The 108,510-nt window shown below is 37.3% G+C and overlaps 9 protein-coding genes, 1 non-coding gene and 1 pseudogene across 17 annotated transcripts; 5 read left to right on the top strand and 6 right to left on the bottom strand.

The window, feature by feature from the left end:
• Positions 1 to 2,937: 2,937 nt before the first annotated feature.
• LOC130737387 (disease resistance protein RPM1-like) lies at positions 2,938 to 6,596 on the bottom strand (annotated as a pseudogene).
• A 33,746-nt stretch (positions 6,597 to 40,342) lies between these two features.
• LOC130737388 (tRNase Z TRZ1) lies at positions 40,343 to 45,837 on the bottom strand. 3 transcript variants are annotated; one of them, XR_009018668.1, is made up of 10 exons: positions 45,680 to 45,837; positions 44,577 to 44,825; positions 44,213 to 44,375; positions 44,054 to 44,124; positions 43,522 to 43,617; positions 41,980 to 42,093; positions 41,457 to 41,525; positions 41,268 to 41,342; positions 40,813 to 40,988; positions 40,343 to 40,659 (listed from the first exon to the last, which is right to left on the bottom strand). XR_009018668.1 is itself a non-coding variant. In XM_057589129.1 (9 exons), exons 2-9 carry the CDS (start codon positions 44,814 to 44,816, stop codon positions 40,914 to 40,916), a joined length of 903 nt encoding a protein of 300 aa, XP_057445112.1. In that variant the 5' UTR covers positions 44,817 to 44,825; positions 45,680 to 45,837; the 3' UTR covers positions 40,343 to 40,913. The 3 variants fall into 3 exon arrangements, 2 of the variants coding, with proteins under 2 accessions (XP_057445112.1, XP_057445114.1); XM_057589129.1 differs by having other exon boundaries at positions 40,343 to 40,988; XM_057589131.1 differs by lacking the exon at positions 43,522 to 43,617 and having other exon boundaries at positions 40,343 to 40,988.
• An 8,996-nt stretch (positions 45,838 to 54,833) lies between these two features.
• Positions 54,834 to 58,480, bottom strand: LOC130735215 (uncharacterized). The gene is made up of 4 exons (XM_057587290.1): positions 58,407 to 58,480; positions 56,678 to 56,825; positions 56,053 to 56,594; positions 54,834 to 55,335 (listed from the first exon to the last, which is right to left on the bottom strand). Exons 1-4 carry the CDS (start codon positions 58,478 to 58,480, stop codon positions 54,834 to 54,836), a joined length of 1,266 nt encoding a protein of 421 aa, XP_057443273.1.
• Positions 58,481 to 66,225: 7,745 nt separating this feature from the next.
• On the bottom strand, positions 66,226 to 74,440 carry LOC130735180 (purple acid phosphatase 17-like). Its single transcript, XM_057587269.1, has 7 exons — positions 74,321 to 74,440; positions 74,008 to 74,164; positions 73,387 to 73,494; positions 73,173 to 73,297; positions 66,846 to 66,974; positions 66,514 to 66,581; positions 66,226 to 66,442 (listed from the first exon to the last, which is right to left on the bottom strand). The coding sequence occupies exons 2-7, from the start codon at positions 74,162 to 74,164 to the stop codon at positions 66,226 to 66,228; spliced, it is 804 nt and encodes a 267-aa protein (XP_057443252.1). The 5' UTR covers positions 74,321 to 74,440.
• Positions 74,441 to 87,168: 12,728 nt separating this feature from the next.
• LOC130737389 (uncharacterized) lies at positions 87,169 to 92,176 on the top strand. Of its 4 annotated transcripts, XM_057589133.1 has the most exons (4): positions 90,857 to 91,480; positions 91,565 to 91,666; positions 91,749 to 91,814; positions 91,907 to 92,176. In XM_057589133.1, exons 1-4 carry the CDS (start codon positions 91,121 to 91,123, stop codon positions 91,964 to 91,966), a joined length of 588 nt encoding a protein of 195 aa, XP_057445116.1. In that variant the 5' UTR covers positions 90,857 to 91,120; the 3' UTR covers positions 91,967 to 92,176. The 4 variants fall into 4 exon arrangements, 2 of the variants coding, with proteins under 2 accessions (XP_057445116.1, XP_057445115.1); XR_009018670.1 differs by lacking the exons at positions 90,857 to 91,480; positions 91,565 to 91,666; positions 91,749 to 91,814 and adding exons at positions 87,169 to 87,288; positions 87,546 to 87,706; XR_009018669.1 differs by lacking the exons at positions 90,857 to 91,480; positions 91,565 to 91,666; positions 91,749 to 91,814; positions 91,907 to 92,176 and adding exons at positions 87,170 to 87,288; positions 87,546 to 87,706; positions 87,835 to 87,921.
• On the top strand, positions 87,929 to 89,308 carry LOC130735216 (protein FAR1-RELATED SEQUENCE 5-like). Its single transcript, XM_057587292.1, has 2 exons — positions 87,929 to 88,980; positions 89,071 to 89,308. The coding sequence occupies exons 1-2, from the start codon at positions 88,052 to 88,054 to the stop codon at positions 89,306 to 89,308; spliced, it is 1,167 nt and encodes a 388-aa protein (XP_057443275.1). The 5' UTR covers positions 87,929 to 88,051.
• On the top strand, positions 89,308 to 90,523 carry LOC130735217 (uncharacterized). Its single transcript, XM_057587293.1, has 2 exons — positions 89,308 to 90,222; positions 90,332 to 90,523. The coding sequence occupies exons 1-2, from the start codon at positions 89,308 to 89,310 to the stop codon at positions 90,521 to 90,523; spliced, it is 1,107 nt and encodes a 368-aa protein (XP_057443276.1).
• LOC130735219 (uncharacterized) lies at positions 91,121 to 91,966 on the top strand. Its single transcript, XM_057587295.1, has 3 exons — positions 91,121 to 91,666; positions 91,749 to 91,814; positions 91,907 to 91,966. Exons 1-3 carry the CDS (start codon positions 91,121 to 91,123, stop codon positions 91,964 to 91,966), a joined length of 672 nt encoding a protein of 223 aa, XP_057443278.1.
• Positions 92,177 to 92,256: 80 nt separating the features above from the next.
• On the bottom strand, positions 92,257 to 97,235 carry LOC130735221 (protein MAIN-LIKE 2-like). Its single transcript, XM_057587298.1, has 8 exons — positions 97,145 to 97,235; positions 96,199 to 96,332; positions 95,107 to 95,139; positions 94,940 to 95,013; positions 94,614 to 94,680; positions 93,456 to 94,470; positions 92,614 to 93,374; positions 92,257 to 92,532 (listed from the first exon to the last, which is right to left on the bottom strand). Exons 1-8 carry the CDS (start codon positions 97,233 to 97,235, stop codon positions 92,272 to 92,274), a joined length of 2,436 nt encoding a protein of 811 aa, XP_057443281.1. The 3' UTR covers positions 92,257 to 92,271.
• LOC130737390 (L10-interacting MYB domain-containing protein-like) lies at positions 97,107 to 100,787 on the top strand. Of its 3 annotated transcripts, none has more exons than XM_057589135.1 (4): positions 97,107 to 97,258; positions 97,600 to 97,625; positions 98,000 to 98,307; positions 98,399 to 99,087. In XM_057589135.1, the coding sequence occupies exons 1-4, from the start codon at positions 97,248 to 97,250 to the stop codon at positions 98,936 to 98,938; spliced, it is 885 nt and encodes a 294-aa protein (XP_057445118.1). In that variant the 5' UTR covers positions 97,107 to 97,247; the 3' UTR covers positions 98,939 to 99,087. The 3 variants fall into 3 exon arrangements, with proteins under 3 accessions (XP_057445118.1, XP_057445117.1, XP_057445119.1); XM_057589134.1 differs by lacking the exons at positions 98,000 to 98,307; positions 98,399 to 99,087 and adding exons at positions 99,165 to 99,684; positions 99,755 to 100,787 and having other exon boundaries at positions 97,115 to 97,258; XM_057589136.1 differs by having other exon boundaries at positions 97,128 to 97,258; positions 97,968 to 98,307.
• Positions 100,788 to 106,691: 5,904 nt separating this feature from the next.
• Positions 106,692 to 106,798, bottom strand: LOC130741555 (small nucleolar RNA R71). Its single transcript, XR_009020447.1, has one exon. It is a non-coding gene; the product is annotated as a small nucleolar RNA R71 (small nucleolar RNA).
• Between the last annotated feature and the right edge of the window lie 1,712 nt (positions 106,799 to 108,510).

Below are 108,510 nucleotides of genomic sequence, written 5' to 3' on the forward strand. Positions count from 1 at the left end.
TTGATGAGCAGAATCTGAAATATGGACCGCTGGAACTACCTTACCCAAAGCTCCTAATCCTGACCAGTCCTCAAACCAGAGAGATGTTGTGCCCTTGCCAAGCTTATACGAGAACCCCTCTTTCAGAAGGTCTCAAGCTTTCAAAAGGCCTTTCCAAAACGATGAAGCATTCTAAACAACAGGAACATTAAGAATGTTATTTTGCTTCAAATATTTATGGGACACTACCTTAACCCACAATTTCTCTGGTTGATGCAACATAGTCCAAACTGATTTTCCCACACCCTCCTTCTTGCCCTTCTTAACAGTATCCCAGTTAACCAAATGCCAACCTCTCTCCGAAGAGGAAGAAGACCATATGAAGTCCATGGTTGCACGGTTAATTAGCTGAGTAGTTTTCCTTGAGAGCCAAACTGTTTGCGTAACATACGTTGGTAAAGCTGTGACTACGGACTTAGCCAAACAAATTCTTCCAGCTCTATTTAATAATCGATTTTCCCAACCGCTAAGCGCCTATGAATCTGGTCAAGCAGGAAGTTATAATGCGTATGGGTAGCCCTCCCAACATGCAATGGAAAGCCCAAGTACCTCCCTAAATTACTCACAATAGGAATGAGATTAACAGCAGCTAAACACCGACGCTCACCTCTATAAACCCCCTTCGAGCACACGACTTTAGATTTCTGAACATTTACAATCAATCCAGAGCTTCGGCCAAAACTGTCCATAATTTGAGCAATATACCAGAGCTGACTATCCTTAGCTTTACAGAACAAAAGTACGTCATCTGCGAATAAGATATGAGATAAAGTTGGACCCCCACGAGAGATCCAAATAGGAATCCAATTCTTCTCCTCAACCGCTCTCTGGATCCAGATAGAAAGCTTCTCCATGCACAACACAAAGAGATAGGGGGACAAAGGATCACCTTGACGAAGACCTCTATCCGTTTTGAAGCTAGGGAACCGTTCTCCATTCCAAAGAATAGAAACTGAAGAAGATCGCACACAACACATCACGAGATTAATAATTACCGCTGGAAAATTAAAATCTCGAAGAGTATTCTCTAGAAAGTCCCATTCTAATTTATCATATGCTTTCTCCAAATCAATCTTCATTGCTAGAGATCCATTTTTTGCTCTCAAATTTTCCATGAAATGTACCACCTCTTGTGCCAAAATAGCATTTTCCATAGTACCATCTGAGGTTATATTGGAATCAATGTTAAATTAAACGTATGAAACCAAGTGGGTTGGTGAAGTGGTTCAGCACTTCATCCTTTCAGCAAGTGGTTGGGGGTTCGAATCCCAACTCTTGCGAATAGAAAAAACTCTTTGACCAGCCCCCTACCGCTTAGTGCGCTGACCGTGGGGCGAGGGATTAGTCTCACGGCTATCGGCTGTGGGGATACCTTGGTCAAGACCAAAAAAAAAATTAAACGTATAAAGTTTTGTTTGGTTTAGATTTCATTTTCAAAATGCAATAAACTAATACGAGTGATAATTAGTGGCGTCTATGGTGTCACCCATAAAAGGGGGTACACCGGTGTCCCCAATAAAAAATATTTCATAAAAGGGGGGACATTGTATGTATACAAATTTTAGACCATAGATATATTAATAAAATATTTAAACAGTTTAGATTAAAGCGGTAGATTTACTAAATTGCCATGTCACTTATCAACAACAAAAAAACCCTCTTCTAATCTTCTTCCTGGTTTTGAGGCCTCATCCAACAACGTTTTCCACCTGTAGTGCCGGCCACCTAACTTTTCCACCACAACACCAATCGAACATCTCCGTCTCAGCATAAATTTTATTCGCCGTGAGCGGAATTCGAAGCGGAAGAAGCCGCGGGCGGAGGTGTTTCACCCGATAACGGCGACATCTGTGGCTCCTGGGGAAGCCACGCAGGCGAAGCCATTGAAATTGATATGCGTTCAAAACAACGAGTTAGAATTAGCGTGAAATTGCATAAAAGGAATTGAGGTTTTTGAATGCGAAGTGCAAAACTGGAGAAGGTGGTGAAATTGAAATTGGAGAGAGGGTGAGAGAGGATCTTAACCAGATAGGGGAGAAGGAAGAGGGTGAAATTGGAGTTTGAGAGAGAAGAGAAGAGTGTGAGTTGCGAAGTGAAGCAACGGAAATGGAAAGATGGAGTGAGCACAGAGCATATTTCGTTTTACGCAAATCCCAGCGCACATCAAGTGCCTCCTTTGCCGTCGGCGCAACACTCAGACGCCATTCACCACCGACTGAAGATCCTCGACGGCCGCTGTGGTGTCCCTCAAGCGTTCCTCACCGACGGCTACTTGCACAGAGCCACCGCGTTATGCTCCGCACTGGAATCGCCGGTGTGCTACATGCACGGAGCACCGGTTCTTTCCTTCCTCTTGCTCAGCAATTATTCGGATCTGTTTTCTCTATGGCTAGATTTTATTTAAGTTGATTTTCATTGTTCAATGATGTCTGGTTCTAGTTCTGGGTTCTATTTTTGTCAAAACCAGGAAGAAGATTAGAAACCCTCCTAGATGTGTTTTACTGGCTTTGACAAAAATAGATCCTGTTCCGGGATGTAAACCCTCCTAGATGTGTTCAAGATCTACTACTTCTTATTCGGATTGTTCAAGGATGTGTTTTACTGACTGGATTTTATTTTCGTTGATGTTCATTGTTCAATGATGTCTGTGTTTTAGTTCAATGGTTGGGTTCTTGTTCAACTCTTCTATGTAGTTTTGTTAAATGACATTGTTGGTTTTAATTTTTCACACACTGAAGGTTAGAAACTGCCAGAAATGGTATAGGGATAAATTGGTAATATGACTTACATATTATGGGGGACACGGGTGCATCTCTTTTAAGGGTGACACCATAGATTTCACCGTGATAATTGAATTGGATGTACTGGAATTTTGGGTATAGAAAGTGAGTGCTCGTGTCTTATAAATTCTCAAAAATAAAATGATTAACAACTGATTCACTTTGAAGTTTCACATACATTATTAAGAAAAATACACAAATTTTATTTGACGGAAAAGAGATGCTGCATTAATAAATAATTAGAGAAATATCCAAGAGAATACAAGATTGAAGTACAAAATGAAAAATAGAAAGGCATAATGCCAAATGTTGCCATTTTGTGGAAAGCCCACAAAGAGAATCTGAATTTCATTGAACTGGATGCACAATGCCTACCAAGTAAAAAGAGAATATTATTAGAATATAGCATTACAATGCATAAATACTGAAAATGAAAATGAATAGACAAATGTTGCTTGATGCACTGTCTTGTAAACTTTTTTCTACACAAGTATATAATTTTTTCGTCATACCATAAATTTATTTTATTTTAATTAAAGTTTTTTTTGAAAGTTAAAAGAAATGTGTTTGATTGATCTTATATGACATTATGCGATTGGAGTAAAATTATTTAGACTGATGATACATATCTATGAATCTCAAATGAAAAACAGCAACTAAATAAAATACCTCATTATTTCGTATTGCTGACGTGGTATTTATTACTCTGAAAAAAAAAGACAAAGCATGTTCTGAATAAGAAGAAGAAGAAAAACTAAATAGAGAGTAAATATTTTAGGAAATGCATAAATCTTGTATTTTTAATGGCTGAAAAGTAAATACAAACAAGAATATATATATTTTTATGATGAAGACAAAAAAAATACCTTTTTTTTCCCCAAACTCAAAGCGAGTTATGATGTTGTAGTCTTTGTCTAAAACACTAACAAGCGGCACATGTTGGATGATTTGGCGTTGTTTGTTATCTTCAAAGTCGAATGGCCGCCCTGGCTCTGATAACTCGACACGTTTAAGATTATTTAAGTGTTGTATGCCGCTTGGCACCTCATTGAGCTTCGGCACATCCCATAGCAAGAAAATTTCCAGATAAGGCATTGCTCCTCTGTCAATGAGGATGAATTCCAGAATGTCTAACCCAAAGAGATTTAACTCCTTTAGTTTGGGAAACCCCCCATCATGAGCATGCAAAGTGTCACCTGCATACGCATTTATCATCAACTGGAGGCGCAACAAGTTTGGAAGGTTTTGTAGTGATGTGAATGGATCAACAGTTAACTCGGAGTTTGTCAATTTCAACTTAACAAGATATTGAAGGCTTGGAACCCACTCTGGCAACTTATTTAATTTCATTTTAAGGAACAACGATCGAAGCAGAGGCAGGGTTGAAATCAAATGCAAATCAATGATTTCATCTGGCTGTGTGACATTAACCGATAGTTTCTCCAGTTGCTGCATCTTATTCAATGAGGAACGCACAACGCTTCCTTGTCCTTCCCTAACATGACTTAAACCCAACACTCTTAACTGTGATAGCTTTTCTAGCTCTTTAAATAACTCTCCTGCTTCATCATCTTCTAGGCTCAAAGAACTTAGTGTTTGTAGGGATGTCATGCCTCCAACACTATCCTTCGTTAATGGATTAAACTTAAAAGACCCGTCAAGGTGTCGTAGCTTTCTGAGTCTGCTTATCTCCTTTGGCAACAACACCACTGCGCCTTTTCCTACATCCAAGGTCTCAAGGTTCTCAAGTTTGCAAATGGATTCTGGGAGACTTTTAATGCCTCTACCTCCAATGCTCAAATACCTCAAGTGGATTAGGGTCCCTAAATTCTCAGGAACATGATTCTTAGGATGAACATGATTAAAATTCCATATAGAAATTGGATTTTGTAAATCAAGTACCTTCAGTAGCTTGCAATTTGCAGGAATTATCCTCCCAAGTAATTCTTGTATCCTTTCCTCCTTCATGAAGAAAAGCAGGGAACGGATGTTTGAGCTTTCGGTGCTTGTCATGAAACTATTGGAATTTGCTGATATTGATAGGCGTCGACTTTTCCCAATTGAGGCTGACCGGTCATCTTCACTAATAAAATGGGCAAAACTTGTACCCTCAAATTTTCTATGGATCATCTCCCGTAATAGGTCATGCACCCGAGAACCTTTAACTCTTCCATCAATACTCAACCTAGATGCTTGCACTAGACTTCTACGGACCAACTCCATTAGATATCCTTCTGCAACCTTTTCCAATGATTTTCGCTTTGCTCTTTGTCAAACCCCTCAGCTACCCACTGTCTAGTCAATCTCTTTGTTGTAACTTGATAGTCTTCAGGGTACATTCCAAAATATAGATAGCAATGTTTAAGATAGTGAGGTAAATTATCATATCTGAAACCTAAAATTTTTCTTATGCTATCTAAACGAGAATCTCCCTCCAATTCTGAACTTAGATTTTGACTAAAACTTTTCCATCCATATTCATCATCTCTATCTTTGCCGGCTAAAACACCACCTATGGCTACAATAGCCAGTGGTAAACCCTGGCATTTGTCAACAATTTCAGAAGATATTTTCTCAAGATTTTTGGGACAGCTTCCATTTAAGTTGGGGAATGCCTTTTTATAAAACAGTTCAAGAGATTTTTCATCACTTAATGGTTCCAGCTTATGCACATCAACAAAAGATTTTTTGCAAGAATCTACAACATCCATATCCCTTGTAGTGATAAACACCCTACTCCCAACTTTACCATCAATTAAAGCAAGCTCAACATCATCCCAAAAGTGTTTGTTCCATACATCGTCAAAAAAGACAGCGTACCTCTTGTTTTGCAAGTAGTTTCTCACCTGAGTTATCAATGACTCTCGATCCATTCTTGAAACAAGTTCTTCAAATTCCTCCAACATTTTGCTCAACAATCCCTCCACAGTGTATGGCTGAGACACGGTGACCCAAGCACGGTAAGGGAAGTGTCCAATCACCTCTTGGTTGTTGAAAACCTGTTTGGCAAGTGTGGTTTTCCCCTGCCCTCCCATTGCTACCAACGGGATGACGGTGCGCTCCTTTCTTCCTTTCACCAAATAATCAATCAAGGTTTCTTTTGGTGATTCAAATCCCACAACATCAGCTTCGTCGCTGAAAAGAGCAGCCAGTTGAAGGTTCTTCATAGCTGGATCTTTGTTTCCACCGGAACTGCTTGGTCCTGCAGGTTGTGTAAGAGATGGGATTTTTAAGCCATCTTCTTTTTCACCTCTCTCCTGGAGCCATTTGAAGTGCTTGATCTTGTACGCTATTTGAACACGAAGGCTCATAATTTGGATGAATCTAGCAGCCTCAGAGGGTAAAGCTGAACACTCAGGATCATAAGCTGGCTCCCATTGCTCACAGATCATGTATTCATCAATGATATCTTCTAAGCGGAAAGATCTTTCCACCAAATGCTTCAACTTTTCCTTGACTTCTTCAGTTGCATTGGTTGTATCTGATTCAGAAATGAAGGTTTGAATCTTTTGCAGTTCATCTCTCATTTTTTTGACTTCTTCTGGGAGATCTTTTAACAGAGTGGCTAACTCCGCTATTAATGGAAGCATGTGACGAGCGAAGGACAGTACAAGTTCACACATTTTTATCTTAGCTCGATCTGGTTTTTGCTCGATATATTGTAAAGATGAGAGGAATATTAATGCTTTATGTCCTTCAAGTTCATGGAGGAGGAAGACTTTGAGTTTCCCTCGGTCATTGTTTAACACTAGGATGGCTCCCGTGCATGCACGGGAGGCTTTGATATTTGTGATCCATAAAATGTGTTTTTTAGTGGTCTTCCATAATAAATATGAAATGTTCCTAAATATAGCGTATTCATTCCTTTAAAAAAATATTCATTCCTTTTGCTTGTTTACCAAACTTAATCATGAAGCACTAAACACTAAAGTGTATACTGGGATTTCCGTTGAACTCAATGACGATTCACGTTTGAGTTAACACTAGTATTAAACTCGTGCGATGCAAGGACCCTTAATACGTAATTTTAACAGGTGTTATCACTACTTGAATTTATACGATCTATAGCAACATAGGAACTATGACAAAAGTCAATACTCATCCTACATCAAGTCAAAAGTCATTTTATAAGATCCGTAATGCACATACCCGTAATACGTAATTAAGATCTACATTAACCGGCTTTGTACTGCTTAAGAGTGAACTCCTCGATTGCACCATGCTTTATATATAAATTATTATATAAGTAGATAAATAATTTTAAATAATAGGAGCTGAAAATAAAAAATTAGTCTATTACTATTAAATAATCAATAGGCTAAAAAGCATTTTTTCTCCCCGATGTTTCAAGTTCGTGCAAATTTTGCCTCTACTCTATTTTTGTCGATGTTTCTACCCCTCATGTTTTCAAACAGTGCACCGTCTACCCCTCCGTCAGTCAGGCTTTCTCAGAAGAGTTTCCTGAGTGGATTGGAGAGATGAAGAGGAGTATATGAAGTTGATGATGATTAAGAAAATGATATAAATTAAATTTGATTGATGTATATATCAATTATGTATGTAATTGAACTAGTTAAATGCATGTTTTGCTACTTACAAGTCTTGAGTTTGAATCTCTCATGCCTCCTTTTTCCAATTTCACTTGTAATTTCCACGTGGCAGGTCCAAAAAATATAAAAAAAAAAGCCAAATCAGCTCATTCAGTTAGTTTTTTAACGTCTGATTGACAGAGGGGTAGACGGTGCATTGTTTGAAATCATGAGGGGTAGAAACATTGGCAAAAATAAAGTAGGGGCAGAATTTGCACAAACTTGAAACATCAGGGGCCAAAAGTGCTTTTTAGCCTATTCAATATTTGTAACCAATTGGTTTTCATTTTGTGACACGTGATAAATAATAAAAATTAACTAAATTAAAAATATTATTATTTCAAAAGTACTTTATATTTGGCTAAAAAGCATTTTTGACCCCTGATGTTTCAAGTTTGTGCAAATTCTCTCCTACTCTATTTTTGTCGACGTTTCTACCCCTCATGTTTTCAAACAGTGCACCGTCTACCCCTCCGTCAGTCAGGCTTTCTCATGAGAGGTTCCTGAGTGGATTGGAGAGATGAAGAGAAGTATATGAAGTTGATGATGATCAATGAAATGATATAAATTAAATTTGTTTGATGTTTATATCAATTTACATATGTAACTGAATTGGTTAAATGCATGTTTTGCTACTTACATGTCTTGAGTTTGAATCTCCCATGCCCCCTTTTTTCAATTTCACTTGTAATTTCCACGTGGCAGGTAAACAAATATGAAAAAAAAAACCAAATCAGCTCATTTCGTTAGTTTTTTAACGTTTGACTGACGGAGGGGTAGATGGTGCACTGTTTGAAAACATGAGGGGTAGAAACATCGACAAAAATAGAGTAGGGGCAGAATTTGCACAAACTTAAAACATCAGGGGCCAAAAGTGATTTTTAGCCTTTATATTTCAATTATTATATAAGTAGATGTAAAAAAAATTATTATATAAGTAGACAAATAATTTTTAAATAATAGATATGAAAATATTAAATTAGACTACGCCTACCCAAAATTATTCAACTGTGGTTTCTTTTTGAGTTTATGCCCACCCAAAATTTATAGCAACTAAATGGGTGTGTTTGGCTAAATTCCTTTTTCACCTATACTTTTTTAATTTTATGGAAAAGAAATAGTAAAAAATAATTCTTATACAATTTCATGTCACTTGGCAACAACAACACTTGAAAATTAACATGCACTACCCAAAGGTAGTATTATCTGGTATTATAAAAAAGAGCAATTCATCCCCAACGCGAAATCTCTGCGTCCGACAAAATTGATATTAGCCTGTATCGAAAACACTCTGCTGAGGCTTGCCTGGGGCCCATTTGATTGTCCATTCATCTACAGTCTCATCAGGCAGTATCATGTTCACTGATTGAGGACGGTGCTGGAGAAAATGAGTAACAACACCATAAGGAATATGCTACAAAATAATAAAATAAAAATACTCAGTAAGGGAAATATTAGATCCGTTATAGATAGAAAAAGGATGTGAACAAACTAATACCAATGACTGGTCTCCAGTTCTGAGTGCAGAAGTAAGAAGAATATACCATAACGCTTCTTAAGGAGACAGTTCTTTAGGATTTCATTTGTAAACGATAATTTATTTTTGGTGAATCTATTAGTGTGGTTTTATCTATTGATATTAATAACACCAAGTATGATATTGGATGATCACATGATTACTTAGAAAAAAAATTGTGGTAAAGAGTATCAATAGCATTCAAAGTTCAAGTGATCAAGGACACCATGTATTGAAAATGGACCTTGTTTCTCTGTTCCACTTTAAATGGTTCCAATATAATTCAAAGTTCAAGTGATGAAGGATACCATATGTGGCAAATGGACCTTACTACTAAAATAACATATGGGAAAAAAAGGATAAACTGTTTATATTCTTCACAAAAATATACATGAATCCCAATATACACTTGGCTCGCAATTCTTTTACATTTCTTCCATTCTCTCACAAACGAAAAAATGCTCAATTAGGTGAGGCTATTAGAAGGTACTATTATTACTTTGCAAAAGAAACCATTTAGATTAGATCAAAAGGTATTATTAGCCTGAACAGTGCCATTAAGTACCTTGAAATAATAGGCTTTAGATTAGATTCTTAAATATGAACTCCTTTATATCATTAAAATGCTTGACTCTCGCATGGGAGCACCTCTGGTGATATGTACTCTACACACTCTGAGAGTTAACATACAAAGATCAAGAACCACAAACTACAATGCCTTCCTAAACTATCACGGGAGCAAATTAACGCTCCATCTGCAACCCGCCTGACACTTGTCCAGCTGAAGATCACGTGGACTCTTAAAGATGGTTGCTCCCAACACCTAGATGTTTGTCACCCTCAAAAGCTCTACATTGTAAACTTTAGCATATTTCCGCTTTCACTTATGATCTAAGTTATGTCCTGAAAAGGTGAAAACAAATATACATTTATAAGAACAAAAAATGCAGTGTCATTAACAATAAGAGCATGATGTATATAAAATTAAATGGCCCAATTAAATAGGAATAGTCCATTTTAAAGGCTTGTTCCTGACAGCAAAGAGAAAGATAAAGCATAACTCAGAAAAATAGGGAAAATTAGGATGCAGGATATATCAGGTGAGGAAAATCTGAGTGGATCAACAAAATCATTAGAAACCTAGAGTGAGCATTACCTAAAGCAGAACAAAGACAAAAAAAAAAGGTGTATATTTAAGGATTATATCTCTTTTATCACTAAAATGAAATATATCAAGTATAGACTTGTATCTGAATCAGCCTTGGAAAGATCAAGTATATCATTTGTAAGTTGAAGAACCAAATATCCTAAAATTAGCATGAGATCAAAGACATGTCTTCATTCTAGATCAAGTTATGCGGTAGAAAGAATTACAACGATGCTAACAACCCCAGATAGTGGAATTCTTCTCTCATGAGACATGTTTGCCAACATTTGTTTGTTTCCCAACATTTGTTTGTTTCCCTTATTAAAAGATTTCTCGCGGCAAACACAGATTTGAACATGTAATGTGAATGATTTATGCAGTTTTATTTCCTTGAACAGTTACATCCATTCCCATGTAATTTATTCTAAACAATGCTTAACCATATAAATGAGCTTGGTTGAGAGTAGATATATCAAAAAAGAAATAAAAAATCCATGGTGAGGCCCCCTCCCGATAGAGTCATGCACAAAACCATATAAATGAGCTCGATTAAGAGTAGATATATCAAAAAAGAGAAAGAAATACATGGTCAGGCCCTCACACGCAAGAATCCTACAAAAATCCAGCAAGAAATCACACCAAAATATCCTTGAGAATCCTACAACAAAGACAGGGGAGCAAAGCCCTTTCTTTTCCTGTCGTACAACTCAAAAATATGCTGCAATTTGAACCTGCATCCAAACCAAGTAGGCATGTAACACCCCGATTTCGGTGGCGTCACTTTAGTAACCAAAAGTAAACTTAATGCGGAAAAACGTGAAATATTTTTTTTTTTCGATAATAACTAAGACAAGACTGAGTTAAATAAAACCCAAAAGCGAAAAGTAATAGAGCTAATATACAATATATAAACAGCCCCCGCTGTAAGTAACAACCTCGTCACGAGTAACCCCCAGTGACGGAAAGAAAAGTGTAGCGCCCGAAGGCAAAATGTACAAACCAAATCTAAAGGTAAGTGTCCGCAACACTATCCCTCAAAACTGAGAATAAGCTGGCCCATCGGCCTGAAACAAGACCTCCTAAGTCCAACCAACTCTCTGTGATTCCCGTAAAGAAACCACACAAAAAGCTATAGGTGGGAAACTACCCTGTCCCGAATGAAACAAATAATGTTCAGAGCTAAGACTCTACTCCTACACTAATCCCATCTCGAGGAGCTCACACTAACACTCAATCCTGCATGCTGGCATGATCGTCGTCCGAATTTGAAATCCAGAACGACCTAGTCTATGTACACCATCCGTCCTCCGCTCGCTACCGCGATAGGCTCCAGTTCCCGCATCTCAACCCTAGTTACTCCCGAAGGATGAACCATCATGAATCAGCCCTCCAAAGACATCTGACAAAGGGCGTTTGTTCGCCAAAGCACACACAGAAGACGCGAGGGTCAACTCCAAAGAATTATGTAAATAATAGCACCAATAAATATAAATAAGATAATAGCCACTTAGGCTTATAACTAGGGATAACATCCTAGGGTTGCATATTTCCACAAAGAATATAACGACTGTAAATCACAGTTAACATGCATCAAGTAGAACTAACAAGTATCAAACACACTCATCATGTAGTCAGATCAGCATAAAACCCGAATAACGTCACTCTGCTTGGCGACGGAACAAACCGACAACGTCACTCTGCTTGGCGACGGAACAAAACAACAACGTCACTCTGCTTGGCGACGGAACAAAACAACAACGTCACTCTGCTTGGCGACGGAACAAAACAACAACGTCACTCTGCTTGGCGACGGAACAAAACAACAACGTCACTCTACTTGGCGACGGGACAAACCAAAGGTATTGCCACTTATAGGCTGGGCACCTCGAGACGGTCGTAACACTAGCCTCGTGTTTAACCATTTCTGCTCGGGCGTCGCTTATCACCTTTGGCTATAGTCAAGACGGTACAAACTCTACATGGTTTGACCATTTCTGCTTGCTATGCCGAACATCAACAGGCACGATACAACTCTACATGGATGATCGTTACCTCCTGTTGTGCCAGGTATAGTCAGGACCGATCCAACTCTGCATGGCTGATCGTTACTTCCTGCTATACCGAAGTACTCTGCTTGGCACTTCATCGCGTATATGCATGGGTGCAACCACTCACGATGACTCTTCGGGTCACCAATGCTCTCACGAAGTCTCACGCTTCAGTGAAGTTTCATGCTCTCACAAGGTCTCACGCCTCAGTGGAGTTCCATGCTTTCCACAAGGTCTCACGCCTCAGTGGAGTATCCCGCATTCACAAGGTCTCACGCCTCAGTGAAGCTTCTCGGCTCATCCCTTGGATGGCTATCAAACTGCTCAACGAGCGAAGGAGTACCAACATACTCAGAACTTACCAAACTCCTCAACACTTGGATCCGACGACACTCCTCGCTTTTCCAAAACTATGATTTGACTTCCAATGCCTTCCTTCGAGGTTGTTATCATTACTTAAAGATTTTGAGGTTATTTAAGGTCTTATGAATTTTCTTTATAAAATAGATTCCCTTTTGTCTTATCGCAAGTCTTATACATTTGCAGGATCTCCCAATCCCAAGTCGCTTCCAGAGGAGGTCTCGATCCACTAAACAAAATTAAGGCCCGAACCTCGTTCGTCCTATCAAACTTTCTCAAAACTCTCAAAATAAAATCGGCATGACCTGCCCGCTTTTCTCACCGTTCAGAAACTCAGATTATAGTGCAAAAGCAGAATTAACTCATCATAATCAATCAACATGTCATATGTCAATATCTTAAGCAATAACCACATAGCACCTAGCATATAAGGCATGCACCACACATCCTAAATTACCCAATTAGCACTTAGCATGTCATTCACTCATCAAAAACATTCAGTAGATGCATCATCTACATTGTCAGCCGAAGCCTCAGAAAACATTTTCCAATCACACACAATTCCAGTGCATAAACAGTAAACAATGTCGAAACATCGACCCTAAGCATTAACTAGAGATTCAGTGAGAAGCCCTCACCTGTAGGTTCTCCCGAGTTATCTCCTAAAGCTCCTTCACAATCAAAGCCTTGCTCCGCTGGAAATTCCTCAAAATCACCTTTAGAGCAAAACCACAGAAATACTATCAGAATCTATCGAAAACTAAGCTATCGATACTTACTAAGGTTACTCGAAGTAATCTATACTCTAAGGTACGATAATCTAGCGCGAAAGACAAGTTTTCGGAAAAGGAAATTTTCCTCCTCCCCCTCTAATAGGCTCGGCCACTTTTCACAATTAAGGGGCTCGATTTTTCTTCGATCAAACTTGGTTCCTATGCTTTCATAAGCCGTAACTAAGGGTATTCTGAACTCGGAAAAATTATCGGATCAAAAACTGTCGCAGGGGTATTTTGGTCATGATTTTTAACTTAGGATTTTCAAAACTGAAATCCCAAAAATAAAATTTTGCAGGGACGTCACCAACGACGTTTATGACAACTAATCCTACTAGCACTAAGCTAAGGCGATAGTTTTCAGCCTAAAGGTTGAAGCTTTACTCCAAAAACTCCAAAATGGGTATTTTAGGCTAAAATTGATTCCGACGGAATTCCGGCGACATAACGGAAAATCTAATCCGGCAGAAGTGATCTTGGGCACATATAGAAGAGGTTTAGAATCAGAAATGAAAGATTCAGGATAGTTTTGCAAAAACCCATAAACTATCCACTCAGAAAACTCTACAGAAAAGCTATGGAAAAAGCGATCAGAGGTAAGGATTAGCGACTATACCTCGAAACCTTGAAGCAGCAACTGATTAATCAACGATCAAGCAAGGATTGAACAAAATCTCTTCTCCTCCTCTCCTTAGCAAACTCGCGGCCTCCTTGGGTAGAAAATGGTGGAGTTTTGTGATTTCTTCTCACTTGCTTGCTATATATAGAAAATGGTAATTCGCGGGAAAATGAAAGTTTCGCGAATCTGATTTTTCCGGCATCATTCTCCATGAATTCTAAGATAGGTTTTGGCAAAGGAATTCCTAAGCTAAGAAGATGTCTCCTTGTATTTTTGACAACTAATGCAAAGTCGGTGCAAAGTCGGTGTAAAACTATTTTACCCGATAAGTTGCTTTTTGCATCGAATGTCGGAATGGAAAACTTCCTTCTGAAGAAAGATTGAAATCATCAAGAGAAATAGGTGTACGCGTGTAGAATGTTCATTTGAAGCTCTGAATAGAAAAAGTCTTCATTGTCGGTTGATTCTAGGGTTTTGAAATACCAGGGATTCGGTTTCGGCAAACTTCCGATGATTGGAATCGGACGTTCGTAGATCCTAGAGTTTCGCCTTGAAACGATTGTGATATATGGAAAAAGAGAAGTTCTAACATTTCTCTGAAGATTTTTGGAATTAACTTCCGTCGTGCCTAAAAGTGAAAATTAGCTATATACTAGGGTTTCTGACCTAGGTTTAAGCGTAAAACGATCGTGCTATAACTTTTATCGATCATAATGCAATCCTTGAACTTTTCCTGAACTTTCTCCTTCATAAATATATTTCATTTGGTAAACTCTTGTTCAGGTTTCCTTTCACGATACATCAAGCCTAATCGTAAATGGAAATCTCTTCCACTTATTCTAAGCTTAAAAACTTGGGTCTTACATTACTACCCTCCAAAAAGAAAGTTTCGTCCTCGAAACTTAGGGTTCAGTAAAAGCTCTGACTATTGTTCTTGATCTTTTCCTCTAACTCCCATATGGCATCGTCTGTGTCTTTGTTCCAAATAACTCTTACTAAAGCACTCTGCTTTCCCTTCGATTGTTTCACTCTTCTAGTCCCAATGTTGACCAACGGCGTCTCAACAGACATATCATCTTTCAACTTGCCGAGGTTTAACTACAATCCTCAATGATACCACCACTAAAACTCTTACTCGAATATGATCTCCAGCTTCTGAAGTCAATCTTTACCCTAAGATTCTCATTCCACATAACAAAATTCACTCGCTAATCTCTAGCTCGCATCACCAAAATCCATAACAAGTTTCATTCACTCTTAGACTTTAAGCAACTTGTCCAAATATGACAACCTCCAGTGTTCATCTTAATACTAACACTTCCCTTTTCTGTAACTTGATTACCATCTTGTCGATAAACTTCTTAATCTCCCAATCAAATTATAACAAACTTCAAGTCCTATACACTTATGACAAGAATTAATAGACTTAAAACCTAAACCTTTTCCAAGTTTGGATCTCTGATGCTCTGTAACTCTTCAACATTTCCTGATAGAATATTCATCTCTTAAAACTACACCTCCTTCGCAAGGAAAACAAATACTTAATGAGAACTTTTTCCTCCCAAACTCAACTAATCTTCGATCAACTCAAGTTAATCTTACCAATCCTTCTATCAAAGTCCATAGCCAGCTGTGATTCCGAATATCACCCCCTCAATATTAAGTTGATCAGGCCTAATACATCGAAGGTGGAAATCTAGAAAAACCTACTGGATCAGTCAATGAGTTCCTATCATCCAATAGTCACAAATATCTTGATATTAAATCCTCAATAATGTCGCTACGGAACTACACACTCTCGACATCATACGTATACTATCCATACGAAATCTCTCTAAGATTCATTCTTTAGCTTCAAGCTTCTGGTCAAACGCATCGGTACAGGACTACTTTCTAGGCTTAACGTGTTATCTTAAACCTCGGGTACTTCTATAGCTAAAATACGAGCTACGGTCAAATAAGGTATTAATAGGCGTAATAACTATAAGGTCAACGCTTAGCGGTAAAAGCAAGTTCAGACGTGTTGCACACGCTACGGGGGTAATGGAATATATTATACTAGAATGAGAAAGAATGGTTAGAAAGTTACCATCGTTCTTGCGCTCTCTTCTGACTAATCCATCAGCTCCTTCACCATCCATGATATAAACTCTTCCTCTAGCAGCAGGGCGCTTTCCCCTTATGGTGTTGACAAATGGCTCAACCTTGGGTGTCTTGCAGTTGTTGGCCAGATGTCCTGGTAGATCACACTTGAAACACCTCGGCTTCCCCTTCGGGCATTTCGTGGAGTAGTGCCCAACCTCCCCGCATTTAAAACATGTCATCTCACGGCTCCCAGCTTGGCTTCCTGCTCCTCCCGCAGCAGCAATCGTAGGCCTGAACGGTCCTGGGGTAAACCCTTCCCCCGTAGGACGCTGATAAGGCTTCTTCATCTGTAACTTTCCTTTTCCCTTGTTGTCTTGGGAGCTCGACCTCATCGGTCCCCCAATTCCTGCTCTATTCATCCTTCTATTTTTCATCAGCTCCACCTCCGTGGCTTTCTCAACCAACGACTGGAATCGCATGATTCCCAGCGGCCTCACTGAGTCCTCAATATCAGGCCTCAGTCCATTTACAAAGCGCTTGCACATGTAGCGCTCATTCACATGATCATGAAAGAATTGAAAATGCTTCGCCAAAGATTCCAGCTTTGAAGCAAATTCCGGTACCGACATACCTCCCTGACGGAGTGTCAGAAATTGTGACTCCCGCTCATCCCGAGCACTTGTTGGAAAATACTTTTCCAAGAATGCGGTCCGGAATGAGTTCCAGCTAATCTCCTCGTGATTGTCTTCCGTAATTCCTCTGGTGCCCTTCCACCAGTACTCAGCATCCCCGAGTAGCAGATAAGTCGCCATGCCCACTTTGGCACCCTCAGCAGTTTGTAGTACGCCGAATATCTTCTCGATTTCCTGAATCCAGAGATCCGCTTTGTCTGGGTCAGTACCACCAGAGAACTTGGGTGGATCCTGCCTTCTAAAATCATTCAGTCCCCTGTTCTGGTCTAGGGCTAACTCCCTCTCACGCTTATGTCGCTCACGTTCAGCCTTGTCAGCACGCCACTGAGCGTTCTCCACTGTTTGATTTGTCATTGCCTGGGCCACAGCAGTCATTGCCCCAGCGAGTTGATTCATGTTCACCATGTTCTCTGTTTAGTTAGACAAACAATTAGTACTCATCATAAGATAGCATTTCCATAACTATACAATATGATTAAGCAATAACTTCAATCAATTTTTAAGCGAAAAATCGCTTGCAGACAATCAATTTTTCACTCTTTGCAGAGTCACACAACCTAGCACAGAAGACCTATTCCCCAACAACTCCCGAAAGACTCGACCGTGCTCTGATACCACAATGTAACACCCCGATTTCGGTGGCGTCACTTTAGTAACCAAAAGTAAACTTAATGCGGAAAAACGTGAAATATTTTTTTTTTTCGATAATAACTAAGACAAGACTGAGTTAAATAAAACCCAAAAACGAAAAGTAATAGAGCTAATATACAATATATAAACAGCCCCCGCTGTAAGTAACAACCTCGTCACGAGTAACCCCCAGTGACGGAAAGAAAAGTGTAGCGCCCGAAGGCAAAATGTACAAACCAAATCTAAAGGTAAGTGTCCGCAACACTATCCCTCAAAACTGAGAATAAGCTGGCCCATCGGCCTGAAACAAGACCTCCTAAGTCCAACCAACTCTCTGTGATTCCCGTAAAGAAACCACACAAAAAGCTATAGGTGGGAAACTACCCTGTCCCGAATGAAACAAATAATGTTCAGAGCTAAGACTCTACTCCTACACTAATCCCATCTCGAGGAGCTCACACTAACACTCAATCCTGCATGCTGGCATGATCGTCGTCCGAATTCGAAATCCAGAACGACCTAGTCTATGTACACCATCCGTCCTCCGCTCGCTACCGCGATAGGCTCCAGTTCCCGCATCTCAACCCTAGTTCCTCCCGAAGGATGAACCATCATGAATCAGCCCTCCAAAGACATCTGACAAAGGGCGTTTGTTCGCCAAAGCACACACAGAAGACGCGAGGGTCAACTCCAAAGAATTATGTAAATAATAGCACCAATAAATATAAATAAGATAATAGCCACTTAGGCTTATAACTAGGGATAACATCCTAGGGTTGCATATTTCCACAAAGAATATAACGACTGTAAATCACAGTTAACATGCATCAAGTAGAACTAACAAGTATCAAACACACTCATCATGTAGTCAGATCAGCATAAAACCCGAATAACGTCACTCTGCTTGGCGACGGAACAAACCGACAACGTCACTCTGCTTGGCGACGGAACAAAACAACAACGTCACTCTGCTTGGCGACGGAACAAAACAACAACGTCACTCTGCTTGGCGACGGAACAAAACAACAACGTCACTCTGCTTGGCGACGGAACAAAACAACAACGTCACTCTACTTGGCGACGGGACAAACCAAAGGTATTGCCACTTATAGGCTGGGCACCTCGAGACGGTCGTAACACTAGCCTCGTGTTTAACCATTTCTGCTCGGGCGTCGCTTATCACCTTTGGCTATAGTCAAGACGGTACAAACTCTACATGGTTTGACCATTTCTGCTTGCTATGCCGAACATCAACAGGCACGATACAACTCTACATGGATGATCGTTACCTCCTGTTGTGCCAGGTATAGTCAGGACCGATCCAACTCTGCATGGCTGATCGTTACTTCCTGCTATACCGAAGTACTCTGCTTGGCACTTCATCGCGTATATGCATGGGTGCAACCACTCACGATGACTCTTCGGGTCACCAATGCTCTCACGAAGTCTCACGCTTCAGTGAAGTTTCATGCTCTCACAAGGTCTCACGCCTCAGTGGAGTTCCATGCTTTCCACAAGGTCTCACGCCTCAGTGGAGTATCCCGCATTCACAAGGTCTCACGCCTCAGTGAAGCTTCTCGGCTCATCCCTTGGATGGCTATCAAACTGCTCAACGAGCGAAGGAGTACCAACATACTCAGAACTTACCAAACTCCTCAACACTTGGATCCGACGACACTCCTCGCTTTTCCAAAACTATGATTTGACTTCCAATGCCTTCCTTCGAGGTTGTTATCATTACTTAAAGATTTTGAGGTTATTTAAGGTCTTATGAATTTTCTTTATAAAATAGATTCCCTTTTGTCTTATCGCAAGTCTTATACATTTGCAGGATCTCCCAATCCCAAGTCGCTTCCAGAGGAGGTCTCGATCCACTAAACAAAATTAAGGCCCGAACCTCGTTCGTCCTATCAAACTTTCTCAAAACTCTCAAAATAAAATCGGCATGACCTGCCCGCTTTTCTCACCGTTCAGAAACTCAGATTATAGTGCAAAAGCAGAATTAACTCATCATAATCAATCAACATGTCATATGTCAATATCTTAAGCAATAACCACATAGCACCTAGCATATAAGGCATGCACCACACATCCTAAATTACCCAATTAGCACTTAGCATGTCATTCACTCATCAAAAACATTCAGTAGATGCATCATCTACATTGTCAGCCGAAGCCTCAGAAAACATTTTCCAATCACACACAATTCCAGTGCATAAACAGTAAACAATGTCGAAACATCGACCCTAAGCATTAACTAGAGATTCAGTGAGAAGCCCTCACCTGTAGGTTCTCCCGAGTTATCTCCTAAAGCTCCTTCACAATCAAAGCCTTGCTCCGCTGGAAATTCCTCAAAATCACCTTTAGAGCAAAACCACAGAAATACTATCAGAATCTATCGAAAACTAAGCTATCGATACTTACTAAGGTTACTCGAAGTAATCTATACTCTAAGGTACGATAATCTAGCGCGAAAGACAAGTTTTCGGAAAAGGAAATTTTCCTCCTCCCCCTCTAATAGGCTCGGCCACTTTTCACAATTAAGGGGCTCGATTTTTCTTCGATCAAACTTGGTTCCTATGCTTTCATAAGCCGTAACTAAGGGTATTCTGAACTCGGAAAAATTATCGGATCAAAAACTGTCGCAGGGGTATTTTGGTCATGATTTTTAACTTAGGATTTTCAAAACTGAAATCCCAAAAATAAAATTTTGCAGGGACGTCACCAACGACGTTTATGACAACTAATCCTACTAGCACTAAGCTAAGGCGATAGTTTTCAGCCTAAAGGTTGAAGCTTTACTCCAAAAACTCCAAAATGGGTATTTTAGGCTAAAATTGATTCCGACGGAATTCCGGCGACATAACGGAAAATCTAATCCGGCAGAAGTGATCTTGGGCACATATAGAAGAGGTTTAGAATCAGAAATGAAAGATTCAGGATAGTTTTGCAAAAACCCATAAACTATCCACTCAGAAAACTCTACAGAAAAGCTATGGAAAAAGCGATCAGAGGTAAGGATTAGCGACTATACCTCGAAACCTTGAAGCAGCAACTGATTAATCAACGATCAAGCAAGGATTGAACAAAATCTCTTCTCCTCCTCTCCTTAGCAAACTCGCGGCCTCCTTGGGTAGAAAATGGTGGAGTTTTGTGATTTCTTCTCACTTGCTTGCTATATATAGAAAATGGTAATTCGCGGGAAAATGAAAGTTTCGCGAATCTGATTTTTCCGGCATCATTCTCCATGAATTCTAAGATAGGTTTTGGCAAAGGAATTCCTAAGCTAAGAAGATGTCTCCTTGTATTTTTGACAACTAATGCAAAGTCGGTGCAAAGTCGGTGTAAAACTATTTTACCCGATAAGTTGCTTTTTGCATCGAATGTCGGAATGGAAAACTTCCTTCTGAAGAAAGATTGAAATCATCAAGAGAAATAGGTGTACGCGTGTAGAATGTTCATTTGAAGCTCTGAATAGAAAAAGTCTTCATTGTCGGTTGATTCTAGGGTTTTGAAATACCAGGGATTCGGTTTCGGCAAACTTCCGATGATTGGAATCGGACGTTCGTAGATCCTAGAGTTTCGCCTTGAAACGATTGTGATATATGGAAAAAGAGAAGTTCTAACATTTCTCTGAAGATTTTTGGAATTAACTTCCGTCGTGCCTAAAAGTGAAAATTAGCTATATACTAGGGTTTCTGACCTAGGTTTAAGCGTAAAACGATCGTGCTATAACTTTTATCGATCATAATGCAATCCTTGAACTTTTCCTGAACTTTCTCCTTCATAAATATATTTCATTTGGTAAACTCTTGTTCAGGTTTCCTTTCACGATACATCAAGCCTAATCGTAAATGGAAATCTCTTCCACTTATTCTAAGCTTAAAAACTTGGGTCTTACATTACTACCCTCCAAAAAGAAAGTTTCGTCCTCGAAACTTAGGGTTCAGTAAAAGCTCTGACTATTGTTCTTGATCTTTTCCTCTAACTCCCATATGGCATCGTCTGTGTCTTTGTTCCAAATAACTCTTACTAAAGCACTCTGCTTTCCCTTCGATTGTTTCACTCTTCTAGTCCCAATGTTGACCAACGGCGTCTCAACAGACATATCATCTTTCAACTTGCCGAGGTTTAACTACAATCCTCAATGATACCACCACTAAAACTCTTACTCGAATATGATCTCCAGCTTCTGAAGTCAATCTTTACCCTAAGATTCTCATTCCACATAACAAAATTCACTCGCTAATCTCTAGCTCGCATCACCAAAATCCATAACAAGTTTCATTCACTCTTAGACTTTAAGCAACTTGTCCAAATATGACAACCTCCAGTGTTCATCTTAATACTAACACTTCCCTTTTCTGTAACTTGATTACCATCTTGTCGATAAACTTCTTAATCTCCCAATCAAATTATAACAAACTTCAAGTCCTATACACTTATGACAAGAATTAATAGACTTAAAACCTAAACCTTTTCCAAGTTTGGATCTCTGATGCTCTGTAACTCTTCAACATTTCCTGATAGAATATTCATCTCTTAAAACTACACCTCCTTCGCAAGGAAAACAAATACTTAATGAGAACTTTTTCCTCCCAAACTCAACTAATCTTCGATCAACTCAAGTTAATCTTACCAATCCTTCTATCAAAGTCCATAGCCAGCTGTGATTCCGAATATCACCCCCTCAATATTAAGTTGATCAGGCCTAATACATCGAAGGTGGAAATCTAGAAAAACCTACTGGATCAGTCAATGAGTTCCTATCATCCAATAGTCACAAATATCTTGATATTAAATCCTCAATAATGTCGCTACGGAACTACACACTCTCGACATCATACGTATACTATCCATACGAAATCTCTCTAAGATTCATTCTTTAGCTTCAAGCTTCTGGTCAAACGCATCGGTACAGGACTACTTTCTAGGCTTAACGTGTTATCTTAAACCTCGGGTACTTCTATAGCTAAAATACGAGCTACGGTCAAATAAGGTATTAATAGGCGTAATAACTATAAGGTCAACGCTTAGCGGTAAAAGCAAGTTCAGACGTGTTGCACACGCTACGGGGGTAATGGAATATATTATACTAGAATGAGAAAGAATGGTTAGAAAGTTACCATCGTTCTTGCGCTCTCTTCTGACTAATCCATCAGCTCCTTCACCATCCATGATATAAACTCTTCCTCTAGCAGCAGGGCGCTTTCCCCTTATGGTGTTGACAAATGGCTCAACCTTGGGTGTCTTGCAGTTGTTGGCCAGATGTCCTGGTAGATCACACTTGAAACACCTCGGCTTCCCCTTCGGGCATTTCGTGGAGTAGTGCCCAACCTCCCCGCATTTAAAACATGTCATCTCACGGCTCCCAGCTTGGCTTCCTGCTCCTCCCGCAGCAGCAATCGTAGGCCTGAACGGTCCTGGGGTAAACCCTTCCCCCGTAGGACGCTGATAAGGCTTCTTCATCTGTAACTTTCCTTTTCCCTTGTTGTCTTGGGAGCTCGACCTCATCGGTCCCCCAATTCCTGCTCTATTCATCCTTCTATTTTTCATCAGCTCCACCTCCGTGGCTTTCTCAACCAACGACTGGAATCGCATGATTCCCAGCGGCCTCACTGAGTCCTCAATATCAGGCCTCAGTCCATTTACAAAGCGCTTGCACATGTAGCGCTCATTCACATGATCATGAAAGAATTGAAAATGCTTCGCCAAAGATTCCAGCTTTGAAGCAAATTCCGGTACCGACATACCTCCCTGACGGAGTGTCAGAAATTGTGACTCCCGCTCATCCCGAGCACTTGTTGGAAAATACTTTTCCAAGAATGCGGTCCGGAATGAGTTCCAGCTAATCTCCTCGTGATTGTCTTCCGTAATTCCTCTGGTGCCCTTCCACCAGTACTCAGCATCCCCGAGTAGCAGATAAGTCGCCATGCCCACTTTGGCACCCTCAGCAGTTTGTAGTACGCCGAATATCTTCTCGATTTCCTGAATCCAGAGATCCGCTTTGTCTGGGTCAGTACCACCAGAGAACTTGGGTGGATCCTGCCTTCTAAAATCATTCAGTCCCCTGTTCTGGTCTAGGGCTAACTCCCTCTCACGCTTATGTCGCTCACGTTCAGCCTTGTCAGCACGCCACTGAGCGTTCTCCACTGTTTGATTTGTCATTGCCTGGGCCACAGCAGTCATTGCCCCAGCGAGTTGATTCATGTTCACCATGTTCTCTGTTTAGTTAGACAAACAATTAGTACTCATCATAAGATAGCATTTCCATAACTATACAATATGATTAAGCAATAACTTCAATCAATTTTTAAGCGAAAAATCGCTTGCAGACAATCAATTTTTCACTCTTTGCAGAGTCACACAACCTAGCACAGAAGACCTATTCCCCAACAACTCCCGAAAGACTCGACCGTGCTCTGATACCACAATGTAACACCCCGATTTCGGTGGCGTCACTTTAGTAACCAAAAGTAAACTTAATGCGGAAAAACGTGAAATATTTTTTTTTTTCGATAATAACTAAGACAAGACTGAGTTAAATAAAACCCAAAAACGAAAAGTAATAGAGCTAATATACAATATATAAACAGCCCCCGCTGTAAGTAACAACCTCGTCACGAGTAACCCCCAGTGACGGAAAGAAAAGTGTAGCGCCCGAAGGCAAAATGTACAAACCAAATCTAAAGGTAAGTGTCCGCAACACTATCCCTCAAAACTGAGAATAAGCTGGCCCATCGGCCTGAAACAAGACCTCCTAAGTCCAACCAACTCTCTGTGATTCCCGTAAAGAAACCACACAAAAAGCTATAGGTGGGAAACTACCCTGTCCCGAATGAAACAAATAATGTTCAGAGCTAAGACTCTACTCCTACACTAATCCCATCTCGAGGAGCTCACACTAACACTCAATCCTGCATGCTGGCATGATCGTCGTCCGAATTCGAAATCCAGAACGACCTAGTCTATGTACACCATCCGTCCTCCGCTCGCTACCGCGATAGGCTCCAGTTCCCGCATCTCAACCCTAGTTCCTCCCGAAGGATGAACCATCATGAATCAGCCCTCCAAAGACATCTGACAAAGGGCGTTTGTTCGCCAAAGCACACACAGAAGACGCGAGGGTCAACTCCAAAGAATTATGTAAATAATAGCACCAATAAATATAAATAAGATAATAGCCACTTAGGCTTATAACTAGGGATAACATCCTAGGGTTGCATATTTCCACAAAGAATATAACGACTGTAAATCACAGTTAACATGCATCAAGTAGAACTAACAAGTATCAAACACACTCATCATGTAGTCAGATCAGCATAAAACCCGAATAACGTCACTCTGCTTGGCGACGGAACAAACCGACAACGTCACTCTGCTTGGCGACGGAACAAAACAACAACGTCACTCTGCTTGGCGACGGAACAAAACAACAACGTCACTCTGCTTGGCGACGGAACAAAACAACAACGTCACTCTGCTTGGCGACGGAACAAAACAACAACGTCACTCTACTTGGCGACGGGACAAACCAAAGGTATTGCCACTTATAGGCTGGGCACCTCGAGACGGTCGTAACACTAGCCTCGTGTTTAACCATTTCTGCTCGGGCGTCGCTTATCACCTTTGGCTATAGTCAAGACGGTACAAACTCTACATGGTTTGACCATTTCTGCTTGCTATGCCGAACATCAACAGGCACGATACAACTCTACATGGATGATCGTTACCTCCTGTTGTGCCAGGTATAGTCAGGACCGATCCAACTCTGCATGGCTGATCGTTACTTCCTGCTATACCGAAGTACTCTGCTTGGCACTTCATCGCGTATATGCATGGGTGCAACCACTCACGATGACTCTTCGGGTCACCAATGCTCTCACGAAGTCTCACGCTTCAGTGAAGTTTCATGCTCTCACAAGGTCTCACGCCTCAGTGGAGTTCCATGCTTTCCACAAGGTCTCACGCCTCAGTGGAGTATCCCGCATTCACAAGGTCTCACGCCTCAGTGAAGCTTCTCGGCTCATCCCTTGGATGGCTATCAAACTGCTCAACGAGCGAAGGAGTACCAACATACTCAGAACTTACCAAACTCCTCAACACTTGGATCCGACGACACTCCTCGCTTTTCCAAAACTATGATTTGACTTCCAATGCCTTCCTTCGAGGTTGTTATCATTACTTAAAGATTTTGAGGTTATTTAAGGTCTTATGAATTTTCTTTATAAAATAGATTCCCTTTTGTCTTATCGCAAGTCTTATACATTTGCAGGATCTCCCAATCCCAAGTCGCTTCCAGAGGAGGTCTCGATCCACTAAACAAAATTAAGGCCCGAACCTCGTTCGTCCTATCAAACTTTCTCAAAACTCTCAAAATAAAATCGGCATGACCTGCCCGCTTTTCTCACCGTTCAGAAACTCAGATTATAGTGCAAAAGCAGAATTAACTCATCATAATCAATCAACATGTCATATGTCAATATCTTAAGCAATAACCACATAGCACCTAGCATATAAGGCATGCACCACACATCCTAAATTACCCAATTAGCACTTAGCATGTCATTCACTCATCAAAAACATTCAGTAGATGCATCATCTACATTGTCAGCCGAAGCCTCAGAAAACATTTTCCAATCACACACAATTCCAGTGCATAAACAGTAAACAATGTCGAAACATCGACCCTAAGCATTAACTAGAGATTCAGTGAGAAGCCCTCACCTGTAGGTTCTCCCGAGTTATCTCCTAAAGCTCCTTCACAATCAAAGCCTTGCTCCGCTGGAAATTCCTCAAAATCACCTTTAGAGCAAAACCACAGAAATACTATCAGAATCTATCGAAAACTAAGCTATCGATACTTACTAAGGTTACTCGAAGTAATCTATACTCTAAGGTACGATAATCTAGCGCGAAAGACAAGTTTTCGGAAAAGGAAATTTTCCTCCTCCCCCTCTAATAGGCTCGGCCACTTTTCACAATTAAGGGGCTCGATTTTTCTTCGATCAAACTTGGTTCCTATGCTTTCATAAGCCGTAACTAAGGGTATTCTGAACTCGGAAAAATTATCGGATCAAAAACTGTCGCAGGGGTATTTTGGTCATGATTTTTAACTTAGGATTTTCAAAACTGAAATCCCAAAAATAAAATTTTGCAGGGACGTCACCAACGACGTTTATGACAACTAATCCTACTAGCACTAAGCTAAGGCGATAGTTTTCAGCCTAAAGGTTGAAGCTTTACTCCAAAAACTCCAAAATGGGTATTTTAGGCTAAAATTGATTCCGATGGAATTCCGGCGACATAACGGAAAATCTAATCCGGCAGAAGTGATCTTGGGCACATATAGAAGAGGTTTAGAATCAGAAATGAAAGATTCAGGATAGTTTTGCAAAAACCCATAAACTATCCACTCAGAAAACTCTACAGAAAAGCTATGGAAAAAGCGATCAGAGGTAAGGATTAGCGACTATACCTCGAAACCTTGAAGCAGCAACTGATTAATCAACGATCAAGCAAGGATTGAACAAAATCTCTTCTCCTCCTCTCCTTAGCAAACTCGCGGCCTCCTTGGGTAGAAAATGGTGGAGTTTTGTGATTTCTTCTCACTTGCTTGCTATATATAGAAAATGGTAATTCGCGGGAAAATGAAAGTTTCGCGAATCTGATTTTTCCGGCATCATTCTCCATGAATTCTAAGATAGGTTTTGGCAAAGGAATTCCTAAGCTAAGAAGATGTCTCCTTGTATTTTTGACAACTAATGCAAAGTCGGTGCAAAGTCGGTGTAAAACTATTTTACCCGATAAGTTGCTTTTTGCATCGAATGTCGGAATGGAAAACTTCCTTCTGAAGAAAGATTGAAATCATCAAGAGAAATAGGTGTACGCGTGTAGAATTTTCATTTGAAGCTCTGAATAGAAAAATTCTTCATTGTCGGTTGATTCTAGGGTTTTGAAATACCAGGGATTCGGTTTCGGCAAACTTCCGATGATTGGAATCGGACGTTCGTAGATCCTAGAGTTTCGCCTTGAAACGATTGTGATATATGGAAAAAGAGAAGTTCTAACATTTCTCTGAAGATTTTTGGAATTAACTTCCGTCGTGCCTAAAAGTGAAAATTAGCTATATACTAGGGTTTCTGACCTAGGTTTAAGCGTAAAACGATCGTGCTATAACTTTTATCGATCATAATGCAATCCTTGAACTTTTCCTGAACTTTCTCCTTCATAAATATATTTCATTTGGTAAACTCTTGTTCAGGTTTCCTTTCACGATACATCAAGCCTAATCGTAAATGGAAATCTCTTCCACTTATTCTAAGCTTAAAAACTTGGGTCTTACAAGGCACGTATGCGAAGAATTGAAAATAATGCATAAAAGCTATAAGAATTATAAAATTAACCATCTTTCTCATCACTTCTCTGATCATTCCACAAATTCTGCATATCTTTAAATTGAAGAAATTTGATATCACTTTGAGTAATCACTCCATAAAATGAGCTATTTAAACAAAATGCATATCATTTAATTTGTTGTCATATGAATGTGTGTTTACCATTTAGAAAGAAGAAAAATAATTAGGAGTGGATTAGTGGTTAGTGCTTTATAAAATTGGTAAATTTGCAAGAAAACTTAGGTACTACGTTAAAGTATCGAGTATAAAGTTAAAGTAAATATAACTGATTAGTATAAGGATGCAACTATGAGTACAACTAATACCTGTGGATCTAACTTGGATAAGGATGCAGCTCCCGAACCATAACTCCATCAGTTTGTGTTCCAGGTGAAAACCTGAAAAAGAAATTATAACTTATGAGTACATAGAATAATGAGAAAATCATTTAAAACTTAAAATTTCATAAGATTGACTCACTCTTTTGCCTTTCATAAAAGCTGTCAATTAACTTCTCGAGTTACATAAAGGGAGGAACATACAGGCAGCTGCTTCAAAAACAAATCCAATCAGTTTTTAACGATCCATTCTTCTGAGCCTCTTGGACCGGTGTATGATCTCAAACTCTGGCTACAAATAAACCCCACAAAAGAGGTTTCAGTTTTGATGCATTGTAAAACTAACCGGGAAAAAAAAGATGGAATCAGCTTAAAACAAAAACTTTAAAAATCTTGCCTGAGACATACTTTCCATTGTTGCATCCTGAAAAGAAGGTCCATCAAGTAGAGTGTCAGAAAATGAAAAATTCTACATCTACCTCCAGGCACTCAACAACAGAGAGAATGATGCATAAGCACTAAAATTCGCTCCTGTTAATGCACATCAAGAGGGTCATGCTTTCATAAACACTGATCTGAAATACAACTATAGTTCTTCACATTAAATTAATCAGTACTTGTTACTTATATAGCTAAACTACTTATAAACTACATTGTACCACTACCAACATCCAATGCACTTGGACTTAACACAACCAAACCAATAAAAACATAATCAATTAAAAAAACCTACAACCTGTAATTTCATATAAATCAGACTTCAGATCATGCTCAAAAGAAATGGTGCTTATGTTTACATGAATAAAGAAATGCTGCAATTAGTATTGTGTTGCCACATCTGTAGTTGAGGGTCTTACTTTTTTCTTAACAACTGTTGAAGAGCATGAAAGGTCAAAAAGGAAAGTCATATTGAAATAATGTTAGACACGTTTTTCCTATAGAGAATGATCTCAAATGGAAGGTGCAGATTCAACATAAATTTATATTAAACATCTTAAAGAATCAGTCAATGTAGTTAAATAGCACCTAAAATCAACCCCATGCATTTACCTCTCATGAGTTCACTATTTCATAAATCACATAGTGTATTACTCACAAGAGTTCATCGACTACGATAATGAGAAATAGAGAATATCTTGCTCTGAAATGTATAAAACTCAGTTTGCTACACAAATCAAATCACCAACAAAAGCTTACTTATTTTATCAACTGAATCTGCTAACTTCTGTAGTTCATCAGGGCAGATATTTGGGCAGTGAGTAAATCCAAAATACGTCACTGTCCACTTCCCCAAGAAGTCCTTTTCAGTAACGTGCTTCCCATGATGGTTGGTAAGGTGAAATGGGCCTTTCTCGCATAAGGTTCCTTCGAAACATTATGTATGTCTACAGAAAATAAACTAATCAGTAAATGAAGAAAATATCGATGATACTTCAAAATCAGAATCAAATGCAACAGGAAATGGAGCTATTTGATGCTTGATCTGATTTGTTTTCATACTACTCCTAAGAAACAAAGATGTGGCATGATATATCTTGCATCCTAACTTCATGCTGCTAAGGTTTTATAAAATCAAATACGTTAGAATCCCTTCAAAATAAACATATCATAATATAAGCAAACCATGCCTGACCTAGAATCCAAAAACAACAACCATGACATGACTCTCAGGTAACCTCCACATGCATAATCACAAAATGCTCAACTCACCATAGTAATCTACCTTCAATATGCCATTTTTTTTCTCTGTCATACTAAAATACCAATCCTGCTCCAGTTAAAACCAGCAAAACAAAGCTCAACCACGAAACAGGCTGCAGGAGACAAGGCAGAATCAGCTCATGAGTGTATGCTAAAAGAAGTAGAACCCCATTGCTATAGTAACAACTTCAGATACACACCGATCCGCAAATCGGTTTCCCAGCATCACTTTTATGATCCTGTTCTCCACCATACTCTTTTCCTTGATTAGAATCATCCTTTGAAGAGTCATCTGAAAATACAGGTTTTTCTTGATTAGTTTTGGCCGCAGCATTACCATTATAATGAAAGATAAATGTACAATAAATCTGATGATGCACAGTCTTGCAAATAACTTTAATAAAGCTACTTTCAAGCTAGGTTCCAGTATTCTGTCTATCAATGTACTCCCAAAGTTCAACTATATACCAGACCCAGAGTAGTCACTATCCACATATGGAGTCAAAATATCAACCAGAGTTGGTATGTTTAACTTAAACTGGTTGGAATCAAATTAGTTTGATTTCAAATCTAAAACAAAATCAATTGAATGAAAGACAACCAAACCATATATATCTCGGATGGCTTTTGTATCCATGATGGAATCAATCTAAGCTAATCCAAGGCCTAGCTCCTCGCCCTTTCTATCTTGACTCCTCTGTTTAACCAAAATAAGATAAAAGCTATATAACTACTGTTTGCAAAGTGTATGAAGATTGCCAGGCGAAAGCCTACCACGAATTAAGTTGATATTTACATATCACAAATAAACACTTCACAAATCGCTAGAACAAAATATGTGAAAAATAAAATACCCAGAGAAAAAAGTAATCATGCAGAGTTTGATGATAATTTGAGAGAAAATGGAAGCAGCTGGTGATAATTAATAAGATTTCACAGCTAGGGAAGAGGCATATATATGATGCACAGAATTACATAACTTAATTAGATCCATTAGTAGCTAGAGAAAAGAGAGTTGATTATATATTTCAGAGAGATGAAAAAATATTAAGAGTTAACTAAGGATACGAAATATGAACATGATGATGAACACAACGTACCAGCACCACCTTAGTGTTCGAAGTGCATCAGTCTCCACCAAATCAAAATCCCCAAAGCCAGAAAAATCCTACCTGCAAAGAGTGAGAGAGTCAACGGATCTTGAGGAACAGACAATGGATGAAGAACCAAGCAGTTCAATTTATAAGCATTAAAAGGCTATAATATAGGTAATATATATAATAGAAATTCAGTAGTATTGGGAGTGTATCAAATCAACCAACCTGTAAAGAAGAATGAAGAGCTGGCTTCTGATCTAGAGTTTAGGCACATGTACTGGAAAGCAGAATCAACAACTGGATTTTGAAAAGGGGCGTAGGTCATAGATGATAGATCAAGGATGGAGGCTTGAATCGTATAGGGTCGGCAATTACAGCTGGTTTTCCAGAAAGAAAGATGGAGACTTTATATATGTCTGACATCATTGGCTACCAAAGCTTCGTCTGTATGGGCATAGCTATCTAAGGGGATGATGAATTAGGTGACAGTCAAGGCTATAAGCTAACTAATAACTTAGGAACCAACCTGTAAAACAAATTTCTTAGCTGGGGGGTTGAAGCTTCCAGAACCTTCAGGTGCGAGGAGGGTAGGGAATTTCAATTGATGTCTTCAGATTGTAGGGATCTGACTTATGCAGACATCTACTCACCTGTTTCCTACATCGTAGTTTATGCAGACATCTACTCACCTATTCCCTACACTGAAGGAGTTCATCCTTCATAGTTCATGCCTACGGTTGGTGCAGAACAGCAGATGGGAGTAAGAGTAGTTCATGCCTACGCTGGCTGAACTGGGTGAAGAATAGGAGTGAATAGGGCCATCATAATACTCAGATAGGCCCAGCCCAGTAGTCTCTCCCGTTCCAAAAAAAAAAAGATGGTGCATGAACAGTGAATTCAATCCTTCATTTGTAAGGTAGTAGATTTATTGAGCAACTTGATCAATTGTTTAGTGCCACCACACTACATCATTTTTTTTTATAAGCACCATACTACATCATTTAATTTAATTGTTAGTTGTACCAAAAGGAAAAAAAAAAAAAAATTTAACACTTGTCTAAATAGTCAAAGAAAGATTTAACAAAGAAAATAATTTTGTTCACACTCATCTAAATAATGGAATCAAGAAAAAAAAAATAGAGAAAGTAAAAAATGTAATCGGTAACATGATTAAAATAGAAGAGATAGATAAAATGTAATGTAAAAAAAAAAGTAAAAAATTTCAAGAGTGTGAATGAATCATACATCTTTAATGAAAACAAAATGAGATTTGTGAACACTAAAATAGTATAGGACACTCGATATATGTTTTTTCACATTTAAGCAAAACTTACTCAAGAGTAATACACTTTAATTTCCTATCTATCTTTCTCTTCTTATTACATCACATTATATATCACATTTAACACTTATTTCTATTTTATACTCATTTCTCTAATGATTTACGCTCATTCGATGTACACCCATTTTTATTAAGGGTTCATTTGGTATACCGTATTAGGCATGATAGTATAAGCTTATACAATACATTATGGGCTTATCCATTGTTTGGTGCTCACATTGTATTGTATAAGCTTATACATCAATCTCCTCTTATACATCAAAATGATGGATTATTTAATCCACCATATAGATGATGTATAAGGAATGATAAGAGTGCAATGTATAAATTAAACTACTTCAATATATTTAATCAACCGCCACCACAATCACCCTCCACCACCACCGCCTCCACCACTACCACCGTCACTGCCGCCACCACCGTCGCTGGCACCACCACCACCGTCGGCACTGCCTCCACCACCACCACCACCGCCGCCTCCACCACTACCACCACCACCACCGTCACTGCCACCACCACTTTCGCCGGGACCACCACCGTCGTCAGCACCACCACCACCATCCACCACCACTGTTACTGCCACTACCGCCGCCGCCGCCACCACCATCCACCACCCCTGCCCCATCATCACATTTCAATACCACCACTACTACACCACCAGTGTTGCCACCAAATTATACAGTGTATGATCAAACGCTGTATAGTATTAAAATTTTATCAGGCCTTATACAATCAGGCATTATATTATCATACCTTATACTATACATCGTACCAAACGGACCCTGAATCAACAAATTACTAGCGTTAAAGGAAAAAGACTTTCATTTCCCTTGATCATTATTTAACATTTCTTGCGCAACTTGGAGTTAATTTATATCCATGATTTTGATCGAGTATGTTTAGTGGTTTTGACTTCAATGGTATTTTAAAAATGGGTACCACGGTGAGTCAGTTTGAAAAACGAAGGTAATTTAAATTGCTTCATGAAAATCTATGATTTTTGAACCGTTGATATATTATTTTAAATTAAATGGCTTAGATTAATCTATGTAAATTATTGTAATGTCCTTAGACTCTCCTTCACCCCAGCATAATCGGACAATCACTTGGTCCGTCGGTGTCAAACAACCACTTATCCCAAAAGCTTAAGTTATTGGGTAAGTGCCACTTTAATGGTTTTATATTATATTCTAACACGCTCCCTCACGCAAGAGCCCTTTGGGCTTGAAGCGTGGATAATTGCACAGACTCACCTACCATGTGCTTAATTAAAGTCCACTTTTTAATTAGAAAGTGAGGGGAGCAAGAATCGAACTCTAAACCTCTCGGCCATAGAGGCTCTGATACCATGTCAAACAACCACTTATCCCAAAAGCTTAAGCTATTGGATAAGGGCCACTTTAATGGTTTTATATTATATTCTAACAGTCGGAGATCCACCATGTGAGTTATACTTAGGGGGATGGGAAAATAAGAATGCCTTAGAATTGTTAATGACCTTCGATGCTTGATCTTCCATATTTCTGTCAGAGTTCAACGATCACTTGTCTAGTATTAAATGCATTTGTCCGTTTTTGTACTTGATTTAGAGAAAATCTTTCGAAAGGTGATTCGAGTGTTATGTAAGATTTCTCGAGCAATAGATCAAGGCATGCGTAGAACAACTTGGATATAGGCAATTATCTATTTAAGTAATCTTGTCACTATATTAGTTAGTTAGTTTCAATTCCAATACTGTAGATTATTGTAACTCCAGAATAGGGGTTGGAAACTGAAATACTAACACTCTAAAACGCTCACACGTCAACCATACAGACAATAAGCTACACGAGACAGTGTATAAGAGTTTCTCCCACCCTCTTTTTCGTTTCCTTTTATACAACTTAATTCAGTTTACTTTGCTTCATATAACTTTATAGTTTTCCTTTTAATTTTATCCTTTTTACATCTTTCTTTACTAGCTTTCCTTTATTTTTCACGCTTATTTTGCTTTCAGTTGTTTGTTTTAAAACGTGTTAACTCGCTCCTGGAAGCACCTTTTTCAAAAATACGATATTGATTCACTGAAACCTCGATTGCACAAGCTATCACAAGGTAACTTGCACGTTTTTACTCCTTATTGCTTCGAAACTAGAGTCTGAATTCACGGGAACTCTAATTCACCTAGTTATCACCGAATAATTTGGCGATCTCCACTCTCTGTGAGTCAAAACCTTTGTAAAAAATTAATTTTTAGGATAACCAGAGTCTAAACTTCACGAGTTATCACCGATTAGCTCCGTATTTTTCTAAACCGCTTTGAAAATTCAATCGCATTGGAACACCCAGAAACTTAATTCAAGTCCTAGATTGCTCTTTAAATCATTTATTTATGCAGAAAACACATGATGAAAGTCCCCGCTTAAACAATTTACGTAATCATTATTGTTTAATACTTGCGGTTTAATTAAATATTAATTGTGCTCAATAATGTCATTGTTTAATATTTATTCACCAAGTTGGATTTAATTAAATTAAAATTATGACTTGAAAATTTTGGTATTTAAAGTCATCATACTTGTCATCGTTAGTTGTACCAATAGAAAAATAAAGATAAAAAATCAGCACATATGCTAAAGTAGAGTCTTAGTTCACGGGAATTCTGATTCACCTAGTTATCACCGAATAATTTGGCAATCTTCACTCCCTATGAGTCAAAACCTTTGTAAAATTTTAATTTTTAAGATAGCCAGAATCTAAACTTCACGAGTTATTACCGGATGGCTCCATAGTTTTCTAATTCGCTTTTGGAAATTCAATTGCATTGGATCACCCTAAAACCTGAATGAATTCCTAGATTGCTCTATAAATCATTTACTTATGCAGAAAACACATGATGTATTTCTCCGCTTAATCCGTTTACGTAATCATTATTGTTTAATACTTGCTGACCATGTTCGGTTTAGTTAAATATTAATTGTACTCAATGATGTCATTGTTTAATATTTATTGACCAAGTTGAATTTAATTAAATTAAAATTATGACTTGATAATTTTCGTATTTAAAGTCATTGTTAGTTGTATCAATAGAAAAATAAAAATAATAACAAAAAAAAAAATAAAAATAAAAATAAAAAATCATCACATACGCTACTCTAGCTGGCATATCTATATATATATGTAAAGCTCACTTGAGCTATAAGTATTAAATGCATTAATGATTAAACAATGAAGTTAAACAATTTTCTATTTAACTTTCAATATACATCCACTTATTATTAATTATGAATTAGTAATGGTTAAACTTTTCAATTTCTCATATTTTAAATTAAATATTAATATTATTTAAATTTTAATTATTCATTACAAATGAGGGAAATTTTAAAGTAATAATAATTGAAATTAACTAACTTTACATTAATAACAATATTAGATAGTTAATATTAATCTTTTATACTTCTTACTAATTGTAAAGCTTTCTAATTTGTTATATATTAAAATTAAAATTAAAATTAATTTAATAATAATTATTCATCATAGTTGAGGATTTTTAAAAAAATAATAAATAAAACTTATTACTATTTTTTACACTACCTACTAAAATGTAAAAGTTACTTTGAACCTTTGAATTAAAATTTTCCTTTGTATTAAATAAATTAAATTAAAACATTAAAAATGAATAAAATTGCCTAAGTCATTAGCTATTCAACTACCTACTAAAATGTACAACTCAATTGAAATTTTGATATAAATACACCAAAAAACAAAAAAAAAAAAAAAAACCTTTGTATTATATACATTAAACTAAACTAAAAACTTATCAATAAAATTTTCAAATCAATTAGTTGTTCAACTACCAACTAATTTTCGTGTTTGTTGTATAAGGAAGAATAGAACATGACAAATGACTCCCGAAACATAACACTTTAGATCTCTAAAAAATGGTGAAAAAATAAACGAACCTAAACACTCAAATAAACAAAAACTACACTTTTATTTGAGGTAGGAAAGTTGATACGAGTTAATATAATAATTGAATAAAATATTTAATTAGATACAAAATATTTCAAAAAAAAATAATAGTCACAATCATTTATTTTTTAATTTAATTATCATAAAAAATTTAATTAAATAATTAAGCAATAAAATTTTCCTACGTTTGTATTAATATAAAGGAAGCAATAACAAATTTCTCTGTAATTAATATATTAATAATAAAAATAAATATTTTCAAAAGTAATTCAACTACCTAAATTGAATAATAATATTCATTCTTTTAGAAAATGGAAATAAATTAGATAAAAAGATATCTTGAGAACACCGTCTCTCAAGTGAGGTAAACAGAAACGGAAATGAACATAACAAAGAAATTGAAATGAAAAGAAACAGAGCAGTCTAAAAAACATAAGAAAGCAAGCTGCCTAGAAGCTACAAAACATACGAAACCTACACGAGGAAAGCAGGAAACAAAAGTAGCTTGAAAAGAACATAAAAAAGCCACCAAGGACAAGGTGCACAAGCCAAGTGAACGCAGCAAGGGAGAGCACGGAGAGACAGCCGTGAGATAGGAGTAAAGAGAACCTCCTCCAAGCAGCTGTAAACATAAAAATTGACTTGAATTTTGCATAAGGGAAAAATAACAAAAATTAAACTTGATTAATGACAAAATAATGTTATCAATAAATAATTTAGATAAAATAGTTAAAATTTAAAAATAACGCTATAAGATATTTACCATGAACTATAACGTATGTGTGTTTTATTTGAAGAAACAATCTCAATATAATTTTATGATCTTATTATATATTAGTAAAAATGATTTTGAGCAAGCTTAGTAGAAAAAAGTTATGACCAAAGTTGAATAAATATAAATTTATTACATAATACTTAATCTATTTAATTTATATCTTATTATAGTTGAACAAATGAAATTACTTTATTTTTCTCGATTTTAACATGTGTAAACCTGTTTGGAAAATTGTGATTGCCCTTCCCAAAAAATGACTTTCTCAGTAAAAAGTATAAAAAATGGTAAAACAACTTTTTTGATGGTATTAAAAACTTATTGCTTAATTTTTTTTAAATGGATTGTATTATGTTTCACATTATTAAATAAATAAATAATTAATTTTATAAAATGATCTAATGCTGATTATTAAATATTAGTAATTAAATTTAAGTAATATTAATTATTTACAAAGAGAACTCCAATACTACTGAAAAGTCTTTTTTTTTGAAATTATTGAAATGTTAACACAATTATTATTTTTATTTTAAAATAATAACTAATTTAATATTTATATAATAATTTAAACTATAATCATTATTATATAATGTTAAAAAATGTTAAAAAAATCCGTGCAACGCACGGGTATAATACCTAGTAATTTAGTATTTGATAGTTTCCACTTTCCACCATCTAAGTGATCTAGCATAGTTGTGAACAAATTTATATAACAAATTACATTTAGATATTGTTGAGTTTATTTTTAAAATAAATTGTTGAGTTCAGAGGATATATCTTATAAGATAGATGTTTTTACATTAAAAAATAAGAAAAGGATGACAACCATTAGATTAAACATAAATGGTTTAGATTAAAACATAAAAGCATATGACTTTTAAGTGGTCATGTGGCCATTAAATTGTTTTAATTTTAACCGTTCACAATTAAATCGAATGGGTGTGATTTATTCTTATATTTTCTTATATTCTTATATAAAAACATATTCATGAGATACATTCCCGTTGAGTTCAACAGAAATTAAACAGCACACATAATTAAGTATATAACCATAGTTTCGTCACATTACATAATTCTCTTTTACAAATTAAAATATAATTATTAAATCATGCTAATTTCTTTAGCAAATTACATAATTTTGATGACTCTAATTTAAATGAATATTAAAATTAATTATATGAATTTTAATTTAAAAAAATTATGACATATAGCATTTGAGAAAATTTCAATAATACAATATATCTAATGGATATATCTTATTATTATTTTTTTGAAAGCAAAAGTTTATTGAATGTGTAAGGAGTCGAGATATAGATTCTCTCGACAATGGATTTAATACAACACAAAGCAAACGAAAGCAACATAATAAAAACAACAAACGCAAAACCAACAACATACACAAAAACACAAAAACCGCAAAATGAAACCACCTCAGCCATCAGAGGCCCACACGCACGCTCTGATCCGGTCGAACGAGCATACCAAACAACGAGATCAGGGCATAGTTTCATGTCAAAGTTCTAGGGACGACAACAACACATCATGGCTAACTCTTGCAGGAGGATCACGTGCAAGCTCTGATTCGGTTGGACGAGATTATCAAAGAACGAGATCAGAGCAAAGTCATTGCCATTACAACTCAAAAAACAATGGACGAAACAACACCATAGATCCCAAACCATGCATCTTCATGACAAAACCTCGACAAAAAGCACGCCAAATGATACACAACACAATCAGGACTTTCAGCCAAAAAATAACCTTAATTCCTTTCAACCAAAAGAGAACCTTAATTGCAACTTAGCAACACGATCCCCATCCACTAAAGGATGGCATTCATTGATGAAGAACAGAGAGAAGAACTTAACTTTGCTACTCAGAACCCCACTCGGTATTCTAAGAAAACATCTCTATCCTTCCCCTCATCTTATGTCGTAATAGGTTAACCAATAAAAAATACAATCTCAGTTTAAACATAAAAGCAATTAAGAAATGAATTGAGGAATAAGAAACAAAGAAAATCAAAAGAGGCAACCCAAGGCGCATCTGAACGACAAAGAGGTCAGATGAAGCGTTGCAAGTTCGCGTAGATCGAAACCCAAATGGACATTTAAACACCATGAGGGAGCAGACACACAACGTCGTGAACTGAAACAAAGCCACAGGAACATCACGAACAGGAGCAAAATACAGTGACAAAGCCACGGGAACAAAAGCAAGAACAAGTGAAACGTCGCACGTGAACAGGACGACACACACGATGATGGATTTTATGGCAGCGATGGCAGCATCTGGACCCTAGTTAAGGTTGAAGCCGTGGGAGAATAAACTCCAGCCTTACGAGTAGCGTCACTGCCCAGTTGGGAAGAGTCTCCCACATCGTTGCAAATGGATGCTACAACCTTGCGCCACCGTGATTGGAGGAGATGGCAGCTTCGCCATCGTCGTCGGATGAGAGCCTCTTTGTCACCAAGATGGAAGCCTCTATCCTGATTGGCGGCACCTTCATTGCTGTGGGAGCGGGCCATATCGATACAGCAGTAGGACCGGGCTGTTCGGCGGCAATGGCATCATCAGCGCATGATGGGGTTGGGTGGAGGGCGAAACCCTTGCAGACTCCCCAAATGTAGAGAGGCACAAACCACTCATACAATCATTTTAACAAAATATATTTTTTATTGACTTTATATTTGTTTAGTCAAAAAGGTTATATACTCATTTTACTAATATAATTTACCTCCACATTTTTAGTAGGGATTTTTTTTACAGTTTTACTAAAACTGCACTCAACATTTTTTTCAAACACACTTAACAGTTTAACAAAATATAGATAAGTGGATGTCGTAAAATATAGATAAAACGCACTTGTATAGCTTCTCGCTGGAATTCATACCATCTATGTTGTCTGCATTTCGTAAAATATAGATAAATGAATGCCACATTCGTTTTCTATGATTTGCTCTTAAAATTCAAGTTTAATTTTTAACTTCAATTTTTTTTTGATAAAAGGGAATAATGGATGAATGTTTCACCTATAATTTTTAATTAAAAATTTACCACAAGATTGAAGGAGGTATTTACCGGTTATCTATATGAATTGTAACTTATTTATAAGAACTGAAATATTGTCAAGGGGGTGCATGTAAAGTGATAAAAGGAAAAGTAAAGTTTAATTGGTAAAAGAGCTAAAATAATAACCATATTTGTTTGCAAAATGTTGTGGATGATCTACCGGATCACATGAAGAAATTTACACTAGTATAAGTTTATGTATTTTCCCGGCTTTCCTGAAAAGTATGCAAGGAGTGCCTGGTGGGATTAAGATCCTCTCACGTACGTGACACGATACTTCCTATTATTACTTCCTATTACTGTGTAAAATTTTATGTCTATCTCTTTATTTATAAATATTTTGACAGCTCCACATATTTAATAGGTTCAGAGAGAGGTAAACACGCAATTCTAATTACTCAGTCAATGAAGATAAGCCAAGCAGCTTTTTTCATTTTCTTTATCTGAATGCCATGCAAGGAGTACATGGTGTTAGAGAGTGCACAAGGATCCATACTCAGTGAATAAAGGTAAGTAAGTCCATCAGCATTTTTCTCTAAATAAATGAAATGAAACATAAAACTAAAATTAATACAGACAGACTGATCAAAGGTACTTAGTTGATGACTATATTGATACACTCGATTTGACCATGCATTCCACAGTTTCAAAATTTTCCAAGAATTACGATGGAATGATGTTTTGTTCACATTTCTTTTCCACCTCCTCCATCTTAGATAAATAGGAAGAGGAAAGAAAGAAATGAGTGATACGATATGTGATGTGACAGAAAATGCAGAGGAACGTAAAATGTGTGGATATGAGATGGGAGAGAAAGTATGAATGAATCATTACACAAGTACTCATAATGATGGTAAACTCTACCTGCTGCCAAGAGCTGTAGGTGGGGATGGAGGGGGTAAAAATAACTCCATTCAATTCTGCATTCAACAGAACTCTTCTATGCATTCAACAGAAACTACTTGTCAGAAACCTTCAGTAAGTGCAAAAGTTCGACCAGCTAAAGGGGGTGGTAATGCACACACAGCTTGTTGAATTTCCTGAAAGTAAGTACAACCAGTGTATAGTATCCTGATGAAAAAAAATCACTACAGAAAAATGATATTCTAGAAGCTAATAACAACTCAGCAAGCATCAAACAATGGTTTAATTTTGTATTTATTTAAAACATGGAAGGCTGGTTATCTGTATCAAACAGAAGGGAACTTCCCATGAGTAAAGATGGGAAGCTATGTCAATCTTCTCCAGGATCCCACACACAAAGACCAAGGTTTTGGGAGGGAGATGTATCATTTTCGGGAGTCAAATTAATGTCATACCTCTACTGTGTAACGCGCAGAAAAGTGAATCAAAAGGATTGCTCTGTTCTGCAACCTATCAGCATAACTTATAATCTGGAGAACATCAATTGGAAATAGAAAAAATAAACAAGTAGATAGGAATAAAATGAAAAAACCACTGAGATTACTTTGAACTTCGTATACTTTTTATTGAAGCAGGTAGCTTACCTCAGAAAGGTGAGTGTGTCCATAATCTTTGGCATGTTCCACGGTAATTGAATTGTTAACAAATGTGCACTAGATTCAAAGCAGGAAAAAAATTGTTTGTAAAGACAACACCAACCATCAATATAAATCAAAAACAAGGAAAAACTAGAAATCAGTTCATTGAGGGTTCAATACTGCAATCCTATAGATAACTAAATGAGGGGATTTCCTGTATATAATGGTGAACATAGTTATTCCCCGAAATCAGAATAACTAAACAAAAAAAAAAGAAATGAAAAACAATTATCTAGGAACCATGAATTGATATCTTGAACTCGAAAGTGCTCTATTATACCAAGATGTACTAGATCCAGAGCAGAATGTGCCTATATATCATTGATGTGGATATTTAAAATGAACATTTAACGTAAATAGAAGACGTATTTTTTGTGTGAGGAAGGATTATTTAAATATAGACTAGCTAAGCACATAAGTTGGTTATGAATAATTCATGTCTTCAAAAGAATTGGACAAAGTAGTTCACCTCCAATACAAGAACTTTAGCCCGCAAGGCATCAGTGTTCTTTTCATCAACTATGAATTCTGACGTGGTGTCTCCAGTGAAAGCAATCTCTGGTTCTGTCAAAGTGTATGTTATCTGCCAACAAAACAGTGTTGAGCAGTTTAACAAAAATTAAAGATATAGAAGAACTAATCCGAAACAAAATTTCTTAAGAACAATAATTAATTAAATAATTACGATTGTACAAAAAGCTCAATTTTAATTTTTTTAGCATATTAGAAGAAGAAATAGTCAGCAGAATAAACTTCATAACTTCATTTGCTTGTGTACAGCAAGTAGGGGGTCCTCAATGGACACCTATGGTTTAACAGTCTACATTGCTCAGGCCAGCATGTTTACCAAATAAATTGGTTGAAGACTTTATTAACAGGCTATTTAGAGAAAAATGTCAAACCTTAGGCAATTTAAAAAGCGTATTACACTTAAATATAAATAAAACAATATTTTTATTTATTCTCTTATTATTATATTAATTTTTTAAAATATTCATAAATAATTATTATTGTATAAATATACAAACTAGCTTATGTAAAGATTTGAACTACTTAAATATAAGTTGGCGACTGAGAAAATAAGGAATAATTGGAGGCTCAATTGATATAAAAAGGGAGACTATTCTCAATGAAAGAGGGGAAACCAAAGTAGTTTTAAAGAGGATTGGAGCATAAAATCAAAAAATTAAGAAATAATAACGAAGAGGATAAAGTAAATAGGCAAAGGCTTTCATTGTGATAATTTACATCAAAGGTACGTTCATACTTATATGTGATTTTGTTGAGTGTTAATTCAGTATCTAGCTTTCTATAGTTAGTTAGTTAGTGTTGGTTGTATTCAGTTAGCAGTCAGTTGGGGTTTTGTTTCTGACTATGTTTAAGTCATGCTGTTGTGAGAATGAATCTGTTTCCCTATTCTCTGAGTTCTCTCTAGGATACAGTGAGTGTAAGAGAGAGAGAGAGAGAGAGATAGATAGAGAGAGAGAGAGAGAGAATCACCAAGATTCTGGTGATTGATCAAGCAAGTGCTGCTTGATCGAACAGATTCTTATTTCTTTTATGCTCCATATGATGTTTGTTCTTCCACTTGTGTGCCTTGAATTTTGAGTGTTAGTAAAATTGTTAAATTTGGAACCCACAATCTAGCCTCATTCTCTCTCTACTCTTGAATTTGCATTCCTTAGTTTTCTATTGTTTTAGCACTAGAAACAAAAACTAAAATTGCAAAGAAATATCTATTAAATGATAAAATATTAAAAACTTTTCTTTATCTGAATTTAAATTTCTAGGATGGGATAGGCTATTAAAAATAATATAAAAGGAAATTTTGTTAGCTAAATTTGATTTGAATTTGAATTTTTAAGATTAGTTGATCAGAAAACTAAAAGTTAAAAATTAAAATCAACCCACCCTAAACTAAATGGAAAGCTCCCAACAAATGCTAAAACTAGTGAACACATACCAGCTGCGTATTGGTCAAATAGTTGATAATACATTAGTTAAGACTGACCTCCACACCAGATGACTTCAAATTCTTAATTTCGTTTCCAGAAAGACCGATATATTCTGGTTTAAGTTTCTGTCTTACAGAGTAAAGTATATAACCCTGCCAAAACATGCAGAGCAGTAAGGCCTCATGTGGGAATGCTTTAGCTGTCATGATAAGGAAGCTGCTGAAGGTCATTTGAACTTTGTTTAGTGAAAATGTGATATAACATACGGTGAATAGCACATTATTGAAAAGGTATTTGACAATATATGTAAAACTGCTTTACATATTTGAATCACAAAACTAAAGGTTTGGTATAATAAATAAAGGTTTAAACTTTGAGAGGCTAATGTAAAAATTTAAAACAAAACAAAGGTCCTTTATAATTTTTGAGAGCCATAAAAGTTTCAAAAACCATTTCCTATGTGCTGCTCAAATGGCCTTCAGACTATTTAAAAAACTCAAAATGTGACATTTGTTAAACTGGGCGCAAATCTGTACTAATATTCGATAGCTTAAGACTCGAAAGAAATATATGTTCCGGGCTGATTACCTGGCTGGGTATTACATGGTAAGTCCGAAAAGCTTTTACTTTAAGATCCTTTCGCAAATAAAATTCTTCTCCTGCCGTAGGCCATGAAATAAAAGTGCACATGAGTGGAAAAACTCATTTAAATGTAATTGCAGCATTTTGATGGAGACCAACAATTACCTACATCCAAGCCAATCAAGTTGTGTTTAAGCTCTGATTGGTCCATTTTCCTGTGAACCTCAAATAGTTTCTCTACATCCTCTTTTACTGAAATCGGTACAATAATTGTTGGGGGCTTCATACGGTACAAACCACGTGTGGCAACATACATTGGCAGTCCTCCCTGTCAAAAGTAAACATATGTCCTCGAGGTCAACAACAAATAAATTCAGCCATACTTTCATGAGATAAAGGCCCACATAAAACGTATTAATTGAAACGGGGGCACAAAGGATGACTGATATAACAATATTACAATACATGTGAATCAAAACTACAAAAACTGAATCTTGCCCGGGCATTTGCAAGAATGGAAGAAACTAACAATGTGATCCATGTGGGCATGTGAGATCAAAAGAAAGTCTTGGGAAACAGCACGAGGTGGGCAGCGACCAATGTCGAAGGCTACTTTAAGTGTGGGAAAAATTACGCATGTTTCATGGCCTCCAATGGACAAACCCCCAACAGGGTATCCTTCAATGTTCAGATCTTTTGCTTTCTTTGAAGAAGAGTGTGAGCCTCGTATTTCTCTGGCTGAATTTGACTCGTCAGTTCCAGGCTCCATGATCAGTAACTGAAGATAGAATGAAATGGTAAAGAAGGGGAAAAACATATGCTTAAAACCAAAGATCAATCCATAACATTAGAAGAAAAGAGTGAAGATGTCAATCAGAAGACTCATATATCATATGTTAGAGCTTAGAACCATTATTACACTAATGCTTAAAAGAAGAGTAAGAAAATAAGTAATAGTCTAATCTAAGACTAAATTTGAAATACAAAAAAGCAAATAATTAACAAAATGTAAATGAAAAGTTTGCACCATCCTTTAACCTTGTAACTTGCACAACCATTGTATTCTTACTTTCGACAGATGGAAAATTACTAACAAATATTGAGGTTCGGTTGTGTAACGTCCATTGTTTGTCCTTAATGGAAGCAAACAAAACAAAGTTCCGAACATACATAGTTGTTTCTATTAGACAAGCAAAATGCAGCTGAAGTAGTTAGTTGTAAGAAGTCAATTAGTAGTCTATTCATTGTTTACTGCCCTAAGGGGATGGGGAATTTAAAGATATCAGAGAATTTGCAATGCAGGGGAATTCAAATGAGGCAGTTCAATTTCCTTCGATTGGATATTAAATTAAGCATTGGGTATATTTCATTGTAAATCATTGATACTACTAACAAAACTAATTGAGCATATGATCAAACAGTATGTGGGCATATGATAAAACGCAAAAGCAGAGAAATTAAAGGACTAAATTCATTTAACTTTTAACAAAATCTTAAACAACGGAAACCAATGAAGTAATTGTATGCTGTGTATTTCAAACAAGATATGCATATGGGACCTCAAAAGGAAGAAAGAAAAGATACATGGCATGCAAATAAGCATGGTAGTCGAGAAGAAGAAGAAGAAGTTACTCTGTAAGAAAGACGCAGAAACAATGAAGGAGAGTTGGGTGTCGGCTATAGAGGAAAAGGTGCAGGGTCCTGGAAAGTTATGAAAATAAACTCACTGTTACTGGGTATAGTTTTTCCCTAGTTATGTTATTGTTTGGGCTTAGAAGAAAATGAAGAGGAGAAACGGACAAGAGGACATGAGAGTGATTAAAATACAATTGAGGGATTAGAACTAATGCAAAAAATAAATGTGGTCATCATGTTTTTGATTCAAATGAAAAAAAAATTATACGGATAAATTTAGATTTGACCTTTATTTTTATTTTATAAGACTAAAAATATATTTAAGTCATTTAATTTAATTAATAAATGGATTAACTCTTTGATTTATTTGTTTTAATTACCGAATCGAGTTATCATTGTCTTCTTTACAAAAGTATAGAAATGAGAGGAAAATTAGCATATGATTGTCAGATATTACTAGCTTTTTTACCCCGTGCGTTGCACGGCGAATATTGATCTCATTATTTAAGCACGATTAATGAATTAGGCTTAATAGCTCTTTTAGTCCCTCACTTATCACAATTTTTCACTTTTGGTCCCTTTAGGAATAAATTAGCAAAATTAGTCCCTCATATTTACACACTTTTGCAGTTTTCGTCTAAATAGGGATCATTTTTGCAAACAAATAAGCAATGTGGAGGACCAAAAGTGCTAATTTTTTTATTAGGGACAAAAAGTGCAAAACTGTGATAAGTTAGGGACCAAAAAAGCTATTAAGCCTTGAATTAAGATATGAAAAATTGAAAAATGAGCATTCAACCAAACAAAATCACAATGAGTATTACACAACTTGCAAAATTTGACAAAAACTTTATATACATTTAATCCTAAATATTTTTAAAATTATAAAAAATATACTTAAATTAGATTAAAAATTGTTCCCAAGAGTTAGCAATAGTGGTAAAAGCTAGGAGCCATAAGGGAAGGATGGGAATGAAGAGTTAGCAAAAATTATTAGTTTTTACATGAACTATTTCTTGTGTAGAATGTTTTTCCTCGTCGAACTTTTTTACCATGTAATCTAATCATAAGTATATAGTACTCATTTAAGAAAAATGTTTTAAAATTTGACTGAAAATTTGGCCTCAACTACTATTATTTAGTACTCATTTTAAATTTCAAACTCAAATCTCAATTTTTTTTAACAATTTTTAAAAAAGGAAATTCATTAACTTAAATTGAATATTGACTCATTAATCAATGAGATCATTCTATAAATTATATTTATTTCTTAAAAAATTAAAAGAAACCTAATTAATTATTATGAATGAATTTACAAATGATTTAGGGTGGAAAGAAAAGCGTATTCTGTGTCTGAGCAAAATAATTTAAAATCCGAATGAAAAATTGGATCAAATTACTTTTATTTAGTACCCATTTTAAATTTCAAACTCAAATCGCAAAATTATTTTTTACAATTTTAAAAATAATAAATTAATTAAATAAAATTAAATATTCGCTCCTTAATCTATGAGATCATTCCATTATTTACCTTTTTCCTAAAAAAGGTAAAAGAAACCCCAATAATTATTATGAAAGGAAAAATCAAAATCTACTCATTAAAACGGAACTGACTCTTTTTTTCATCATTCCACTCTGAAATTTCATTTTGCCCAATTAGAATGTTTTTTTTTATAAATTGATTATTCATTTCCTTTTTACTTAAAAAACGGATTTGCCTTATTTATACTCATAACTAACTAAATCTGATTTTGCTTAAGAAAGTTGATTATGTACTGCACTCATTAAATTCAATATTTATTTTCTTTTTTCATTAAAACTAAAGGATTAAGCGTTTAAATTTTTTTTAATATCACACCATAAATTTTGACGCAAGTACTATTATTCACAACCAATTTTCAATTTCAAATTTCAAACTCAAATTTCAATATTAAATTGAATATCCACACCATAATCTATGGAATTATTCTAAATTTTATATTTATTACATAAAAAAGTTAAAGAAACTCCATTAATTATTATTAAAGGAGAAATCAAATTTATTCACTAAAACAGAATTGACATTTTTTAATTTATTTTACCTTGAAATTAAATGTATGCCAATCAAAATGATTTTTTTAAAATTTATTATTCATTTCCTTTTCATTAAATAAACGGATTTCTCTTATTTATATTGATCACAAACTAAATCTGATTTTGCATAAGAAAGTTAATATCTACCCATTATATTTATTATTGATTTGCTTATTTTGTTAAAAAAAAGTATCAAGTGTTTTAAAATCTGACTGAAAATTAGGCTCCAATTACTATTATTTAGTACTCAATTAAAATTTCAAACTCAAACCTCAATTTTTGTTTACATTTAATAAAAAAAGAACTCCATTAACTTAAATATAATATTATGACCTAAAAAATTCTATATGACCTAAAAAATATAATATTCACACCATAATATAAACGCAAAACAATAAATAACTCAAAGTGCACAAATAAATAAATAAATTACAACATAAAACAACAATCTTTGCTAAGTTGGAAGAAGATGCATCAGCCTTTAATCTAGAAGTAGTTGTCATGAACGGATCTGAACTATCCTGAAATAAGAGTAAAAATTGAAATTCACAATACATAACTATCTATAGTGATAGCATGTGCATATATAATAGTATTTAATTTTATTTTAACTTACATCACTTAATACTAATTAAGTAATTATGTAAGCCGCAACTGTTCAACTCTGTCATCATCAACCAAAATCTGTGAACACCAAAAGAAAAAGAGTATAACCAAATTGTAACATGCTAAACATTAAATCAAGCAGCAAGGTCAGTAGATGAAGATTCATGCCTAAAATATAAAGATGTATATGTTTCCTGAGTTATATGTTTCAATATGCTTTGCTCAAAATAAATGTGAATCAAAAAATTCATAAGGCTTACCTCTCCTTCCTCGTATCTCTTCTTTGGTTTTTAATAGTAGAACAAAACTCAACCAAGCCACTCTGGAAAAACAAACAAAAAAATTCAGCAAAATCTAACAGAAAGTAGGAAGAGGGCAAAAACCTCACTTGTTGTATTCACTCTTGAAGAATCTTTCATATAAGCTCACCATCCCCAATTCCAATTCGCAATAAAAGTCCCATGGTGATGAGGCCTATGAAATTACAGAAGGAAAAGTAAAAAAAGCATCACTCCAATCAAAATCATTTCAATAAATCACACACGTTGCAGATCATTTCATAATGTTCATAGAAATGTAACTATACCCTTATGATATGGCAAGAAACTGGTTGAATCAGAAGCAATACCTGAACTTTTTTTGCTTTTTCAACATTTGCTTCTCAATTTCCCAGTCATCACAACAATAGTTATTTCAAAGCTCTTAGATGATGGTTAAATAATGGAATGATAGAGGAGAAGAATTACATAAGAGAGTTTATATAGATGAAAACAATTAGGGTTTATGTTGTTTGCACGTGAAAAAAGGAAGGAGAATATTGTTCCAAAAAGAATATTCAAAATTTGAATTTATAGGTTGTCAAAATTTTAAAATTTGAATCTTGATTTCAAAAACGTACTTTTTGAAAGGTTACCAAAATCAGTTTTAATCACATAAAAAAAAAAAAAGCAAAATACGTATAACAAAAGTGAGAAAGTTTTTGTTTTTAAGCCTCATGTATGAATAAGAATATTAAACATCTATTAATGTGATTTTGAATGATTATTCCATAGGTAGTCAATGATGGGTGATGACTTTTGTTACAGCATTAATGGAGAGTTTAAAAAAAATTAAACAACAATTAATAGTATTTTGAATGACTATTCCATAAGTAGTTAATGATGGGTGATGACTTTTGATTCATCATAAATGGACAGTTAAAAAAATTAATCAACAATTAATGAGATTTTTTATGATTATTCAATAGATTGTCAATGATGAGCCACAAAACCAAAATTAAGGAGAAATTGTCTCACCATAAATTTGTCAGAATGATTTAGAGCTTGACACTTGTCAGCTAATGAGGGAGGGTGAATAAGAGTGAACCTGGGAGTGCCAACTCATCTAAGTGGGTCTCACAGAGTTCTTCTTTTCTATAGTATATAGATTTAAAGACAAGTCCTTAAAAATTTATCAGATAGTGATTCACGATTTAAGATTTTGTGTGTTTGTAGTTTTTAATTTTTTTTTTTCGAGAGCAAAAAGGGTTTTATTCAATAATAGCCAAAAGAAGGTACATCCCAGCGGGAAAGGAAAAGCAAAAGAAAACACAAAACCACCCAAAGAACAAAAAACACACACCCAAAGGAGACAACGCAGAAAAACCTAACGCATGTAAGGAAAATTTTCTTTAAGATCCTCTGCCAACCCACGAATGGCATCTACATCGCTACCTGGAAAGGACATGCCGACAGACTTTGCCAAAAACCAAGCCTTCTTTGCCCGAGTGAAATACGGGCCGGAAGGAGTGGGGGGACTGGACGACTGCGGCTCATCGACAAGATCAACACTCTCTGATTTACGAGGACGGCCCCGAGGTCGACGAGAGCCCTCCAAACTATTAATTTTTAATTTGGCTAAAAAGCACTTTTGGCCCCTGATGTTTCAAGTTTGTGCAAATTCTGCCCCTACTCTATTTTTGTCGATGTTTCTAACCCTTATGTTTTCAAACAGTGCACCGTCTACCTCTCCATCAGTTAAACGTTAAAAAACTAACGGAATGAGCTGATGTGGCTTTTTTTTATATATTTTTTGGAACTGCCACGTGGAAATTACAAGTGAAATTGAGAAAAGGGCAAGAGAGATTCAAACTCAAGACCTGTAAGTAGCAAAACATGCATTTATCCAGTTCAATTGCATGCATAATTGATATATACATCAAGCAAATTTAATTTATATCATTTCCTTGATCATCATCAACTTCATATACTCTTCTTCATCTCTCCAATCCACTCAGGAACCTCTCCTGGGAAAGCCTGACTAACGGAGGGGTAGACAGTGCACTGTTTCAAAACATGAGGGGTAGAAACGTCGACAAAAATAGAGTAGGGGCAGAATTTGCACAAACTTGAAACATCAGGGGCAAAAAATGTTTTTTAGCCTTTTAATTTCTATTCACCTCACTCCAACTTTTGCAGAGATTCAAAATAGTAGGGCTGGATATTGGTTGGGTTGGAAGGATCCGAACCAATTAAAACCGTTTGGCTTGAGTTTTGAGAATTTTCGCTTTTGGAATGAACGAACTCAACCCAATGATGTTCGGGTTGATTCGATCGCTATATTAAAATATTAATAAATCTAGGATATTTGATAGCAAATCCGCAAGTGTACGAATTGATCGAAGTAATACAAAGATATCGAACCACAAAGACAGTTGTTTATCAATTTCTTCTACGAGTTTAGTGTTCAGAATGTGAAAAAGAAAGCAATATAAGTTTGAAGTTTTGTTGTGTTTAACACACTTGTGATGAAAAGAAAGAATTGTAATTCAGATAAAGAAATACCCTGGGTAAAGTTTCACTTAGTCCAATTATGTTTCTTACAACCAAATTCTTTTATGATTTTTAGAACTCCTTTTATGGTGATGTAGCTTTTAACTTCACTTGTTAATACCTTAATCAAGCAAATCATTCAATCTCAGGTTGCTAAGCCTAATAACTTAGTACCAAGTCAATTCAATTGAAGAATTATTGTTCTATGTTCAGGCCAACACAATAAGTTCTCACCCTTATACCTAAGTGGTAGTAAACAAATCAATCTAATCCCAGGTCTCTTAATCCTTACAAACTACCGTTGTGCAAGAAGAAAGTTAAACACTTTCATGCATTGAAGAGAGTATTGAAATAGAGAAAAGATTCATAGAAAGGAAACTTTATTCATATAAGAATCTCAGAAGTTCAAACCATAATCATAACTAAGGTTTACTTCACTCAAAGTACAAAGGAAGACCAGTCAATCATGGCTAGGGAATTCATAATGCAAATTAAAAGAACAAAAACCTGGAATAAGAGTGTCAAAAAGCCTCCCACAAGCTCCAAGAAACTAAAGTTGTAAGTTTTGTTCCCAAAATTACAAGATACCTAAAAGAAATAACAAAACCTTATTTATAGAGTTTCCAGGGGCCACCCACGCATGTGTTTGGCCTCCTCCACACGTATGTGTGGGCGAAACGTCGAAACGCAACATCAAGTCAGTCCACGGCGCATGTGCGTCACCAAGTGGCGCACATATGTGGCCATCAAGTTTGGTCACCACGCAAGTGCGTGGCCTAGTGGGGCACCACGCATGTGCGTGACCTAGAGGGGCACATGCGTAGCTTTCAGGTTTTTCCTCCTTTCTTCGAACAGTACTGCCACACATGTGTGTGGCATACATGGCGCACATGCGTGGCTCATTTGATTTTTCTGCTATTTTGTAACTTTCATTTCTCCTATCATCAAGACTCATTACTTGGCCTTCTACCATCATCATTAGCCATCAAAATTCTATCAAACCTGAAAAAAATCTCAAGAACCCATCAAAACAATAATGTAACTCATGAGAACATGCATTCAATCACAATTATTCAGCTTTCTTCCAATCAATTCATCAAATGAAACTCCCAATATGCAATCAACACTCATGAATTCAAAAGACTTCAGCTGAAACCTGACCCTGGAAATTACTTTCTAACTGAAACTAATAAAAAGACCAAATAAGTAGATTAAAAACACCTAAACTAATGTAGATGCAATTATGAACTAAAAAGGGACTCAACTTGACTTAAAACTCAATAAAGGACTCAAAAAGGAAAAGAAAAAAACTAGAAGGACTCGACAAACATAGAATAAACCCCGGGTCATCAATATTGAAAAAAGTATTCAGGAATCGGAAAAAAAATCAGAAAAAATTGGTAAATCTTTTATGGTACCAAATAGTATAAAACAGACACAAAAAATTGTACTAACTAGCATGAAATAGTACCAAAAAAATGACAAATAGCCAAATACCATACAAAACAAGTATCACAATGGGAGTGAGGGGCATCGTTGTAGGACTTGGAGAAGAAGGAAGATCGTAACTAAAGAAAGAGTAATTAAATAAAGTGAAAAGTGAAACTGTGAAATAAAATTAGAGTTTCGAATTTTACATGTTGGTTAGGTAAACTTATTAAATAATATATTATTATTATTATATATTTTGATTTAAAGTTGGATTGGGTGAATTGTTATTAAAATTGATATTCGATCTGAAGCTAATCTGATCGTAATAAAATCCATTTGATGAGCCTTTTTACCCAAACCAACCCGCATTTTTTTTCCATTGGATCAGATTAAATTGGACGGGTTCATTGGATTTACCTAACCCATGTGCACCCCTACAAAATACCATTTCATTTTCAGAGTCTCAATTGAGGACGTGATGAAGTTAATGGCAAGGTCTACATGTGTGTTTGGATTTCAATTTGCAAAATAGAGTTTGAGTAAATGTGGATTTGCATAATAGAGTTTGGGTCAAAGTGGGTTGATTGTAATATGATTTATATTTTTATACTTTTATTTTAAAATAGAGTTTGGGGTTAAAGTAGGTTTGGTTAAAATAAGGTGCAATACCATGCGGGTCTTGCACAACCGTTGGATGTATTCACTTTATACTAGGCAGCTAGGATTTCTTACATGTTCTGTTTCTTTTGCATTATATGTAGAATCTTATCTTTTAATTTGTTATTTCTAGAATCTCCCCAATATAAAAATGAGAATTGTTATCCAGACCTCTCCCCCCATCTATTCAGACCCAAGGAAATACTAGATTCTCGAAAATACCCCATTCGAACGCACTCTAGGAGAGCGTGTTATCACACTTTTTCAAGGGCGATGAAGACGCACCATGCACAAGCGTCGTTAACGCTCGTAGTAGGTGCGATAAATTAATACCATCAGGTTTAATCGCAATTTCTGATTGCGTCTGGCACGCATGTCCAAAGTGCGGTTGAGACGCACTTTCAATACGCGACATTTAACAGAAACTTAACAGACATAAATAGATACTAAAATAGAAACTCACACACAACCTCAAAACAGAAACAGATAATGACAATGCTGCAGGAAATGAAACAGATAATGGCAATCTTACATTATTATAATATTATAATAATATTACATTGTTACATTACAACAACGACTGTAATTTGCAATTCCACTATTACAACATTATAACATAAATAAACTAGTCATCAGCGAGATCTATGATTTCATCGCTCTGCGGTCCAGGTATATTTTCCAAAAATCTGGCCATGCGATCCAGGTACAATGATAACGTCATTGTGGATTAATCACCGGCAAAGGAAAGTCACTTGACATATGCGCCTACTAAATGATGATTTATATTGTTAATTACTTTATAATGTTATGTAATGTGAATGTATACTAAATATAATAATGAAAAGTACCTTCACCCAATGGTTGTTGTTGACAAGGACCAAACATACAATATGTTGCTCCGACAGATGTGGCACTGGACCGGTGAGAGGAAGGTATGTAGAGCACCCCTTAGCTGACAAGGTCACGAATAGAATCTGGTACATTGTAGCAACAATGTGGCCCATATCAGGCATGCTTAACCACTTGTCCATTGTTGCAATCTCCCTCAGAGCAAAATGCAAGGCTTGCAGTACCTGATCGTAATGTTTGTTTGTGGTTACAAATCAAGGTAAATTGTCTTGCGTGATGTAAGCTCCCTTATCATTTCGTGTCGAACTTCATGCCAGTTATTTTCCCCCTTGCCCATCAAGGAAGCAATGCATCTATATCCACAATTCTCATCATCGTCAACATTCACAATGTCAATTACATGTTGACGGAGGAATTCAGGCACTTCATGAATGTAGTTGGCTGAGTAAACTTTGGGTTTAGGGGCCGGTGGGGGGAGCAAAGGTGAGTTGCTAGCCATTCTCTTGCCTTTCTTCTTTGGTGCAGATTGTTTTGGTGTTAAGCTCTTCCGCTTTATTGAGCGGGTTTTAGGCACGTTACTGTTAGGAAGAGTTGAGTTGCTAGCTTGTAGTGATTTTACTTCTATCAACATTCTCCCACTTTGAAGGAAGACGTCTGGTTGAACTCTTAAGTTCACCAGGCCAGCCCTTTATTGGCAACTTGTTTGGAGGAGGATACAAAGAAGTCTAATCTGGGTATGCAATCTCCTGAAGCCTCTCTTTGATAGCTTGTTTCCTCGGAACATTAGCCTCTTCAAACATCTTCGCAATGACCTCCAACCCTGTTGTAATGCTCAATCCCATAACAGGTTGAGATTCATCAGGTGCAGCTGTTGTTGTAAGCCTCCTCCAATGTTGGTCCACTATCATCAATGGAATAGAAGCCATGATCGCAAGCTGACATGAACAAGGGAGGTCGTGCGTCCTTCTGATAGTACAGCCGCATTTTCCCACACGCGCTTTCTCCTTTGCGATCAACATAAGTGCATATCTTGACACTAGACCACGCAAGTTGTCATACAACTTCTCCTTGAATGTATGCTCCCTGATGAATATACTGTCCTGAAAAGCAACATTAATCTTTGTATGTTGGAGAAGTGTGCACCTATGTATAGCTGCCCAAGCCGCACACAAGTCACTTTTGCTATCTTTGATGCACGCTTTGAGTTTTGCATGTGCACCTTCCACCCTGTGTAAAGGAATAACATTAATACGTACTTAATGAACAATAGGAAATGAAATGTCAGTGTATAAGAATGTACATGTTTATAGTTATGTTACCCATGTGCATATAACAGTCAATAGCATACTTCAAAAACTTATGCTTAACCGGCAACCAAGTATCCTTCACGTATTGCATGAACTCAGAGTTCTCCCCAGTTATAGAGCACGCAAGAAGTGCATACTAGCATTAAACTCCTCTGCTAATTCAGAATACATAACTTTATTCCATGCGTCCCCGACATCATCCCACATCTTCTTCGGTTGGATAGTACGCTTGCACTTTGCCTTCACGCACTTAGAAATATGGAATTAGCATAGCAAGTGAGTAGTTGTAGGAAATGTTGCTTCAACTGCGTTCATCAAAGCAGTATCTGTGTTAGTAATGATGACTTTAGGCATATCATCCTCTCTAAGTATCAACCCCCTCAGCTTTGGAAGCACCCATGTAACTTCAGGTTCACGCTCATTCCACATGTAGCCAAACCTGATGGTGTATGTGAATCCAACTGAAGTCATACAAACCATCTCCAAGAGCGGTATCCTATACTTGTTTGTCTTGTACGTGCTATCAAGCAAGACAACAGTAGGAAATTGGTTGAACAGCTGGATGGAAACTGGATTTGCTCAGAATAAGGAGCGGATCATAGTGGAACCATCTTCAAATCTAGACTAGTGTGCGTACTTGTCTTCCTCCAACAACCTCATCAAGTGGTGGATCTTTGTCAACGCTCCCCTCTTGGCCCTCATGTGTGCCATCCGCTCATTGTACACTTGTCGTATGGTATTCAGTTTTTGAGGGTTGGCACTCTTCAATGCCAGCAGCATGTTACCTAGCTTAACTTTGTTGTCAACCCTTTTACCCACCATCTCCTTTTCTTCACTTGTAAGGCGACCGACATAGGCATGGCCATGCAGATTCTCAGCTGGCTTATGGTTGTGGTCTCCACGTACAACAGTCAACCTCCACAAACCATCTTCTGATGTGCGTCTCGCCTTGAGCCTGAATGGACAATCACATTTCTTGGTTCCTGTCCCCTTCCGCTTCAACTCAGGCTTGTACGGTTTGTACTTGCCACCCATCTCGCACCCCAATATAGCCAATTGTCTACTTTTACTCCCACAACCCTTGCTCCCGCAATCAGACCTTCTTATAATGATCACAAAGCTTAATTGCTTTCCTACACCTTTAACCCAATCCATAACCTCATCCCGAGTAGCAAAAACCTGCATACATTCGGACATATAGGTATCATGTCTAAATTCAGGACAATTCAACTATACTCATGAGTGAAGGTATATGAAAATACCGTGTCTGTGGTAAATTGCTCAGTGTAGTCCATGGCAATTGGCACATCATCGCTAAAATTTACATTGGCTAACTGTCTTTCTTCCACATTTTTTTCAGGTACCTTTTCTCCAAGCATATCCACTTCATATGATTTAGGGAAACTTATTCTGAAATAAACAGATACACGAACGATTTACTGGTTCTGAACTGCAAATAATCACACTATGAACATGCGTCAACATCACACTATAAACGTGCGACGTAGACGCTGTTTGATGGCGCGTCAATACAATAAAATAAAAAAATCAATGGCACATCGCAGTTACAAACTGCGTTGGGGATGCTCTTAACGAGTGCGTCTATAACGCACTCAACAAGGGCGTTACAAACGCACTTGTAACGAGCGTTTGTAACGCACGTTTAAGACGCGACAAATCTGAATCGGGAAATGCAGCAGTTACCTTTACAGACGACGGCGAATAGTAGCAGAGAGGAGACAGCGGTGTGGGCGGACAGTGATGACGGAGACGGCAGTGTGGGCGGACGGCGACGACGAACACGGTGGCGTCTGTGGCGGTGGCCAGCGGTAGGAGAAGAGGAGAGGTTGATGGGTTTAGAAGTTTGCAGTGGGGGGGGGGGGTTAGAAGAAACCAAGCACTTCAATAGGACTACATAAAATTATGTACAACATCACTTGGAACTTGAAATTCTGGCACACGCGGACAGATGTTCTACCAGATGTCTAAGACATCTTGTACATCTTGTACAACATGATACAAAACAGTTAATTGAATATGCAATAAAAAGAACATAAAATGAGACAAGACACACAGGATTGTTAACCCAGTTCGGTGCAAAATCACCTACGTCTGGAGGGTTTTCACCCAAGAGAAAGATAATTCACTATTAAGAGAAATTGTACACAAAAGGTCTTAACAGAACTGCCCCAGTTCCCAGCCTTTTCTACCTATCTCTACAAGTGATTAATACTTAGTCCTCCCCCTAAGTATGAGAGCCCCTCTCACTTTCTCTCAATCAGTGCCACAGTGATTCAATAGCTCACAACACGAGCAAAGAAAGATCTCATGATCAAACAACAAAAAAACAATTCTCAGCAAAAGAATCAATACATGAATAAGCTGAGAGAACAACAAGTGTGAACACAGTCAAGAGTAAACCCTAGTTTTACTCAACAGAAGCTCTCTACCTAACACTAGGTTTCGTTCTTCATATATAGCAGTCATCCAGACCTTGTCTTCGATGGGCTTGGACAAGCAAAGGTCCACACAACACTCAAGGAGTTAGTAGGAAACAAATCTGCAGAAGAATCTTCAATATAAAGTTTCCTATTCCAGAAATAAAACTCCAACAAATCTTCAAATCAAATTTTTGAAACCGATTTGATTACATAATAATACAATCCTTGAACGGCACACAGAAGCTTCCAGAAATACCCTATCTTGATCACCAAGTAATCAGAACGAAGCTTCACAGAAAACCTAGCCAACTTATTGCAGGTTTTGCAGGGACAGATGTCACAGGCAAGATGTTGTGACATCGGGTCCGACATGTTGGCCAAAAACTTAACTTAGCTAAAATGCAGACAACATAACAAAGGAACAACAATCTCCCCCTTTGTCAAATTTTAGCTAATACAATTCACTACCATAAAAAACTCTTCAACAGCTTGGAACTTGAAAAACACTTGAATCATCATAGAAGAGCATCCAACAAACAAGGTAGCTTACACATCAACATAGCTAGTAGCCTTAGCTATGCACATTTCCATCTCAGAACCATTCTCAGTGCAGCAAAATACCATATCAGAGTTTAGCACAACAGCACACAATCAACTATCACAAACAACAAGATGTTGTTTGTATAGAACACGCAACTGCACAGTAGCAAGAAGCTACCAAACCACAATAGCAGAAAGCCATAAAGAACCAGCTACCAAATACCAGAGATAACCAAATACTAATTACTCCCCCTTATTAGCATAATTTGGCAAAGGTAGGCATAACAGAATAGCATCTAAGTGCTTACCAGAGCTATCCACAGAAGTCAGCAACACCATATTCAAGAATTATACAGACCAGGAGCACATAAGAAGCACACATAGCCACACAGGGCTCAAATACATCCAAAGGAAAAAAACTAAATCAAAGAGATGTGCTCTGAGTTGCAGAACTCTCAGAACCAGTGACATCCTCTTCATCTTCATCTTCATTGTCTTCCTCTTCTTCTTCCTCTACAGTCTCCTCAGTCTCAGCATCTGCTTCTTCACCAGCAACAGCCTCAACTTCCTCTTCTTCACTTTCTTCCTCAGCAGCATCAGTTGCAACATCTGACATAGTCTTGATGAGTTGATCAACATTGAGTTTTCTGACCTTGCAAGCCTGAATAGTGTCACCAAGAGACTTGGAGACCGCCTTCAACTCAGCCAAGATGTCTTCCTTGCTAGAACCAACTGCCTTAGTGCCACTGGCACTGGCAGTTCCCTTTGCTGCAGAGAGCACAATGTCTGGAACATGTGTCCCAGCAAACAACCAGTAATCAAACTTGAGAAGCAGGGGCTTCTTACCTTGAGACTCATCAGCCCTCATAATAGTAGGTTGTTGATGTGCAATGATCTCTGAGAGGAGACAAGGAAACATGATAGGCAACCTTACAGCATATGATCCAGCATGCTTGAGGGTCTGCTCAAAAACCAGATTACCAAAATCAAACTCACCTCCTGTTCCAACCAAATAAAGCATTCCGGCCAGAGGTGGAGTTACACCAGACAAGTGATTGGTGGCCATCCAATTTGCAGTACCAATCTTGTAGAGAACAGCGTAGGCCACTTCCTGACCAACTTCCCAGTCAGGGTTGTAGCAACCCTATTCAAATCAGGCTCCCCCTGAGCCACAGCAACAGGGCTTCTGCCCAAAAACTCATTGATCACTTCAGAAGAGAAGTTGATGCACTTTCCCCTCACAAACACCTTCCTGTACTCTGCACTGGAAGCATCATCACAATCAGCAGGGATGTTTATAATGAACTCCCTAACAAGCTTGTCAAAACATCTGCCAAGATCCTTGACAGTCTTCATCAAACCAGCAGCAGAGATAACCTCCATGATTTCCTTGAGTTCCAAGGCATCTTCATGTAGTTCCCTTTCAACAACAAGCCTCCTTTGAACCACATATTTCCATCTCTGAGCAGAGTCTGGAAAATGAAAGGACACATTGTCCACAGGAGCATCAGGAACATGTTGAGGAATCCTCTTACCTTTCATTCTTTTTCTGGCTGTGGTTGATATGTCAGGAACATCTTGTCTGACATCTGGCTCAGAATCAGAATCAGGTACATGCTTTCTTTTTATTCCTGGAGAGGGTTCAATCTTCTTTTCTTTCTTTTTCTTCTTCTCAGGAACTTGTACCTGAGAACTTTTGTACGTCTTGGGTGTCTTGTGCATTGGATCTTCCTTCTTCTTGCTTCTCCTCTCTACATCCTTCTTGCTGGCAGACACTGTAGCCTTCTGTCCAGCAGATGCCTTCGTGTACACTTCTTCATTATCAGAGACCTCATCTTCAGAGGCAACCAACACTGGTTCCTTACCCTTTCTTGACACAGCCTCCTGGATGTTCTCATGAGACATTTCAACAGAGGGAGTCTTCTCACTTGAAGATTCCTGAGCAGCAACATTGGTGTTATCTTCCTTCTCTACATCAAATTCACTAGGGTTTGCTTCAGAGTTTGGTTCAGAATCATGATCAACCTGTGATTCAACATTTAGCACGACATCCTGTGCAGTTGCAACATCAGCAAGTGTCTCCAGGATATTGTGTATAACTTGCTCTGCTTCAGTATCGACAGCATCCCTTTCTTGGTTATCATCAGCAGGTGAATCAGGAATGGAATCCTCTGAGATATCCTGAACACTTGATGCTTTACCTCGCTTGACAACATGCTTGATCCTCATGCTCCTTGTCCTCTTAGCAGGTCCAGATGATTCTGGAGAAACAGTTTTTGCAGCGGAACGAGTAACCCTGGAGGGAGTAGAGGTAGCAGTCTTTAACCAAGAAATTTGACTCCATGCGAGTTCTTGATAGGTTTGAGACTGGTGATGGTCTTCTTTCCAGAATCTTGAGTCATGGTGCACGTGAATTGGAGGAAGAATGAAAAATAACCGTTACGAGGTTTGCAAAGAGAATAGTCAGATTTCTTGAGCAAATGCACAAACCAGTTTGTGGCTTCCAGCATGCGATCATGGGCAGTTATATAATGAACAATATAGCCGTTGCCCGTGACATGTGTCATTAACTGCAATAAGTCAGTTAATACCCAAATCCCTAACTTCCTTTTTAACTTTTCTAACTTGGCCATAATTTTAGCACAAATATCTGACAATAAAAGGCTATTTTCCACACGTTTCACAACGATCTCTTTTTCAACTAACCTTTCAACATAGCAGTTATTTGTGTGCTTGCTTCTGTCATGATGATGCAGATCATTAAAAAAGATGAACCTCTTCAGATAGTCATGACACAATGTTTTAACATTGGACCTAACATCGTGTTTTGACATATAATTCTTTCTCCAACCCATGATTTTCCCAAGTTCAAGAACAATGTAATTCTTCTCAGTATTTAACCCAGAAGTCCATTTTTGCCATTTACTAGACCATGATCTATCACTCTTTTTCCACACCAACCATTCTTCAGAAGCTTTAACAAGATAACTCTTTTTCAACACTCCATAAGTCTCAGATTTTAGTGTACCCTCTGATCTGCTTGAACCTAGTATTTCAATCTTGCTGCTACACAAATCTTGACAGCTATTTCCCTTGATCAATTCTTCCTGAGATAGCAATGATGTTCTTTTCTGTGTAGTATTTTCCAGATGATCATCCTTGTTCAAGATACTGACACCTTTACTTGGAGTCACAATCAAAGAGTTCTTCATATGTTTCATACCATGTTCTGACATATGGTCTGACAACCATGTTTCTACACTCTTTTCATTAAATATCTGGGAAAAGATCAACCTCCCTGTGATTGTCATGACAAGTGAGATTATATCAGTTCTATTGTATCCCTTGATCAGTACCTTGTTAATTCTTCTACACACAGTTCTTGGATCTTGAATTAATTCATCAGAACCCCTTTGCCACTTGTGAGCTTCCTTGGAAGAATCATTGATCGCATTTAACTGGACAAGACTCAGTGTTTCTTGTGTCAGGTCACCTTCTGGAAGGGTTTTCTTGGAGCTTTTTGACATGAGACATTTATTTGCACAATTTTCTTTAGACTTTTCAAGAAATTGCAGCATTCTGATGAAGGAATCTTCCATCTGAGTCCCTCTAGTCTTACTCTCCTCATCTGATTCACAGGTTGTCATAATGCTTGTAACAACTGGATCTTTATCAGCTGAAACCATCTTGTTTTCACTACTTTGTACAGCTCTTGTATCCTCTTCCCCTTTTTCTGAGTCCACTCTTCTCTTTTGCCTGTTTGCTTCTCTGGAAATGATCTTTTTCATGAGCTTCCCAAATTTTGCATCTTCAGCCTTGCTAGTCAAATATCCTGGTGGCATGTGTTTGAAATGAGGACACCACTTGTAGCAATCATCCTTTGTTCTCACACCTTTCATCACAACTCTATCTGTTGCATTTGTTACTTGACATCCATACTTGCTAAAGGTCACATTCAGCTCCAAATCACAAATTTGGCTTATACTGATTAAGTTTGCAATCAAACCTTCTACAAGTAATACTTCATTAAGTTCAGGTGAAGTTCTACTGTCAAGTTTTCCAGATCCTATGATTTTTCCTTTGACTCCACCACCAAAAGTTACATCTCCTGCAGCAAGTGGTTTTAAATTAGCAAAATATTCTTCTATATCTGTCATATGTCTGGAACATCCACTGTCAAAGTACCAATCTTCTTTCAATGAGACTTCTGCAGAGGTAGAGCCAACAAATGCATTCAAATTGCTTTTAGGCCTCCATTCTTTCTTCTTTGATTTGTGACTTCCAGACTGAGATGTCTTAGCCTCTGTATATCCATGTAGCCTATAACAATGTGATCTGATGTGACCATGTTTTCCACAGTGATTACATTTCCATCCTGAATTTCCTTTCTTCTGAACATGAGATGTTTGTGGATACACATGTCTGACCCCTTGTTGAGACATTTGGTTTGACATGTGAAATTCAGATTTCCTCTCAGCAGGTACAAACTGATGAGTTGTCCTTTTGAAATCATTAGTTGTGGAATCATTCTCATACCCTAACCCTTTCAGGTCTTTGGTAGTCTTTCCTGATTCTAGCATCAAATCAAACATATTAGTACCATTATTTAACATACGTACAAATTTGATCATACCTTCAATTCTGGATTTCAGAACAGACACCTTCTCTTGAAGATTATCATTGATACTGAGAAGATCTTGCTTTTCTTTACGTAGTTTCTCCACAGTACTATTTATCTTCTTACCATAGTCACAAGCTTCATGCCACTTTTTCAGTAAGATCTCATAGTTTTCAGCTAGTTCTTCTTTTGAGACATTCTTATTACTGGAATCTATCTCTGAGTTATACTTCACCGTTAGTCCCATTACAAGATTTTCACCTTCATCTTCTGAATCATCATCAGACCAGGTAGCCACCATTCCTTTTCCTTGCTTCTTTAGAAAAGTGGCACATTCAGATCTAATGTGGCCATACCCTTCACACTCATGACATTGTACTCGTTTTGCTTTGTTAGATTTGACTTCTTCCTTGTCTTTCAGTGCATTCCCTGAGTTCTTGATGATGTCAGACCGTTTGTCTGAGACATTTGGTCTGGATCTTCTGTCAAATTTTCTCATGACCCTGTTGAACTTCCTACCAAGCAAGGCTATGGCTTCTGACAAATTTTCGTCTGCATCTTTGTCACTTTGATCTTCATCCATATTAGACACAAAAGCAATGCTTTTGTTCTTTTTCTCTGGCCTATCATTCAGAGACATTTCAAAAGTTTGTAATGATCCAATAAGTTCATCCACTTTGATGCTGCTGATATCCTGTGCCTCATCTATGGCAGTAACTTTCATATCAAATTTGTTGGGCAATGACCTGAGAATTTTTCTGACAAGCTTCTCATCTGACATAGGTTCTCCTAGAGCAAAAGAAGCATTAGCAATATCACGTACACGCATGTGAAACTCAGAGATTGTTTCTTCCTCCTTCATCTTGAGATTTTCAAACTGTGTAGTTAGCAATTGAAGTCTTGACAAGCGAACTCTGGTTGTGCCTTCATGAGCAACCTTGAGAATCTCCCAAGCATCCTTAGCAATAGTGCAAGTATGAATCAGCCTGAACATGTTTTTGTCCACACCATTGAAAATAGCATTAAGAGCCTTAGAGTTTGCAGCAGCTTCTTCATCTTCTGTCTTGCTCCAGTTCACTTCAGATTTGAGTTCAATAGTAGACGTTCCTTCTTTAGTTTGTACTGGATGAGTCCACCCTTTAAGCACTGACTTGTAAACTTTTCCATCATCAATAGATCTGAGAAATGCAACCATGCGAGCCTTCCAGTAGTCATAATTTGTCCCATCAAGCATAGGTGGTCTGTGAATTGAAACCACATCCTTGCCGTTGTCCATGATAGCAGAATAGTAAATCCCTGGAGCTCACCTAAACAGAACAGGGTGTCTGCTCTTATGCCAATTGAAATTCTGGCACACGCGGACAGATATTATACCAGATGTCTAAGACATCTTGTACAACATGATACAAAACAGTTAATTGCATATGCAATAAAAAAAAACATAAACTGAGACAAGACACACAGGATTGTTAACCCAGTTCGGTGCAAAATCACCTACGTCTGGAGGGTTTTCACCCAAGAGAAAGATAATCCACTAGTAAGAGAAATTGTACACAAAAGGTCTTAACAGAACTGCCCCAGTTCCTAGCCTTTTCTACCTATCTCTACAAGTGATTAATACTTAGTCCTCCCCCTAAGTATGAGAGCCTCTCTCACTTTCTCTCAATCACTGCCACAGTGATTCAATAGCTCACAACACGAGCAAAGACAGATCTCATGATCAAACAACAAAAAAACAACTCTCAGCAAAAGAATCAATACATGAATAAGCTGAGAGAACAACAAGTGTGAACACAGTCAAGAGTAAACCCTAGTTTTACTCAACAGAAGCTCTCTACCTAACACTAGGTTTCGTTCTTCATATATAGCAGTCATCCAGGCCTTGTCTTCGATGGGCTTGGACGAGCAAAGGTCCACACAACACTCAAGGAGTTAGTAGGAAACAAATCTGCAGAAGAATCTTCAATATAAAGTTTCCTATTCCAGAAATAAAACTCCAACAAATCTTCAAATCAAATCTTTGAAACCGATTTGATTACATAATAATATAATCCTTGAACGGCGCACAGAAGCTTCCAGAAATACCCTATCTTGATCACCAAGTAATCAGAACGAAGCTTCACAGAAAACCTAGCCAACTTATTGCAGGTTTTGCAGGGCCAGATGTCACAGGCAAGATGTTGTGACATCGGGTCCGACATGTTGGCAAAAAACTTAACTTAGCTAAAATGCAGACAACATAACAAAGGAACAACAGAACTCCATATATGTTAATCTTTACAAATTCTTAAAATTAAGGTGTTTAACCTTCTACATTATGGGACGTGGACTTATCAGAGAAAATAGATAGAAACCTAAAGGACTTCTTTGACAACACGCTTATTGATTTGGAAGATCAATCCTTCTTCAATCTTTTTGCCTCTTTTGTGGATTCAAGTACGCTTCCGCTCTAAAGTAATTTGTTCTCATTGATTTGACATGATAGATCACATAGATCGTATACAATTTTACAATTACAACATATCCTCACAACTTCACACATAAAACCCGACATTGAACTTGTGATCCACAATGGTTATACTTTCGTGAAAGATGACATTTTCTTTGTATGTTATTACTACTCAACATATTTAGTTTTGCATGTGCATCTTTAATCCAAGTAACATGTGAAGAAAAACACACCAGTATATAAAAATAAAAACCAAACATAAAAAGTACATAAAATAAAATAGCTTGTTAGTTGTCGTGTTTCTAATATGTATCACATTAGTTATCTATCCATCCCTTCGTGAATTTATCCTTATGCGAATTCATCCATTATTTGTTGGATACTAAAAAGATGATAAGAAATCGCCCATACACAGCTTGTACTCGAATACTCCGTCTTATTAGGTGGATCAGTAACACCATTCCGCACATCAATGACAAAAAAAAAATGATACATAATCTTGACGAAAAAACCTAATTGAAGAGTTTTCTAAAATTGTAGGACTATATTTGTGAAATTGGAAAATAAGGCATTCAAAAGACACAAACACAATAGATAAGAGACTAATTAATAGCGCAATTGAGCCTAATTAATAATAAAATATTGTAAACATGGTTATATATATTGTTTAATTTACTGTGAAATAGGTAACAACAAAAGTGTTATGTACAAATAGGACTACATAAAATTATGTACAATGTTGTTGTGCATCAACTATACACTTCATGTAGAAGGATGCAATGACGTCTTTGTCACTTTCCAATGGTGTATTTTCTCACCAAAGACATTGTAAAAGGCAAATTTTGCTTTAAGTTCTGTCATTTCAACAGACATGAAACCTTGACCGTCGTGGAAGAATTTCACAGTATCAGAGTTGCTATCTTTAATATCACCCCTCCATGCCTTTGAGCCAGCCCCACTTGTTACGTAGAGAAGTGGACTGTATTTTGGTTCCATTGTTAATTGATATAAATAAGAACTGTTTCATAGTATGGATTTTTAATAAAATACCTGTCTATACTACGTATATGTTGGAGGCAGTGGTCATGCCCATTCAAGTAGATATCAACATTATTGGTCTGGATATTCATTGAAATATCATTAGCATCATAAGCAAAGATTCTATAAAGAAAAAATGTAAATGAAAATTCATGACATGACATGATTATTATCGAGGTAAATCTCAAACATAAGTTATTTTCATTATTTATTTCTTACAGTGATAAATAGGATATTTTTTCCTACAGTGCAGCCTCCTATATATATCTAAAGGTGATTGAACATTTTCATTTTTATATGAGAGATTCACTAAAAATATTGCTCATATTGGAAAGTTTATATACCTTTAGTATTGGCATGAGATGATTTACAAGCTCTCGACTATCACCATGATGGCTAATACTTCTTATTGCATGGTGACCCACAACAATTTTCCATCTTGCAGTTGATTTCTTCAATGCTTCTTCAAGTTCCTAGTCGACAAAATGTTGCAAAATCTTAATGAAGTAATGAGACACTGATATACTCTGTTGATATTTATAAGTTACTTTTCATGATTTGTTTTCCTTAAGATGAGAAGGGATCCATTGACTCAAGGAGTAAGTTTTTTAATTGACTCCAAATCTTGACCCTCAATTTTTTACTAAAAAACAACGACTGGGATTAAAACCCTATTATCTCTCACATGACACTATCATTCCCATGTTTACTCAGTTTGTAAGAAAACAACACACAGTACAGAACAGCTGAATAAGATCTGAACTCTGAAGAGATGAATACTAAAGGCAAAACAGCACGACTCTCAGTAGTCTTCGTACATAGCGCAACCTTTTGATTATTTGATTATATTACAAAGTTTTCCATCCCAAGTTTACGTGGAAGGACCTGTAAGCCAAATTGAAGCACTCTCCGTATTACAAAGTTTTTCATCCCAAATCACAGCACTCTCCGTATTAACTCTTGAAATTACCAAAAATGTCATAGGAAAATGCTATAATTATTAGTTTGTGATTTGACATCCCCTTCATATAAAACAAAAGCATTGTTTTCCACCATCAATTAATACTTTCAAATGTGTGCACTCATGAATTAACGTGTTGGGATTGACTCATTATCTTATCAGTTATTCGAATTTGATTAGAGGGGATTGTGATATGGGGTTAGAGGGATTCTATCTTATCTTATAGGTTTAGATAAGATTCTATCTTATCTTATAGGTTTAAATAAGACTATATCCTATTTAATGGGTTTAGATAAGATTCTATCTTATCTTATGGGTTTAGATAAGATGTTTAGATTATCTTATCTTGTAATACTAGAGTTAGTAGTGTCCTATAAATAGATAAAGTCCATAACCCTAATGTATGTACTTCATAACACATTGAATGAAATGAGCTATAGCTACTCTATAGCGAGGTAGGCTCAATTGGCCGAACTGCGTTAACAAACGTTCTTGTCTCTTAATCGTTCTTGTTGTCTATTACTTCGTTGTGATCTATTGTAACTCTGAGCAATTCCACGGGGTGCCTACGCTAACAATTGGTATCAGAAGACTACAATGGCGTCGGGAGTAACCAAATTCGATGTTGAAAAATTCAATGGGAAAGGCAACTACGGATTGTGGAAACTTCGCGTCGGGGATTTGTTGGCGGCACAGGGATTGCAGAAGGCATTCCGCGATGAGATACCGAGGGGAATGGAAGAGATCGATTGGAAGGAGTTGAAGGCAAAGGCTGCGGGAGTGATTCGTTTGTGTGTTACAGACGAGATCGTCGTCCAAATCTAGGACCTTAAAACTCCGCAGGAGGTTTGGACTAAATTGGAGGCCAAATATCAGTCCAAGACCATGATGAGCAAATTGTTTGCTCAGCAAAAGCTGTATAGTCTGAAGATGCAGGAGGGAGCCAATTTGGAGAACCATCTCAATCAATTCAGTGGCATAATTGGTGATTATGCCAGGTTGGAGGTGGAGATCACCGATGAGGCGCAAGCAGTTATCTTGTTGTGTTCGTTACCGCATTCCTATGATCATATGGTGACTACTCTTACTTACGGGAAGGACTCTATCAGCCTTGAATCCATCGTTACTACATTGCAGTCTCACTCGGAGAGATCCAACAATGTAGGGGAAGGAAGTTCAGGTGATGGATTGTTTGCTAATGGAGGTCAAGATCGCGGAAGGAAGAAAAGTAAGTCTACTGAGAAGAACGCCGAAAAGAAGAAGCGTAGCAAATCAAAGCAGAGGAAGAGCACAGAGTGTTTTAACTACAAGCAGGTGGGCCATTGGAAGAATGAGTGCCCTAATTCCGATAACGTCGTTCAGACTGATGATTCCGGCAGTGAAGCAGATTTGCTTTTAGTATCGACTGCGAAGGGCACAGAGACTTGGATTCTTGATTCTGGGTGTTCTTATCACATGACTCCGCACCGGGAGTGGTTTAGTTCGTTTCAGACGTGCAATTTTGGACTTGTGTATTTGGGTGATGACAAACCTTGTGACATCAAAGGCATCAGACAAATCAAAGTTGCTATGGATCATGGTGGCTCGCGGGTGCTGAATAACGTGAGATATGTTCCAGAATTGAGTAAGAATCTGATTTCCTTGGGGACTCTTCACGCGAATGGGTATTCATTATGGTGTGAAGGAGGGAATGACATCTTAAAAGTCACTAAAGGTGCAATGACAGTGATGATTGGAAAGCGAACTGCAGGGAATATTTACCGCTTGTTGGGGAGCACCGTTGTAGGTGATGTTGCATCAGTTGAGACTGACAATGATGCAACAAGGCTTTGGCATATGCGTCTGGGTCATCCTAGTGAGAAAGGGATGACGACACTTCATGAGAGGAATCTTTTGAAGGGTGTTCGTAGTTGCAAATTGGACTTCTGCGAGTTTTGCGTGTTGGGCAAACAGTGTCGTGTTCGTTTTAAGACCGGGAAGCATGTTACGAAGGGGATCCTTGATTATGTTCATTTAGATGTGTGGGGGCCTAGTAAAGAGGTCTCTATTGGTGGATCCCGATATTTTGTAACTTTTATTGATGATTTTTCTCGAAAAGTCTGGGTGTATTTCATTAAGCATAAATCTGAAGTCTTTGAGAAGTTCAGATTGTGGAAGACTGAGGTGGAAAATCAGACAGGGAGGAAAATCAAGTATCTGCGGTTAGACAACGGAACAGAATACACAAATGCAAAGTTCAAGAGGTTTTGTGAAGAACATGGTGTTCAGAGGCATTATTCAGTCAAGAAAACACCACAGCAGAATGGTGTTGCTGAGAGGATGAATCGATCTCTCACGGAGAAGGCAAGGTGTCTTCGATTTCACGCAGGACTTTATAAAGGTTTTTGGGCTGAGGCAATGAGCATGGCTTGCTATTTATTCAACAGATCTCCAAGAGCTTCATTGGATAAAAAGGTTGCTGAGGAGGTGTGGACAGGTGAACCCATTAATTTAGAAAATTTGAGAATTTTTGAGTGTCCAGCTTATATGCATGTTTCCAGTGATGAGCGATCCAAATTGGATCTCAAATCCAAGAAGTGTATTTTTCTTGGCTACACCAAGGGGGTGAAGGGGTTCAGGTTGTGGGTTGCAGCTTTGAAGAAGGCAGTTCATAGCAGAGATGTTGTATTTGATGAGCAGTCTATGTTGAAGAAGGTGGATTCAGAAAATGAGTCTACTTCAGATGCTGAAACTTCCACTGCTGGGAAGATTCAGGTTGCAGTTAAGCCATTAACAGAGAGTCCAGTGCAGGTAGTACACGAAGAGCAATCCAGTTCAGGTTCTGATACTGAAACTGAAGGAGAACCAGTTGATTCAGGTGAAGCACATGAGTATAGTCTTGTGCGTGATAGAGAACCCCGTCAGATAAAACCTCCAGCCAGATATGGGTTTGAAGAGATGGCAACTTATGCAATTCTTACTAGTTCTGGAGATCCGTCTACTTTCCGTGAGGCTATGTCTAGCCCGGCGAAGGAAAAGTGGATGGGTGCTATGGTGGAGGAGATGGAGTCCTTGAAGAAGAATCATACTTGGGATCTAGTTCAGCTTCCTAAAGGGAAGAGAGCCATTGGATGCAAGTGGGTGTACAAGAGGAAACCACCAGTACAAGAAAATGAAGGGGAAAAGTTCAAGGCTCGTTTGGTTGCAAAAGGGTATTCACAGCGAAAGGGGATTGATTATGATGAGATTTTCAGTCCAGTTGTCAGACACACTTCAATCAGGGCAGTTTTGGCCTTGGTAGCACTCCGGGACATGCATTTAGAACAGATGGATGTGAAAACGGCGCTGCTCCATGGTAATCTAGACGAACAACTCTATATGCAGCAGCCTGAAGGTTTTGTTATTTTCGGTCAGGAGGGCTTGGTGTGTAGATTGAAGAGGTCTTTGTATGGTTTGAAACAGTCACCAAGGCAATGGTACAAGCGTTTTGATTCATATATGCTGAGGATTGGCTACAAGAGGTGTGAGTATGATTGTTGTGTCTACGTGAAAAGCCTTGATGATGGTTCTATTATTTTCTAGTTAGTGTATGTCGATGATATGCTAATTGTTGCTAGTCATTTACGTGATGTGAATGATTTGAAGACCAAGTTGGGTAGGGAGTTTGACATGAAAGACTTAGGAGTTGCTTAGAAGATTCTTGGGATGGAAATTCACAGAGATAGAGGAGCTAGAAAATTGTGGCTTTCTCAGAAAAGCTATGTTGAAGGGTGTTAGCCAGATTCGACATGAGCAAGGCAAAGGTTGTGAGTACTCCATTGGCGAATCACTTTAGGCTCTCGGAGGAACAGTGTCCAAAGATAGTTGAGGAAGTTGAAGAAATGTTGAAGATTCCCTATGCCAGTGCAGTTGGTTGCCTGATGTATGCTATGGTGTGCACTAGACCAGATTTGGCACAAGCTGTGAGCCAAGTTTGCAAGTTTATGTCTAAACCAGGGAAGCGTCATTGGGAAGCAGTCAAGTGGATACTCAGGTACTTGAAGGGTACACCGGATCGTGGTTTGATGTTCAATGCTGAACAAGTTGATCCAAGAGTTGTAGGATATGTTGATTCCGACTATGCAGGTGATGTTGACAATAGAAGGTCTACAACAGGGTATGTCTATACTCTAGCGGGTGGACCAATTTGCTGGAAGTCATCAGTTCAATCCATAATGGCCATGTCTACAACTGAAGCTGAGTATATGGCTGTAGCGGAGGAAGCAAAGGAGGCATTGTGGCTTACAGGGCTAGTGAAGGAGCTGGGTGTTGTGCAAGGTGGAGTTAGGTTGCATTGTGATAGTCAAAGTGCCATTTTCTTGGCAAACAATCAGGTGTATCATGCCAGAACGAAGCATATTGATGTGAGGTTTCACAAGATCAGGGAGTTGCTTGCATCTGGGCAAATACGACTTGAGAAGGTTCATACTTCCGAGAATGCAGCTGACATGTTGACCAAGCCCGTCACCAGTGACAAATTTAAGCATTGCTTGGATTTGTTGCATGTTTCACAGTGTTAAGAAGATGGAGAGCACAATCCCGAAAATCAAGATTCAGGAGTTGAGCAATTGATCTTCACGAGGATTCGAGAATTCGTCAAGGTGGAGATTGTTGGGATTGACTTATTATCTTATCAGTTATTTGAATTTGATTAGAGGGGATTGTGATATGGGGTTAGAGGGATTCTATCTGATCTTATAGGTTTAGATAAGACTCTATCTTATCTTATAGGTTTAAATAAGACTCTATCTTATTTAATGGGTTTAGATAAGATTCTATCTTATCTTATGAGTTTAGATAAGATGTTTAGATTATCTTATCTTGTAATACTAGAGTTAGTAGTGTCCTACAAATAGATAAAGTCCATAACCCTAATGTAAGTACTTCATAACACATTGAATGAAAGGAGCTATAGCTACTCTATAGCTGCAGAGGTAGGCTCAATTGGCCGAACTGCGTTAACAAACGTTCTTGTCTCTTAATTGTTCTTGTTGTCTATTACTTCGTTGTGATTTATTGTAACTCTGAGTAATTCCACGGGATGCCTACGCTAACAATCCTTTCATCTGATGCTCAGAGAAAGAAGAACAGTAAGACACACAGAATCAATTTGGCTTGCAAAAAGAAAGATTGTGAAAATTAGGGAGCGAGGAAAGGATAAAACATGGAGACAAGTCACATGATACTTTTTAAGTTTTAATCTCACCTGTTGGTTTTTACTTTTTAATAAAATTGAGGGTCAAGATTCGGAGTCGGTTAAAAAACTTACTCCTTGAGTTAATGGATCTCTCTTCTAGAATTTAATTTTTTTTTTTCTAAATTTACCCTAATATTTAATTAAAGAAGGAAGGTCTAGAGATTAACCATAGATAATTGTAATTTATTTTTCCGATGTACATAAAAAATATAAAAGAGGTAGAGCAAGTGAAATTTTGAAAAATTATTAATTTTGTGAGAGAAAATCATGAGAAATAATTAGAAAGATACTAGAAAAAGCGAGAAAATAATTAAATGGGTAAGTTGTTAAATAATGGTAATTTAAGAGAGTTAATATAAAAATATTACTAACTTATTGCTATTAACTATTTTTTCTTTTAATTTGGTTGCACCAAGGTTTCCTATTGGTGGTAACTATTTTTCTAAATCGTAGAAAATGAGGTAATTGTGAGTTATACATAGGAGTATTTGGTACCTTGAGATGGTATTTGAGGTAACCTTTCCTTGGAGACACACCTCGCCAATCATAAGTATGTTCCGACAAGGTGTAATAATCGTCCATAAATGGGGTTGTGTCTATGAAGAAAAAATCCGCAATGCCTAGGGATAAGTATTGGGAGTAAAGAAAACTTTAGTTAAATATGATTTCTTTCACAACAACTAATGATGATTAAAGAGCATCATGTTACCTGTACTAAGGGTGAATGTTCGTTGGCAGAACCATCTTTTGTCAATTTTCCTTAGGGTAGGGCTTAATTGTGCTAGGACATCACCTCTATAGTCATGGTTTCCCAAGACTACAAAAAGATATGGTTTTAAATTAAAAGAGTTACGAGAAACATGATGCATATGGTTTCCATTTTTATTTCCTTTTTTTATTAGGTTACATAAACCTATTAACTAACTTATACTATATCATAGTTAGCTTAAAAAAAACTTATATATCATAGTTAAGGTTAAAAACTAAATTTATTATTTTTCATCTTATAATATTTATAAAATTATCATTTCATGTTATTTAATATATTAAAATTATATATTTATCTATAACCAATTCAACCTTGTTTCAACCACAGTTGAACTAGGTGATTTTAACAACATTGGTTGTGTGTCCGCGCATGTGTGAGCATGTGAAAATATTTAATTCATAATATATTTAAGTTAACTTTTATTTCTTAAAATTAATTTTGAATCTCATAAGCTAGTTTTTTTTTTTTTTTTGAAATGCATAAGCTTGTTATTATAACTGATTTTGACTTTAGAAAAAGTTGTAGAAAATTTTCTTAGCATTCAAGTGATTTTGGACTTACCGGAGTACCATTGCTTTTGGAGGCTCTTAGCCGTGTAAATATTTGAAAATGACTCCAAAAATGAGGGATCATTTACATCTCTTAATCCATTATCGTAGAAATTGTCTCCAGTGGATACAACAAAGTCTATGTCTAGTTTCTCTCCTATCTTTCCCATCTGTTATGTAGAGTGATCAATATCAATGTTTGAGGTTAGCCATCAAATACGTTTGAATTTAATGAAGAAGCTGCAATGATATAAAAATAGCTATAGCAAATTGTGTTTAATTCCATGCATATTTTAAATTTGTGGCAAAAAAACAAAATCATGAACCTGAGTTGCAACCAAGGATTGATTATACAACCCTTGTCTACCCCAATCTCCAATGACCAGAAAGCTAAGGGATCCATCAAGTATTGGTCCATGGTGGAACCTCTGAAATTCTGCAAAAACGGGCAGCACGAAATATATACATAAAATTGCTGCTATAAGAAGGGGAGGCGATGAGGATGCCATGACTAACTAACAAACTATGGTTTTGCGCAAAATTTACCAATGAAATATGGTGAGGGGTGATTTAAAGGAATTTCTGATTTAAAATGTCCATGGAGAGATAGTGCGAAGAATTAAATGTCCAACATAATATTCTTTTGGATTGATGAGTCCAACTTTCAAGGAAGTGATCACTATTTGTGGAATGTAATCTATTGGTTAAGGTCGCATGGGTTTTAGAGGAAAAATTATTAATGGTATTAGTTTTGTCATTGTGTGTCCCCAATCCTGTGTAGAGAAACCCTCTCACACTAACAAATAGGCTCATGTGAAAGTTAAACATATATAGAAAAGTTAATGCATTGTGATCTATCTTTAGAATAACATAACTAAAACTTTAGAAAAGCTCTTTGTCTTCACGTTTCTAGTAGTGGGTTGAGGTAGTTGTTACCATATGCATCATGTTTCTCGTAACTGCTTCCGGCCAGTCTTCCACCGTTGTACCAGTCCCGGTAACCACCGCCTCCGGCTACCAGATCTTGTTTCCAAATCAATAGAAACCGGATTTGTTTCCAAATTTTACGAAAAACAAAAAGTTCACTGAACCCTTCAACCTCAAAAATATGATGAACAAACATATCTTTCACGAGATTGATTTGTTCTGAAGAACAAACCTATTTTCAAATAGACAAAATACAAGGCCACAAAGCCCAATCTATCTGTTTTCACATTGTTCAAACAGTTTTCCAAACCTTTTCTTCCTCCTGACGTTCTAATTTTATATTTTACTTATTTTTCAAAGGTCTTGAAACAGATTTGATTCACCAATGGCAAGGAAACCGTTGGAATTCACTATCTCCGTCGCCATTCACCTTCTCATTCTCATTCAACTCGTGCTCCAAACCCCTCGCTTGCAAGTTCTCCTCAACCTCCTATGTGTGAGAAGAAACGAAACACGGTGGAGGAGAGATCGCCAGAGAGTAACGAAATGCGGCAGAGGAGAGCTTGCCGGAGTAGAGGGTTATGGAGTGAAGAGCAGAGATAAGAGAGGGTATTTTTGTATTATTACTATATCTATTTTTTAAATTTTCTTTTAACAAGTAAATTTAACCTGTTATAACAGGTCATTTTCCCTCTTGCACCATGCAAGACTTCGGTATTGTTTGAAATGAAAGAAGGAAAGAAAAGATGAGACGGGAAAACATATGTCGTGGGTCCCGCGCTGCAATTTTCCATCCATAACTGGAGAGAAAAGTGTGGAAAAGGTTAATTTTTCAATAATGCCAATTTTAACCTTCTAAATGTTTTTCTTACATAAAAAATACATTTAAAAAAAACAATAAAAGAATAAAAAGTATTGAGAAAAACTTAAAAAATGCACCAATATCATATTTTATCAATATATATTAGAAAAGAAGAACTCCTATTAGGCTGATTTAGTGACGTGTCGTTCACACGTTAATTCTTAGTGACGTGTCATTCTCACGTTAATTCTCATAAAAAAATACATTTTTAAATTTAAGATTTGATTAGTATTAAAATTGTTTATTTCTTGATTTTATCTAAGATTTACCTAGACTACTCCTTACTAAATTTATTTCCAAAACAAATCTTGAAACCGTTTTAATTATCTCTTTAAATTAGGAAAAGTCTCAACCCTAATTTACTACATAATTACATGAAACAAATTCAATAAAAATACCATAAAATTTAATTAATAAAAACTATCAAAATCTACCAAATCAAAAAAAAAATCATGAAATTCTGAATTAAATAAAAATCCAAAAATTCAATAAAAATAACAAAAAATTTAATTAATATTCCAAAAATAAATGTGTTATTTTATGTTGAAGCTGAATTTTAAAAGATTTTCCTTAATTATCTAAGATTTACTTAGATTACTCCTTACTAAATTTATTTACAAAATAAATCTTGAAACCATTTTAATTATCTCTTTAAATTAGAAAAAGTTTCAACCCTAATTTACTGCATATTTACATGAAAATAATTCAATAAAAATATCATAAAAATTAATTAATAAAAACTATCAAAATCTACCAAATCACAAAAAAAACTCATAAAATTCTGAATTAAATAAAAATACCATAAATTTTAATTAATACTCTAAAAATAAACTTTTTCTTCACCTAAAATGTATTTCCATAACAAATCTTGAAACCGATTTTTTAAAGGTAATTTTAAATCTGAGAAACTTTTTCATAAAATATTAAAATTTTAAAAGATTTACCCTAATTATCTAAAATTACCTAGATTAAATAAAAAACTGCCCTAAGTCACGCTTCATCCGTGCAATTCCCTTCTGTCCCTCTTCTATTCATCGCCTCCCAACCGACGCTTCCACAGAGATTACGGCGGCTCTATGTATTCCAGTGAGTTTGGTTGTGGTGGGAATCGTTGAAGCACACCCCATGCTCCGAGGAGAAGGTTGGTTTTCTTGATTTCTTCCTTCCGTTGGCTTCTATTTGTTTCTTTGTTACATATATCTGTTTCTTGAATGATTGCAGGTTCAGAAAATTTCCTCAGATGATTATAGGAAGCCCTAGGTAGTCAAGTTTGTCAAATTTTACCGTAGATGTTCTAATATATACTGCTAAGTAAAGCCTTAATTTGCCTCTTTTCTTCTCCATATGCTTATGTCTTGATATGCTACATTTAGTTTTCTTTAACTGTTTCAGAAAACTCATCCACCACAGTCAATCCTTCCACAAGAAGCATTCGCAAGGCTTCCACCCCAAGATTCACGAAGACTCTTGGTTTACGTTCAGACATGGAATGCGTCAACTCTTCTATTATTTATGCGGTCATGGTAGCAAAGATTCACGCTCTCTGTAACTGTTTTTTTCTATTGGTGAGGAAACTGAAATTGCATTTTTAATGCTTTCGAACAAGTTGATTTTTAATGGAACATATTGTGCTTTCAAGCTTTAAAACTTTGTTTTTTTCCCTTGAAGAAACTGAATCTACTGCCCATTTCAAAGTGGCTATTACGCCTTTCATAGTCTGTGACACAGAAAGATTCAAGTAAGATCAGATAAAAGGTATTTGCTATTGTTATACTTATTCAGTAATTTGTTTGGAAGTAAAGGCTATTATAGCAGAAGTTGGGGATAAATAATTGTGTAATTTATTTGCATTTTCCTTATTCTATTAAACATGACCTTCAACGAGTGCAGGATGTTCAATTTACTTTATTTCCATGTTCATGATTTCATGAAGGAGTTAGAACTTCTAAACCTTATGGGTTCTCACTCTATCTAAAAAAAAAAAAAAAAAACTGGTTTTGATTTTCATAGGAATTTCTTTGATCTAATATGTTGTTTAACTTGATCTCCTTTCCTTGTTCTTCAATTTTCTATATTTTATTTTTAAATTGATTGTGTTATATGTATGGTTGTTTGTTTTGAGATGAACTGACTTTGAAAATCCTATGGATTTTGTTTCCTAGTCATTAGATGATGTCTTCATTTTGTTATCACTAATACTAGCAGAAGTGTATCCTCAAAGATGCTTCTTCTTCTAATTGTCTCAATTCTTGATATGGTTGATGGATTTTAGGAAACAAAGGAAATGATTTATCTATATATTTGTTAGCTTTGCTTCCTTCAAACATCTAAAGCTTTATCTATATCTTTTTTATCTACATATTTGTTACATTGCAGAAACATGACAACATATTTTCTGTCTTTAATTTGTGGGTGGATATTTGATTAGATAGGTACCATGAAAACCAATAATACCATATCAAGGCAAAGGAAGAAACCGGAACATGGTGTCGTGAAGGAGCTTGACTAGAGGAGCATAAAGCTAAAATCCCTTAAAGTGGATGGCAAATAACTTTTTATTTGTCTTTTATTTTTATTTTTGAGGGGGCTAGGGAACACTGCGCTTTCTCATTTAATCTGAAATGTGGACCATTGTCTGCTTCCACGAGCAGAATGTTGAATTGGATGCTCTTATTTATTTATGATTATCAGTCAGTTTTATATTGTTGGCTTTGATATTAGAGTAGCAGTGGCATCAAGTTCCGGTTGGCTTATAGATGAAATTCTAAGAGCATATATTTCTTTATTCTTTTTTTCTATATATTGATATATCCATCAATGATTTCTGTTAAAATCTCCTTTACATATTAAAAGTCATATGATCCTGGTGTACATGTGGTCTTGGAAAGAATTTTTAGCTTTTATCTTTCCACACCTCTTAATTATCTTTAGATTGTCAAGTCTTCATTTACATGGTTAGACTTTACCTATCTCTGTAAAAAACCCTCATTGCAGGCAGTATTAGAGTTACAAAAGAGAAGAGGTTATAAGATCAAATGTGTTGTTCTGTTTTTGGTAGTTGGTTTACCCCATGTAAAGAATTTTCTCCTTCAACCATGTTGGTATTGTGGCGTGTAAACATAATTTATGATGCACTGAATTGAATACATAGTTTCAAACTGCAAAAGCTTTTACATGGGTCATGGTTTTGATAAAAGGAAATACAAACGTAGCCAAAGACCGATAAGAGTAGAGAATATAATTGGTTAAATGATAGATGATACATGAATAGAAACCTAAGCATACCTTGATTTTCTTAAGCACATCATAGTCTGTCATGCCAGACATTCAAGAGTTAGTTATAATAAGATTCACCTCCACCTACGGTAAAGGACCCAAGAAACCAAGTATAATTTTAGAACCTTTGATTTCTTTCTCTTCCCTGTTTTTTTTCTTTCTTCTCTTTCCTTTGTTACTCTCTAACTTTTTATTAGTTATTCAATTGTACCAATTTTAATCTATGCAATAAGAGTCTCAATTTAAGATTTTTTGTCCACTTTGCTCATCGTTTCCTACTCTTCTATTTCATTTGTTGTTTATTATATTTTTAATAACCAATGTCTTGATTGATGAATCAAATACAATAGACATATTCCCCGTGCAACGCGCGGGTAAAAAACACTAGTAAGAATAATAACAGAAATCATATTAGTACTAGTTATAATAATTTTAAGTAAATTTTAATATATATATATATATTATTGTAAATGTTATTTAAGGGTACTTTTATCATTTCATAAACATACACTTTTCTTTCCTCTAACTTTTCTGTCATACCAAACTCAAAAAATTATCTTACTTTCCTTCATTTTTCTCTTCTTTCCCGTTCTTTCCTTTCTCTTTCTTTCGTTCCTCATACCAAACAAATCCTTAAGCCATAGATGCACCCTAGAAGCCACCATTATGATTATTGAGTGCTAAAGATGAGTACTAGCAATCTTTCTAGGATGATAGTTAGTGTTGCCATTGTTTGTGTCAAAACTAGTAATGAGACACATTTGAGTTTTAAAAACGCCAAGCACGGACCAAACGTCTGGTTGCATTTGAATATTTGATTCCAACTAGTTTACTTCATGATTAAAGTTATGTGAACATCTTCCGAAGCAGACAATGGAAACTCACGAAAGGTTTATTTGTTGTGTCACATGTATTAAAGAATTCCATTTTGAACTAGACTAAAAATTCAGTCTCTATTTATTTCAGGCTTAAATATGTTTTTCATCCCTGTAAAATTTATAATTGGTAGTTTTAGTTCTGTAAAATATTAATTTTTTTTCTCCCTATAAAATACAAATTCATGTGTTTTAGTCATCTAGGACTAGGAGGGAGTAAAAACACATGATTTTCTATTTATTTTGAAGGAACAAAAACTAATAAATTTTTTACATGGACTAAAATCAAGTTATGCATATTTTACAAGGGCTAAAAACATATATAAGTTTTTATTCTATTTGTTGTTTAGTGTGATGGCTTATCAAAGTTATGCCACAAGAAGCTGAGCCACTTTAGAATTAAGGGACTTCATTGTTTAGCCCAAAAGGATCTTCTAGGTTTTAGTGTGATAACTTATTTCTTAGCTAGGTGATACGTGCCAAATTTACCTAGTTTACATCCTATTAACCCTCTTTTGGTTTGAATATTTAAATATGTTGTTTGTAGTTAGAATATATGCTGCTTAATTTGTGTTTTTTATTTCAAATTTTGTTGCAAGAGAGAAAATCTAAGTGAAAATCAAGTTTTGGTACATAATGATGATTTGAGAAGGGTGTGATGCTGAGCACTAGTGAAATGAAAGGATCTAAAGAAGAGTAGCGTAGAGCGGTCAAAAAGTGGCGCAAAGCACTAAAGGTGGTTAGAACGCCCCTTTCCTGAAGTAACCTTGGTGTTGAGCACCCAAAAGGTTGTGTTGAGCGCCACTGACCGCCCGACACACTTAGTTAAAGCCAGAAACAGGGTAGAAAAGACTCTCTCTCTCTCAAATTCTAACAATCCTTTTGATATTTTGGGTTCTTTGCACCTGAAACAAAGATAAAATAGGGAGAAAGTCAGGAGCATTTGGAGAGGAGGCTTGGATGCCGGATTCGGCGGTGAGACATCGCGACGGTTTCGGTTCTTATCGTTTCTTTTTTCCATGTTTATAAAGCTATCCATGCTATCCATGCTATCCATGAAAATGGATAGCTAATCTCTATTTGTTGGGATTAGATGTAGTTTTTTATACTTATGGATTTGATGTGATTATCCTTAATACAAACCATGTTCTTGTTTATGATTTAGTGATTTTCTCTTAATCTTAATGCTATGGTTTAGTTTATGCACCTAGAACATATCACTTGATTCGGTGTAATAGCGGAAGCTACGACGTTTAGAGTCCGAACTTGACTTAATCATCTAATAAATATAATTGCTAGGAATAGAGTTAGGTTTGTAAGTTCCTTAAATACCTGAGCTTAAAGATAACTTAGCTTTTCTATGCATGTGAGGAATCAATCTATAGGAAAGTGAGTTATCGATATCCACTCATGTAAGAGATCTATGAAGTAGGGTTGAACGGGTGTAGATGAATCGTATGCTTGAATATGTTATGTGTTTGAATAACCAGAATGCATAAAGGTCATTCAATGAAGTATAATCTCAGCAATTTCTTTATCTTGTTGTTTTGTACTTTTCTTTGCGTTGCTTACTTTCATGTTTGATACAAACCAAATCAAAAACCTATTGTGAATCCATCATTTGAGTATGCAAGCTATTGAACGACATTGGTATTACATCTCTCAGAGGATGACAAAACATGTATCTGCTTTACTACAATTTAATCTTAAGGGTTTAGTTCCAAATCAGTACAATTAAGGAAAAAAAACCTTCATCACTAGGAAGAAAAACAAAGTCTTCATCCATCCTATTAGAAAATCATATGTTCTTGATTTGTTACATTCAGATATTTGTGGAGCGAGGAAGATCGCAATTTTTACGGTGTTGTTGGTTCAAAAATAGATTTTGGAGACTAGGTAGCCGTTTAGGTCAGTTGGGAACCAACGTAACTATTCTCTAATCAAGCGATTAATCAAGAATGAGACGTTGTTCCTGAATGCAGGTTCCTAAGGCACTCCAAAAAGCTCTTAGAGATCGCTATTGAAGAATTTGTATCGAAAAGATGGCTACTAACTAAGGCTAGAGGAAAATGGATAAAGAAAGGCTTAAATTTGCGGTAAATAAAAGACATAAAGCTGAATAAATAAAGTGCTTGAAAGTAGGGGTGTTCATGGTTTGGTTCTTAACCAAACCAAACCATATCCACTTTAAAACCATTTATATGGTTTGGTTTATTATCCAAACCAGTTTTAAAAATATGGATATGGTTAAAAACCGGTTTAAAAATATGGATATAATTAAAAACCAGTTTAAAATTGTTTTTTTTAAATCATTTTAAAACAAGATTTGGTTTAAATAAAAGTGGATTTCGTTCTATAAAATTTAAATTGAATCAAATCAATATTTTATTTTCAACTATAATCCAAAATTGAAAACAAGATAAGTAAAAAATTGAATTGAAACTAAACAGTATAAACTCAAAACAGAAACGTGATAAATCCAAAACAGAGTGAGAACTGGAAGGTGAGAGAGAGGCGTAGGAGAGAGACCAAGAGAGTGAGAAACTTTGAGGGAGAGATAAACGCAGAAGAGAGAGAAATGTTGGTGGGAGAGTGAAACGTAGAGAGAGAAACGCAGATAGGGAAGGAGAGAGAGGAACGCAGATAGGGGGAGAGAGAAAGAAAAGCAAGAGACAGAGGAGAGGGATAAACAAGGAAGGGGATTCAATATAACTAAACAAGTTTTAAAATATGGGTATGGATATCCAGATTTTATATCCGGTTTTTAACTTTGGATAACCAAACTGATTTTAAAATATAAAAGTGGATCACTTCATAACCGGTTTTAGGAAATTTGGATTTTTTAAATTTGGATTCAGATTGGTTATGGACTGGATCAATATAACCGGATATTTTGAACAGGCCTACTTGAAAGATAAATGGTTGAAATACTGTAAATGATAAATGCAAAAAAATTGTAATTTTGATTGATTGATCAGTTGTCGTACAAATGACCCTTCCTCTATTTATAGTTGTAATACCCCGACTTTCAAGGGTCACAATAGTAACCCTTCTTGAAATAAATATGCAAAAGTGTTTACAAAAACGCAGGGTTTTTTCTTTTCCAAATGAAAAGATTTTTCAACATACAATGCATAAGACTTAACATAAATATTAAAACACCATAATATGAACATAAGCCTGAAGGCAAGAGTTTCAAAAGTTGTTAGAAACATCAGTAGTACAAATATTAAAATGATCAAAAGGATTAGTCAGCCCAAAATGGTCTTCTCTAGACACTCACGTCCGACTACGTCCGACTACTCCCTATGATCCTCATCCACAGAGAACCACAAAAAGTAATGTGTCGGGGACCTACCCTATCCCAAATGTACAAACACCAGCTGGCCAAAAATGTTAAGTTCAAAGGTTTAATCATATCATTTATCATGTTTTGTAAGATAACAATTTTTAAGAGCATAAGTGGAACACTAAAAATTTCATATTTCAGGAACATTATGATTCATGGTCTATACCCGTTTTGTTATGACCAATCCAAAGTATATCCATAGAAGACAATTCAATTGGTGATAAGAAGCTACAATAGAGTGGTCAAAGTTTATTGACTAACTCAACGTGACCAATGGAATGAAAAGCAAGAAGACCATCTGAGGAAGGTAGATCGTCTGAAGAATAGAAGACTCTCAAATGAAGCAAGTAGAAGTGTCTAAAGAATGAGCGCCACCATCGAATTAGAAAAGATCTTAGAAAAGCTTGGAGAAGAAGCCTTAATAGAAGATTACGTGATCTGACAAAGCACAATGCCCAAAACTAAAGTACAACGTTGTCACAATCAAGCTGTCATATTTGCTCACCAATGGCCATTCTCATATATCCGCAGATGCACAGTTCACGTGGAGCCGCAATGATCCACAAAAATCTCAAAGAGACCGCAGTCAACCTTATCACGTGGAGCCGCAATGATCCACAAAAATCTCCCTCGCGTGCAAGTTACTGTTTGTTTCTAACGGCACCATCGTTCTCATGGTTCATAGTCTCACCTAGACCTATGTTCCATTAATTCTCATTTACTTGCAAGCGATTAATCTCATTCTCTTTGTTAAAGGCTCTAAAGTCAACCTAGAGTCTTACAACATTCGTCGCATAAAAGTACGACAAAATCATCACATTCACAATGAGAATTACAGCTAGATGAGCGACCCTTTACACAATATTCCAGCCAGTAACAAATTACATCAAAATAGTACCAGTAAGTTAGATATTCAAAATTCAGAAGAACACCCAACTAAATAATAGATAGATACAAGTTTTCTGAAATCAAGGGTCACAGTCATTTTCTGAAAAAAAAAAAAAAAAAAAACAACAGCAGTACAGGGATCACTAAAAACAATCTCCAGAACTCATTTCTCACATGCCTGGAAAGCTAATTTAAAAACCTACAACTTTCTAGTTTTTCACGTTTTCATTTGAAGACCAGAACTAGGTGATAATGTGCCACGAAGTTCGCTGTCGAGTATAGAAAACTGGCAGAGTCACTTCTGCCTCAAATTTAAATTCTGAAAATTCAAGTTCAGGTCTCCTAGACCATTTTCCAGTAACAAACATCATATATTCATCATCAAATTTCCAGAATTTACCAACAAAGATCATGTATCAAACATCATGTTATGACAAGAGGAAAAACAAGCCAAATTAACAAGTTGTCATAGCAAATCCACATAAAATCATAGATCATGGCATGAACATCGAATAGAGGTTTGTATACATGGTATATCATGGTAGAAAATCCAGCAAGCATCACACATACAAAAACTCATGCAAAACTATCAAGTTCATAGCTTTCTTCATGGCAAATCATGGCAATTTCCCTAGTCAAACTACCCAACCTAGACCAGCCCTTACCTTGCTAGTTTGGTGATGAAAAACAGAAGTTTTTGAGATGAAAAGATGATCAAGAGCTGCTGTCCACGCCCCTTCTTCCTCTCCCACTCGATCTCTCCCTCTCGCTCGCTTTCTCTCTTCCACTCTCTCGATCTCTCTCGCCTTTTCTCTCCCTTTCTCTCGGTTTCTTCTCCTCTTCTTTCTCTCTTCTTTTCTTCTGAGTTTCACGTAGGCTACTGAGTGTGTGAGCCTTCTGGTTCAGGTCTAGGGTTTTGGAGAAAGAAAAACAAGGAAATCCCCCCTTTGCCCCTTTAGTGGCCGGCGGCTTTCACACAACTAGGCCTAGGGTTTTTTTTTGTTTTTAAAGATTCAAGCCCAAACCCAAATAATTACCCTCCTAATACTGATTAAGAGAATAAAAATAAATCAAGGCAAAACCCCCTTCCCTGAATTTAAAAATAAATTCCGATTTAAGAAAAATTCTTCTAGCAAAATCGCTAGTACAGTACAGCCTGACCTTCTGTCACTAAAACATTAATATCTCGGGCTATAGAGGTCGGAATGACCTGAAACCAACGAGAGAATTTAGCTAACGTAAAGAGCTACAACTCTCATGAAGGAAGCGTCTCCAAATAAGGTCGTTAATACCTCTCAAAAATTCACACAAGATCACGGACAGATTAGCAAATAACCCAAATTTCACTAAAACTTCACTTTTATTCAAGGGTTAATCGTCTACTTGGTCCCTGTCTTTGTCTCGCCGTCTGAAATTAGTCCCTCCCCGAAAAATTTACAAATCTGGGTCCTCTCGTTTGCAATAAGTCTGGAGCAGGTCCTCGCCGGAGTCTGGAGCTCCGGCGAGTGGTGAATAGACATGCTGACGGGATAAATGAGGCTGATGTGGATTAAAAATAAAATTACAAATAAAATAAAAATAACAAATCAGAAATTTTAATTTATTTAACAAAAATAAAATCAATTAACAAAACTAAAACAAATTAACAAAACTAACCCTATTCTAATTAACAAACCCAAATTACCCTAAATTAACTCTAATTCCCCCAAATCATACCAATTCCCCAAATCACACAATTTCCAATCAAAATAAAACCCAGTAAGATTATTTTCTAGTTTCTAATCCAATCTACTCCAAACCCAGTAACCTCCTTCATCCTTCACTTTCCACCGAATCCTCCTTCACACTATGCAATTCCTTAATTTCACAATTCATTCCCCCTTTATGAATCTGTCGCTTACACTCTCAGGGAAGACTTTCTGCAAATCAAAGATTGATACATGGATATGAAATTAGCAAAAATCACATAGCTATTTTTTTTGAACAATTACTTCCCAATTCTTCACAAATCCATAGCAGTATACTCTTATCACAATTAATCACTACGAGTAAACACCTATTTTCTAACAAAACACCATCTGCAGCCACAACATCGAACCCATCCACCTTAAGCACGCTGGAATATCCTTGGGTAATCTCACGAACCAGCCTCTGGAATAGTACTTCTTATTCTCACGAAGAGCAACAGTACAAAAGCTCCATGGGAAAAAAAACATATCTGAATCCCAGAAATCCAGATCTGAAACCCAAAAAACCCAGATCTGAAATCCAAAAACTCAGCAACTTAATCGAACTTTTGTACTGCCATTCCTTATTATCATCCTCCGGAACCGAAGGAAGGCGATGAACGTTGAATATGGCGAACGAAGAAGATGAACGTTCAACCCTTCAAAGGTCAAATAGGTTTCATGGAAGCCAATGTCTCTTCTGCTCACTCTCTTTCTCTGTTTGCAATTCGCATCGTAGAGCTTACAATTAAGCTTACAGAACTCAAATCCATGTTATCTGCGGAACTTTTGTGTCTGAAGGTTTCCTCATTGGCTTAGTGGTGAAGAAGATTAAGATTTGTGGTGAAGGAGAGAAAGAAGAAGAAGTGGCGGTGGTAGGGTGATGAAGTGAAGGAGAAGATTGGGAAAAAAATTAGGGGCTGTTCGGGAGCTCTGGATTTGGCACCCCAGGGCTTAGAAATGGCACCCCAGATTTTTTAAAAAATGCCAGAACTACCCTTTCGGACACCGGGTATCCGTAACACTTCGGAATCCAAAGTTTCGAATAATACCTTGTTGAATCTGACACTTAAACGACAGACATAATTCGGAAACGTACAATCCGAAGTACTTCGGATTCGTTGAATCCGAAAACCTGTCGCACACTGCCACCTTTTGAGCACCATTACTCCTCCACCACCAACTCCATCACCATTACTCATCCACCACCAACCCCATCACCACCCCCCCATTACAATCAGATTCAAAAAACTCCACCACCACCACTCTTCCTCTTCTTCCTCCATGTTTGTTTTCCTCCCCCTCACCACCATCTCCTTCCAAGTTCCACTTGCTCCACCCTCAACCACCATCTCCTTCCAAGTTCCACCTTGCTACCAAGTTCCTTCTGGTAAGTTTCATTTCTCTCCCCCTTCATATCCTGCTTTACTTATCATTGTAGTTACATTTCATTGTTGTTTGTTGGAAGTTCGTTTTGCACCACCATTGTTTGCTTGTATTCTGATGCTGTCGAGCTTGATACGGATTGTCTGTATCCGAACGAATTCGGATTGTCTTTATCCGAACGAGTTCGGATTGTCTGTATCCGAACGAGTTCGGAATCCCAATGTCCGAAGTAGTTAACCAGTTGCAGTTTGTTACATGCAGGCTGAATGACTGAACCGTACCTATATGAAGAAGATTTACTGGTTGATGCCGCATGCGATGCCGCATGCGGTTCTGGGAATGTTGAGCCTCCTAGCAATATCATTCCGTGGGTGCCCCCTCGTATAAGCGTGGACGCCACACATTTATTTACAACTGACCAGGTATTCATTGAATAATTTTTGTTGGAACATACTACTATGTATTTGGAAAATGATGTGATGATCATTGAATAATTAGTGATGGTTGGTAGGATGTTTTATTTCTAAAGCAATATGTTATCATTGAACAGATATTTGATACTCGTGATGAGCTTGAACAATGGGCTAAGAATGTTGGAAAGGCGAATGGTTATGTGCTGGTGATTGCAAGGTCTGACTATTAAGTGTGCGAAGCATGGTATTTACAGGCCATACAAGGACCCGAATACATTCAAGTACAAAAAGACCGCATCACAAAAGACTGATTGTAAGTTTAATCTCAAAGGACGACCTACGAAGGGTGATAGAATGTGGTGGCTGAAAGTGATGGATGGTAAACACAACCATGAACCAGCTAAATCACTAGTTGGCCACCCCTACGTTGGTCGACTAACAGAGGAAGAGAAGGGGCTTGTGGGCACCATGACTAGTACTTGGACTCCACCGAGACAAATACTAGCGGCATTGAAGGAAAACAATCCAAGTAACTTGACTACAATCACTCAAGTTTACAGTTGCAACAAAAGGTTTAAAAAAGAGGAGAGGGGACCATTGACAGAAATGCAACATTTGATGAAGAAGTTGGTAGAAGCCAAGTATGTTCACTTTGAAAGGCAACAAGCTGATTCAAGTGAGATTAGGGATCTCTTTTGGGCTCATCCTGATGCGGTCAGACTCTTCAACACATTCCCTCATGTGGTCATCATGGATTGCACGTACAAGACAAACAGATATCAGATCCCCTTGCTTGAAATGGTTGGTCTCACTTCTACGGGGTTGACTTTCTCCATAGCATTTTGCTACATAGTTAGGGAGCACACAATTGACTATGTTTGGGCCTTGGAGTGCATGAAGTCTCTTATTGCCGATGATGTCAGATTACCTCAAGTGATTGTGACTGACAGAGATTTGGCTTTACTGAGTGCTGTTAAGCAATGTCTTCCCAATTGTACCAATTTATTATGCCGGTTCCACATAAACAAGAATGTGGAGGCAAAGTGCAAAGTGTTGATTGGCACGGATGATTTTGCCCTTTCAGTGATGGAGAACTGGAAATGCCTGATTTATGCTGAAACAGTGGAACAATTTGATGAGGAATGGAAGGAAATGTGTGTCATGTGTAAGGACTTCCCAGATTTCATATCCTACATTTCTACTACATGGTTAAAGCACAAGGAGAAATTTGTGAGTGCGTGGACCAATTCTGTGTTGCATTTTGGAACTACAACGAGTAACAGGTACAATGCACACTTTATTGGTTGTGATCTTTCATTTCATAGTCTTGCTTTATTACCAGAAATTGATAGAGTATGATCTTTTGTATGCAGGGCTGAAAGTGCACACTCAACCTTGAAGAGGATGCTGAAAGACGGCAGAGGTGACTTGTGCGCCTCGTGGGATGCAGTGGATAGGTTGACCACTGTACGACACAATGAAATCAAGGCATCATTTGAGCGCAGTATCAACCTTGTAGAACATCGTTTCAAGTCGCCCATGTATACAAATATCAGGGAATTTGTGTCCAGAAAGGCATGCAACTCATGGAAGATGAACAGAACAGAGTGATGCGTGATGGTTGTGGATGCGCATTCCAAGTTACCCATGGGCTTCCTTGTGCGTGTGCACTTCATAGTTATGATAGAATTCCGTATGAGGCAATCCATACTTTCTGGAAGATACTTGGTTGGGACCATGTACCCATTGGGAGTCAAGCCTCAAACCAAGGAGACCTCAAGTCAGAGATTGATGGCTTGACCGCTTATTTCAACACTTTGGATGTTGCGGGCCAAAGTATGCTAAGGAGGAAGGTAAAAGAGCTATATTGTCCTTCTAGTAGTTCACTGTGTCCTCCTCAAGTGAAGATAAAGCCCAAGCGCTCGTCCAAGGCTATGGAGAGTAAACCACCTAGTCAACAAAAACCATCCTTACAACGTGATCCTTGTTATTGGGAACATGTTAACAATAGCCTCAAGCCAACACCTAACAAAGTCTCTTGTCCTCGAAGCAAGAAGTCTAAGAAGAGCAAGCAGTCCTCCACCAGCATATACTTGGATGATTTGCCATCTTTCTTCCATCAATATATAGAAAAAGTCATAGATGTTATTGCAGATGGTAATTGTGGTTATAGATCAGTTGCTGCATTGTTCAGACCCGACATAGGTCAAGACGGTTGGCCTTTGATTAGGGAAGAGTTGCTTGTAGAACTCTCAGAGAATACCGCTTACTATAGCAACATATTTGGTTATGAGAGGGTTCAGTCTCTACAAAATCGTCTCATCCTTCCGATTGGTACAATTGCAACGGAAGACAAGTGGATGTCTCTACCGGAGATGGGGTACCTCATTGCTACGAGGTTGCAAGTTGTCTTCATCTCCATTTCACTAAAAGGTTGTTACACTTATCTGCCATTGAGAGGAGGCGCCCCACCGGAAGTACATCCCGTTATAGCAGTTGGTCACGTCACCAACCACTTTGTTCAGGTATAACTTTTATGAAGTACCTTACACTCGCTTGTCACGTTAAATTAGTATACTTTGTACTCAGCCACTTTGTTCTTATCTAACTTTATTGCTATACTCTCAAATGTAGTTCAAGCTTAAGCCGGGACATCCTATGCCAACAATAGCTCCCCAATGGCCGTTTTTGGCCAAAGAACCCACCGACCAATGGATCTTCCCGTATGCGGCGCGTTTGGCTACATTTACGGCAGAATTGAATGCTTGGATTGATCCTACGGGTGGTCCTCAAGAGAATGTCTTTATAGACCTTGGAGAAGATTGAGACTAGGATTGATGTTTGTAGCAATGACATATGTACAACTAATTAGAAGTTCAAAGTATTATGATGTAGTATTAAACTATTTCTCATGTGCATTTTATCTGTTTCTGCCCTGCAATGTAGCTGGTTATGAGAACTTGTGATTCTGCCTGCATTGTTTCTGGTACTGTCATTTTAACTGGTTAAGCAAATTTCGGAACTTTGGTTTCCGAAGTACTTCGGAACTACGGAGTCCGAAATCTTTCGGACGACTCCTTTCCATTTCCGTGTCATATACTTAAATTTGGCACCCCCAAGTTTAAACAATCTTCGACATTTAGGTATCCGAGACAGTTCGGATTTATAGGATCCGAACAACTTCGGAATCTGGGGATCCGAACGTTAATTTTTTTTCTCATTTTAATTTTAAGTCTCTCCATCACTATCCACAACCAACCACAACCAACCTCATTACTCTCATCCAACCACAGCCAACCTAATTATTATCAACCACCAACAACAACCAACCCCATTACTCCTTCATCTATAAATTTGCTTGATTTAAGCTTTCTTGTATTCATCCTCTCCTTTCATTCTTTCAACGAAACCTTCAAAATCAAAATGGAACAAGATTTGCCCACCTTCATCCGCCCTTGCAAACTCCGAGGCAACTCTTCTGCAAGTTCTCGTCCTCTCATTCCCGGCCCTGCTGGTGTTGTCCAGGCCGCCATGATTCAACGCAGCTCCACCACCGACGGACACCTCATTCCAACCCAACAATTTGTTAGGCGCGTCGTCGAAGACGGTCACGACACTGATCCCGATTTTCACTCCAATGCTTGGCTTTCAGCCCTGCAATTAGGCGGATCTGCAACTCCTCTGGGTTCAATCACTCACCATCTAGAAAGGGTCGATCTCATCGTCGCAGTTATCAAATCATGCACGCCAAACGGATTCGGCGATGTGTCAGTTACCCTGAAGGTATTTCCATCTTCCGCGTTCTTTTTCATCAATGTCATGGTATTTAAATGTCCTCTGTCAATGCCATATGGGTTTGAGTTGCAGGATCCTACGGGCACTGTCGGTGCTAGTGTCCATCACAAGGTTTTCACTGAAAGCGAATTCGCGAAGGACATAAATGTTGGATCTGTTATGCTTATCCAGAAGGTTTATTATTTCTAACCGACTTGACTATTGTTTCTACTTCTTTAGACAAGTTGAACATTATTTCTTCCTTTTTTGCTTTTAGGTAGCTGTGTTTTCTCCTAGAAAATCTAATTGTTACCTGAACATAACATTGCCCAACATAGTTAAGGTATGGAAATCTTTTTTACACATATATAATTAAAATAAAAGTGACTGTGGATTTTTACACATCTCAATTTTCGTTTATGTGAATTTTCACAGGTATTCTCCAGTGACTGTGGACCTCCATCTGAAACATTCACCGACATTACAGAAGATTGATTAATGTTATTTGGCTAATTTTGAATTATTTGCAACTTTAAAAAATCCTTGACCTGGATTATGTAGGCTATGTTGCGTCCCTTGAATTATGTACGTTATTTTGCTTCAATTGGATTATGTGCGTTATTTCACTTCCCATTGGATTTTGTTTGTTATTTTACCTGATTTAAAAAGAGATAAAAATGTAATCAAATCAAGTAAAGCGTGATAATGTGAAATCCAAACTAATAATGCGATAAAAGTACAGACCGATAATAAAGCGTGTATAAACTAATAGTGCGATAAAAGTACACATAATAATAATGTCACTGCCCCCTGCCCCTACGACCCACCCTACCCCTACGACCTCTGCCTCCGCCTCTGCCACCTCCTCTATCTCCGCCTCCTCCTCTGCCTCGACCTCTGCCTCCTCGTACACCAACGAAAGTGACGCCCTGGGTCCTGCTCAAGTCTCTGATGACAGTGAGGCACTTCTCTAATAAAGTGCGGGAGCGTGTATCTCTAGGGGGACCGTCGTCGACCTCAAGTCCCTGCTCTAGCAAATCAACGGCCCGACGCAAAGAAGCCTGAAAATAAATCAATATACATGTTAGTAAACCGCATACACAAAACCACAAATGCATAAAGAAAATTAAGTTCACACTTACCACAGCACTGAGATCGGCCCTACTCTCATCCGGGATGATGAACCGGTGAGATACACCGGTGTACCAGTCCAGGTAATCATCTACTGCCGCTCCATCCACTATACTAGGGACCCCCCCTGGAATCAAGTGTGGCTCATAATCCTGGTATGCTGCATCAACGACCTCCGCAGCAGAACTCATGCCCATCACAACAGATGGGTGTCGCGGGATAGGCTGCACGTACCCAAACTGCCGCATCACACGCTCAGGAAGATGAGGTCGCACGGCCGTCCGGATGGGAGTCCGGATGTAGCCTGAGTATAAAGCTCGGACGTCCAGCTCTCTGTGACTCCTGTGCTCCTCATACGGTGTCCATATGACGTCCTCTGCCGTCATCTCATCGAAGAGAACTCGCCTCTCCATCAGTCCAGCATGCCCAGCCCGGGACTCCATCCACCTGCACGCTCTGGGCTGGTCCTCCGTGTACTCGGGGACCTCAATCCGCTGAATAATGGTGGGTGGGAAGTGCTCAAACACCCAAGCTACCAGGAGGGAAGAACAACCGCTCATCTGCTTGGTCTTCCTCCGTGAGGCATGACCAAGTGCATCATACAGTGTAGCTAGTGCAATGGCGCCCCACGCATACTCTGACACCCGATCAAGGTGCTGCAGCATGCCGATCCAATGGACAGAAGTGTAGTGTCCTCCACTCTTGTTCGCAAACAAGGTCGAGCCGAGGAGGTGAAGTAGCCACATCCGTGCTGCATGGTCATGCCGATGCTCTAAAGTACAACAAAGAAACCATTAATCATTTAATTCACATATAATAGTTGCAAATAAATTAAGTATACAGTACAACTAACCAGCAAGAGCCCTAGTGTAAAGAGTCTGCAAGAACCCGAATCGCAAGCTAATGGTCTTCACCGCCTTAAACTCCATGATGTAGTCCGTGGCTACCCCTCCTAAGAGCAGAACACAGGTCTCCGCTGCCTGTTCTCTGCTGGCCTGTCCGGGAGTATAAAACCTATCACCCATCGGCAAATGAAGTATAGATGACACGTCATCCAGGGTGATGGTCATCTCCCCGAATGGCATGTGGAAGCTGCTGGTATCCTCATGCCATCTCTCGACGAGGGCAGATAGAAGGGGTGTGTCTATCTCCAGATAGGTGCAACTGAAGAGCGGATAGAGTCCGGTCCCCTCCACACGCTGACGAACAGCGCTCATATCGTCTCCCTCGCCCTCACATGTCAGCTTTGCCAGCTTCATCCCAGCGCTGGCAAACTTCAACACACCTCTATCGGGGTAACGCGGGTCGGTGCCTATAATATGATGCCACAGACACGGCGCAACGTGATGTGGGTAACGGACCAACAGTGACAGATCATCAGGCCCCCCTGGAAACGGTGCCTCTGTCTGGACTGGCACCTCATCCCGTCGTGCTCCAGCATCACCCTCAAGCTCCACACCAACCTCAGGCTCCACATCAACCTGAAGCTCCACATCAACCTCATGCTCCACATCAACCTCATGCTCACTCTCTGCCGAACTCTGAGGAGTCATCTGACGAGAAGGCGGAGAAGGCTCGGGAGTCGTCTGACGAGAAGGCGGAGAAGGCGGAGAAGGCTCGGGAGTCGTCTGACGAGAAGGCTCAGGAATCATCTCACAAGGGTCTCGACGCTCCTCATTTGATGTCCCACCAACATCCTGGTCCTCACCAAATCTGCCTCTGACTCTACGAAAAGAAGCATGCAGCCGTCTGTGGCGATCCTCAACATCATCCGGGGCTGTGTGGCGATCCTCAACATCCTCCGTGGCATCATGGGAGCTCCCAGCAACATGTGATTTCCTGCGCCCTTGGCTCTTCCTCTTAGCCATCTATTAAAAAATAATACTCATCAGATAATTGTAAAAGTACCAATTGATGAGCTTTATAACTGAATATTCATGCAATCAGCTGAAAGCTAGAAGAAACTTAATATTCAAGAGGCTACATATATCAACCAAGACAGGTTATTTACCTCTGATAAAATGAACAGTGATTTCTGTTTGTTCTTTGATCCCAACTCTAATCTTTTCAACAGTTTCCTGATCAATAAACCAGTATATGTAAATAAAAAGAATGTCTAACATACTTGATCAATAAGCATGTCTAGCCTATTTATGTACTGAAAAGAATAAACCAGTATATGTAAATGCTACTCAACTTGAAGAGAGTTTTCTAAGAATGAAAACTGAAAGTACAGAGGGCAAAACATGTATCAAGTATGTTGAGGATGTTTAGATCAACTTTTCTTTAAACAAAATTGATTATCAAAGGGAAAAGAAACAAAAGTGTTCTGGTTACATCTCATTCAGCAAAAAGCACACAGCTGCATGAGTAGCAAGGCCATTGTTTCTATTCAAATTAAAAAGCAGAAACTAAGATTATCAATAAACCAGTATATGTAAACCAGTATATGTAAATGCTATATGTAAACCAGTATATGTAAATAAAAAGAATGTCTAACATACTTGATCAATAAGCATGTCTAGCATATTTATGTACTGAAAAGAATAAACCAGTATATGTAAATGCTACTCAACTTGAAGAGAGTTTTCTAAGAATGAAAACTGAAAGTACAGAGGGCAAAACATGTATCAAGTATGTTGAGGATGTTTAGATCAACTTTTCTTTAAACAAAATTGATTATCAAAGGGAAAAAGAAACAAAAGTGTTCTGGTTGAGCATCTCATTCAGCAAAAAGCACACAACTGCATGAGTAGCAAGGCCAGCAAAAAGCACACAAGTAGAAACTAAGATTATCAACTTAAGGGTTGAGTACAAGCAAATAGGGAAACTAGAATCTTATCTAATTAAAAAGATCCTATATCTAATAAGATAAGAAACAATCATGTCTTATCTGTTAAAGAAAAACATTCAAATCATTACTAATAAAAATATAATAATTCCTAACTAATAAAGATATAAAAATAAAAATTGAAATATGCTAAATTAACCTAACTAATCAAATCTGCCTGAAATCAGCATCCATATCAGGTTCCTAATTTTCTTTGTTGTTTACAATGACAGGGATGCATATGGTATATCAACAAGAAGGGATAAAATTATAGCACTGGTTATGATAATAGCATCTGTAGTGACAAGTGTGATTGCCATTTCCACCAACATATACAATGCTTTTAGCAGCAAGTCATAAAGTTAGTACTCTCATAGCATGTTTAGATAACTTCTCTTTTCTCTCCTCAGAAGTGAATTAATTCTGGCAATATAAATGAATGTAAAATATAAACATGTTGGCACAATGTTAAATATGACTTAACTAAAGTTAACTGATGAAAAAGCCAATCCAAAATAACTAAACTAAAAAATTATCAAAGATAGAGCATAAGTGTGTTTTCATAGTTCTGTACAGAAACACTATGGGAATTGGTTGGGACCAATATGATCTGCATGCCACAACGATTAGAGGTGTTCATTTATCAGGGTAGAGTAAGGGCTGTTTGTCCTAGTTAAGAGTATCAAGTATTGGATTAGCCTTACTTGGTTGAGTATCTCATTCAACATATTAAGCACCAAAATCAACATATTTAAGTAAAACATACAAAAGCCACTAGTGTCCATTGTTTTACTATATGAAGATCAGGATCAGAAGATAAGAAATACTTACAGGTAGCACAGTGAATCACTTCTGGCACAATCAAGGCACAATCAAGGCAGAAAGCATGCTCCCTTGGCTCTGCATGAACATGAAGAAGTTAATTTACAGTAAACCAACATCAACAAGAGCTTCAATCAGACATCTTCAAGAATGAGATACTAAAACCGCACAATTGTTCAAGCTGCACCCAACAATTTCACCCAACAAATCGCACCCAACAATTTCAACAATACCGCACAATCCACAAATCACTAAAACCCTAATACACAAAATACCAAACCGCACCCAAAAATTTCAAGAGCAACAATTCGAATCCGTAACCCTAACAGCAACAACAAGATGACGAAGATATGAAGGCCCTTACCTCTATTGCGGGCGGAATTCTACTTCCAGTAGTTGACGAAGAAGATGATGAAGAGCGATGAAGGGAGAGCTCTGATGAAGGCTGTGAAGGTTTGGAGGGCTTCGGAAATGGAAGTTCAAGAAGAAATTCGGAATGAAATGGGAAATGAGCGAGCTTTCGAGCCCGTGTTTTGAATTAATACAACAGCCTTCGGAACGTTACCCTCCGAAGCATATCGGAATCTCAAAATCAGAAAGACTTCGGAAATGGATATTCCGAAATAAAACACGGAGGGGCATAATAGTATTTCCCCACTTTTAAGTGGGATGGCATTTCTAAGCCCTGGGGTGCCAAATCCAGGGCTCGCTGTTCGGGGTGGTTGCAAGTTTCTAGTTTATGGTTTTAAAAAGTGATTTTTGAAACAAAACCTGTTCGGCTAAATTGGTGCTGAATTCAGTTTTAAGCCCATTTCAAAACAGTTTTGACTGTATTTTTAAAACAATAAAAATAGGTTTTAGGTTATTTGTTTTCTGTTTCCTCACTTTACTCGCTGAAATCGTGCACGCATATCTCGCGCTCACGTATCTCCCTCCCTCCTTCTCTATATTACGCGCGGTTTTCCCCTTCTCGTTCTCCATTGCTGTAAGCTCATGTCTCTCTGGTGAGTGTCTTCTTCACCTTATTTTTCTTCGCTCCTTTTTATCTCTCTTTAATCCTCAGCCTTTTGTGTCTCTCTACTCTTTTCCCTCTTTTCCTAATCTGTGATATCTTCTTTGATTTTTTTTTTCTCAAATTCAACACAGAATTGAATGCAAAATATTGATACCAAGTTGATTTCTTGAATATCCCAAAAAAAATCTGCAATTTTGTATATATTCATGTATGGGGCAGCGTAATATTGATACCAAGTTGATGACAATAGAATAAGCTGTGATCCTTTTGAATAGAACTGTTGCTAATTTGGTTTTCATGTGACTTAATTGGGATTTTTTTCTGTTACAGTTGCATAGAGGAGATTTCTGCTACTGGTTAGTCTTTATCTTTTGTTCATAGTCTCTATATTAAGTTTACTTACATTAATAGAATTAGTCTCTTCTTTGGTTGAACATGCAATTCATAACTGATAAGGCATATTGAGAGTTTATTTGATCAAATTTGTGTTATGATGTCACTGATTGTAATTGTACTTTTAAGCTGCATAATATTAATGATAAGACATTTTTTACTGAACATTCAATTAGGGATATGATGATTTGCTTTCTTTTCTATTTCTAACTATGGTGATGAAACATAACGTTTTAGTTTAGGCTAGTTTCAACTATTCTTTTTTGTCTAGGCTAGGTTCTTTCTCTAAATTCTACTTTTGATAGATGGCAAATGAGAATGAAGGTGTTGGGTACAGGATGCAAAAAAGATATATGGCCTCCAAACATAGAATCCTACTTTATTGGTTTAATGGAGGAGGAAGTTAAGAAGGGTAATAGACAAACCACTACTCTAACAAGGGATGCATGGAGGCGTATCAAGGAGGAGATGAAAATCCAATTTGGCAAGGAATACACATATGATCAATTTAAGAACAAATTCAATCAACTAAGGGGAAAATTGAAGGATTTTAATAATCTGTTGAAAATGGAGACTGGACTTGGATACAACTCAGCCACTGGCAAAATTATCGCCACGGATGATGAGTGGAAGAAACTGTGTGAGGTATGTTCCAATTTGATATTTAGTTATTGTGATAAATTATTGTGTTATCATTTTACAATATACTAATGAAGTGATTTTTTTTCTTTTTTAGAAGTACAAGTTTGCAAAGCAATTTAAGAAGAAGGGTTGCTTGAATTATGAAAAATTGTGTGTCATTTATGGGGACACTACTGCTACTGGTGCAAATCAGCACCCTTCTACCAAAAGTCCTTCAAGTAGTAATGATGATGATAGTGAAGGAGACTTTGACAAAGATGAAGATGACCAACAACCTAAAAAGAAAGCACATGTTAGTAAGGACACTAGGAAAAGGAATGCAAGAGAGAATGCTCAAGTGGCATTTGCTAATGCTATGGCAATTTTTGGAGAACATACTAAAAAGAAGATGGAGAGGATGGACAAGAGTCAGGTTGGACCATCAACTAATTCCACAGAAGCAGTTGGCCAGAGTAGTGAGCAAGATATGGAAAAAATAGTGACTTGTTTAAGGGTCCTTGAAGGACTTGAAGGCATTGATGGTGCTTCTTTTTCGAAGGCTTTGAAGTTATTGAAAGAAGATGCTATGTGGAGAACTTTGTTTATGGAACTAAGTGATGACCGGAAGAACGACTTTGTTCTGAATCTAGTTTAGTTTGTGATTCATTGTATTTTCTTTGCCTATGATCTTTGACATTTTGCATCTTTATGCTTTTCTTTTGATTTTGACATGTTGGATAATTGCTAGTACCTTTTGTGAACATGATGACATGGATTGTTAGAATTATTAATCTTATTTATTCATGGTGTCACTTTTTAGTTTAGACAATTAATAATTTGTATTATTCATGATCTGTTATGAAAATATTGTTTACTTGCAGGATTGTGGTGATGGATGTGATAAATAAGAACTTTGTAGATGACTCTGATGATGATGAGGAAGAAGAGTTTCTAACTATTGTTGGTTTTTATATCAGCATGGAAGATAATAGTTTGTTTAAATCAACACCCCAACCTCAAAGGATTTCAAAATTGAAAGGACATGCATGGGTAGTTGAAGTATTAACTGGTCATCCAAGGAATTGTTATGATACATTTCGAATGACACCACCTCAATTCATTAAACTGTGTGATTTGTTGAAAGAAAGAAATAAATTGAAGGATACTAGGTTCTTAAGTGTTCAAGAGCAAGTTGCAATATTTCTACTCATTATCTGCCAAACAGTGCGAACTAGATTTGCAGCTGATCGATTTCAACACTCAGGGGACACTATTCATAGGCATTTCAAAAGAGTTCTAAAAGCCATTTGCTCTCTTTCCAAATACTTCATTGTTCCTCCTTCCTTTGATGAAGTTGCTCAAGAGATACGGTTCAATCCAAGATATTGTCCTTTTTTCAAGGTAATTATGCTAAATTATGTTTTAATGTTGTTTAAAATTATGTATTAATATTTTTTTTTGTTTTATAAAGCATTGTGTAGGAGCAATTGATGGTACCCATATTTCAGCGTGCATTCCAAAAGATGAGCAGATTCCAGATCGTGGGAGAAAAATTGATCCGACTATCAATATGATGTGTTGTTACTCTTTTGATATGAAGTTCACATTTGTTATGGCTGGTTGGGAGGGTACAGCAAACGACTCAAGAATTTTTTTGGAAACTATTTATAAGGCTGAGAATCGTTTTCCTTTTCCCCCGACAGGTAAATATTACATTGTAGACTCTGGATACGCCAATATGCCTGGGTTTCTCTCACCATATCGTGGAGAACGATATCACTTGCGTGATTATAGAGGTCAACGAGCACCGCAAGGACCAAAGGAGCTATTCAACTACATTCATTCTTCATTACGTAATGTGATTGAAAGGTGTTTTGGGGTCTTAAAAGCACGTTTTCCTATCTTGAAGTTCATGCTGCCATACGCATTGAAAAGACAAAAGTATATACCACTTGCATGTTGTGTTCTTCATAATTTTATTAAAATGGAGATGCAGGACGATCCTTTATTTACACAATATGCAGATGAAAATGTTCAATTAGAAGATGAAGCGACAAATGGAAACAACAACACAGAGGAACATGTGCCACCACAGGTGACTACAGCATCTTTTCGTCAAATGGCTACATTTCGAGATCGTTTGGCTCAACGATTATGGGATGCAACTAATGCAACATTGTAGCTATATTGGAGTTAATTTGAAAAACTATGGCATTTCGTTAGCCTTATGTACTTTTCTCTTTCTTGGATCGTTAACAGTTTATGAATTTCTTTAAGTGTCATTACAATAATTTATCTATAAATTTGAAAAGCAAATGTGGTAAGAAATATTCTATGAGCAGCAGTGCTGCGGTGGCTCTCGTGTAGACTAGAAATATTGGTTGTGTTGTGATTTATGGGCATTCAGGGTAGTTGAATTTTCCCCATTAGGAGGAATTTGTATCCATATTATGTATGCCAATTACATAAAATCTTTGGTGTGTCCAATTATTTTATGATATCAGAAGTGAACTTCAGTATTGATATACACAAGTATTTGGTTCCCTTTAGATTTAATCACTAGTCTAGTATTTTAATGTGATGCTGCAAACTTTTCCTGTACTATATATCAAGGCAAACCTCATATGAAACTATTCATATTTGTATTATATTTTGATATATTTTATAAACTTTATTATTAATATTATTATTTTTCATTTTTTATTAGTTTCTTTTGTAGTCTTTTTTTGCATTTCACCTTTACGTATTTTTTATTATTTCATAATATAATTTAAATTTTTTTAGTAATTTCATTGTTTAAATTGTAAATTATATAACTTATTTGATTTTTAGTATTTTTTTATTACTTTTATGTTTCAGTTGGTTTCTTAAAAAAAGGCTTAATATACGATACTGTATGTAAAGCAGTTTCATCATCTCAAGTTTGCAACACTTTTTTGAATTTAAAAACCAAAAAGCTATCAATCAAAAAATCAAAACTAAAAACTGTTTTTGGTTTGTAGAAATTTTGAAACTCAAAACTGAAAACCACCCCGAACGGGGCCTATTTTAGATTTTGTTTATTAACCCTAATTCTCAATCAAATTAGGATTAGTTTTGTTAATTGATTTTATTTTTGTTAAATAAATTAAAATTTCTGATGTGTTATTTTTTTTTAAATCCACGCCAGCCTCAGTTATCCAGTCAGCATGCCTATTCATCACTCGCCGGCGCTCCAGACTCCTGCGAGGACCTGCTCTAGACTTATTGCAAACGAGAGGACCCAGATTTGTAAATTTTCCGGGGAGGGACTAATTTCAGACGGCGAAACAAAGACAGGGACCAAGTAGACGATTAACCCTTTATTCAATCAATCACTTAAGCAATACATAAGTAAGGTTAGGGTCTTACACTTTCTGCACCCTAGTGACTCATCTCGTCACAACGCGGCCCATCCTCTTGATGTCTGCGAATCAGGTTCTCTTCATCTTCTTAATACTTGGATCGTCTTTCTTTCCAATTTTCAAAACTCATTTTCCAAAATCCTAAGTCTCCTTCTCAAAGATTCTCTTTGGATTATAAAAGGTTTATCACTTGGATTAGTTTCATTATGAAGTGTTATTCTCAAAACCTTGAAGTCTTATCTTATTTTCCAAAATCTAACATTTTAAAAATATCCCCTTCCCACTAAGGTAATTTCCAAGAAAGTCTCGATCCACAACAGCAACGGTAGTTTAGACCTCCCGTCGGATCTACTTGCTAACACTCATAAACACTTTGTGTTTACAGTCGATAGAATAATCAATTCTCAGCATAATTCAACAATTATGTCATCAATATACATGCATACTATCAAACAATCATGCATCAATATCAATCATCAATCGAATAGCATGCTTCATTATTATCAACAATCGAATCAAGCATGCATCATTATCATTTCATAACATCACAATGATCACCATACTTCAGCATTTAGCATATAGCCATTAATGGTAAAGCTATCCCTACCTTTTTTGAATTCCTTTCACCTTCTTGTCTTTGCTTGCTTTTTTTTTATAGGCAAATGTTAGTGGTTAGTTGTTACTAGTAAGTTAGAAAATTCCTTAAAATTTCTCTTCCAGGATTTGAACCCTGGACTTTCCCCTCCCCAACCCTTATGTCCCCTAGCTCTTACCACTTGAGCTAACTCTCGGGGACGTCTTTGCTTGCTAGTTTCGACTTCGTGAGTTCCAACCCGGAGCGTTATGAACCTTAAGCAAAATCCAATATCTTAGTTACTATGCAACTCTACGACTTAAAGTGACTTGACCAACTCAAGAAAGGTTCTCTAGACTCTAGGAACTCAACACATAACCAAGCACAAGAAACTTACCCCGAAAAGTCAACTTGACTCAAAACTCAAGTTCAAATCAACCATTTACCAAGTAAGTTACTAAGGTCTCATCATCACATACTAGTACACAAATCATGCAAATTTCCACAAGGTTTCATCCTAGGCATGTTCCTAGTGATTTCCAAACATTTTATCCTTCATTTACCCTAGATAGGCTCACGTCCTCATGTCCCTAATAAGCACAATTTTCTTTTTCATTTTTCTTCCAACATACAACACAAAACTAACCTCATATAAGGTTTTTCATGCAATTACATATAGCATGTTATTCACTTACTTCAAATGCAAGAAACATATAACATCTTCAACTCTTCTTCACAAGGTTAAACCCAAAACTTCCTCAAAAACAACCTAACAAGGCTCAAAAATGAGATTTTCTTCCCCAAACACACACAAGCCACGGCCTAACAAGGCTCAAGAATAGCTCATCATTTTATTCCAAAATAGATCAATTTCCAAGCATATTCATTTGATATCTATATTGAAAAACCACTTCAAACACGCATACAACTTCAATCTTGAATTACAACTTTCTCAAGTTTATAATCATGCATCAATATTACTATTTTTGGAAAGCTCTAGACATGCTCATTACTCTTTCAAGGAACTTAAACCAAAAATCCCTAATTTGAAAACCCTAGAAACACAAAATTTGTGATTTTCAAATATTTCATTTATATTACTCAAATCAAAGGTCACACAAACAAAAACTATGAAGACACTTAGAAAGAATCATGCTCTCACACAATTACAAGTTTTCAAAACTTTGTGATTTTCTCCATTTTTTATGCATCACAACCAAAACATCATGGATTTAAGCATGTAAAGACAAATAATACTACCAAGCCTACCAACTTAAAGCTTGGGGCCAATACTAACCTTGACTCAAAGGAAATGAAGAAGAAGATGAATAGTGGTGGTGGCGGTTTGGAGCTTCAAAGGAGAGGTCCCAAGCTTTATTTTATCAACCCAAGCTTCAAGATCAACTACTCTCTCACTCAAGAACACAAGGAAGCAAGAAGAAATTTGAACCTTTTTCTCTCCTCTCTCTCTCTCTTGCGTATCCAAGCTTGTAGAAATGGGGTGAATAATGTTTTTTTTTTGCTTAAGTAGGGAGAAGGTGAGAAAGTGTGTGATGGAGAGCCCTTGGCTCTTCTCCACCACTTAATTTGGACAAGTGTCCCTCCGCAAGAGGTTGGCACTTGTCCCATGGGCCCTACTTTAACGAAAATATCTTGGAGCAACTGGCTCCAAGACCGATCGGTACGCTATTGACCCATATTTTTTCCCCGGCAAAGGAATTTTTTTTATTTGATGCTACAATCGGAATCGCTTCGGGATTACCGGATTTTTGAATCGGGGTCCCGAACTTGCCCGTTCGTGGCATAAAAACCTAGGCGTAGGTAATAAATTAACTAATTATATTAATTCCAAAAGTCTAGGTCTTACAATAGAGACAAATTTGGCTAACCTACAGCGGTTAATAACTCCAACCACTACCCGCATTTTTTGACAAAATTACATTTATTGGGAATATTGGAAGTTATTCCCTCTGAATCGCTGAATGATTTTGTACACGTGCATGCATTCTAGAATCCTTGAAAAATATATCCTTTATCGCCTGAGGCGTGTGTACCTTTCTCCAATTTTATCAAAGTTTATTCCCTTAACCAATCCTTGCTTAGCTCAATCGTTTGCTTGCTTTCTTCGGCAAAAACCTTTCACGGCTCACTTGCAAAGCTCACATGCGAGATGGTTCGATTATTTTCTAGTCAATACGCATTTTTGGATGCCAACACATTGACCCTGGCATTTTCGAGTTATCCGTTACTCGATTCCCTATTGAAGGATGAAGGAGGCCTAACTCAACTCAAAAGCTAGCTCAGGAGTTAAGGTTTGCACAACCATATATAAGCAATTGCTTGGCCACATCTCTAGGAAATGTGGACTCTAACACACCCCCTCACGCCCAGTGTGGAACATCTGGAGCGTGGAATGAAACGGGTGACCCAAATATGGGAGGTCTCCAGGATAGGGGCCCAGGCCCATGGTCAAACAACCATTGACTCTGATACTGATGACCCCAGTTTAGTAGTGTTTTTAAGGTCGTTTCGTTGTGGGTTTTGAGTCTTTTTAGAGTCTCATGTAATGTTTCATGCATTCTCATGCATTTTTATCTTTTTTAGTCCTTTTGCATTGCTTTGGTAATTTCATAGTTTTATAAGGTCTTTAATGGTATTTTAGTAGAGTTTAGGGGTCTAGTTTAATTCCTAGTTCATTTTATACTTTTGTGCAATTAAACCTTTGAGTTTCTTGGTTTTGTTCCTAGTCTTTCTATGCAAGCAATCAGGTTGTAACAGCTGAAGGAAGAAGGCCAAGGGGTTTAAAGGCTTGATGGAGGCATTAAAGTGTGTTAAAGTTGAAGTTTAAGAGGTTTTTAGGAGAGCTGGGGCGCTCAAGCGCTCCACATGGGCGCCTGAGCGCCAGGATGGCAGATACTTTTTGTGCCAGGATTTGGTACTGGCGCTTGAGCGCCCGGCACTGGCGCTTGAGCGCCCGGCACACAGAAAACTCGCCCATTTTGCCTATAAATAGGATTTTTGTCATTTCTCTTGGGATCTTTTGTCATTTTACCATATTTCAATAAGTTAGAAGAGAGGGTTTGAGTTCTGGAGCTTGGGGAACTTCTTCTAGGCCTTATGTTCCAGGTTTTATCTTCATCTTCTTGTATGGATTCCATAGCCATGCTTGGCTAAAAACCCCTTTGTTTTGGGTTCTTTGTAAGGCTTTGGATGTTTTATCTTTTAATTCCTTTCCTATTCATAATATTCTGAGTAAACCCTTGAATCTCACTTCTATGCTTAATCTTTCAAGCTTGAATGCATGCTAGCTTCTTACTTTTCTATAATCATAACGATAGTTTGTTATAGAATTGGGACTTGTTGTGAGATTACTCCTTCTATACTTGCTGCTAGGAATAGAGGAAGAGTTGGGGTTGGTTGGCCTGAATTGTATGCTTATTGCTTCTATCAAATGCTTAGGTTATCAAGGAATTGAACCTATCTTTTGGTTAGAAAGGGTTTTCTTTACGAGGCATCGATAGATGACTATCTAGGCTAGAACTTCAAGGAGAGACTCAGGATTTATTGGATAGGAAGGTTTGCTAAAACTGAATTAGTTGAACAAGAACCCAAGGCAATCTCATTTCTGAATTTCGATCACTTTACTACTTGTTCATTTATTTGTTACATAATCAAAGAAACAACCAATCTTAAAAACTGAATTTTATTCGCTTTTTAACCTTGAACTTGACTCTTAAACTGAATTCACATTGCAATTCCCTGTGGATTCGATATTTAAAACCCGGAGATATCTGTGCACTTGCAGATTGACCAACAAGTTTTTGGCGCCGTTGCCGGGGAATTGTTTGTGGTTTTTGGTTTAAGTTTTTAGTTTTTAGTTTGTGGTTTTATTTTTTGTTTTTATCTTTGTCTAGAATTGGTGCTACTAATCTTTCTCAGTTTGAGTGTCACACTTTCAGGTTGCTCGAGAGAGAGACACCGTCATGGGTGGCCATATGACGGAGGAGGAGATGCAAGCCCATATCGAGGAAAGAATCCAAGAGGGGATCACCCTCCGATTATGTGAACAAGAAGTTGAGAATGCCAACCGGTCTCTTCGGGAACTCACTTCGGCTACCATGAGTTATGACTATCCCGGGAGCATTGCCTTTCCCGAGGGAGTGGGAAACTTTAAGTTGAGACCGGCATTCATCAACTTGGTTAGCCAAAACCAATATGGTGGAGGTACTTTGGAAGATCCACATGCTCACATGGAGAGGTTCATCCGGAATTGCAACACTTACCGGGTGAACAATGTTCCGGCGGATGCAATTCGGTTGAGCTTGTTTCCATTTTCTTTGAAGGACACCGCTGAGGAATGGCTGAATTCTCAACCTCAAGGGAGCTTCACTACTTGGGAAGACTTAGAGGAAAAGTTTTCAACAAGGTTCTTCCCAAGAGCCCTTTTGAGGAAATTAAAAAAAGACATCATGAATTTTGTGCAACCCACTAAAGAAAATCTCTATAAAGCTTGGGAGCGCTTCAAGAAGCTCTTGAGGAAATGTCCTCAACACAATCTCACCCAAGCTGAATTGGTTGCAACATTTTATGATGGTCTACAATACTCTTGGAGGTTTGGCCTAGATGCGGCTTCAAACGGCGAGTTCGATGCTCTTCCTCCACAAGCGGGGTATGACTTAATAGAAAAGATGGCAGCGAGAGCCTTGAACTCTGAAAATGATCGCCAAACCCGAAGGAGTAAGCTTGAAGTGGAAGCTTACGACAAGCTCTTGGCCTCCAACAAGCAACTCTCCGAACGAATTGCGGAGATTCAAAATCACATAAAGGCGACCAATTTGGTCGGTGCTACAGCAGCCAAAGTGGAGTGTGTGGCTTTTGGAGGGCCCAATGTTAGTGAATTTTGCACCATTACTAGTCAGGGTTTCCGAGGTCAAAGCTCTGGACTTTCTCAACAAGTCCAAGAGCAAGTTGGTGAAAATGATGGTGGCAAGAAGAGCTTAGAGGAGCTATTGGAGAGTTGCATCAACCGCATGAACAACAACCATAAGAACCAAGAGGCGGCTATCAAGAACTTGGAGAACCAACTTGGCCAGCTAGCCAAGCAAATGGCCGAGATACCTCAAGGTAAGTCTTCTCCCGATCCTTTAATTTTGTCTAAACAAGAGAATTTTGCTGTTGTTACCACTAGGAGTGGGAGAGTGTTACACGAGTCAAAAAAACAAGATGAGGGAGAGAAAAATGAGAAAGTACAGGAAGAATATGAGGGTGCTACGGAGAAGAGAGTGAGTGAACCTGTGAAAGCTAGAGTTGTGAGCACTCCTTCTTCTGAACTTAGTAAGATTCCATTCCCCAAGGCTTTGGTTAAGAAAAATCTGGATAAACAGTTTTCTAAGTTTTTGGAAGTTTTTAAGAAACTCCACATCAATATTCCTTTTTCTGAAGCCTTGGAGCAAATGCCTATCTATGCTAAGTTCATGAAGGACATTTTAAGTAAGAGAAGGAAGTTGAGTGAGGTTGATGAAACTATCATGATGACCGAGGAGTGTAGTGCCATTTTGCAAAGAAAAATGTCTAAGAAGAGAAGGGATCCTAGGAGTTTTACTATCCCAGTAGAGATTGAGGGGTTGACTGTTGTTGAAGCCTTGTGTGATTTGGGAGCGAGCATCAACTTGATGCCGCTTAGCATGTTTAGAAGGCTGAACTTAGGAGAGGTCACCCCAACCATGCTCTCCTTACAAATGATGGACCGATCCTTAAAAACACCTTATGAGATCATTGAAGATGTGATGGTTAAGGTTGATAAGTACGTGTTCCCGGTTGATTTTGTGGTGCTGGACATGGAGGAGGATGCCAGGATTCCTCTCATTCTTGGTCGACCCTTCTTAGCCACTGGCAGGGCTAAGAGCGATGTTGATAAGGGTCAGCTCATTCTTAGAGTAGGTGAGGACAAGGTAAGATTTTCGGTTTTCAATCCTAATTTGCAAACTAACCTTAATGATGATTTTGTTTGTGATATGATCAAAAGCTTGTCCAGGTCTTCAAAGGAGACCCCCAAGGTAAGTGAAAAAGATGTTGAGCTTAATCAAGCTCTCATCAAGCTTGTAAGTGAAAACAAGTATGGGGGGGTCTAAAGAGGAGAATTTCCAAGACTACATGGCTCGATTCACTCAAGCTAGTCACCTTGTAAAGATGGAAGGTGTGACTAGTCGTGAGCTCATGATTAAGCTCTTCCCTCACTCCTTGAAAGGGGGAGCAAGGATTTGGTACGAT

This window comes from Lotus japonicus, chromosome 2, assembly GCF_012489685.1.
Source record: "Lotus japonicus ecotype B-129 chromosome 2, LjGifu_v1.2".
Classification (NCBI taxonomy): domain Eukaryota; kingdom Viridiplantae; phylum Streptophyta; class Magnoliopsida; order Fabales; family Fabaceae; genus Lotus; species Lotus japonicus.

Bases quoted from the DNA above. Each gene is read 5' to 3' on its own strand.
- LOC130735215 (XM_057587290.1), bottom strand. From the start codon at position 58,480: ATGGTATTTTGCTGCACTGAGAATGGTTCTGAGATGGAAATGTGCATA. The intron at 56,595-56,677 runs GTATTTTCATAT...GAATGTATGCAG, and splicing joins AGCAATTTACCACAGACACG to GTTTTTGCTACTCGGGATGA. The intron at 55,336-56,052 runs GTACGCACACTA...TCCTTTACACAG, and splicing joins AGGTTGTTGGAGGAAGACAA to GGTGGAAGGTGCACATGCAA.
- LOC130737389 (XM_057589132.1), top strand. From the start codon at position 91,121: ATGGAACAAGATTTGCCCACCTTCATCCGCCCTTGCAAACTCCGAGGC. The intron at 91,667-91,748 runs GTTTATTATTTC...TTTTGCTTTTAG, and splicing joins CTGTTATGCTTATCCAGAAG to GTAGCTGTGTTTTCTCCTAG. The intron at 91,815-91,906 runs GTATGGAAATCT...GAATTTTCACAG, and splicing joins CATTGCCCAACATAGTTAAG to GTATTCTCCAGTGACTGTGG.
- LOC130737390 (XM_057589134.1), top strand. From the start codon at position 99,175: ATGGATGTGATAAATAAGAACTTTGTAGATGACTCTGATGATGATGAG. The intron at 99,685-99,754 runs GTAATTATGCTA...TGTTTTATAAAG, and splicing joins GATATTGTCCTTTTTTCAAG to CATTGTGTAGGAGCAATTGA.
- LOC130735221 (XM_057587298.1), bottom strand. From the start codon at position 97,235: ATGGAGAACGAGAAGGGGAAAACCGCGCGTAATATAGAGAAGGAGGGA. The intron at 96,333-97,144 runs GTAAAGTGAGGA...ATGTTCATGCAG, and splicing joins TGCGTGCACGATTTCAGCGA to AGCCAAGGGAGCATGCTTTC. The intron at 95,014-95,106 runs GTATGTTAGACA...TGATAATCTTAG, and splicing joins TAGACATGCTTATTGATCAA to TTTCTGCTTTTTAATTTGAA.
- LOC130735217 (XM_057587293.1), top strand. From the start codon at position 89,308: ATGCGTGATGGTTGTGGATGCGCATTCCAAGTTACCCATGGGCTTCCT. The intron at 90,223-90,331 runs GTATAACTTTTA...TCTCAAATGTAG, and splicing joins TCACCAACCACTTTGTTCAG to TTCAAGCTTAAGCCGGGACA.
- LOC130735219 (XM_057587295.1), top strand. From the start codon at position 91,121: ATGGAACAAGATTTGCCCACCTTCATCCGCCCTTGCAAACTCCGAGGC. The intron at 91,667-91,748 runs GTTTATTATTTC...TTTTGCTTTTAG, and splicing joins CTGTTATGCTTATCCAGAAG to GTAGCTGTGTTTTCTCCTAG. The intron at 91,815-91,906 runs GTATGGAAATCT...GAATTTTCACAG, and splicing joins CATTGCCCAACATAGTTAAG to GTATTCTCCAGTGACTGTGG.
- LOC130735180 (XM_057587269.1), bottom strand. From the start codon at position 74,164: ATGGGAAAGATAGGAGAGAAACTAGACATAGACTTTGTTGTATCCACT. The intron at 66,975-73,172 runs GTACCAAATACT...TTTGTCGACTAG, and splicing joins ACCTCAAATACCATCTCAAG to GAACTTGAAGAAGCATTGAA. The intron at 66,582-66,845 runs GTATATAAACTT...ATGAATATCCAG, and splicing joins ATCTCATGCCAATACTAAAG to ACCAATAATGTTGATATCTA.
- LOC130735216 (XM_057587292.1), top strand. From the start codon at position 88,052: ATGTGGTGGCTGAAAGTGATGGATGGTAAACACAACCATGAACCAGCT. The intron at 88,981-89,070 runs GTACAATGCACA...TTTTGTATGCAG, and splicing joins GGAACTACAACGAGTAACAG to GGCTGAAAGTGCACACTCAA.
- LOC130737388 (XM_057589129.1), bottom strand. From the start codon at position 44,816: ATGGAGCCTGGAACTGACGAGTCAAATTCAGCCAGAGAAATACGAGGC. The intron at 44,376-44,576 runs GTTAGTTTCTTC...TACTTTTGACAG, and splicing joins ATGCCCACATGGATCACATT to GGAGGACTGCCAATGTATGT. The intron at 41,526-41,979 runs GTGAACTACTTT...CTTTGAATCTAG, and splicing joins CTAAAGTTCTTGTATTGGAG to TGCACATTTGTTAACAATTC.